We start from the raw sequence: 136,936 nt of genomic DNA on the forward strand, positions 1-136,936 counted from the left end.
TGCTGTTAAGGAAAAGTCGCGGGTAAATAGCTAATTTGTAAAATACGTATGGCAGACCGGGACACGTATAACTCTTAAGTGTACTCAGCGCTGGGAATTCTTGGCGGTTGTTATCCCATCCCTTGTTCTAAACTGTTGCGTGATCACTGGAACCCGTGTCTAGGTTCTAAGCGTTGTGTGGCCGTTCGGCTTCTGCTCCGTCTTCCGCATGCTAACAGTGTCAGAGCTCCCTTGAATCTAGGGATCATCGAGTGTCCGGACAATCTCGTGTAGCTGTTTGGTTTTCAGTGTTTGTGAAGGACTCCACACGTAGAGCGACTCCAACACGTCCATCAGCTCTCTAAGCCAACGCATTTACTCAGCACCTTCACCGGACCAGTCGAAGAAATATCCAGCACCATCTCTTCCCGTTTATGTAAACTTGGACCTCAAATGCTGTAGGTAATACAGAATAAAACGAGCATCCACCGTGCCAGTGCTTCCCTAAAGTGTCAAAGCAGGCCACTTTCAGGGGACGCCAAATCCGAGGTGCCTTCGGATCCGTGCTCTGGCCACGTGCACCGCGCAGCCGCTCACGGCGGAGAGGCGGAGACCCGCGTGGGGCGGAGGAGAACCCGCACCTCTGCAAAATAAAGCTCCGCAGCCGAGGCGGCGCCTCTGCCCGTGGGATTGGCTGCCCGAGTCGTGACGCGGTCTGGGCGGGCCCGACCGGTTTGCGACAGTGGCCGCGGTCCGGGATCCGAGAGCCCAGGGCAGTCGCCGCGTCGTGCGGTGTGGTGCGGTGCGGTGCGGGGGTCCCGTCGGCGTCTGGGAGCCGTGGCTCCGGGTCGCGGAGCCACCAGGATCCGCCGCGCGCGTGGCCCGGGGACGCCAAGGTCTGGCCTGCGGGGAGCACGGGGGACCGGACGGGGGCTGCGGAGCGGGCGGATGCCGAGCTCTCGGCGGAGCCGGGGAGGTGTGCGGGGGAGGGGGGGGCGCTCGCTCCGCAACTTCGCCCGCCGAGCGGGGACTCGGGCCGGGGAAAACTTTGTCCCGGCGGAACCGAGCAGAGATTGGGGGGCGGCGGGGAGCGGGCGGGGCGTCGGCCAAGCGCTGTTTGTTTCTTTTCACTTCCTGCGGCAGCGGCTGGAGATGAGGAGGAGGAGGACGGCGGGGCTCAGGCGGAGCGGCCGCGGCCCCCGGGAGTGACAGTCGCCCCGTCGGGATTTCCCGCTCCCCTCCTCCCCCCTCCCCCCAGGGCCCGGGCCATGCGTGCGCCGTGAGGGGCCGGCGTCCCGACCTGGCGAGCTGATGCGGACTCGCTTTTGAGCGGCTAAGGGACGAGAGGAGCAGCCCCAAAATGGAGGATTTTACTACCAGGACCTACGGGACCAGCGGCCTGGACAACAGACCTCTGTTCGGGGAGACGTCCGCCAAGGTGAGTACCGGAGGGGGGCCCCGGGCCCGGAGTGCGCCTGTCCCGCCTCCCTCCAACCCACTTGGGCCTGGAGTGAACTTGGAAGTGCAGAGAGCTGGTCTTGCAGTTCCGCCTCCCTCTTGGCATGTTTGCCCTGCACTCGTCTTCAAGAGCAGGTTGGAGTGGAGGAAAGTTCAGAAAGTTCTGGGCAGTTGGTGGGAAGCCCTTCACGAGAGTGCGGAAACCCCGCCGTGGAGGGAGATTCCTGTGAGGCTTGCACAACCGCACTTTGGAGCTGTGCTTCAGGTGTGCGGTGAGAGCTTCCGCCCAGAGGCCCAGGGCTGTGCCTGATAATTATCCTAGGTAATCTGTGTACCTAGAGCCCTTAACCGGTCCGTGCCGAGGTTGTGAAGCAGTTGTGTGAGGGGGAATGTAGGTCACCGTTCCGGGAGGTGATCCAAGGGTCTCGGCACTCAAGTAAGCAAAGTCTCAAATCGGACAGACAGGTCCCGGAAAAGAGTGTAACACTTTTCAAAGAACTTGATTAGGTAATTTGTCTGGTCAACAACTGAAGAGAGAAAGAGAAGCCTTTCTCCGTGCTCAGCATTAACTTCCTGAGAGGCCAGGGTAAGATTAACCTGCTGTTTGTTCTTGTGAATGGCATTGGTGACCATTGACCCCTGATAAGGGCTGTCAGCCTTTGAGAAGTTAGCGCACTTAGTGCAGAGCTGGGATTTCTTCTTCCATTTGGGGAAGAGCCTGTCGTGGACACAGGGAATTTCTCCACCTGGCAGTCAGGGGCACCACCCTGAATTTGGAAGCTGCCAACCTGCCTAAATTCCACATAGATTTTTTTTTTTTGCTTTATCTTGGAGTGTTTTTAATAAAACATTTTAAGCTCGATGTCCAGAGTCTTGTGACTTCACATCTTCTCAGCCGACTGTGCTCGGGAACTCTAGTTCACTGCTGTTCCTATCAGTGCAGACATTGCTAAGCATTCGCTGTGAACCAGGTCCTGGGTATTGAGGGGCAGGTCAGGAATAGATGTGTATATAGATATATTCAGATCTAGGTGGATGTGGCCCAGGTCACAGCACAGGGGAAATGTGGTTTGGCTACCAAGAGAAACTTGGCATTTATGTGGAAAATTCATCCAACTGTCTCCAAATCACTGTCTCCTGCACATACCTCTTTGAGCACTGATTGGGAATCTGAGCGACTGAGACCACTTTGAACTCCTTAGACCTGGTATTGCAGTGGCCCCGGTCTTCCCTATGGACTTGTTGACTTGAGCAGACGCGCAGAACCTGAGGCCATTCACTGTGTTAGTTTGGGCAGTGGGGAGGCTGTGGCGGAAGGAGCCCTTGATCTCAGGCGTTCAAGGTCAACCTGAGGTGCGCAGTGCAACTGTGACCCCAAAACTTCAAGAGCAAAACAGCCAAACCTCCTAACAACTATGTAGACACTGAGAAATAATTGATGTTATTGACCAGCCCACTGCTTAATGCTTGCAAGTGTCTTACCGTCCCTCATCCATTTGAAACCCATCCAAGGACATCAGTATCCAAAAATATTCCTATTCACGACACACCTGAGTCCAAGCGTGCAGTGAGTGGAACGGCCCGTGCTGCTTTGGTGACTCAAGGAAAAAGTTAAGACTAATATATAATTATATATATATATGCACCTCCCTTACAACTGCACCGCTCAGCTTGCCCTGTGAAGTGGACAGGACCATTGCATATAAATTCCATGGAATGCAGAAAGGAAAGAAATCCATGGTTTGGCATGGGACAAAACGTGTTTCACATAAATTGACTTGCTTAACCTGGAGGAAAAACATCTGTCTTTGTTTAAAGACTTTGTTTGTAGGCCAGAGAGGGGCAAGGACCCAGAATGGGGCCTCCATGATGACAGGACACGTTGCAGCCCAGCCGTTCCCTTGGACAGTAGGACCTGCTGGAACTGAAGGAGACTTGGAGATTCTGAGAAGTCTCCTTCTCCCCTTTGTCTACGGGCGTCTCTGCCTTACTGCCTTTCAGAGGCCAGCAAACTAGACGTAGGAGCCACAGAGCCACAAGTGGAAACTTGGTAAGGGCGAACGACCGTTTATGAGAGAAAAATCTAGAGGAGAAAGCCCGCTTTCCCGTGACAGATTCTCGGAGCGTTTTGTGATCTTGTGTCTTTAGAACAACCAAGTGCGTAGGTTCGCAGTTACCGGTGCAATCCCTAATTCTCAAGGTAAAGAGGACTGGAGCCCAGAGGAGAGCCTGGAGCTTGTGTTTCCTCAGTGCTGGGCGCAGCCGGCCGGTGCTCAGCTCTCCCTGGCTTGATCATCAGGGTCCTTTCTAAGATGGAGGTTTCATTTCGGGTGTACAACTAAGGAAGTGAGCTTCACAGAGTTATGTGTTCAGTCACGCATTACTTCTCTGGCCGCCTTTTGCCAGTTCCCTTTTGCGAGCTGAACAGTGAGGAGTCACTTAATCAGGTGGCCTGTGTGGAAGGGTCTCCACACACCGTAGATCTGCGCATGCTTGATGCCATTTCCCAGGATGTAGGGGATCAAGTGGGGAGTTTGTGTTCATGGCCCTGGAATCTGCTGTAGAGGAAACATGTGAGCTGGTGGGCTGGGAGCAGCACGCGAGTAGGCAGGCCCGAAGGCTCGTCTACTGTCTGTCCTGATGATCCCAGTGATTCCAATGACATCAGTGTGATATTTAGGGAACAGCTGCATAGAGGGAGCCATCCAAACAGTTCTTGTTACATTTGAGGGGCACTGACAAATGCCAGGGAATGGCGGTCATATTTTATAAGAAACTATACCTCCCTGATACCTTTAAAAATGTTATAAATACTGGTCAGGATATCAGCATGTTATTTTCATGTTTTAAACCATGTCTTCCCAGCAAGGACACAGTGAGCTTGCTGCGAGACGGAGACCAACCTAGGCTACGTAGTTCCAGGCCAGTCTGAGATGTGAGACCCTGTATCAAACAGAACCAAAACGCAAAAGCATTAAGTTCTGTTCTGTAGTACATTTCTTTCAGACAGAGAGCAAAATGGTCAATATCTGATGTTTCTCTGCCCATGTTGTAAACGGGCACTGCCACCTGTGGACAACAAGAGCAGAGCATGTATGCTTCCCTAGCAGGTACAGGGCTCCAGGTTTAATTCATGACACTCCCTTCTCCACCCCCAAACCCCACCCATCCACTCAACCAACCAAAACACTCAGAAAAGACTTAAGCTCAGTGGTAGAGCACTAGCCTAACACGTGTGTTTGATCCCTAGTGTGCACACGCACACACATACGATCTCTCTTGTTCTCTCTCTACAAAGAAATATTTGAGCCTTATAAGTTATATGTTCTTTGTAGCGCTGCCAAACTATTTAAACTCATAAATCCGTTGTTTCTGTATATAATCAGTATAAATTAAGATTTTAAAATGTTTTTGGACTGTCTTTGATGTCCAGTGTATGTTTTATGCTTGGAGTCCATTTCCGTTCTGATGGGCCACTTTTCAGGTACGAAGTTTGTATCGCCAGTCCCATCCTTTGGACAGTGTGTGGATTGCACTTACGGTTTTGTAGCCCTGGTCTGTGAATGCCTTCCTTTGCTCTGAGAGTGTCAGAAGCCTGATGTGCTGATTCTTCTCTCTGATGCTAGTTTGAGGAGGTTGGGAGCAGTACTTCTGCTTTGGTAGTGTGGCCTTTTACCTTATGGTACCTTACCTAGTTCTCTCCCCACTGTGGGAGCATCCCGAGACATGGCTCTGTGGAATGCTGTCTGCTGGACCTAGACTTCTTTCTTTGCTCCTCCCGCTCCTTCCCTGCTGCAGTGGGAACTAAAGCCTGGAGACAATCCCTCTGTTTACTGCTTGGTTTTAGAAAAAACACCCATCTCACCAGGTGGTAATGGCACGTGCCTTTAAACTCAACGCTGAGAGGCATTGGGAACGCCTGTGAGTTCCAGGCCAGCCTGGTCTACAGAGTGAGTTCAGGACAGCCAGAGCTATTAAACAGAGAAACCCTGTCTCAAAAAATAAAAAAAAAACCACACCTATCTCTACAGTAGATGGGCACGAAATTGTTGCCCAGAGTTGAGGGTCATTTCTTGACTTTGGAGTTAGGTGCAAGGTCTCTGAAGTCAGTCCCCATTGTTCAGGCTGGGTGGACCTGGGTGTGAAGAGGACTGTGATTCTTCCGGTGGACGAGAGAAAAGAGTTCCTCACCGTGAACGCAGGTGGCAAAGGACACTGCTTCACTTGGTGGGGCTCAACAGAAAACGGTTTCCAGAGAGATGTGCCCAGTGATGGCCACTGATCACAAAGTCCGTAGTTACTCTTCCGTTACTCGTGTTGGAAACTGCGGGTGAGGAGTTCCTTCCGTGGACTCTGTAGCAGGCAGCAAGGGGAAAGAAAGCCCTCTGTGGAGTTAGTGGACGCTGAGGCTTACATACTAGCTTCTAAGAGCAAAATCCTCTTCTCACATCTCCCAGTAAAATAAGCAAGCAAACAAGTAGCAAAACCAATTTTTTTCATTACTTGCAGTTCTAATCGTTTGAACTGGGAGTATTCAGATGCAGGACGAGAATGCTATTCATGTGATTTTTAGCTCCTTTCAAAATGTTTTTTTCTGATTAAAGTCTTCACTGCCTCTCGTGCGCAGGGTCCCACAAGGCCGCCCTCTGAGGAGTGTAAGCTTCAGGTTTCTGTTGGCTGCTGAGCGTCCGCGGTGCTGTGAGCCTGGCTCTGTCTCCCTCGAAGGAGAGCCAGTTGCCAAGGGACTGCAGACAGTTCTCTCTTCTCATCTCACCCTCCAAATCGCTTTCACTTCCTTGGGCCGGTTGCAGTTCTGAACACACAGCTGCAGTGGCATTTCCCTTTCTACCCTGCATAGTTTTCTTCCTCCTTTCTCAGGATCAGAGGACTTGGGATCTCTGGGGCTGGGTCTCTGCCAGGCACCGAGTGTTTGGAAAGCTCCGCAGAAGACATCCATCCGGAGAAGGTTGGGACGTGCTGGTCGTACCCTGCCCGGTGCCACCTCCCTCCAAGCTCCCATTTCTCCTCTGACCTTTGGAGCTGCCTCCTTTTCCTCCCTCCTCTGGGGATTGAACCCAGGATGCCAGGCTTGTGTGGCAAGTGATGTTTCTTTTCTCGCTGAGCCATCTTGTTGGCCTGACAGCTAACTGCCTCTCAATTTTTGTGATCTTTGTGTAGTGTCGCCTCTGCCTGCAACCATGAGTCCTGTTCAGTCTGCCTTATTTGCTACTTTAGAACCTAAAAGCCCCGCTTTTGTCCTTGCTTCTCTTCAACAAACCTGGCTGTTAGGAGGATTACCCTGGCACTGATTTGTGTACCGTGAGGAACTTGGGTAGATGTGGCTTCTTCTAGAGTGTGGTCCCTAAGCAAAGGGGCTGTTGACTCATTCTGTGTATGGTCTTAAGTATATTAAGTTTTAGGTGATAACCTGTAGTCTTGGGAGATTCTAAGACAACAGAACGCAAAGGCTTTTGTTCAGAAGCTCCTGTAAACACCAAGCAGGAAGTGGTGTTTTAAACTCTCGGGCAGTTCCATTACTGCCTCTCTTCCTGTTGAGGAATGTGTAGCAGAGGCCAGTAGTGAATGGGTGAGTGGTGTGGGATCGTGTAAGAAACAGACGGAGCCCAGCCTCGCAGACACTCTACTGGTTTACTGTTCTCTGGGACGACTGGAGTTCTGCTCGGGTGTGGTAATTGCCTGGTTCTCATGAGCTGAATCATTATTTTTCTTATGGTCAGGGGCAGGTTGTGGTAATGGTATTTTCTGAGCTCAGATTGTCGACAAACTTGAATGTCCTTATGGGAGTGAAGTGAATTTAAAGTTGCTGGCGGCTTTGGAGATTGTGGCTAAGCATGGAGGAGTCAGTTCAGTTCCCCTTCAGCTCTGAGGAGTCTAATCAATCATTAAAGACTTCCCATTAGATAGGGCCACCTGAATCGGCCACCATTTACCACGGAATGACAACTGTTCTCTTGTAAGGGCCTTTATTTCCTAATCCTTACAATAACCTAGCAAGCTGTACACAATTGAAAGGCTACATTTTAAAAGTGAAGTGATTTATGCACCTACTGGTAGGTGTACGCTGAAGAGGTTTGTGAACCTGGTCTGTCAGGTCTCCGCCTAGTGTTTCCTCTGTCTGCCATTCTGAGTCTCCGGTACGCGTCATCAGTGTGCCTCTGTGGGTACCAAACATGGAGACTGTTTGCGTTCCACCTTTACTTTGATGTCCACAAATGGTGTTTCAGTGAACATCATCTATTTCAGGTATCTGTGAGGAGAATCTGGTTGGATGAATGTACAAAAATACAACCTAACTATGGTGAAATCAGGGGATATTAATAAACGTCTGTGAAGTAACTCTTTCTTGATCAAAATAAGGAGGGAGTTTTGTGCTCACGGTTACATGTAGCAGTGCAAACCGTGTGAAGGTGGCGGACGGGTTGTATTTTTATTTCACTCTTTTGAGACAGGATCTGCATAGCCTTGGCTGTGGTCAAACCATGAGGAACAGGCTTGCTTCAAACTCAGAGATCAGCCTGCTTCTGCCTCTTGAGCCTGTATGAAAGGAATGCGCCACCATACCTGGCCACCTGCATTCTTGAAACCCCTCTTCCACACCCCCCTCCCCCCTTACAGTTCTGTTCAGAGTTGGCTGTTTCTCTGGGAAGTCTCAGAAAGGTTGCGCCAACAGGCAGAGCTCACTATTCCCTAGAGCTAGCCAGTGAGGCAGGCGCACCTTCCACTCCTGCATGTCCTTTGCCCCTCTGGTCAGCTCTCAGGAGCACACAGGGGGAAAGATCCCACTTAGGTAGAGATAGGCAGTTCAGAAGAGACACTGACAGGGCCCAAGGACTCCTCCGTCATCCTGCAGCAGGAGCCCTCAGGGATTTTCCCCTCAGGGCTGTCTAACCTAGCCATTTCTAGAGCTTGAATGACAGGAAGTTTTCCTCAGCAACTGGAAGAAAAGCAAAGTAATTTCTGAAAATCCATCTCTAACCTACAGCCCGAAAATCCTTAAGTTTGAGAACCGTGAGAGTAGGATGTGGCTTAGGTCTGCCCTCCTCGCTCTGGGTAAGCAGTGCAGGGTTCTGCTAGTGGGCTTTGCGTGCTAATGCCTTGCCCCGCTTTCTTACTAGAAAGAGTACCCAACATTCAGAGATATTGATGGAAGTGTGGGGTAGGAAGCTTGGTACTGATAGGTGTCGGAGTAAGGAGCTGTCAGATCATCGCCATTGTTAAATGATGCTGGCGTCCTGTAGCTTGGAGGTAAACAAATCCTTTGAAGTTGCCCAGTGGGCCTTGGTCTGTATTTGCATAACTGAGCCTTGGTTCCCTGGCATGTCCCGAGGCCCTGGTATTCACCAATCAGGACAGTTTCCGAGCCTCTCCACCCTAGAAAAGCAGCTGCCGCTTGGGCCTCTCTCTTTTTCGCTTTCTCTCTCTCTCTCTCTCTCTCTCTCTCTCTCTCTCTCTCTCTCTCTCTCTCGTTCCCCACTTCTCCTTCAATGGAGTGGCTCCAATAAAGTGCGATCAGAGAAGAATCCTTGATTTCGTGATCGTTCCTGCTTGCTGGTTGAGGGGTGCACCACACATGTCGGAATGCACCCTTTCCTAGTTGGAGTTCTCAAGGATGTCAGGCCAGTCTTGGGAGTAGGATTTTAACTGGGCATGGTGCTAGCAGATCTCAAGAAGAGTTCAGTGCATATCAGTGAAGTTCACGACTGCATCCTAGAGAGTGTGCTGGGCCATATGTCTTTTCTCATAGACCCTAAGTGCTGGGGGAAGATCGAATCTTCTTTTCTTCTCTTACTGTCACTTATTAGGCTTGACGTCGTTCTCTTGTTCTAGTACACTGGTGCTCCTGGAACAAGATGCCGCTTGGTGTGTAATTTGTAAAGGACGGCAATTTATTTTCTCACTCTTCTAAGAGGTTGGGAAGTCCCAAGACAAAGGCGGTGGTAAGATTGGTGGGGGTTGCTTCCCCAAGAGGGGAGTAATGCTATGTTCTCAACTTAAGGAGGAGTGGGAGGGCAGGAGAAAGCTTTGAGTGTTGCTGATCGCATGCAGGACAGCACCTATACCTTCCTGAAGATGATATCCCCCTTTTTTCTCCGTTTCACACAGGCAGGGTTTCTCTATATCCCTGGCTGTCCTGGAACTTGCTCTGTAGGTCAGTTTGGCTCTGTAGATCTCAGAGATCCACTAGCCTCTCTCTGCCTCTCAAGTGCAGGGAGTAAAGGCGTGCACCCCCATGCCAGGCTCCAAAGAGGATACTTCTGTCAGCCCCGTGGGTTGTTTCCGCCCTAACTTTGAAGAGCCTGCTACTCTCCAAGCTTCACAGCCCTCCCGGCGCATTCCACTTTCGTTCTGGCCATTGCTGCAGAGATTTGTTTGCAACAACCCCCTCTGGCTCCTTGCCTGTTTCCTTGCTTTTCCTTGAAAAGGGCTTTTCACACCTCACACCCCAGAGTGACTGCTCACGCCCCCCCATACTCTGTTCTCTCTCCATTTACTGTTCCATATTCTTAGTCAACAGGAAAAGCAGAAAGAGAAATCTGAAAATCCAAGCAGGAAGCATGGTAGAATGAAGGTCCTCTGATGTTGGAAGGATTTGAGATTTTAAGGCCAGTGGTGTTCCTCAGTGAGAACAAGTGAACGGATTAAATGGAGGTGATGGGTTAAGGAAGGGAATGGGTGCAGCCACTTCTGCTGAGGCGGAATGGAGGTGGGGGGCATTCCTTTCTCTGCTAGCATTTTGTTGTCTGGGGATGACTGATAACTGGGTTCAAGAATAAGACTGAGAATCTGGGGTGGGGGGAGAACTTCCAAGCACTTTCTGGAGAGGTCAGAATCAGTCAACTCAAAAGGCCGGTGGAGCACAGTGAAGGACTAGCCGAGAATAGACAGCACGGATCTGTAGTCAGCCCAGTTTCTGCCTTTAGCATGTAATAACCATCTTGATAAATCCTGGGTATTGTGGTTAGCAGAGGACTCCGATGAGCTACAATGAAGGCACTCTAACCACTGCAGCCCCCACAGGGACATGGCTTGGTTTTGTTTTGAATTAGAAGAAGGTGCTCTTCTCGGAGGATGGTGAGAGCATGTGCCGTGGTACAAACGGGCTGGACTTCCATTCTATGAAGCGGCTCAGTGTCTGAGTGAAAAAGGCTTGGCTTTACCAACTTGGACATGTGGAGGAAGAGATGACTGAAAGTTAACCTACTCCAAATTGGGACTTTGTGGGAGGTTCAAGGGAGGAGGGGAGAGGCAGGGAGGGGAGCAGAGAAAAGTGTAGAGCTCAATAAAAATCGATAAAAAACAAAAAGTTACGCTACTTCAAAAAACAAAATGTCTGGCCCTGTGAAGCCTTGCCTCTCCGAGTCTAGGATTAGCACACTGAGTAGTGACGTATTCTGCTGAGGTTTGGAGATGAGCGGCATCTCTGGAGAGCCTTAAGCAGTTCACAGGGAAGTTAGTTTGTATCATAGTTTTGAGGTGGAGAAGAACGAGCATTCAAGTATGCAGTGTGGAGACTCGTCACCCGGGGAAGGGTGTTACTCCAGCCCTGCCCGACCTCCAAGAGTGTGAGGAGAATGTACGGCAGCCTCGTTCTCCTCCTTTCCTGCAGTTTTCTCCTGAGAATGCGGAGACACACTGCATAGGGATGAGCCTATGGATGAAGCCTCCCTGGTCACCGCCTTTTCCTGCTCTAGCAGGAACTGACCTTGTAATCAAGCCAGGAGGATGTTGACCCATGTGATCCCCAGAGTTTATTATTGCTCTTTCCTTGAAAACAATAGCATATTCTGGAAGCACCTGAGAGGATACTGGGCCTGAGGGCAGGACCGGGCCACAGCTTCCCGTTCTGCTCCATGCCCATCCTAAAAGCAACGAGGCTGCATTTAGTTGTGACAGGTTGGGTCCCAGGTGAGAGAGATGCGCACTCTCAGGCATTAAGGAAATTGCTGAAGGAGAGGCCTTCTCTTCCCTTGTTAATAACTGTCGGTCTCAGGGAAGCACACAGGTAGTATATCTTTGATCTACTCAGAACAGTGTCCTTTGTTTTCGAGATACCTGAATCAGGTAGCTAAGCACTAAGCACACACTGTGGCTGTAACTTACCTTGTGAGGATCAACAGTGAAATGGGCACAGCCTTTCCCTTCTGCAGAGCTTTGCACGGGCGGGGTGTGTTTCTACTGGGATGTTACTAGCTGTAGTAACCCTCCCCCTGTAAGTCCTAGCACCTTGTTTAGAGGTCATACTCTCCGGCTTCTCTGTGACAGCATCTAAGTTGTCAGCCTCGCTCTATTAAGTAAAAGTATTGACCACAAATGCTGCAGCTGTGTTGGCTATGCCAGACAGCATGGGTATTATGTAGTCTCGGTATCATGGAAAAAAAAAAAATATATATATATATATTCATTCACACACACGGAGCTACATGTGATTCTATCATGTTGCTCAGAATATCCAGTTGAAAAAATAGTTTATTTTTGGTATTTCCCTTTTGGTATTTTTGGATTGTTGACCGCAGGTAACTCAAGCCATGGAAAAAGAATAGAGGAAGGTGGCTGCACTAGACTTAAATTTAAGTCAGACGATCTCGTAGGCAGTTTCCCCCTAATTCCTCATCCCACCTTTTGAATTTCTCTAAGCCCCTTTAGAATTCCTGCCTTCATCTTCTTATAGTTACTTGTGTTCAGGGTTTGGGAGTAGGTAAAGCATGGTTTGCCATGGAAACGAAGACTGAACATGGTGCTTGCTAGCATTCTGAACTCTATAGCAACGGGGATGGCCAGCCAGAGGGGATGGTGGCTGCTGGCTACTGGTTACTCAGGATGTGACTGCCAGTATCCGGCAAAAACCATCATGAGTTACCCGAGTTTCGTCAGTCCGAGGGCCTTTACCTTGTTCACCAGTGTGCTTGCTGGATGATGACTGACCAGGTAAGATTGGGGACTTTTTAGTTACAAGGCTGCTCTGACCCGAGTGTAGGCTGAAGTGCATTCATTCAGAACTGTAAATTGTTGAAACGATCACTTTGCCCATCTTGGTCTATCAAATAAGATAGGGCTTTAAGGGGTCTCCATGTCGGGTTACATAGCTAGAGAGTGTCGGAGTCAGATAAGACATAGGATAAAAATAAAACCCGGGGGAGGGGGTGTCGGGGGGAAAGGTAGTTTCTGGTAAAACTGGTAAAAATAACACCAGCTTCAGACACAGAAAAACTTGAGTTTCAGTTTCTCTTATAAATGACAAAGTTTAAATGCAACGTTCATCTCTGTACAATTCAGCTCAATTTTGGGGCACACTCTTCTTTAAATGCCCTCTGGCGCCGTAAATAACTAGAGAGTGCATTGTTCTGTCCTTTGAAGACTGGAACCTGGAAGAACCTGCTGGACTCTGGAATATCTCTGTCTCAAGCAATGGATTGTTACTCTCAAAATGGTTAGTTCAAGGTTCATCCCAGATCTTGTTAAAAATACTTTCTAACTCAGCATATCTGAAGCAGGGTTTAATTTTGCATTTAAATAGGTGCTTATTTAGGTGAGGCTAATGCAGCTGGACCACATTCCATATCGGAGTAGCCAGGATTTGGATACGGCATTAGAAAGGATCTATGGTTGTCTGTCGCAGGAGACCCGAAGGCAGAGTCCTGGCTGGGAGAAAGATGCCACCTCCTGAGTAGTTTATCTCCTTCTAGGAACAACCGAGAGCACGGCTTTTTAGCTGAGTAATTGTTAATTCAGGGAGATACACAAATCTAGAAGCCAGGCAGGGAAATTTAGGGGTATTCTCATTACCGTGAACAAAGCAGTTATGCTATTGTGAACAGGCTGATAGGATATGCCACTAATCGGCTTTGCACGGTACCATCTGTCACTTGCCAGTTTTGTCTACAACAGAGTGGCCTTTAGGATATTCTGTGTCGCAAGGGATGTTACGATCAATAGGCGCTTTTGGGGTGTCCAGGCCTGACAACCTGTTTCTTTACCTTAGAATTATAGACCTTGGTATTTTGATTTTCCTGAGCCTCCTTCCCCATGTCCAAGTCCTTAGATGTATGTGTGGTGTATGTATGTATGCACACACTGGAGGCCAGAGGTTTGATGTTCGATGTTTCTTTTATCATTCTATAGACCCTTTTGAAATCAGGTCTCTTAATTCAGCTGCTCTGGCTGGCCACTGAACTCTACAGACCCACCTGTCTCTACACCCTATCAACTCCTGGGAGAGGATGTACAGATATATTCATTGAGAAACTGAGTGTGTACCCGGTACCCGTGGGTGAGCAGACCAGCAGAGGATGTCAAATCGCCTGGAGCTGGTTCCAGGCCCTCGTGAGCTCACTCATCCAGGCAGCTCGTACAGCTTTCTATGTTGAGTGCTGGGATTCGAGCCAAACTCAGTTCCTCTGGCTCATGCTTATTACTGACTAAGCCTCCCTGGTCCCCTCATCCCTTGTTTCAGAAGCTTGGTGAAAGTCTGGTCAGTTTTCCTCCATCGGTTGTTTTTTGTTCCTCCTGGTTTTGGCAGGCAAGCTGCTGTGACAACATTGGAAACTGACTTACCTTGGCTGTTTACACCTCTGTTGGTGACAGCTCTTGGGTGTGAAGACCCACAGTAAATGTCTGCAGATACTCAGAATAGACACGTGAAACTTCCACATAGTTGTACGGACACAAATGTGTGGGCAGGAAGATAAGTGGTTAATGAATTGCCCCCAGGTCTCGTCCTTAAGGGATAGTACTGACTTCTGATGGGCTGCAGTTGTAAGATCTGTTGAGTCCCTTCCCACCTCTGATCACTGGCCTTCACTGCAGAGGCGTGGTTTGTCCTTGCACAGGTCAGGCCACGCAAACCTGATCTTCCTGCTCCCCAGCTTTGCCTACCACGGCTTTCAAGGGCCAGAGTGAGGGAGGCTGAATCCCAGTAGCCCCGTTCCATAAATACAAGTTCATGACTCAGCTTTGGCTTCTCACAAATGAGTTGTTCTCAGTGGCTGTTTCCTGGTCAAGTCTTAGCCCCAACCTTGTTTTATATATAATTTCTTTTCTCTTGGGATGAGGGTGCTGGGGAATGAAGCCTAGGGCCCTGTACATGCCAGGAATGTGTGTACTACTGAGTGATAACTCTAGCCCATTCATTGTTCTGTAATTCTACAAAACTCACCAACCTTATGACTTTGTAACATAGTTATGCTTGGTTTCCAAGTTACCTCTAATTTTTGGCAAGTAGTTTAAAACACACTGGCCCAAGTTTACCCTGGCCTGTGAAATTTAGGTCCCCCCCCCCCCCCCGCTTTAGATATTCTATAGGAATTGGTTGGCTTAGGGCTGAAAACCACAGGATAACTTAATGGATGGGTGCTTGGCTCTTCAAACAATTCTTTGTTCATATTACTGAAGTCTTACTAAGTTGGAGAAAAACAGTAGAAGCTGGACTATAGCCTTTGTCCAGCATGGCACCCCGTCCTTTCTAACAATACCAAATATTTTCAGGTAGACAAAGCCACCTCCTTTGTCACTTTATACATCTAGATCAGTCTGGTGCCAAGGCTGGCAACCTGAACACCTTTTCTATGTTTTTATTAGCACAGCTTTCTTTGGTGGATGTCAAAGGCCCAGCTCTTGGTCTCTTGATTCTATAAGATTCCGGCTTCCACTCTGGCAGCAGCTGAATCCAAGTTACCTGGCTAACAGACTCTTGTCTCTTTCAGGATCGAATCATCAATTTAGTTGTTGGCGGTTTAACCACCTTATTGATTCTAGTAAGTATCTTCTTTTTGCATTTATACTCTTGGCCAGTTTTGAGAACTTTACTATCAATCTTCCCCAAACAAAAGACGTATGAACATATAGATATTTCAATCATAGTCGAGTTGGAAAGAGTAAATCAGTCAATTGAGTTGGCCATGATTTCCTGCCTAGGAAATCTGTAGCTGACAGTGGCAGTGACTGTCACCTCTTCCGCTTCTTTCAGTGCCTTAAGTTTACTCTGACCAGGTTTACAAAGATTCAGACAGTAGATGTTAATTTTTAAAATTCTGCATAGCACATCAGAGTATGTATGATACACATTCTGTATCTGCCTATCAAAGTAAAAAACTACAGTTTATAAAATGTGATAACCAAGACTAAAATTTGCTAAGAGAACAAACCTTAGCTTTTCCATTGCTTTTTAATACAAGGTAGAAACAAAATGGGGATTAGAAAGCTATCTTTTGGTATTTTTTCATAAAAACCAAGTCAAACCAGCGTATATTCACCTTTTTCTTCCTAATTTTGTAATTCTAGTTTGCTCTGGCATTTTGGCAGTGTTGAGAACAAATACAAAGGTATCAACAGCTTATGCGTGTGTGCCACACCATTGGAGACACTGAATGATTCAGATTTGCAGGCCTTCTGCAGGGCCATCCTAGTTTGCATACTGCCCCAATTTCAGTGTGTGTTCTGCCAAAGTGAGCCCTACTCACTGTAGATAGGGAAAATTACAATTCCAAGATAATCAGATCGTTTCCTGGTAATGATTAAGCTTGGGAACGGGATTTGTATGACTGCTGATCTCTGTTAATGGAGAGGCTTCTTTCTGAGGCTGGTCTGCCTTCTTTTGTACTTGCTGGGAAAGTGTCAAATACTTGGACATGATGTCATGATGCAGAATGTCTAACTCTGCCGTGCTGCAGTCTGACTACACCTTGGAATTACTCTTACATGTCTCTCCATACAGGTGACACTGATCAGTGCTTTTGTTTTCCCTCACCTCCCTCCCAAACCACTGAATATATTTTTTGCTGTCTGCATCTCTTTGAGTAGTATCACTGCCTGCATACTTGTGAGTACACGGAATTTAAATGTTTGTAAAAGCCGAATATCGTTGTGCTTAGGACAGATTTCTAGCTCCTGGGTCTATAGAAAAGGGCATCTCTCCTTTTTACCCCACATCTCCAAGGATTTGCCATGGATAATCAGAATTACCCTTTTCCAGAATTGTCCTTTCTTCTCAATCCCAAAGTTAAAAAGCCTGAAGAAAACAGTTTCCTTAATAAGTAGACATGAAAGATTAAGAATTGCCACAATACTTCAAATTGTGCAAAATCAGATGGGACTCGCCTGCACACAGCAACTATACATAGGGTTCAACAGTCTTGCAGATTACCTAGATTACTTCTGGTAATATGGGTCCACTTGGGTTTATGTTCTTCCCAGAATGAAGACAATTAACATCACATTTCCCCGGAAACATATGATTATCAAGTTGCAGTTCTATCTGTAATAAGATGGCTCTAATACAGACCCTGATGTGCCAAAACACCCACCCCTAAAAGATGGTTATTTGGAGGTTATCTGTTGGTTTTGCCTTTCACTTGGGGTGAGGCTGTGTTTCACTGGGAGAGACTCGCTCACAAGCAACAAGACCCTGGCTTTGAGCTCCAACACTATTTTTTAAAAAGTACTAAGTTTTTTTTTAAAAAGTAAATCCTTAAATTGTTCCAAACCCACATAACTTTTAAGCCATATCACTTAAGTAGAATTAGTCCAAGATCAAATCTACTTGTAAGTGTTCGTATCTCCTATGTTCTGCAGTCCCGAGTGACCAAGGTTGAGATAGTTAAAGTATGTATTTACTTACATAAGCTCTCTTCTATCTGAATTGATCACATAAATCTAAGAACCGTCCTCTCTAGGAATTCAAATATATCCAGATAACATGTTTTTACCTAGTGTGATTGGTATAATACTTTGATCACAGAACCAAATACATCACAAAAACAGGAATATATATGATCTTGTATCATGGAAACACATGTAGTGCTATCTGAATCATAAAGAATTATGGCTACATTGACCTCAGGAATGATGATTAACTGAAGACTATTTCAGGACAATAAATTCTATGATATCCATATAAAAAGAATTAGTTGTATTTATATTGCAAGAGTTGGTCATTACTTAAATTTTTATTTTGATTCTTCTTTTAGATCTACTGGTATCGGCAAGGAGATTTAGAACCGAAATTTAGAAATCTAATTTACTACATCTTATTTTCTATCGTCATGTTGTGTATATGTGCGAACTTGTACTTCCACGATGTGGGAAGGTGAAGCAGCCAGAGTGCTCCCCAGGACTCTATCTATGGGAATCGACAGCTGGGAAGGTCTGAAGTATGCACATGATTTCCATGTTAACTGTAACTCTGGACTCCCTCTCGCAAGGGAGCTGTTTCCTAGATCTCCGCTTTCCTTTAAGAAGCTGAAACATTCCAGCCCTCAAATGGCAAAGTATTTCCACTTTTGAAAATGATTTTTTTTTACACTTTAATTGCACGGCTCAAATCTTTCATTTTAAGACAAATACTCTTTTATTTCTGTTAAACTGAATATACAATTATTGTTCCCGAGGCAACCAACTTTTGCTTATTACTACAGTTTCACATTAATAAAACAGATAGTGAAAAGACAACTCTGATTGTGAAGATCTAATTACAATAATAAATAAAATAATTTATACAAGGTTCCTTTTTTTTTTTGACTTTTCTGTAAGATCATATCATTAAAGCCCTCTAGGCTTGTTTTGGTGTTGCCCTTAGGAATGACTCTTTTGATACAGAAGCAAATTCTGTTTGTTAAAAGTGCCTGAGGGAGAAGCTATCCTGTACCCCCAACAGGTAATGCACTAAGTGAACATCAAACTCTAATACCCCTCAACTATTTTCTGGGCAATTGATATAGTCAAACATGTAGTAAAAAGTCATGGTTCTCAAACACAGGCGATATCCCCTCCCCTCACTGAATGACTTCAAAGTGCTAACTGTAGAGTATTGTCTGTCTCTGATGAGGGGAGATAACTGCTTTGCTATAGTCATCTACATTCCCTTTAAGAGTTAAAGACCAAAGACCTGTAGTGAGTTTTCCTGACTCTAATTAATGCTTTCCTCTTTATCCCGCCTCAGTCAGCTCCCACTGCCAGCAATGGGGTAACCAGAGTAACCTTCACCACCACTTCCCATGTTCTCATATAAATGCTGGTCTTGTCTTAAACTCCTAAGTCAATCTTTCTGAAGGTCACTGCTAACTAAGCTGGATCATGTTGATAATATAACCTGAACTATAACCAGGCCAAATTGAGTCTGGACAGAATACAGTGTCTAACTGCAGAGATGAGTGTTACTGTGTGTAAAAAACCAGAGCAGGTAAGCTTTGGTGATTTAATTAGCTACAGGGAATGCAACTCCCTCTTGCTATAAATCTGAACAGATCGGGGCAATTAAAACTTGCTACATTCCATAACACATTGTCACACATTGGACCTCAGATGATAGACCTTAACGGAGGTAAAAAGTAACAGCAGCAACAATGTGCATGGCTTAAGCACAGCAGCTACGTACAAGCCAGGAATGGCAAACCAAACCCTTGGGACTGCTCCTGTCTTTGGAGAAAAGAGAATCAGCAACGCGGCTTCTTTCACCTGAGTACCTGGCTCTAGTAACCTAGTGACAGTTTACCAGGTCCTCAACGTCCTTCGAGTCTTCAGAAACAGGACTGCCTAAGGACGATCCAATTATATTTGATTCTTCCTGATGATGTTGAAATATGGGATCTGAAATAAGTTTAAATAAAGTTAGTATTAAATGTATTTTGCTTATTATCCAGTCTAAGTCTGTTACTAACATGTAGGATTTAGTCTACAAGGAACACTGACAGATCAAGATATTATCACGACTGGATAAAACTGCCTGAGTTTCCCTTTTACTATTTACCAGGCTCATGAGGAAGAGTCTTAGTACAGTACCTGTTAGTGTTGTCAAAGGCAAGACAGATTCAGTATCTATGACGTCAGATGCTTGGATAAAGCCATGTGGTGAAGGAACGATAAGTATTGTTTCATCATCAATTGTTTGATGAACTTGGTGTACTATGGTGGGAGATTCTAAATCCTAAATAATATTAAAAAAAAAAAAAGGAAACAAAAAAGATAGACTTACATTCCCCAAGTACATCCAGGTCTGTTAGCACCTGGATATTAGCTCTTAAATATCCTTCATTTAAAAATTAGAACATAAACATTAAGACCTTAAGAAGATGAGGGTCTATGAACCTCAAGAATCTCAATGTAATGAATATTGATAAAAGGATCTTAAACCAATAAATTGTCCAATGTCATTTATATAGAGAGAAAACAATTATGTTGCACTGTGGGATGTATCTAAAATCTATTACTACCCATACCACCCAAAGATGATCCAGGAGAGGATGCTAACAAATGCCTCTCAATCTGTTGCTGTGGAGAGGAACTATGCTCAGGCAATCCAGCAACAAGAGTTAGTCCACTAATACCTCCTGAGATTGCATTTTGTGATTCTAAAGAAAAAAGGCTACTGGAGCAGTGGCTCTCAAACTGGGTGGTTGCAAACCCTGTGGGGTCACATATCAGATATTACATTTAGATTCATAGCAGTAGCAAAATGACAGTTATGAAGTAGCAATGTAATAATGTTATAGTTGGGGTTGCCACAACAGGAGAAACTGTTATTAAAGGGTTGCAGCATTAGGAAGGCTGAGAACCTCTCCTTAAAGTACCTGTGAGGGCCGAGGCAAAACTCATAGGCTACAGTCACCTACACAGCTTACCTCAGAAACGTAAGTACTGGCTAAGTCAGAAGGCGGTCCTTCCTGCTTGAGGTCAGTGTTGGCCATTTCTTCCTCTGTTCTGACCATAACACTGTTCATCAGTTCTGTGCTATTCTGGTTGCTGAATTTAGACACGTGAGTATTAAATGATGGCTGTATAGTCATCTTGGGCCGAGGAATTTCATCAGGGAAGGTGTCTGCTTCTAGTGCATCTGGAGGCTCAGGGAAATCGGCCGTGCGCAGGTCACTGTCAGCTGTCAGCTCTGCTTGGGGTACGGGAGAAGTGAAGTCTTCCGTAGCAACAGTCTGAATAATAACTCTGGGTGTGTGACACTGGACGGTGACATTGTCACTGCTGTTCAACACATGTTCTGGCTGTAATATAGTAAAGAACACTGTCGGTGACAGGAACTAGTAACCTCCCTTCCCATACCTTTCACCTCTGCAACTACTTCATCACTTTCTAGAATCTGTTACTTCCCATGGAGTCCCTTCCTCAATTCCCTGCTTGGATGGATATGCATCTAATAAGAGGCAATAGTGGAGACTCGGCATGTACCCAGTGAAGAATTAGGTGCAAAAACTGCATCGCAAATGAAACAGGAAGTACACTGATACCCAACCCAAATGACTTTAGATTTCTATCAACTACTCCTGACCCACAACAGGCCCCCGGAAATGACATGACATACGGATAAAGCATGAACAATGATCTGTTCAGGAGAAGCAGGAGCAGCCGCCGCCAGGGTTACTGTGGGACTTGTGGTCAGAGTTAGGGGAAGGCCTTGACTTGAGCTTGTCTGAAGAAGGTAGGTGCCCGGGGTACCAGTGGGCTGTAAATGGAAAGACTGAAGAAGAAAGAGAGGTTCAACACAGGTACAAACCCTATGGATTTAGTCTACATCTGTATGTAAAACTGACTGAATTTAGTAGCTAGCAGCATACTGGCCAATCATGAAGGTGTACACATGACAAAGGGAATACTCTTCATCATATACACTGTTTGAAATATCTGGATAAAACATTTATCATGTCTTTTGTTCCCTTGCATTTCTAGTTCTGGTTTCAACTAAGCATCAACACAGTAGGTTCTACCTAGAACTACCATAGACAATGTAGGACCGCAATTCTCAATCATCTTTTTAAACTCTCCTCTGTGGTAAATAAAAAACAGCAAAATGTCTCAGTGGGTCAAGTTGCCACCGAACTTGAGTTGGATCCCCAGGACCCACAAGTGGAAGAGAACAAACTCTTTCAAGTTATCCTTGGACCTCCGTCAGCACTAAGGCATGTACCACACCCCCCACTCGATAATGAGATGCACTAACACAGATTAACACCACATTTTTGAAAAGGAACATTCATTGGTGATGTTTATTTACTTGAAATGTTTTTATTATGGAATAATTTTAGGAAACACTCATGTATTAAGGAAAATGAAGATGCCATTTGAATAGGTTGTCAACTAACAATATATTTATCTTTTGAGATTTTATAGTGATGGAATTATCCACTAATAGGTTTTAAACTGTAAGTGTCCATATTAGTCCAGGCTATCTAATAAGCTGCAGATTAAGGGTTCTGTACTTAGGGGGGGCTGGGGAAGTCTGTTTTTTAGTCCAATATTATCTTGGCCAAAATGTCTTTTCTATGTCCTGGATCCCTACAGGATTTCTTACTGCTAACAAGGAGATAATACATATGTTTCATGGGAAGGGTTGGTAGAATCAGAAATGACTATTAAAGTGTCCACCACCACTGGGAACTCAGTTTTTCTCTGCTTCGCCCAAAGTGAAAACCAAGCCTTTCTCTAAAGGTTACCAGTATTTATCACAGACAGCTAGGAATCAGTGCTAATACTGTATATAATCACAGACACTGCAAGTATTTGAATACACTTAAGTCTTATAGTTCAAAATTTTGCCTGCTGTTTGTGCACACAATATGTGCCTGGTGCCCACAGAGGGTGCCAAATCCCCTGGAACTTCATTTACAGATGGTTGTGTGGGAAGAACAGCCAGTCCTCATTCTGCTGAGCAGTGTCTCCAGCCCCAGGTTATTTGGTGGGACTTTTCTAAGTAAACAACCTTAACAGCACCCCCAACAGGCCTTTCTCCAAGAAAAAATAAACAAGTGTAAAGTTGTCCCAATCAGTATTAATAGACTGTGTATTCCTTCTATGAGGTCACTAATCTCAAGTCCAAAGAAGTTCTGTCGCTGTCGGTGTTTAGTATACTGTACATTTCTACTGTGAGATCACCACGGTCTCAAGTCCAAAAGATGGAAATAGAATCTTCAAGGGATTTAGCTAAAGGATGTTGACTAAATTATTGTATTAATACATGATTCAAAATAAATCTTGAAGTAACATGAGTGCTTATATTTTCTTAATAAAATAGGAACCCACTCTGGGCTTGCGTTAGGAAGGAGGACACGAGCTGGCACTTTTGCTTCTTGAGTTTTCACTGCCCCCAAGAGAAAGCCTGTCCATTTAAGTCATGACCCCGTTCCCCTACCAGTTATAAGCAACCAAAATTTACTTGAATCATATCCAGATATTTCTTTATTTATGGGATTTCAAGTATGTGAGAACCACGAGATTTTCTTTCACATATGGAGCTACATAGAGATAAATCCGTTGTTCAGCTTAAAAATGTACTGTAATCTACTTGACTCATTGAAGAGCAAGTTAGTACACTGTGGATGAATGCTTGTTTATCCTAGCAACTGTATGGCTGACTGAAGCTTCAGCTTCTGCTACCTCCCAGCACAGCAATCACACCGCTAGCCCCAAATCCCAAATTGAGCATTCAGGCATGAGTTCTGTGTTATTTTAGATAAACTTGCAGTTAGAATTTGATCATTAATAACGAGTACATAGTGCGTGTGCACATGTGTGCAAATGCATGTGCAGGCCAGAGGTCGACATAGGTGTCTTCCTCAATCCCTGTCCAATGTCATTGAAACACAGCTCACTGATTTGGTGGACTATTGGTCTACCCACAGTGGGGCTTTACAGTTACGCTGCCACACCCAGATTCTTTAGGGTGCTGGGAATCCAAGGTCCTTTGTGCTTATAAAGCAAACACTTCCCCAGTTCCTGATAACTGGTTAACATTTTTACAGTTAACAAAATTTGTAAAACTATAACCATTAAGGACTGGAACTGAACATTTGGTATACAGTGACTAGCATAAGAGCTATTCAACATACTCAAACATTACCAACAGCTCATGAAGTAAGTGCCCACTAATTTTTGGTAATAATCAGTTTGACCTGAGTCAGTACAAATCGATACCATTTCATTTTCAGATGGAAAAAAAAAAAACTGGTGTATGTACATACAGAGAAAAAGCATGACAATGACATCAAAGTGGATGTCCAATTTATATCCAATCTGTCCAGTTGGCCTCTGAATTCTAATTCCATCTATATACCTCATCTTTCTTTTGCATAAACACAGCCAATAGCTGTTATCTCAAGTATTACTCACTGGAAGAATCTCAAATGTCTGTAGTGTTCCACTGTTTAGTGTTATTGTTTCTGAGTCAACAGAAGCAGCAGGGGAGTCTGTTGAAGCTGTGGTAAGAAGAAGGACAATAATAAAATGCCGTGTGAAGTTTCTCCAATGGAATCAGCTGTCATGAAGGAAATCGTATACTGAATAATTTGCCTGCAAACCCGAAGTTATATAATGGGCTCATCTGGGATGGCACAAGGATCAGACATACACAAGAGCTAACTTCAACCCACCGTCAGTTCTAGACAGTAATGCCCACCCATAGCTTTTAATATGGTTGCTTTCACACGCCATAGAAAGCAATAATGACATCAGAGGGCTCATAAAGCCAAAGACATTATCAGAACCTATAAAAGGTTTGCTAATAACTCTTGGTGTGTATCTGGAAGTGTTTCAAGAGTTAAGAAGCAAGAAAAATACACCAAGGCTAAGCTGGAAAGAGAAAAAAAAAACAGAATAACAAAATTTTCTGGAAATTTTAGTAAGCACTATAGATGTGGACTAGAGGTCTCTAACATTAGGTAGGTATTAGTTATAGTAACACTGCCTCTTCCATGGCCCCTGTAGTGATCTAATCCAAATTAATATGCAAAAATTTTATCTGTCCTTCCTATATAGAGTTGTTATGAGGAGCAAAAGCAATTTTAAAACCAAAAGAATATTTTATAGTAATTCTTTTCAGAAGACCATATTTGATGGGGTCTAACGAGCAAAATCAAGAGACGGGTCAGAATGCTAACAATAATGAATGGAGTGGAGAACTCTTACTATACATCACATATCTTTTCGGAAGTAATAAAATACTCTTAAAAAGCTATTAAAAAGAGATGGTATGAATGAGTATTAAGGTTCCATTTATGAAATATTTGCTGTCTTCCTAATGGATAGTGTCATCCTAATGGTGGCTAATCTTTTCCATGGACAATTTATACTCATTAATAGCTCATCTGTTTAGGCTAGGAACTTCTGCTATTTTATAATTCTTAAACTATAAAATAAAAAAAAAATGGAGGGTCAAATAAAGAGTAAGGCATGTCATTAGTTCAAATGTCTCCAAAGCAGCTTTGTTTTGTGATGCATGTGATCAAACCCAGGGCTTCACCCCCACAAAGGTACCTTTGATAGTCACTGCATATACAGATATACGGTGCTCATGGTATCAATAGGTACCCAGTGTTTCTCAACGAGGGCATCTTGTATGTGTGTGTGTGTGTGCGCATGTTTGTTTGTCCCAATGATGGAAAGCACTATTAGCATCTTGTAGATGAGGTCAAGAAACACTAAGCATATCGTAATAGGATTGTAATAGGAGGGTATTCTGCAAAGACTTACTCAGAATGCCCAGATGTGAACAACAAAGCGCATACTGTGGGCAACAATCTTTTCACAGGCAAACAGCATCATGTAGGACCACCACCACCACCAAAAAAAGGGGGAGGGGACTAATGGTAAATAAAGACAGTTCCAAGAACTGGAACTCATTTCTTTTCTGTCACTAAAAGCAAAGAAATGTCAGAAGGGGGAGGAAGGTAAGTATGGAGCTGAAGTGAAAAACCTTTCCTCTATATATCGCTGGGTTACTGGAATCTTCTAAGCATAAAACTGTGACAAGCAAAGATAACTGAGATTAAAAACACTTCCCTAAAGCAAACTGGCCCTTTACTTCCTTAAATTTTTTTTTCAATCTTTATAAAGATCCCATTTTTAAAATATACTACCTCAGATCCAAGCCTGTGTTGTCTGCATTCTGGATAAATTACAAATGACATGTCACACTGAAAACAATTTCTCTCCTAATCATTAATTTAGATGCCTATTTGATTAATTTCTATGAAAATCCTTATCCTTAATTATAAAATCTAGAAAGATGATTTAGAAATACTTGTAACTGATAGGTGTTTGAAGTTCCTCCTGTTACACATTCATTCTTGTGCAAATGTTAACTGAGTCAAACAGAAAATTCCTTAGATCTTACAATTCATCAATTTTCATCAACATTCTAGAAGACTAAAGGCACTGGAGCCATTAACTAGATGGTAAGGCCCAATGGCAAGGAGTCTTGAGGTGCCAACACTTACAGACGTGGGTGATCTGGACTGGAATCTGCAACGCTGCCATGGGGCTTGGAGAGATGGCTGTATTATCTTCCAAGCGGGCGACTCTGATCTGAACATGCTGTACACTGGAATTGCAATTACTGTTTGGAACTCCAGCTCCTGATTTAGTCTCCAAAAGCACTGGGTTGTTTTTTTGGTTCTCATGTAACTGTTTAAGACCTTTTATTAAGACTGAAGGGAGATGGGTAGACAAAAAGAACATGACTCTCCGACAGACCACCAGCTAAGCATCAAGGGAAGTAGGGTGGGAGGAGGGCAAGGAGGGAAAGTATTCGGAGTAAAGAGTTGTACACTGCACATGAGAACTGTCGAAATCATAAAAAAAAAAAAAGATTCCAACTAAAACCTGTCTAAATCTTTGGAAATATCCGTAAGATATTAAAAAGGGATTAAATTTTTTTTTTTTGGAGATGGGAGTGGTCTTGCTATGTTGCCCAAGTTGGTCTCCAAATTTAGTCCTGTGATCCTGCAATTCTGCCCCTCAAGCAGCCTGGACTTGGAGACATGTGCCACCATGCCTGCCCAGACTTTAAAATCACTAAAAGTACACTGTTCTCGTCATCAGAATTAGAACAAAATGGAAATGGGTGGACACTGTTAGGGACACGGGAACAAAACATCTGGCAGAACTGTTCAGGAAAACTACTTACTAGTGACGTTAGCACATTGTTTCTATCTTTAAATGAACAATGCAGTCTTCTACCAATGACTCAAGGCTTTTCATGGAGTTGCTTACTCTAGAACTTGCTCTTTTTGGCGGGTGTGAGGCGACAGTGTCTCAGTATGTAGTGATCTGCCTGCCTTTGCTTTCTAAGCGCTGGGATTACAGGTTGGACCCACGATGCCCAGCTTTTGCTCTCACGATAACCAAAACTAACCCTCTGTAACTGGGAATTCAAGTCAAGTCCCTCACCACTGAATTCTGCTTTGAAAACTGGAGTTGGAATGTCATAAGACAAATGAGTTTGGTAACCTAAAGGAGACGCTAAAACTCAGGTTAGCACTGAAATGCAAAAAGGCAATGGAATGACAAACCTCTAAGCAAATCCTATTTAAGATTCCTGGAAACCCAGAGAGCCTATTTTCTTAATTTAAAAAAAAAAAGACAAAGAAAAGAAAAGTGTAGGGTACCAGACTTTTCTCTAAATAATAAATATAGCCAAGGTATTTAAAATTAAACAACTCATTTTTGAGGACAGTTTCTACCAAAGGAAACCATGTAAAATTTATTTCCTTTTTGTAGTTTATGTGGAAGATGAGCATGTGTAAATGTGCCCTCCCCTTACAGGTTTTGGGAATTACAAATCACATGGATTCTCTACAAAAAGAAAAGGGCAGTTTAAATGGAAATCTGCCGTAATAGCCCAATAGCCTGTACTTGAGGCAAAGACCTCTAACCACTAACTTCTTAGGAGTAATACTATAAGCAAGTAGTACATTACCAGGAAACGAAACATCTTTATGGTTTGCGATTTGCCTTTTGATGGTCCACCATTTACTGCGAAGCCACTGTGGCGAGCGGACACTGCTCCACCCCTCGGCTAACAGGTCCCAGTTGATTTCATTTTCATCGGCTGCATCGAGCTCTGCTATCCTACAGAGTACAGAGTAATCTATTAGTCCTTAGTTTAGTTACTGCTATCCTGCAGAGTACAGAGTAATCTATTAGTCCTTAGTTTAGTTACTGCTATCCTACAGAGTACAGAGTAATCTATTAGTCCTTAGTTTAGTTACTGCTATCCTACAGAGTACAGAGTAATCTATTAGTCCTTAGTTTAGTTACTGCTATCCTACAGAGTACAGAGTAATCTATTAGTCCTTAGTTTAGTTACTGCTATCCTACAGAGTACAGAGTACAGAGTAATCTATTAGTCCTTAGTTTACTTACTGCTATCCTGCAGAGTACAGAGTAATTTATTAGTCCTTAGTTTAGTTACTGCTATCCTACAGAGTACAGAGTAATCTATTAGTCCTTAGTTTAGTTACTGCTATCCTGCAGAGTACAGAGTAATCTATTAGTCCTTAGTTTACTTACTGCTATCCTGCAGAGTACAGAGTAATCTATTAGTCCTTAGTTTAGTTACTGCTATCCTACAGAGTACAGAGTAATCTATTAGTCCTTAGTTTAGTTACTGCTATCCTACAGAGTACAGAGTAATCTATTAGTCCTTAGTTTATTTACGAATCTTCCTCTTAGAACAGGTAAAGGGAATGGGAGGTAGCGACATGAGGTGCCATGACAGAAAAAGGACTCAAGCAGTGTAAGTGTAAGAGCTAAGTAATGAGAAGCACAGCCATGGCCCTGAACTATAGATGGCGGGAAGAAGCAGGACTGTGAAGGAAAGGGAGCAGATGAGAAATCACAACTAGATAAAGAACAGGTTGAGTTGTACAGTGCTGCAATGTTTTACAGTTTGGTTTTCTATTTTTGTTTCAGCATAGGGTTTCTCTATAGCCCTGGCTGTCCTGGAACTCGCTCGTAGATCAAGCTGCCCTGAACTTAGAGATCCAACTCTCGGACTCCCAAGTCCTGGCTATAGTTTGTTTTTAGTGTAAGTTATTTCTTGGCTGGGCTTTCCATTTACAAAGAAACAAAACTTGTTTAGAAATTCACCATATATAAAAATAACTTAGTTGAGAAAAATTTATAGAACAAAAGAAAAACAATAAAATTAACAAACAGTACAATAAATCTGAGGTCTTAAAAGTCTGTATTTCCTTGCCTTGACTGATGATTTTGATGCTTAGCCTGGACTAGTATAACTCTTAACTTTAACTGTTCTGTTTGTTCATTAGTTTCCATGGCTGAAACAACGTGAAAATCAAATTGCCCCGCCCCTCTCCCCAGTGCCTTAAAGCTGCCTTTTGAATTTGTGCGAGGCAGGAGTGTTTCCTTTGATCAAAACTGATGGTGTGTGACTGTCAGACTAAGTCTCTATCACCACCTCTCGCACAGCACCCAGGGACTGAAGAGACCCTTACTCTACTGCGTTCCATAGGCCGGTGCTGAGGCACACCGGTGGGACAATGAGAACCTCACCGCCACTGCCTTTGTCTCTGCACCTTCAGTCTGGCACTTTGCCTGGGCACTGAATCAACCAGACAGGAACAAACAAAAGCTCAGTTTAAGGTACTCAGGGTCTTACACACGGCTTCCCATGGCAAGGCTGTTTTTCATTAGGCATTCAAGGAAACCAAGAGCAAAGTCCATCAAGACATCTACAGAAGTGAAGCAGGCTTTTGTTGTTAAAAGATTTGGAACACAAACCGTAGGATGAGATTTATTTCATCTTCCTTGGTCCATTCGGTACCCCCACTCTGTTTCCAGTTCAGGTAGTTGAGCCACTTAGAACGACACTGCTTTTCTGAGCGGGTACCCACTCTTTCAGCTACAGCCGCCCAAGACACGCCCTGTGTGACGATGTCACCTGGCTCCGTGCTTGTTAATTCATGAACCACCTCCGCAAGTCTCTTTTCTTCTTCTTCTGTCCATTTCCCTGTAAAGGAAATCATCCCGATTACAGTGTTATCTTCTCAACCATCACTGAGTCTAGCCCTCTATGTCCAAGTTCAAAGGATGAAGGAGGAGCTCGGCTGATCGGTTTACTTTGTAACAGCACTCAGTTGGAAACCACATATACCCACTAGAACTATATTTTACTGGCTTTTAAAGGACAGAAATATTACCTAAAACAACGAAGAATTATATATCCTCAAGTTACATCAAGTAGTTTATATATATCGAAATAATAAAGTGGGAAGAACTTCGCTGATGGCCCCACTGGCAGGACGATGATTCTCAGCACTCGACAGCAGCACTGGAATAAACTTCCGAAGCCGTCTTATAAGAGGGAAGGATAACGAATACGCACAGTACCATCTGTGCGCTCATCTACTCCAGAGAAAATGAGGTTCATGACGTCATTGGCACAGCCCACCTCCCTGCCACTGTGAGGATGCATTAGTCAATCACGACACCAATTTCATGGGCATCTTCATCCCGTCTTTTCCCAAACTCTGAGCTTATTAACAACTAATGTTTTTCTTGTCTTTTTATGTAATGAAGCTTGAGCAGAAAAACAGAAAGGAACTTTAAAAAAGAAGCTAAGGTGTAGGCCGGAGGGAAGCTGGCAGGTCCACCTCTCACGCTGCTCTCAGAATGGTACTCTTCCCCCAAACTGTGCTAACAAATGAGTTTGTTTCTGTGGAGCTTCAAATAAAAGCTGCTGCTTCATTCCTTAAGCTAGCCACACCAAAGAATGAATGCCAGTCGGTGAAATTCATGGTCTTGCTGTCTTACTGGTAGCAATGACATCAGGAAGTAGGACATATTCTTGATTTCACTTTAATTTTAAAGTAAGGGGTAAAGAAAAAGATGGTTTAGAATCTTAAGCTAAACTTGAGAACTTTTTTTTTTTTTTTTAAATTAAAGACCTGAACATGGATCCTTTAGAAACATTAAGACCAAAGGAGATTTGGAGTGTCTGCTCTAACCTGTTTTACAGAGGAATTAAGGCTCGTGGAGAAAATGGCAGAGTTTCTACAAACCATTGTTTATCACAAACTAGCTTGATACTTATCATCAATACATCTGTATATATTAAGAACTATAATGTAGTCTGGCCAAGATACCGAAATACTAATAATCATAAATTTATGAAAAATAAAATTCAAGTTGGAGATCCACAGAAATATTCCCACCTCTGACACACACACAGGTCCTTCCTGCTTCGGAATTCCCTGAGCCTGAAGCTGTCACAAACAGAGGCTGATTTTAAGTTCAGTTAGATAGGCTTACATCAAAGTGACTTCTGGATGTCTTAAACTACAAAGCTTTCCCCAGCAGAGCAGTTCTGAACTGAGACAAAACTGCAGCATACTAAACTTAAATTGTCAGAGAACCAAGTGCCGCTATGTCCTTGGTAACAGTGCTCAGTGATACTGGATTTAAAAGCACAAAACCAAGTTGGCTTCATCTATCAAACGGGAAGAAAAAAATGAAAGAAGATCAGGAAATGACTGTTCAAAGGAAGGCGACCGGCATACAGCCCCTGTAGGGGCAGACGGTCCCCACAGCGCAGCGCAGCACAGCGCAGCACGCGCAGTACCTGTGTTGCAGGTGTCCTTCATCAGCCGGCAGCGGTCTTTGACAGAAGAGGCACTTCTTCCTAGGGCCGCCCCTATGGTTGCCCAGTCATTGCCGTGCTTTATCCGGAGCCTAGAACAAGAGTCTGCCAATCAGCAATTGGTTCAACTGTTTTCTCCCTCTTAATTTCATCATTTATTCTTCATTCTTCTTCTTCCCTTTTGAGTGGTTTGGAAGTTGTGGGCAGCAATACTTTTGAGAGCCAAAGTTTGAAAGAGTGGCCTTTTATTGGGGTCCACAGTTGTCTGTGGGTGAAAAAAAACAGGCAGCAATTGCCCTTTTCCTGGGTCAGAGAAGAAATAGATAACTTGGATATGTGTTTTAAAAAGGATCAAATTTCCCTCAGATTATTGACACTTCCCTGGCAAGTCCCAGAGCTTTCCTTTGGAGCATATTCCTAACAAGCTCTTCTAAAATTCCAACACAACTTCTAACGAGGATCTACGTTCAGTCTTCAGACACACACAGCTGAAGCAACATTCATGCCCTTATCAGATGGAGTCAGCTCAGACATTCAAGTCAACACTCAACAGGTCAGCTTTATATCAAGTCTTAGATCCTGGTAATAAATTCCCTAAATTAAGTGTCCAGGCCACTGAAAACATTCATTTAATTCCTTTTGGAATCCCTACTAGTGACCTCAGCAAGCACCTAGTGACTGACAACAGGAGACTAACTTGTCTATCATGGGCATAGCTAATATATAACTTCTAACAGAAATTCATTCTTTTAACTGCCAAATAAAATTATACCAGTCTGACAAAAATGTTCAAAATTTCAGATTTAAAAGTTAAAAATAAGACAAAAAGCCAAATAATTATAATCAATGAGAACTTACTCCTTGAGCTTCTCAATTTCTTCAGGAGTGTATCTAGAAATTCAGAACAGTGGGAAAAAAAATCAATTAAATACACACTGCTAAAAACATTCCCAACACTAAACAAAACAGCGTATCAGTAATATATTTGTGAAGTGTTTTAAAGTGAGTTCTTAAAAGTTAAAATAAATGCTTCTAAATTCTTAGAAGAAAAAAATAGTAATTACTTTTAGCTATAGTACACATATAAACTGTATCATTTTCTTTATGGAAATCCAACATTAAAAAATCTACCTGCCTCATGTTACTTAGATATTCCTTTATTTCAAAGTTAGGTCTAGGGATTCTGAAATTACAACTGTTCCAAATAGACTTACAGATAACAAAGTACAAAATAAAGAGAAAAAAAATATCTTATTTTTCCTCTAGCCAGGCATAGATACTCTAACAATCTTTTTCTTTATTTCCACAGCCAATGCAATGTTCTGTTTTAAATGTTTAAAAACTATATTTATCTGAAAATTCTATAAGGCTGTTCACTTTTTAAGCAGTTGTACTGAATGGAAAGTTTCTGAAAGTTAGCCAAGTCATTCCTGACCAAAAAAATTTTTTTGTCCACCTTCCTAACACCTTAAGCTGATTCCCTTCAGGTTTCCAGCGTATCCCACGGGTAGCCTGCTGACAGGCTAGGGAAGCTAGCACTGGGGGCTCACTAGTGTGCGTCAGGCCACACTGACGCCACCGAAAACCACAGCGACAAAGCATCAGCAATGTCACAAATCATTCAACTACTCCGACACCTTTCCATAAATGCTACTGCTAGCAGAAATCCATCCATCATTGCTAAGCTATTTTCTACTCTGGTTTTATTTAAAAATAAATGAAGTCATTAACCTGGCATACTACATTCCCAAATCAAATAGGAAACAAATACTATCCACGAATCTCGAGTTCTTTTAACACTCCCTACATCGTTAGACACCCCAATTTTTAATTTCTACAAAGTAAACTCTGACACAGTAAATTCAATCAAGTTAATCTACGTAAGGTAGTTCAGATTTCTAATTTCTAGTAAAGCCCTATTATGAGGTTTCTCCACATACTAACACTTGTAGGATAAAATTATCAATAAGGATTCATGGCTGCCTCCACAAAAAATGGCAGCTCCCCATCTCTTTCCCCGCTACATGGAAGGACGCAGCACCACAGGCGTTCGTACTTTCCCACGTGGTTCCTGTCGTCATACATGCGCAGCACTCTTCTGTAAACTGCAAACAAAGGCCGGTTCAGCCCCCACGCTATCGTCCTGTAGAAGTCTTTTCTTTCGTCTTTTGACATCTCAAAGATGATTTCTGTGGCATCTTTTATTCCGCGGGCCTAAATGGGTTACATTTCTTTGATTTAGGGATTGCTGATACAATGAATGTGGATATACTATGCTTTGATTTCATAGTGACCCTCAGAGAAAAAACAATTGCTAGTCAGTCTGAACTTTAAATAAACTTTAAATGTTGCAGTAGTTATTCAAGTATTACTGAAGGGCACCAAAAATAAACTATCCAATTCAAACAACTCAATTTCAGTTTAAATTTTAAACTGTTTAAATTTCATTTTAAATTTATAAAAAAAAATAAAAATAAACTTGAAACAAGTACAAGGAAATCAAAAGAGCAAAATAATCACCAGCAGTCAAAGAAAATGAAAGGTAAATTTCAAATGGTTCTTTGAAAGGATGAATTAAAAATAAATTTTGAAATGATACATTTCTGGCAAAAATGAAAGGCACACAAACTAGGATGAAAGAAATGTGGCCTAAATAGAGACACTACAGAGACTGAACAACAAATGACCATTATGAACAATTTTATCAGTCTGAATTTACATAAAGTGATCAAACTTCTAAAAACACTGAACTTACCAAAATAGATTCTGAAAAAGATAGAAAAATCAAAGACACATAAACAGAAAATTTAAAAACAAAAAACAAAAAACTGTTACTATTAATCTCACCATAATGAAAGTTCCAGATCCAGGTGATATTATGAATAAACACCACCAAACATTTAGGAGAAAATAATGAGATAATTTCTGATTTTATTAGGCTAACATACCCTCAATAACAAAACCCCACGAGGAACATCTCAGAAAATAATCTGGGGCAAGGTTACAGTTTACTCATCAGGACAGCCCTGGAGCCCCCTAGTCTAGGACAGAACCGAGAGCTGAGCAGGAAGTGAGGGCACGGACTGTGGCCATCCCGGTGAAGAGGTGTGCGTTTTCAGATCATTGAATCAGCACATTTTCAGAAAACATGTCAAATTTCAAAATAGGTAGAAAATACTCTAAATGATAAAACTCACACTGAATTAGGGTAAGCTGCAGATCTGATAAAAGAACATTTCAGAAATATATACTTGAAGAGAATTATTTATAGGGAATGCTATATATATATAGCCAAAAAGGTTTTGAGAAAAACAAACGAACAAGCACTGTGTCAAGTTGCTGAATACCAAGTCAATCAATAGACACACTTGCATTTCTAGCCTTCTATGGACAATACAGAACCTAAAAAATATAATTCTTTTACAAAGAGAGCCAGTGTAATTCCAATAAAAATTCTCTCAGGATTTCATTCTCTAAAAACTAACGTTTTAAGAAAAGAGGGCTAAAAATAGCCAAGAAGTTCACAAAGGGGCTTGCCCTGTCAGGTATTAGACCGTTCAAGCTTGTGTTAACCTGGTACAGGTTAAGGTAATAACAAGAAGATAAAACCAGAAAGAACTTGGGAGAAGGACTTTCATCCCAAACAAAATGCTGGGGCAACTGCCATCCACATATAAAAAGAACTGAAGACCTAGTTCATATTAGTGGGGGGGGGGAGGATATTACGTACAAAATTATAAGATATTATCAGGACAATATGAATAGATTCATACCTATGAGATGCTATCTTACACAAGCACGCAAAATCAAGTTTAAAATACTGAAATTAAGAATGTTTGTCCATTAAATGTTATTTAAAAGGAAGGAAAAGAAAGGCCCTAAATTACAGAAAAGGTTTCTGTAATGAATGACCTATAAACCCTTGAGATATACCAAATATTATGAACATCTAGCAGAAAACAAAACAAAACCCATAGCAAAATGTGTAGAAAATACAAAGAGGAATTTAAAGAGAAATACAATGCCCAATGGTCAATAACCATCTAAAATTGTTTTACTTCAAAAATTAACCTAAAAGGAATGAAAATAAGTAATTCCTATGTAATGAGCAAACAAATATATTTGTATAGTAAAATACATTGAAAGAAGTCAATAGCAAAAAAATCACAATAGAGAGCAAGAGAATCAATTTATGAAATCCCATCATCTTATATAATCGTCAAAACCAAGTAAAATTACAGTGGTACACAGCTTCCCAAAGTTTAGAACTTTTCATTCATAGTTGTAGAATTGCAATTGAGCCCAGGTAAATGCAAGCACTGTGCTGGGCACCGCGGGTCAACATGAATCAAGCATGTTGCCCTTCTCGTTTCTGCTTGTGGTGTTGCTCTCATTTATCACTTGCCCAGCATTTGGGCGATCTGACACTTAACCAGTGAGAATGCCCTGTGTAAATGTGGCTCCTAAGCATTTGGTAAGATGAAAATTAAAACAGTAAATTATCTTCTCTCCTTCCCAACTCTCCGGATCCTCCACACAGCCCACTAGTGTTAATCCCACCATCAGTCTCCACACGAGCTAACAGCAAACCCCTTCGCCAGGACTCACGAGTGCTCGTCTACCTGCTCCCCTAGTCTGCTGTGCCCTGTCACAGCTCTCAAATACAGCCGGGAGCACTAAAATGAAGGACCCTTGGAGACCATCTACTTGGAGCCGCTAGTGAAGACACCATTTCTCTAATTCTCCAAACCCGGTGCTGTACGCTGTATCTAAATCTGGCCACCTGTGCTGTCTCCTCAGGTAAGCACTGGTCACTGTCCACAGCATCCTCAGTTCCTCAGTGTACGGGAACAGTGGACAACGCATTTTTCAACATTTATTGACTTGTTTCTTCAAAATAGACTTGGTAAAAGAACTTTTGTTCATCATTTGTAGAGAATTTATAGCAAAGAATGGAAGGGTTTTTTTGTTTTGTTTTGGTTTTTGAAGACAGGGTTTTGCTGTAGCTTTGGAGCCTGTCCTGGAACTAGCTCTTGTAGACCATGTTGGCCTCGAACTCACAGAGATCCACCTGCCTCTGTCTCCTGTGTGATTAAAGGCCTGCGCCACCACCACCCTGTGGAAGTTTTTTAAGCTTACAGTTTACAAAGCTTACCTTAGCAGTTAAAATTCAGTATATATTTCAAACAATGCTAATAGCTACATAAAGAATGCATACTCCCTATCCCAAGCAATGCTAACAATTTACACTTAAAATATCTGAATTATACCCCATCTCAAAGGTATGCAGCAAGGCTCTGGTGAGGATTCTGTAAGAAGCGTATAGGTCGCCACTACCATCTAACTAAGCGATCAGATTTTCTTTAAAGTTTTATTACTTCTCATTTCCTGTACAATGTACTTCTACTCATCTGACCTGTATTTTATGCCAGCAGTCGCAAGGCTACTTATCTTGTTTCCAGCCACAGGATTACAGGAATGTCCTGGGCTTGCCACTCAGCTTTCATGCAGAATTTATGTTACTCTTAGCTCATAGCCTTTCAAGACTCAGCGCATACCTTGGTAACGGTCTGTAACCATAGCACCACAAAGGCTGAAGGAGAAGGACTGCCACCAGTCCAAAGCTAGCCAGGATTGCAAGTCAACCCAGGCAACAGAGTAAGACCCTGCCTCAAAAAACAAATCAAATTCTTATTTTTCCTTAATTGTTCCAATCCCGGGAAACAATTCTTCCCTGAACTCTTAAGGTACATCTCATGCACATCATTTGTATGGTAGAAACCTTGCATAATTCTTGTTTCCTTTCTTTCTCAGATAGATAGTATGTACTGAGAGGATTCCTGTTTCAGTTAACTCCTCAAAAAGTCTACACTCAATGACATTTAGTAAAGATGACAAGGGTCGCACGCCTATGCAGATGAACTTAAAGTTGTTTCTGTTTGTTTGTTTAAAAAGCAATAGTACAAGCGTGAGTTAAGCTGAAAGAAGCAAACCCCCAGGCATGGACAAGCTAAACTCACAGCCTGACTGAAAAGACAAGGGAGGGCTTAGAAGTCGAGAAGCAATGAATATTTTTGTCCTAATTTCAGATAGTAACTAAGGCTACTTTGTGATGAATATTCAAAATCTGTTTTAAAAATAGAATAATATAGTCATGGATCCTGAAATTATTAAGACATCAATCTTCTGTTATAAAAATTAGTGAGACATTCATAGTAATTATACCAACGACTACCTGGCTAGTCTTGCAATCACCAGTAAAGCAATTACTGAACTGTGAAAACCGTATCATGGGATACCTTCAGATAGCGCTCGATGTTGTTCATCAAAATATCGATTTCTTCCTTGGACCACATTCCCTGCTTCCATTTATGTCCTTTAAAAGAAATATTAGTGTAATACAAATAAAAGAACTATTACACAAAATATTACCCTCTGAGAGGAATAAAACACAACAATTTCTCTTGTGATAAAACTGCCACTGAGAACAGAACTGGTTTAACCGAGTACTCTATTCATCTGAAATGTCCGAGTGCAGCAACTACTGTAGCCTTACTGAATAAAGATCATGAAAACGATTTTTAAAGCACTACTTCTCTTGGGGAAGTGTAACACTGCTGAGATAAAAGGAGAGTCAAATCGTACTCAAAAGGTTTTGAAAAAGCTTCTTTCATAAAAAATTAATTTTATAGGCCAAAAGATTCTAGAGCTAAACATAGGAGTATTCACTACGCTGTGGCTGAGCGTATTCCCTCATCTGTGTCTGCCCACTAGAGCAGCACAGCGCACCCCGCAGTTCTGTTCGGATAGCAGCTTCCCCAGATGTGCTGGTGAGCAGCGTAGCAAAGTAAATGTTCTCATGTTTAAGCTTCTAAGAGACTCAAAAGACAAGAAAAGTTCACTCTCTCCTCTTATAGTAATAACTGAATTGTCTCTTAAATGCCACCACAGTGTATCTGTTCAAAAATAGCATGTAAGACTGAATCTGCATCAGAAATACAAAGGTAACAGTTGTTATAAAATAAATGCCATTATGAAATCATTCATGGTGAAATTTAAATCCAATAGAAAGTTCAATTACATTACTGGGTTCCACCAAAGACGTCTCAGTTCAGAATCTTGATGACAGCAAGCCTTTCTAGTCCCAAGGCTTCTGATATTAGGATCCGACATTCAGCTGTCTTACCTTTGTTAGTGAGAGAATCCTTATCTTCTTTAGTTGTAAACCACGCTTGGCTAACTGCTGAAACTTCCTCAGTGCCCAATGGAGATATTTCATCTAGTTGATCGTTCTGTAAAATCTTTAAAAAGAAAAGAAAAAAAAAGGGGAGTGGGGGTTGAAGCTTGATTAACGCCCAAGTGGATTTACATTTGTTGAGGCTAGGAATTATAAAATTCTAACATAATAATTCAATTTCATGTGTACACTGGCTTCAGGTTTTCATAAATTAGGTCAGTACAATCATTTGAGGACGCTGGGTGTTGTGGCATATCTAGAATCCTGGCATTTGGGAGGCTGAAGCAGATACTATCAAGAACAGTCACAGATTCCTGAAAAAATATGAAGAGAAGACCCTATCAGTTAGTTAGGATAACTACAAAATAATGCTTCTGAGAGAAATATTAAAAGGTATTGCTGTGCTGGAGAGATGGCTCAGAGGTTAAGAGCATGGGTTGCTCTTCCAGAGGTCCTGAGTTCAATTCCCAGCACCGGCATGGTGGCTCACAACCATTCCTAATGAGATCTGGCGCCCTCTGATGGCCTTCAGGCAGAGTACTGAGAACACTGTATACATAATAAAATCCTGTCACGAAAAACCAAAATAGAAAAAAAAAAAAGGTACTATCAAGAACAGTCACAGATTTCTGAAAAAATATGAAGAGAAGATCCTATTAGTTATTTAGGATAAAAGATAGGTTTACAAAAAATTCAACCAGAGAAAGTATAAATCAGGAGAGATCGATAACAATCTCTTAATGATTTTCAAAAATTGTTAGGAGATATTAACTGGCTACAACCCCCAAATGGATCAACAACTCAAGAACTAAGTAACTTTTTTAAAGCCTGACAAGGTGAAAAGAACTTAAATAGTCCAAGAAAATTATCAATCGCGGCTGGGAGAGAATTGGGTTTGTTAGAAATGAAAGCACAGGATGCACATGTGGATCGTTTGGATCCAGAGCTGTATTGTATTCTGGTTCTGTTTACCATCTACACACTCTTCCACTGGAATTCTTATGCAGAAAGAAGAAAATATTTTAGAATGGACAGTTTTACCACACAGAGTAAAAAATTAAAGAGCTATGTAGAAAAGGTTTCTGAATTGATTCTAAAAGGAAAACTGAGATTTGATAAATTGTGGTGCCTTTTACTAATGTTGAAATTGCCCCACTATGGGCAGAAAATGAACATTTTCTTGCAGTATTTTTTTTTTCAGGGAGAGATTAGCAACAAATATCACAAAAGCAAGAGATTTCATTTTATAGAAAGAACTAATTAGGATTCTCCCTCATATAATAAAAGAAATACCAACTTCTGGAGCCCCTACATTCTATATTGATGCAAATAAATTAGGAAAAACAGGATCCAAGACAGAAAAGTTAAGTAAAGTGGCTCAAACCCTTATAATTCAGTTTAAAAGTCAGAATTATATAGGATTCTGATGGTATTATTAGATTTTTTCCAGAACCTCTTAATATAGTTACTGACTCTCAATGTGCTGAAGTTTTACATATTAAAACTGTTGAACTTATTCCAGATGCTTCAGAATTAACTTTTTTATTCAACTATAACAAAGTAATCAGAAACAGAAATCATTCCTTGTACATAACACATGCTAGATTCCATAGCGGTCTATCAGGCTCTGAAGCACAGATAATGATGAAATTAACCAGTTATTTGTAGGAAATGTACTAGACAGCTCAGAACTTCATAAGAAACACCATGTTAACAGCAAAAGTTTGAAGAAAGATTTTTCTATCACTTGGCAACAAGCTAAGGAAATTATAGTATAGTGCCCTACTTGCTCTGTGCATAACAAAACTCTATTACCTATAGGAAGTAACTCAAAAAGTACTTCAAGAATTGATATTTCGGGCTGGAGAGATGGCTCAGTGGTTAAGAGCACTGAATGCTCTTCCAAAGGTCCTGAGTTCAACCCCCAGCAACCATGGGGTGGCTCACAACCACCTATAATGAGATCTGGTGCCCTCTTCTGGCCTACAGGTAGGATACTGCATAAACAAACATCTTAGAAAAAAAAAGAATTGGTATTTGGCAAATGGATATGTTTCATTTTACAAAGTTTTGAAAACTAAAATATGTGTACTGTACCATAGCTACATATTTAGGATTTCAATGGGCAACCACTGATTCTATAAAGACACATTTATTAGAAGTCATGGCCATTATGGCTACATGTACATTATGGTACAAATTAAGACTGGCGATGCTGTAGCATGTCTCTAGTAAAATGAAAGTTTTCGTGTATTGCAACATAAAGCATATTACAAGTATACCACACACTCCTATGGGATAAGCAGTTGTAGAAAGATCAAATTGTACTTTAAAAGATACGCTTAATAAACAGAAAGCAGTAATAAAGATTCCCAGAGATAGATTACATGGTACTTGTTGGGGAAAGATTTTGCTTTTGTTTCCACAGAATCAGAAATGCTATGGATACTACCAAGATTGATAGAGATTAGATTCATACAGGAGAGACCTCATGGTGAGGAGAGGTGACAGTTCATCAAAAGACTTAGTCATATTTAATCCAAAAACTACCTTATAAGACTAACAAATACCTTTCATCTGATCAGATAGGAAAAAAAAATTCCAACAGGCTAAAATTTCAGACATCTTCTCAAATATTTGTTTCTGCTGTTACCTATAGACATGTAAAGCAAATGATCTCTCTCTCTCTCTCTCCATCCATCCATCCATCTACCTATCCATCCATCCATCCATCTATCAAATAAACTTTTTGTTGTGATATTAATGGTCATATAGCATAACTAATTTTAGAGCTAGGCTTCATCTAGCTTCCTGAAAGTGATTTTAAACTTGAGTCTAAAGCAAATAATTAGAAACTAAGCTTGTGTATCCCAGAAGTATTTAATAAATTGGGGTCCTTTAACCTCTCCGAGATCTGGTGCATATGACATTTAAAATGTTAAGTTTCCTGTAGTGAACTGTGACCATTTCTAACAGCAGCTAATGAAGTCTCCAGAAGAATGATGGGGCCCCACAATGATGATTCTACCTGCACTGTGGTAAAGCCACTAGGCCGACAAACAACATTCAAAGATCAGCTTTGGACTGCAAACTGCTCAGGACAATTCAAGGTGACTGACAGTCCAGCCTAAGAGACTGCTCAGTCAGGTGTTCAGATGGGCCCTGCATTATCGATAACAGCAAGACGGACAACAGCTAGTTCTCTCAGGACTTGACCATTATCTTAGTTTGCCCAGATATCAGGAAGTAATTTTAGGAACACAATACCCACATTCCCAATAGGTAGGGTGGGTAGCTTTTGGTCAGTTGTTGAGTTAGGGATGTTTGTCATTACAGGGGAGTTTATTTTAAGTTGCCATTGGTCATAAACAAGGAAAAACTAAACAAAGGAGATCAGATTTAAGGATCTGGTTCTGAAAAGAAAAAAGGGGAACATAGATTTGATAGGATAAAAGGGTATATTATTAAATTTTCTTTTAAATTAAAAAAAGCAAATACTAGTCTCAAACATTTATATTGGTATATTTTTATATGTTGATTTTATACTGTATGCGTGTTTCTGCTCTTGTTTAAGGCATTGTGCCTATGCAGCTCACTTAGCAATCTGATGTAAATTTCTAGTCCTTGAAAGTTATTATTAAAAGCAACACAGGATAATTAAGAAATACAGATTAGTAGTTAGTCATCAAGCAATCAAATTCATAACCATGTTAAAAAGGTTTTCAAGATCAAATAGAGATATATTCTAGATAGAGAGATGGTCTTCAAATACTTCAGAGATCTACAGAATATCCATTTCAGTTATTTTCATAACATAAGGCCTATTCTTGATAGTGAAACACATTTGCTCCTGGCAGCACCAATTTACTTCAAAAAAGGATTGGGCATCAAAGAACCTCCACTGGAGTTTGCTTTCTTTGCTGGCAAAGTAAGTCACTTTTCAAAGAAACTGTCTCAATTGCTGACAAGCATGCTATCCATATTGGACAAGTAGAACACAGTAGGTGACTGCTAAACTTTGTCAAGACAAGACAAGACAGTCCTTCACAATTTCCTGCTTCACAAAAGTCTGTCAGATATTCTAGGCTTATAGGCTGAAGACTGATGCCCCAATGTTGCAGAGAAATCTTGGGGTAACTGTTCAGGCAACCAGTTGTCTCTATTATTTCTATAGTTTTGGAAGCTGTTTGCTCTGCAGTTCCTGTTTACTTGGGTAATAATGTATACATTCCGGGTTTCTGATGAGGTTGAAGACATTAAGTTTTCCATAGTTACTATAGAAAGTAAGTTAGGTACAAAACTTTGGACACACCAAGAGAGAATCGATAATGTATTTTCTGAGTTTGCCAAATACAAATGGACTGGACATTGTGAATGTAATTCTTGCTTGAATATTGTTCTTATTGTATACAGTTTTACTTTTTTTAAAGTTAATACCTTTTCTTTTAATGTAGACAATACCTTATTACATATAGTTTTATTATGTTAGAGTTAAAAATCTTACCTTTTTATTTAGACAAAAAGGGGGAATTGTGCAAGAGAACTTTCTACTCTGTCTCCTGAAACTGTCAATAAATTAAATCCTAATTCAGAGGACAGAGTTCATGCTCAGGTAACCAGAATTTGCCAGAGTGGGTTTTTTTTGTTTTTTTGTTTTTGTTTCTGACTCAGGCAGAAAAGGGACACAGGGAAGAATGAGGAGGGGCTTAGGAGTTTCGTGGACCTTTCTGGATTTTGGAAAAGCAGAGAAAGGTCAACTGGGCTTTTTTCTGTTGCTTTTGGGTTTAACAGATTCATACTCTACTATCTGACTCCTGGATTTTTATTAATAATAGAATAATTTCTATAACTGTCACACTGAATCCCATTTTTCTTTGAAATAGATAAGCTGTCAAGTGAAAGAGCAGAACACAATGAGAACAGCCATGTCTCTATGGCTACCCCTTTTTAGGGGCCTACTTGTGGACAAGATGTAAATCTAGCTAGGAATCACCGGACGGCTAGTGAGAAGGCTCTGGAGGTGAAGACTGCCTGACATCAGGTGACCTGAATTAAATTCCCAGAATGCATATTGTGGAAGGAGAGAATACGCTTCCTCTGACTTTCACAGTATGTTGTAGCATGTACATGTGCACACGGGCACACACATACAAATACACACACACGCACACATGTGAGAAATCACTGGAACAAGTATAACAAGTCTTAACCATTTCAACTTGTGTCATACATTTAAGACTTTTTAAAACGACTAAATGAAATGGTTATAAACTGAGAACTGAGACAAACTAGATGTCACCTAAGGCAATTACAATTCTATAGGATCTGACATACATATTATATAGTAATGAAATACCTATGAAAAGACACATATAACTGCCCAGTTTTAACAACTGTCCATGCCTGTAATCCCAGCATGTGAGAGACTGAGGGAAGAGAGCTCCCCCTACTAGTGTGAAGTTAGCCTAAGCTATGGAATGAGACCCCACCTGAGAAAAGAACACAAAACAAAACTCGTATAGCTAATCATGTCCCGCATTGAAGCCAGTTTAAAGATGTACTATACCTGAATCTGTGTCACAGTTCCCTCAGAAAGTTCGTCATCTGCCACCTCTGTGGTTGCTGTCATGGTCACCTCAAAGCTCTGCTCATTTTCTGAAACTTCAAGAAAATAATGATTCATCTCTGCAATAATAATCGTAGAAACTAATTATCCTAACGAAATCCATGGGGAGAATGTGATAGTTTGCCAGTGGCCTGAGGCACCATAAGATTCTCTTGGTTTTTGTGGGTGGATGTAGTCAACTATGATGAAGGCACTACGGTCCCTTCTAAGCAAGATGCAGCCAGAGTGGTTATGGAGGGAAAGCACCTGCTAATTTCTAAAGGCCACACGGAAACACATCTACTCCTATAGGCCAGCATGTACTTGGTGGTGTGGCAGAGTGCTCACCGATGACAGAGATGTGGAGATCAGTGGACCCTGGTGAGCACAAGGAAAAGAACGCCCATCAGTGTATACAAACTACACACGGTTACCTTCACAAAACTGCAGGGGGTGATCTGCTTGCTTCCTGGGATGGTGGGTAGGACCAGCTGGCTGCTTTTGTGCCTCAGTGTCTCAGGACAGGCAGCTTAGCTACTCTTTAGAGCCAAAGGCTGAGGGGACCAATGGCTAAACTTTGTGACTTTACTGTAGCTCTTACTATTATTCTTTTAAAGAGAAACCTTCCTAAATTGAGTTTATCAACTAAATTGAGTTTATCAACGATTCTTACAAATATGGAGAAGATATACTAAGAGACCAGCTTATTAAGTTCAGTCTCCTATTAGACTCCAAATTATGTTCCATATGAGAGGAGCAAATTGAGTATCACATGCACGATAGTGTCAACATCTCCATGTTTATTAGGTGATGAACAAGGATGTAATATCACAAAAAATGGAACACAGTGCCAAGTACAGAGTGAACCTATGATTATGAACAAAGTATTTTAAGTAATGAACTAACTAGTCATAATTTAGCACCAAAGAACTGTTCAAAAACTCTGCCTTATAAAATATCCACAAAGGATTATATCTGTGTAGATAGACCAAGTAAGCTTTAAAATCCAGTGACAGACACAGTAGGAGTTATTTAAAAACACGAATCGACAAGAAGAAACTTCATTTAGTTCCACATTTTAGGCACGAATATGTTATACTTGAAAACTAATACTAGCCTTAACAGTTTTTTTAATCCATAGTAAACTGAAATAAAATTATTTCTTTTCTGTTCAATTTAAGAAACAATTAGCTCTGTGCATACAACTTGCTAAGATATAATTTTCCATGCTAAAACTTAGTCTTAATTTAAATCTAGGTAAAGATATTGTTTCATTTGATGCTGATGTGTAAAATCAGAAATCTCAAAAACAGCAATTTGTGTTAAAAGTGGTGTTAACCATTATGCGGCTCATCTCGGCTACCGCAGATGAAGGCATCGCTCTGGCTTTACAGGGACAGGCAAATCAGAAACACGATCTAGTGCTGTTGCTGGTATGCTCTGCCAATGGCACTCCGTCTGGGATCTAGCCCACCTTAACTATACTATACTCTAACCATACTAAACCCACATTAGGATTAAGTAAATGAGGTACCTACCAAATTTCCATGCAGATCGGCAAGAGGGCTAAAGCATGGGCTAGAGGAAGCAGACTACCTGCACACGTCTGAACGTGCTTTCTCTGAGCCTCACTTTCTTCATTCCATGTATGAGTGAATGGTAACAGAATCTACTGCACAGCATGATGGGCTGGGGGGATGCAGTTTAAAAACCTTATACTCGTGAACAAAGCAGGAAAAACACATATTCATATCCGTTTAAAAAATGAAGAGACCCTCAGTATAGCTAAGACAGAAGAATCAGTCAAATACTCCTTTAAAAGGCTCATTATAAAGCCTACAGCAGCAGGCTGAGAGTAAAGAAGTGCTGAAAAGATTGGACAATATGTAAAAGCATTTACTTAATGGTTGGCAGAGAATGAACACTCTAAGCATTGTTTAAAAACAGATTTTTTTTGACTAAGTAGCGTTCAAGTCTCCCTAGAGATGCCACCTGACCGGTGCACGTTAGAACCCAGTCCGGAAGGTGCCCGTTACTAGCAGACTTACGCGGGAGCGCGACAACCGAGATGCAGGGCGTGGAGCCGGCAACGCTCTGCTCATCCTCCGGGGACAGACACAGTCTCTTCTGCGGAGGTTCGGCACTGTCTTCTGAGTCTATTTCATCAGCGTCTAGAACAAGGGGAAAAGAAGTCAGACAAAATGCTCAGAAACCTCAAGTAGACACAATCTGTACTTTGGATAGAAATCTCTGCAGCAATTTTCTTATCTACTAAAATCATCCTTCCACCCACCTGCTCACTAAAATTCACTCAGCTACACAAGGACTCAAAGATTGTCGCGTTCTCCTTGCTTATAGTAGTAGTACCCAGTCCCTGTTCTTGTGATGGACAAAGTGCCACCTTCTAACTTGGTTTCCCAAAATTTAACACACAAAGAGAAGGACTGGTTATTGGGCTCATTCAAATATTTACTAAATGTCTAACACCTAAGTGCCTGGAGCAGGAAAATGAAGGATACCCTATGCAAGAAGGATACTTCATAAAGGAAGGCTATGCCGTGAAGGAAGGATGCCCCATAAAGGAAGGAAATTCACTCTATGAAGGAAGGATACTAACCCTATGAAGGAAGGATACTCACTCTATGAAGGAAGGAAACTCACTCTATGAAGGAAGGATACTAACCCTATGAAGGAAGGAAACTCACTCTATGAAGGAAGGATACTCACTCTATGAAGGAAGGATACTAACCCTATGAGGGAAGGAAACTCACTCTATGAAGGAAGGATACTAACCCTATGAGGGAAGGAAACTCACTCTATGAAGGAAGGATACTAACCCTATGAAGGAAGGAAACTCACTCTATGAAGGAAGGATACTAACCCTATGAGGGAAGGAAACTCACTCTATGAAGGAAGGATACCCCATGAAGTAAGTTATGGTGTGGTGGCACCTAGTGAACAATTTAAAATGGTGTACGCAGAGCTGTGATAGGGGAATGGAGCGCTCATGAGAGCACAGAGGAGACACATTTCGAATGAAAGTGAAGCCAGGGTGCTTGAGGAGGCATCATGAACTTGAAAAAACAAAAAGCAAGCAAGGAAGCATTTTTGCTTCTCCTGGCAGTAGCACAATGTGCACTGGAACTGAAGAAATCCAAAGATGTTAAGAAAATCAAACAGTGAACTATTAGGACACAATAACACGACCCGTGACAACTGTGGCAGGAGAGAAGGCGAGGAGGAAGAAAATGAAGTAGCAAAGGTGCCCAAACTATGTTCTAAAAAAAAAAAAATCATTGTAAGCCTTCAAAACAACACTAAAAAATGGAAAAACTGGATAAAAGGCCAGAGTTAGGCAGATGAGAAAGAGAATCTGATCTAACAAAGGGGGATCCACAACAGGGATAAATGAAGTTTACAGGAGTATACCAACAGCATATTAGTGTATTCTGAACCATGACCAGAGACTGTAAGAAGTAAAGTGCAATTTGGGAAGTGTGTGGAAAGAACTGTTTGGGACATGTAACATTTAGTTATAAAGACAGAAATATGAACTATCATAATAGGTAGATGATAGCTAAAATGACTGAGCGAAATAATACAGAGGCTACAGAGTAATAAGACAGAAAGTAGATTAGTAAAGAATGAACAGACACACACACGTACAAAAACAATCATGTTTCACAGACTTTTGAATCTGAATTCACAAGAAGGATTATGTAAATCTTAATCAATCACATAAAATCCTGTTTCTTATATCAGCATCAGTCACTCACAGAACTACTAAATGTTCTAATGTGTCAAATACACCTCTGGTAACAAATGATATAAAAATGTATTAGAGCTATTTCACCATCTTCAGAGACTTACATCCCATGTAAAAATGGCTAATAGAATAAAATTCAGTTAACTTAAAAATATTAAGGTATTTATAAAACACAACATATAAATTAAGATTAATCTATAATCCAGAGATACCAGAACTTTTTCAACTACACTAGCCTGAACTATGTGTGTAGGTGACAGACAAAATGGAATTGAGACATCCCCAGGTTCAATTATAGTCAGCAAAGTCTCCTACCATTCTGAGGGCAATGAAGAATGAGGTTCCCGTCTGTGTCCTGAGTAAACGTCACAGAGTTCACAGTCTCTACTGTTACTGTGTCAGGATCCTCTTCAACTGTGCTCATACTCAAATCTGCGTGAGAAGAGGCTACTTAAGGACTTAAAATAAAATAATCTTTCCAGACAGTACATGAAATCAATCTAGGATCTGCTTAGTCTTCATAAGAAACTGCAAAGGAGTTTTCAGAAACCACCTTTCAATAACCACTGTTTAGAATCAGGTTCAATAACCTACAAGAATCTGACCAACCCAGATTAACTCCCAACAACTTTCTTACAATATTAACTTTCTGTGATGATTAACCTTGAAATTTAGAACCAGCATAGAGAAGCCTGTAGGCATGACTACAAGGAACTTTCTACATTAGGATGAGTTGGGAAAACTCTACTTTAAATGTGAGCGACGTAACCCCGTGGGCGGGGGTCTCGGACTAAGAGAGAGAAAGGGTGCTCAGCAGGACTACTTGTGTTTCTCTGCTTCCCACTGAAGACACAACGGCTGCCACGTCTTCTTTGCTGTGATGTACTGCATTCTGACTTCAGACAAAAAGCCCTTTAAATCAATTTAGTAAGGAATTTTGTTGCAGCAATATCCTTTCTTTGCTTTTACGGTTATTTTTTACTACACCCCCCCCCCAAGTTTAAGCTGTTAATCAGCAGAACTCTTAGCAACTTTTACTATTTGTACTGGTAGCTTTTGTACTATGCTCTCACAAGCTGCCATCTGACTCTTATGTCTGTTAAGGAGGACAATGGTGACTGAACCCAAATCTTCCTATTTATATTCGGGCAATGATCTGTCACTAAACTAGATTCCAAACCTCTATCTTTAGCAAATTAAGCAAAACTTCCATCTTGATCTAATAATCATTATTCATAAGACCCTATTATGAGTATTTAAGCCATTACCTGAAAAATAAGAACACCAATCAAACATTTCTGTAGTTAGTAGTAATGGGGTTGGGACCTACATTTTGTTTGTTGAGATAGGGTTTCTCAGTGTATAGCCCGGGCTTTCCTGGAATTTGCTCTGTAGACCAGGCTGGCCTCATACTCACAGAAGATCTGCCTGCCTCTGCCTCCCAAGTGTTGGAATCAAAGGCATCACCACCACTGGGCTTCTATTTATTTATTTATTTATTTATTTATTCATTCATTCATCTATTTATTTATTGGTGTATGTTTAAAGTGTCCTTACTTACTGCTTTATATTTAACACAGACTGAAGAATTGGAGTCTTAGAACACAGTCACTATCTTGAGGCTGGATAAATATACTGTACTACCAATGACATGGTTGACATCTTTAGCATCTTATAAATCAGTTCATGTCTCAAAAATGTTTTTCTCACATACCTTTACCAATTAATATAGACAAAAGTCTTGTGTGTGTTTAATTAATCATGCAGTATTTGATATAGGTATTAGTTCATTTACATACCGGTTACTATTTAAACAAGTATCTGGCAATAAAGACAACTCTATTCATATTTACATGGTAAAGAGCCAATGAGTAGTATAGGTTTACTATACAAAAGAACACAACTTTCAAGATAAAGAAGAATGGGAATCATGGTGCAGCACGGCTAACGGGGGGGGGGGGGGGGGGGGGGGGGGGTTCCGCAGGAAAGCAGGCTTACCTAGACCACGGATGGATTAGCTACAGCCCTTCCCATAGAATCACGTCTCCGAGCTCTGGCCAGCAGCATCACTCCTGCGTCATCCAGACTGCTTCTCCTCCATGCCTGTGCATCTGCAGCACTCTGAAACAGTAACAGCATCACAAAAGGCTTAATACGAACAAGAACAAGCAGTATCTGAGCACTGGAAATTCTGCTGCTGCACGCTGGCCTCACACCTCTGATGCCTCACCCCGAGGAGTGAAACAGAAGCACAGCTTTCTTCTGAGTGCATCTTATGGACGTCAGCTTCAAAACCAGTCCAGTGCGGTAACGTAAGAGCTCATAGCAAGTTTCTCAACCCAAGCTGTCACTCACCAGGCAGCTGTCCTCTGAAAACACAGACTGAGGTATACAAGTGGTTATGGTAGACCTTGGAACCATTGTGCAAACTTATCTCCCATGAAAAACTAACGTTTCCAGCACACATGCTCTTTCACAATGATCTCTAAAATACCCAATTTTATCTTAAAAATAGGTATGCAAGTTGTTTTTAAAGACACCTAGAAATTGGAGAAGACGGCTAAGATCCTAATTCGAGAGCACCCTTATTATGGAAGTCAAGAGGCAGACAAGGTGCTGGCTTAGGTGAAGAGCATCTGATGCTCTTCGAGAGGATCCGGGTTCAGTTCCCAGCAACCACATGGCACCTCATAACCATCTCTGTAATTTTTTTTTTTTTTTTTAAAAAAGCAAACAGGAAGAAAAGCAGAGGAGACTGAGGACTAGTTAGTGATACAGAAGGAAAACTAAGACATGTTCAATGGACATTAAAGTGATTAACTGTCAGTAAGATGGCAGAGTATTTATTTGGTCTGGCAATATGGAGAACACGCATGACCTTAAGAAGTAATTTCAGTGGACTGGAAGCAGATGGCAAATAGAGAAACCAAAATACAGAAGACTCACTTTGAGGATACAGAGAATAGGAGAAGGAAGTGAGCTCATGACAGTGTTAGAAGATTATTTATGACTTTACACAGACAAATGTTGATGAATAAATCAAACCAACTAGTAATTTAGTGCTTTTATTAAAACTCATTAGATAAAAAAATCATGCTTGACATTGGAACCCTTTTATACCCCAACACTACTTGGAACCTGCTTTGACCCTCACCAAATCATCGGTGGTATCACTTTTATACTAATTAAAAACGAGAAAGCACAATGAAGGAAAGACAGACATTTTAACTGGCACACTGACATTCTGCTATATTCCCATCATTTGATGGATTATCTTGAAACAACAAAGACCTTAATGAACCCAAGAAAACAGAACCTGTAAATGGTATAAAGCACTTATAATCATCCTTACATACGCTCGCATCTAAAAGACAAACCTTTCACTTATAGTTCCAAACAGAGATGACTGCGGAGGCATGTAGCAGGGTCTCATGCTGGAGCCCAGGCTGCCCTGTCTCTGCCTTTCTAGTCCTGCATGTTTCTGTTACCGGGCTGACCCAAGGTAACCCTACTTATTGACTACAATAACCTGGGGAACAAGAAGGGATAAGTACAACAAAGTAACATTTGATTTTTAAAGTCAAAATTAAGAAAGAATTAAGTTGCTCATGCTCCTCTCCATGTCAGTATTGACCTAAAATTCTGACGTTCACATGTCCACCGGGTATGAATTTTGGGGCAGTTAAGCGTCAAGAATCTTAAAAGAAAAAGGAAAAAAATATCAAAAATGTCATTTCTTCCTGTTTTAGAAGTCAACTCTATCTAAGCACACACTACTGATGGTGATCATGAGAAGCTGGAGGCAACACAGTCTGACCCTACATGACAGAGACTGTTTAGCTTCAAAACTGGAAAATGGAATGCAGGTATATGGCATCGGAAAACTCACTAAGAGGATACTCTTAAAATGGGAAATACAGAACACCACAGAGAGTTGTAACTTAATGTAGCAAGAACATATCTAATTTCTGAGATTTCCTGAATCAATATAGTATCAACAATCATCCTATTCTCTTTAACATTTTAACAATTACCTTCCAAATTTTTAACACACACACACACGCACACACACACACAATCAGTGTCTTAGTTTGGTTTCTACTGTTGTGAAAAGACACCATGACCATGGCAACTCTTATAAAGGAAACATATAATCGGGGTGGCTAGCTTACAGTTTCAGGGGTTCAATCCATTACCATCATGAAGGGGAACATGGTGGCATGCAGGCAGATGTGGTACTGGAGAAATAAGAGAGTCTTACATCGGGCAAGCAACAGGAAGTTGACTGACAATAACACTGACATAAGTTTGAGCGAGAGAGACCTCAAAGCCTGTCCCCCACAATGACACACTTCCTCCAACAAGGCCCTCCTAACAGTGCCACTCCCTTTGGGAGTCATTTTTTTTTTCTAACCACTACATTCCACTCCCTGGCCCAAATGCTTATTGATATATCACAATGCAAAAATGCATTTAGTCCAACTCCAAAAATCCCCATAGGCTATCACCATCTCAAACTTGTTTTAAAGTCCAAAGTCTCTTTTGAGACACATGGCAATCTCTTAACTGTAATCCCCCTATAAAAATCAAAGCCAAAAAGTAGATCCTATACTTCCAACATAATGGCACAGGATATGTATTACCATTCTGAAACACAGGGAAGGGAGCACAGTGAAGAAATATTGGTCAAAAGCAAGACCAAAACCCAGTCAAGTAAACTCCCAACTCAGTAGCCCCATGCCTGGTGTAAAATATTCTTTAGATCTCCAACTCTTCCAACTCTGTTCAGCTTTATTGACTCTAACACACTTCCTTCTCTGGGCCGGTTCCATTCCCTGCTAGCAGCTCTCCTCGACAGGTATCCCATGACTCGGGCATCTTTGATATCTTGAGGTCCAAGGCAATCCAGGCTGCATCTCTATACTAGGCCTCCATTCAGAGACACCCTGACACATGCCTGGCCTCAGCGGCTTTATTTTTTAACTCCTTCCTTCTATCCTTAACTCTAAAATCGGAACCAAGTGGCTGAAGCTGTCAAGTTCTGCTGCTTGCTAGTGTTGGAACATGGCACGCTCGTTCAATTACATTTTCACCAGCTGTCTTTCACTGCCTAAGTTTGGCTGCCTTGAAACTTGCTCTGTAGACAAAGGAGACTTCAAACTCTCTGCCTTCCTAGTACTGGGATTAAATGTGTGTGCCCTAGCACACTCAGCTCCCAAGCTTTTCTTCAGTCCCTTTTCACAAATTGGAAACTAACCTGGGCTGAGATCTTGCCTTGAGATCACCTCTCCCTTTATAACATCTCTTAATCCATTTACCTCCTTGAACAGAGGATTTAGCTCCATTCCACATCCTGGTGTCCTTTTCATTATATATCTTCATTATGGTTACCACCAGTATCCTCACAACAGTCTATACTAGGCTGTCTTGAGATTTCTTAGAGTGGTATATTATTTGTGTTTTAATAAACAGAAGATCAGAGGGCAAAGCAGCCATACTAGTGAGCCATACAGGCCAGGGAATGGTGTCACACACCTTTAATCCTTGGACTTGGAAGACAAAGGCAAAAGGATCTCTTGAGAGTTCATGGACACCCTGGGTTATACAAGATTTAATCTGTCTAAAAGAGGAACAGAGCTCGCAGAGAGGTGCTCCCAGCACTAGGGTTCACACATCTTTAATCCCAGCACTAGGGAGGTGAAGACAGGAGCTATATAGCTGGGCAGAGAGAATATAAAGGGGAAGAGACAGGAACTCAGCAGAGTCTGACGCTGGGGGAGAACATTGCACGATCGCCCCTTTGTTTGTCTGAGCCTTGGTGGGGGTAAGATATCTCAATGGATGGCTGTAGCTTTTCTGATCTTCAGCTTGGACCCCAATATCTGTCTCTGGGTTTTTATTATTCGTACTACAATTTCTTCTTCCAAGGGAATCAATTCTAAACTCTTCACTTTAGCCTCCCTCAGGCAGACTCTTTGGATAAGGGCAAAAAGTAGCCACCTCCTTCATCAAACTATCACAAGAGTAACATTTTCAGGAGTTCTGACTATTCCAGATGCGAACACTCTGCACCTGATGGAGAATGCTTTGGAAATGAATGGTTCTGAAGCAAATCAGATGACACCACCTCATCTGGGACATAGGGTTAAGAGTTACACATTGTGAAACACCATTAATTGTAAGGGTAAATCTACACTGTAAGCATCCTTTTTAATGGTTATTTTTCCTTCAACTAACTCAAGATGTAGTCAGTTGGAACAATTTGACTCTCCAATTAGACAAACGTTAGACCCGTCCTCTAGTGCCCCCTCTACTCTGAGCAAAGGACTGCCAACAACATATTCAGCTGAATGAGTTATGGCACCGCTTTCAACATTCTATAGATAGGTGCTTTGAGAAACCAACCTGCTTGCTGAAGTACAACATCCAAACTTTTGGCCATCACAAGCTTTGATGAACTCCCCGTGACCCCACAGCTGTTCCTATCCAGGCCAGAAGGGGAGCACCTCCCCTGGTGGTCCAGCTAAAGAGCTGTTCCGGCTATCAGCAGAGTTCCTATTTGTATACAGGGCTCTGCCCTGCCTAGCACACATTTCTGTGTTTGCATGGACTGCTGGGAGATGTGCTCCTTTGCTACCACCTGCATGCATACACCTGTATGCATCATCAGGCCCAATAAAATGCTTCTCCAGTGTCCTTCTCTTACTTTTTATGTTAATTAGGACAAGCTCAGTTGGTTACACACAAAAAAGGGAAAAGTCCAAGCACAAGTGGAGGCAATGACAGTCTGTAGTAAGTAGACCTGAAGGGTTCCAGAGTTAATGGCAGAAATAACAGGGAGCAGAGATGAGAGCCACCAAGGGCCATGAAGACACGAGGAGAGTCCCAGGAAGCTGCCAAGGGTCTCAAACCTTTCGGGCATTGAGAACTGCCAACACTAGTCACTGTCATCAGGATGAAGATCTCATTCATATCTTTGTTCCAGAATCAAGGGTCTCAGCACCCAAAATCTGTAAGCAAGCTCTACTACTAAGAACAATACCTATCTCTGCCGTTTAAGACTGCCCAAACCTACAGATTACAAATGCTGCCCTGTTCTGGGGCCACCGACAGAAAATGCCAGGAGCAATTAACTTCCAACCCGATGGTCTAGTAGAGCTTCAGTCTTGTGTTAAAATGAAAGCCTGGAGCAATAGGCCTATATTGTTCAGGGTTCTTAACTGTTATACATGTGGTCTGTCAGCCCAGACCCTAGGTCTTGGTTACTCCAGGACCAGCATTGCTGGCAATGGAAGAGTCTCCTTGCCTACCCAGGACTCATATCCAGGCAGAGCAAAAGATTCTTTGCTAGCAGTAACAGCTCTGAACCCCTGGGAACACTTTTGTAACTTCATGGGAAAGTTTGTAAAGTAGATGAAGATAAAGAATATTAAATTAAGGTACATGATTAATAGCTTCACTAAAAAAAAAATGGTAAACAGCCAGATGGTGGTGGTTTATGTCTTTAACCTAGCACTCTGGAGGCAGAGGCAGATGGATATCTGTGAGGTTGGAATCAGCCTAATCTACAGAGCGAGTTCCAGGACAGTCAGGATGGTTATACAGAGAAACTGTTTTGAAAACCAAAAACAACAAAAAGATGGTAAACAAATACTACCGTCATAAACATAATCATAAAGTATCAATAAATTTGTTAATGGAGTTTAATGTAATGCTTCTATTATCAATGATGCTGTAATTGAATAAAGTGAATTATATGGTAATATAGGTCATTTGGAGGGTCAAAATTTCATACCTGGCAATAAAACTGTATTGCCTATCTGATCTAAGAGCTTATGTGTTTGGTTACACTATAAGATATTATCATTTCAAAACAGCATTTTTTGTAATACACCATTTGATTTTTAAATACAAATTATCACCATGTTCTTTACACTAGTTTATTGAAAAACCACATTTTCTTACCAAATACTAAAACACATCAGGCAGCAAATAGACCTAATAACCATTTCCTCTGCACAGAACACCTCACAGTGAGGAAACAGTAAGCTCTAAACACTAAGGCTGGAAGGAGTGACCTGACTGAATACATAGCCAAAACGATCCTCTAATAAATATGATGTAAGAAGTTTACACAGGCTCTTCTTCTTCACAGCTTCTTTCTGGAATTTAATCATGAACTGAGCTACCTTCCCACAAACTTGAAAAACGCAGACACAATAGGTTCCTTTTATTGAAACTGAACCAATTTAACTTTATGGTATCAAAGCAAACAACCTTGTGATTTTATTAATTTTTATTACAAGAATTCTCTTCACAAAACAAAAACCATCATTAAGATAAATGGAGACAGGATACAACAGTCAACAACTTCACATGCCTCTGTGCTTCAGTAAACATTTGCCTTAGTTTACAGACTACCTTTGCTAAACTGTATAGCATTTAAGTTTATGAATTCCTAATGTTTTCAAGCAGAGAATAATCTAACATTTATGGCAGAAAGAGAATGTAATCAATCAGTAAAATGAGAATCCAGATTGAGGAAGGCAGTATTAAGCAGACAGCCTGTACAAACGCTCTATGTGAAATTCAGTTATGTAGAGTAGATGCTGATCTGTTGGCTAAGGTGGGTCACCACTGAACCCTCTCTAAGATCAATGCTTATCTAAAGCTTTGATGTGTTTGCAACAGACATAGAAAAGCTTCAAGTAAGCCACCCAGTTCTTCAATACTTTCAAAAGCACCTGGTTCTCTCCTTAGTTTAATATCTACAGTCAAGTTATACATACTTAGGAATGTTTGTCTTTTATTAGGTATGTATCCTTAGAGATGTTAATTTAAGTCATTGCACCAATGACTTAAGACAAAATCTGTGGAGCTTTCTGAAAATATTCAGTCTTTGAAGAGACTGAACTTCTGCAAGATCTTGATGCCAAGCTAGTCTGCCCTGAGATCATTTAAGACTATGTACTTAGTCTGTTGTCCTACTGTGTGCTCGGTCTGCTTAATTCTGCCTTTATTAGAACAAAGTAAACAACCTTATGAAGCCTTGGATTAATCATGCGATTAGCTTTTACAACCTAAACTAAATGTTTAACTTTAATCTTGAATTATGTACTTGTCCATGCCCCTGACCCAGAATAATCTGTGTATGCTGTGATAATAATCTGCTGAAAACAATCAACAGGTCAAAACCAACCCTAAACAAAACACAGTCATCATAAATGTTAGATGCTAAATGTAGATATAGTTTGATAACAAAGTTTGGTTTTGTTATTCTGGGTCAGTAAAGCAACTTCTTCCCTTATGAAACTGTTTCTATAAAAAGACATCCTTCATTCTTTCCCTTATACCACATTTTCTGTGCTCTTTAATAAACACAAAGCAAAGTCCTTTGTTAGGGACAGACACAGAACGGCACTGGCAAGCACAACTTTAAAAAAGGAAACACAGGAGGACACTAGGAACTATTTCCCCTGACACATTCTATGTTCAGGCTCAAACCCTAAGTCCAAAACTTTGATTTCCTCCCTCAAAAATATTAAAACCTGAATAGCCAGAGAAAAAGGTTAATGTTGTATGTAGTCTCTAAACTGCTAAAGATACAGATTTAAATTCTTAAGAAGCATACAAGACTCAGAACTTTCTGAATAAGTGCTAAAGACAAAGGGGAAAAAGTAACATTTTTTTTCTAAAGGCAGCAGGTGGCTCTACTATTTATCTCAACAGCAGTCAACAAAACACATTCAGAACAGGTAGCAGAATTTCTAGATAATTCCCCCAATAGTTTGTGACAAGCCTATCAAGTAAAATAATGAAGAACATTTGCTTGTTTGGTGGTACACAAAAACATCTGGGGAAAGAGGTAAAGTAATGGGATAAAGTCATCATAAAGACCCTCCTAACCGTAACAAATACTTTTTTCCATATAGGACTAAACTGATATATGACTGGGGGGGGAGTGGCACTGTTAGCCTCTCACCAAGTTGGTACACTTAGTATAAAATTTTTTTAAACGCAATTAAAAATTTTTCTAACCTTAGCCAAATATACATAATTTTATCACTAGTTTATCACAGTAAAATCAGACTTTGTTTTTTTTATTATAGTTGCAGTTTTAAATGTTACAACAGTAGTCATTTGAAACTAGCTTAAAGAAATCTTAAACACAAAAAAAGAAAATGGAATTTGTATTTCTAAAACTTTCAACATAATAAAAGGTTCTTTCTTGATTTGCAGCCTAAAGGTCACAATTACAAAATAAAAACAGGTCTAATAAAAGTCTCAAAATGCATTGTATCTAGCTTAAGACATGAACTATTTCAATCTGTACTGAAATGCTTTTTTTCTTTCTATAAAGTCCCAATTGGAAGTCTTGCTGACAGAAAGGGGTACAAGATCTGAGATAAGCAATCGCGAAAATTCAGCCTGGGAAAGGGAGAAATGTATTTTTCACCCTTTCCCTGGCTACACTGAGTCTTTTACTACGAAAACATATGCTGTATCATTCAACAGCACAGGATGGCACTGGACCACTTCTCTCAGAGTTAAACTGTAAGGTTCCCGAAAAGATGCTCAAGACAAAAAAAAATAAAAAAAGTTCTTCCAAGAGACTTTACCCCTAAGGCTTGCTCGGCAAGATCTTGTCAATGACTTCTTGGCTGGGCTAGGGTTCCCCTCGCACCCCAGGCCACGTCCCGCGGTCTTTACAGAGAAGGTCCGGCCAGTACCCACGACTCCCTCGCGGGTTACAGTCGAGCCCTACAACTGGCGAGAGCCACACGGGCTAACCGAGCCCCATGGACACGGGTGGGCTCGGGCGACCCCCGCCCCCACTGCCAACCCCACCCACGCCCAGGCCGCCCAGGGGGCCTCCCCGACCGCGGACCCTGCAGAGTCAGGCTGGAAGCTCCGCCGCCCCGCACGCAGACTCCCGCGGGCGCCCGGCGCCGTCCGCCGCGGCTCGGGCCCACCCCCAGGGGTCCCGGCGCCATTTGGTTCCTCCAGCCCGCCGCCATTTTCCGCCGCCGCTGGCTCGCCGCGGAGCCTGGGCGCCCGCCCTGCGGTCCCGGCCGCCAGCGCCCGCACGGGCCGACGAAGGAGGTGGCGGGCGCGGCGTGCGGGGCCGCCGGGGCCACTGGGCGAAGGCCGAGCTCCGACCCCGCCCGCGGTGCCCGGCCGGCGGCAGCCCAGGCCTGCGAAGGGGCCGGCCCGGTCGCACTGGGCGGAGCGGCTGCGCCAGAGGCCCGGACCTGTAGGTTCCATCGCACTTACTTCCTGTTTTGGGTCCGGGCACTTTGGAAGAACCAGGATGGAGGCTCCAAAAAATACCAGGATGGAGGAAGCAGCCACGGGAGAGAGTGGCTGCAGCTGGGGTGAGCGAGCGCAAGCAGCCACCGGAAACGGAGCCGCGGCCGCGCCCCGCCCCCGGCCTCCCAGCAACCCCCCCCTTCTGCCCGCCTCTCCCGTGGGGCGACCCTGCGCGCCACCAACGACGTCACTTCCGGCCGCGGCGGCGCGCTGCTAGTGTCCCCTGGCGGTGCGAGCGGCTGCGGGCTTGGACGCCATTCTCTTTAGCGAGCGGTTGTGCGGCTCTCGCCGCTTAGCTGTCGCCGATGCCGTAAAGCCAGGCGCGGGACTCTGCTCCGTCTGCTTCTGGCCCCTTTCCGGAGATCCGAAGCGGAGAGGAGGGAGCGGTGTGGGCCAGCTTGAAGGGGCCTGCGGGTGCAGAAGCGAGCCCCGTCGTCTCTGCTCCTTGGTGTCTGGGCGGGTGCTGTAATTCTTGGGGAAAGGTGGTCTCCGTTAGGTGTGATCTCGCTTTTTAGGAAACGAAGGTTCTGGATGCATTTCAAGTTCAGTGCTGGTGCTCTACGCCGGCTGCAGCCCTATAATCTGGAGCCTTAGAAACGAACAAAATAGAAACCCTCTCGCCGTGCGTTTTTAGAAAAAATATTATTTGTTTGCTTTGTTTTTTTGAGACAGGGTTTTCCTGTGTAGCTTCGGAGCCTGTCCAGGTACTCTCTTGTGTAGCCTAGGCTGGCCTCGAACTCAAAGAGATCCGCCTGCCTCTGCCTCCCGAGTGCTGTGATTAAAGCCCTGTGACATCCATGCAAATCTTTAGGAATCGGATTCCTTAAGGGAGTTGCATTTTTGGTTTTGAGATTTTCATACGTGAATAAATGCATTTTTGATCGTATTCACTCTTCCCTGCCCACTCCAACACCTCCCGTGTTTCCCCTGACATTCCCCCCCCCCCCGCTCAAATCACATTCATGTCCTGTTATTCTATTAAGTGTTTGTGTATTCATGAGTATTTGTGTAGCTCAAATGTCCTTGTGTGTAGGACTGAGATCTTGAACAAGGGGAACCAATCTGGTCTCTTTAGGAAGGAAACTGACTTTCCCTCAGCACCCTTGGCTGCCAGTCATCCCTTAGCTAGGGATGGAAACCTTTACCCCCATCCATGCTGGAATGTTGGTTGGTGCGCTTCTGGGTGATGGGTATTTCACACCAGTCTCTCCATTGCCCTGGCTCTTTCAGCTTTTCTGCCCCCATCTGCAGTGATACTCCCTTAGCCTTGGTTTAGGGATTCCACTATAAATGTCCCATTTGGGGATGGACACTCCACAGTCACTTAACTCTACACGCTGGCCATTTGTGGTTCTCTGTCCTAACCTCCGTCTGCTGCAAAAAGTGCAGACTCTGATGAGAACACCAAAGAAGTTCCTTTTCTTTTCTTCTTCTTCTTCTTCTTTTTTTTTTCTGTGTTTAAAGCGCCCCAAGCTGGACACTAATTTCAGCAGTGAAGAGGCTGTAGCAGAAGGCTTTGGAATCTGAGGTAGCATAGGCTATATAGACCCCATCTCAAAACAAAATCGTTCTAAGCAGTAGATTCCTGTTGGTAACCTTTTATGATTTCAATGACATCTAACTTGTTTATAACGCCAATATATGTTATCACGTGCTTTCTTTTCGCTATTGTTGGTAGAGAATTTAAAGTTGGTCTTTCAAGCATAAAAGGAGGGGACGTGGACACAAAGTCCCACCCCTAATCAAGAAGCTGTTTGCAAATGACAGCTTTTGGGAAAGAAAGGGAAACTCAGCTTTTTCAGTGGAGCGAAGTTGGATGTGTCAGCCATACTCTATGGCAGGCCTGGTCCACAGGAGTAGATGGCCAACAATTTGGACTATACGTGTCTTTTGAGGGTGTTTTTTCTTTTTAAGAGAAAGAACTAACACGATGTTGGGTGGGTTAGGAAAATAGAGGATCAAGAAAGATGGGGAACAAGAAATATGACAAGATATGTAAAAATATACTCTATGGTGTTGTGTGGCATTTTGTTTGTGTTTTGACAATAAAACTTGCCTGGAGATCAGAGGCTAGAGCTAGCCGCTAGGTCTGGAGGTCTGTACAGACAGGAAGTGATAAGGCGGGGCATAGACAGGATCTCGGCCCCTTCTTGGTCCGAGGTTGCAGTGAGGTAAGAAGTGACTGTGGTCGTTCTTTGCTTCTCTGATCTTTCAGGTTGTGCCCCAATAACTGACTCCAGGTTTTTATTGATAATACTAGTTAGCATCTTGTTTCAATATGAAATTATCATAAATAGAAGGCAAACCCTGGCTTTCACTTATATTCTCATATCCGAGGACTTTGTGGAAACTGGTAGCAATGAGTTTCAATAAGGCTACCAAGATTTAGAGATTCCCTCTAATAAAGCACACTGGCAACTGGCATTTAATTAGAAAAATGTAATATATCCTTAGGTTTTTAGCTAAATGTATGTAGTTTTTACCAGTAGTTAGCGTTACTTTCTTACACATTTCTCAGAATTAAAGAGAATGTAGAAGTAGTGGGATAACCACTATACATCTATTAGGAAGGCCCAGAGCAAAACCACAACACTGAATACCATCAAGGCCGTGGAGAAACAATGCTCCTTCTCTGCTGGGGCTAACACACAGCGGTGTAGCCTCTTTGGAAGACAGGTTAGCACTTTTTTTTTTATTTTTTACAAAATAACATTTTCCTCATATGATAAGGCAATCTTGTTCTGTTGCCCAAATAAACTGTCAACACAAAGCCTGAAGACTATATTTAAGCAGCCTTATTCACAGCTGACAAACAGAATGCAATCAAAATTTGTTTCAGCAAGTAAACCAGAAGTGATCCTCAGCCTTCCTAAGGATATGGCCCATTAATACAGTTCCTCATGTTGTGGTGACCCACCAACCATAAATCTATTTCTTTGCTACTTCATAACTAATCATGAATAATTTGGTATGTAGAATATCTGATATGTGACCCCCCCCCCTAAATAAAGGGTCATGACTCCCAGGTTGAGAACTGCTGAGGTGAATGACTAAACAAAGAGGCACACTCTTAAATGGAATTTTTGTTGTTTTTGTTTTTCAAGAATTTTTGTTTGTTTTTATATAGCTCTGGCTGTACTGTAACTTGTTTTGTAGACCAGACTGAACTCAAACCCACAGAGATCTACCTTCCTCTGCCTCCCAAGTGCTGGGATTAAAGGTGTGCACCACTACTGTGTGAACGCATACAATGGAATTGTATTTGGTGTAAAGTAGGGAAGAATCAAGATATATATTATTACATGAAGAAAATGATCTATGCTATACGTGGTAAGACTATGCCATTGTGGTTGTCTTGCTTTTCTAATGCTGTGAAGAGACACCATAGCCAAGGTAACTTCTAAGACAAAAGAATTTAATTGGAGGCTTGCTTACAGTTTTAAAGGGCGTGTCCATAGTTATCATGGAAGGGAGCATGGCAGCAGGGAGGCAGGCAGGCATGACACTGGAGCAGTAGCTAAGAACTTACATCCTTATCTACAAGTTGAAGGCAGAAGGCCAATTAGTTATGTTTGGGGCTTTTGAAACTTGAAGCCTGCCCCCAGTGACATACCATCTCCAACAAGGCCGCACCTAACCCTTCTCAGATAGTTCACCAACTGGAGAACAGGCATCAAATACAAGAACCTACGGGGGCCACTCTGATTCATCCACCACAGTGATGTTCTGTAAGGTCAAGGTTTTGGAGACAGTAAGATTAGTGTTTACCAGGGATGGGGGAAATGGATAGAGTTCAGGGGTTCCTATAGCAGCAAAGACTCTTTGTGGTACTGAAATAGAAACATGCCTTTACAGTTGTAGCGAACCCCACGGGTCCGATAAATGCAGTACTCCAAATGAACTCTAACGTAAACCATGTACTTTCTTTGTTAATAGTGTGTCAGTGTAGGTTCATCCATTATGGCAAATGCTCACTCTGATTGTGTGTGTGTGTGTTTCTGTGAAGCCATGAGGTAGGCAGGAATTCTCTGTACTTCCTGCTCAACTTTGTGGAATGTAGAAAATGTTTGTTTAAAAAAAAATGGTAAGAAAGGGCTAAATAACCTCCTGGATTTGAATAATATAAACCATCATTCTCTGAGAATCATTTATATGGACTAAGATCATTTAATGTTCACAGATGCCAAACACTTAAATGTAGTTACAACTAGTGAATCACATTTCACTCAGGGGCCAGAGTGACGTTACAGAATGTATCCAAGTCACACAAGCAAGTGGTAGAATCAGAATTGTAGCCTTAGCTCTGGAATGTGCGCTTCAAACCACTCTGCTGGGCCTCCAAAATTCGCTTGGGCAAGAGTCTCATCGTGAATACATATATATGTGTGTGTGTGTGTGTGTGTGTGTGTACATGTGTATATGTGTATACACATATACATACATACATATATGTCAGATTCTTTAGGTAACTGGAAGGTTGATGTGTGGGGTCGTTTTCAGAAATCAATTTGAAGCAGTTGGTATTTTTATTACCAGTCTGTGGTACTCTTTGTCTTACTGGAATTCTTTCATTTTCAGCTTTTATGCATTCATAGGTTAATTTTTTATATCGTGGTGATTGTTGAATCAGACTTGAGAGTGGATACTACCTCCATTGTTTAACAATATTATATCTGTAGACGTGATTTAATTTGGAATGTTGGAGATAAAAATCTACTGTCCAGAACAATATAGACAATACTCCTTACTTAGGAAGCCAGACATGCAAGCATTAAAAATAGGAACTAGGAAGATCCCGAACTAGAAAAATAATACTAAAGAATAACTGACACATTTATGTGTTGTAGGACACTTGTTTGTTCGTTTCTGGCTGCCCAGACTAGAAATAACCACACAGAAACTGTATAAATTAAATCACTGTTTGGCCTATTAGCTCTAGCTTCTTATTGACTAGCTCTTACATCTTAATTTAACGCATTTTTATTAATCTGTGTATCGCCACATGACTGTGGCTTACTGGCAAGATTTAGTCCGTCGTCTGTCTCCAGTGGGGCTACATGGCTTTTCCTGACTTCACCTTCTTTCTCCCAGCATTTAGTTTAGTTTTCCCTACCTAGCTCTGTTGTGCCCTGCTATAGGCTTAAAGTAGTTTTCTTTATTCATTAATGGTAATTACAGCATACAGAGGGGAATCCCACATCACCTCTCATTTTCTATCTAAATGAAAAGGAAGGCTTTATTTTTAACATAGTAAAATTACATATAACAAACCGGTATCAAGCAAGAATTACAGATATTTGTATCTACTTTATCTTTTATCATAACTAATGAAAACTGTAACTGTCTATTCTTTAACTCCATCAAAGACCACAAAAGGATATAAGTACCTAAGTAAACAGGAAGTGTATTGTAAGCAATTCCCAAAACTCTAGAATTGACAGAGACATCTTGCTGCCTGGACCCAAAAGTTCTTCTGTATCATTGGAGCATCCATCTTCAGCCTTCAGGTCCATAGTATCCAGCAGACTTTTCCACAAAGCAGGAAATTTGAAGATCTGTTCTGCCTTGTAATGGCAATGTCCATCAGTTGCTTTCTTCTGTGTCCTTAGAATGTCTAGCAGGTTCTTTCATGAAGGAAGAACCCCGAAGGACTGTCTCACCTTCTTTAGGCAACTTTAGCAGTTATTTCTCTGTGGATCCTGCATGTCCAGTTCATACAGCATAACATCAAGCAGTCCAGGCAAGAGCAGTTTCTTGCACAAATGACTAGCAAACTCCATAAAGAGCCTTTTTGCTGCCCATCATCCTCTTGAAGTAGCTCGGTACTGCTAGCAGCAGATGTGTCTCACTGTCGTGAAAATTCCTAAGTTATTGAAACATTTTAAATGCCATATTTTAAAGATCTTTGAAAGATTTGAAGAACGCCTATCTAACTGAAGTATACATGTATCTAGAAAACCTAACTAACATGACTAGAAGCTTGACTATTATAGATGACTCTCTATTAATTTGTATTTTTAAATTATACATTGCATTTTTAAATGAGCTGCACAAACACAATACCTTAATCAAGAGCAGAAATATACATATAGCAAAATTGATCTTAAATTCGTATCAATAAGCAAAGATCCATATACCAATGCAAAGTATCCATCTCTATAGCATATCCCCTTTTAATTGTAAACAAACATTTATAAACTATATTTGGGAATATGGGCATAGTTCTCTCCAAACTGCTTCCTGATTTTTGTTAGGTGAAGTAATTTTGGGGAGTATTTACAGTGACCTTTTGGGAGGTCTTGGTTCATCAAACCACATTAGTTTGAAAGGATTCCATAGGTTCTCATCCTCTGGAAATGAAAGAACTTCTTTTCCAAAGCAACAAATTCTTAGACCTAAATTCTAAAGTCATGACACCTTTAAAACATATATACTGTTTTAGCTTAGCAGCCCATACAATAAAATATTGACTGCATAGCTCTGCTCTGCCCTGCTATAGGCTTAAAATAGTTTTGTTTATTCATTAATGGTAACACAGCATACAGAGGGAAATCCCACATTATTTATGAGAAGATGGTTTCTGACAGCAATTTTCAAAAATATCTGTATCACATACACACACACATATGTGTGTGTGTGTGTGTGTGTGTGTGCATGTGTATGATTCTTTTCAGTAAGCCATAAAGTAGTCTCATTTAAATTGCAGTTCATTCTCCTCCACAGAAGCTTAGGTGAACTTGCAGTCTACTAACATATAAAATATGGAGGGAGGATTATGGGGGGATGCAGGGCACCCATACCATCTTTAAATGTGCCACATTCCTAGATTGTACACAGGTTCAGCTATACAGAAGTTCTGTGAATCCTGCCCTGGGTTTGTGGAGGCCATACTGCAAATGTGCGGTCAAAAGCATGGACATCGTGTTGAGGTGTATCATACAAAAGGATGTAATCTAACACTAAAACACTGAGTGAGAAAATCTGGCAAGGCTTGCAGGTTTAGATTCTTTTTGTTTCTTTGTGTGGTATTATTTTCTTATGGGCCTAGGACTGAGATCCTTCTGATAGTGTAAGTGTCCAAGAAATGCTGAGGAAGACCCCAGACTCAAATAGTATGCACAAACAAAGAACGTTTATTCTGCAGGAGCAACCAACATGCAGGGTCAACCATTTACACAAAATAGCGACCAAGAGAGGAGCGTGTAGGCTCCTTTTAAGCATAGCTAGTGGGATTCCAGGATCAGGAACATGTAAGTCATCTTAAATATAATCGATTATGCAGGCAACAGTTAATATTAGTACATTTTTGATAGGCTGAGGTTTTAGGTTTTTTTTTTTTTTATCATTGGGCTTTCTTGGGTAAGGCTGGGCATGTTTCAGCCGGATTACAGGAACTGTCCTCTTTGGTCAGTGCCTTGAGATACTGTGGGTGCTGTCTCTGGCCTCCTCAGGGCTCTCTCCCTTGTCCCTGCTGTCAGGGGCACTGTAGACTAATGGCCCTTTGTTATAAAAAAAGAAAAAATCTCACTTGTTTGCTCTTAAGAAACTGAAACCTAGATCTGGTTGTAAAATGGGGGACGTTTAGACCTCTCATTAGGGGTCTTATTCTTTACTGTCAGATGAAGTAGATAAAGACTGTATATGGAAGACAGAAAGATCAGAGAAGATTGGTATTTCTATCACCTGCTGTTGGGAAGACAAATTCTAGCTTTTACCAACTACCTTGCATTGAGAGTTTTGATTAAGGAAGCATGAAAAAACAAAAAAGTCATAATATTGATATTTAAAAATGTAAATCTATTATCACATTAACACCCCTACACCCTTAACCTGAATAATTATTTCAAAGATTGTCTAGAATGTGACTTGAATCCCAGAATCTGTAGTTCCACCTACTTCTCTTCTTAGTCAGTGTGTTCTCAGATTATGCATGAGAATTTAAATAATTGGGATTTAAGCATCTTGTAGAAAAATAAACATGAGAAATATCTTCTCTAACAGAAGTTATGGCATAAAAACATCTACACCATGTTAATGGTATTTGCTATATGTGCTATTTTGATTTCTTCTGTTAGGCTCCATGTTTTTATCAGACTCATGAACATCATCATAGAGTCAGTATTAATGAAATTTCCTCCTTCCCTCCTTATTTCCCTTTCCCTTCATTATCTGCCCAGCCCTTCCTTATTTTGAGTCAGGGTCTTGCTGCTGAGCCTAGGCTGTACTTAAGCTAATAATCCTCTTGCCCCAGCCTCCTAAATGTTAGTCTTACAGGCATGCATCCCCATGTTCAGCTAAAATTAATTTCCTTTTTTGAAAAGTTAATGTATTAATATAAAAGTATTTGAAATACGAAGGTGTTGATTCTGTTTTATGGAAGTAGTTGGTATGCTTCAGAAAAAAAAAAGACATTTTCAAAGTAAAAGAAAAATTCTATGTAATTTGCCTTCCCCCACGGTGTACGAATGCTGTTAATATAACCGCTGGCTCTCTAAAAGTTTGGGAGAGTGGGTAGGGACCCTAAGGCTAGTGGAGGAATGAGTGATCTGTTCTATTCAGTCTCCACCTCACTCCTGGTTCAACCTTATCTCATTTCTTCCTGAGGCTTTCCTTTGGGTTGGGGTTCAGGTCCAAACCCTTTTTCTCAAAGTCTGCTTTCTGTCTCTGTCTCATTTCTACACTGCTCAATCCTTCAACCTGAACATCTCCTCTCTGTACTTTTTGGTTCCTTTTCATTGCTGAGACTGATTGGAAAATTAGCAAAAGAACATTCCAGTTGCTCTCAGGGGAATGGAGGTGTAAGGTTTCACACACTTCTGTCCAGTAAGGATCAGAGCAGGGATGCTATGAAAGTGACCTTTATACAGAGAACTCACAACAGGCATTACTGAGAAAGTATTTAAGCAGAGCCTTAAAATGTGAGCACAAACAGCGTGGTCTGGATGGTGGGAGGTGTTTGTCCAGACTAGTGCAACAAAGAACTTATTTGTAGGGAGTGACTGTCCTATGTAGTAAGAACACAGTGCAGGCAAATGATAGACCAAGTCATGTTCAGATGTTAATTGACTTTTCTAAAAAGATTTATTTTATGTATATGAGTGCTCTATCTGCATATACACCTTTGTGCCAGAAGAGGGCATCAGATTCCACTAGAAATGGTTGTGAACCACCACATAGTTGCTGGGAATTAAATTTACGACCTCTGGAAGAGCAGCCATTGCTCTTAACTGCTGAGCCATCTTCCCAGTCCTGTTAACTAACTTTTGATTGTTGGTTTAGTTTTTGTTTTGTTTTCGAGACAGGGTTTCTTTGTAGCTTTGGAGCCTGTCCTAGAACTCGCTCTTGTAGACCAGGCTGGCCTCGAACTTACAGAGATCCACCTGCCTCTGCCTCCCGAGTGCTGGAAATTAAAGGCATGAAGCTACCACTGCCGACTCTGTTAACTAACTTTTTAAAAGTTTATTTCCTTTACTAAATTTTAAGTGTGTGAAGCACTATAATTTGCACACATCCCCTACCCCCCCACACACGCGTGCACGCGTGTTATTCGTGTGCAACACTGTACAGAAAGCATCCTTCCTATATAGCATAAAATAGTAAGTTCTATTTTATGGATCTACGTCATCTATCTGGAGACTTTCTGCCCATTAATAAATATTTTCCACTTCCTCCTCACCTCGGTCCCTGGTAACCACCGGTCTGCTCTTTGGTTTCATAAATCTTTGGTTTTACAAATTTGAATATTTTAGATACCTCATTTAAGTAGAATAATGTGTTGGTTTCTGTGACTGACATTTCATTTTGCATCATATCTGCAAAATTTATTTATATTATTAGATTCCTTCTTTTTAAAAACTTTGGACAGTATTCCTTTCTAAGACTAGAGCTGAGCACATGCCCAGACAGAGACAAGAAGATCTGTAACCCACCTTTACCACGCCAGAGATTTGGTTAGCCAGCATATGGCACAGTATCTCTGATTAGTAGATTCTTAAATGTGTGTTGATATAAAAAATTATCAATTTACTTTAACCAAAAGAATTAGAAGTGGAACATGTTTTGCAGTGGCTTCTGTCTGCAGGAACACAGCCTTTTTTCAGATATCACTCTATGGGCAATTAAGAAAGGAAATAAATGCTGGCATTTATTATTCTTCAAATACAAGAAGGTCAGTTTGAACACTGTGTCACATTTGTGAACACTTGTCACACTCTCAAGTCCGCTGCTCAATTCTTCTGGATGTAGAGGCAACGCCTTAAGGCCTATCATTTAACCAGCAGGTGTCTCTATTGTTCAGCAAGATTTTCTTTTTAGAGTAGTAGCTTCACCAGTAGATGGAAATTTGGGGACTTGAATTGCTAAGGATACGATACAGCAGATCACAGACAAGAACTCAGATCCAAACTCAATGATAAAGCTTATGAGAAGGGATTATGCTTTGAATTCAGATATGGGGAAGCTTTCTAGCATTTAAAGACGTGTTGTAGATTGCTGCTCATTTCTTTCAGTTGGTGTGCATCAACTTTCCTTCACTGAATGTGCAGCAGAAGAAACAAATGCCTTCACCACTCGGGAGTTCACATTTTTGCAATTCGTTTATTCATTTTATTCAGCAGGTATTCCTCAGAACCTACTCTGTTTTGGCACTATTTTAGACACAGAGAATATGGTATTCTGATCAAGAGAGACAAAATTTCTGCTTTCATATTATCTATTTTCTAGGGTAACAACTCACATTGTATCATATCTACTTCACACCATGTAAAATCTTGTGGTTAAGATGTTAGTTTGCTATATGCCGAACAACTGTCCATGAACTTTCTCATAACTAGCAATAAGAGATGATAATATATGAATTAATTCACTTACATTCACAATAATAGGTACTGTGGGACAATGGTCTTGTATCCTGTAAAGATTTGTCATTTGTATTGGTTTAATAAAACGCGGATTGGCAAGTGACCAGGTAGGACGTATAGTCAGGACAACCAGAATAGGGGAATTCTGGGAAGAGGAAAGGCTCAGTTTGCAGTCGTCACCCAGATGCAGAGGAAACAAGATGAGAATGCCTCACTGATAAAAGGAATCAAGCCATGTAGCTAACACAGAAAGAATTATGGGTTAATTTAAGATGTAAGAGTTAGTTAATAAGAAGGCTAAGCCAATAGGCCAACCAGTTTATAATTAAAGTAGGCCTCTGTGTGTTTCTTTGGGACTGAACAGCTGTGGGACCAGGTGGGACAGAAACTTCTGCCTACAGATAGGAGTATAAATTAGGTTATGTGTTATGAGAACAGAGGAAGCCAAGCAGTCCTACTACATGTAGACAAAGGAAAGAAATCAGCACGTCAGAGGGACATTGTTGCTTCATATTTATTGTATCACTGTACATGATGGCCAAGAAATAGAAACCACCCAAGTATCCATGGAGCAAAGTAAAAATTGTGACACTATAGACGGAACTGGAAATCACTGTGTTAAGTGAAATAAGGCACAGAGGGACAATGACCACATGATCTTTGTCATGTGTGGAACCGGAAATAGTTACCTGGAATAGCTATATAGCAATTATACATATTCACGGAGTACACTGTGATGTGCGATAATGTAATACTTATGTCAGGGTAAATGGCATATCTGTCACCTCCGACATGCAATATTTTTGCACGGAATTATACTCAGTATTGGAGTTCTAGTTTTCAACATCGTATCACAGAAGTGGATGCTGGAAGACATGTGTGCCGGAGAATTACTAGTGTTTTCAGAAGATCAGCCATGTACAGTGTCCCAGACTACAGTGATGCCTCCGAATTCACCTTTCCATGGTCGAAGAGACCAGATCAGAGTGGTCATAGCCATAATTCAACTGTAGTAAATGTTATGTCTGGCAGACTTAAAATTATTTCATATGTTTTGATCATAATTGACACAAACCCCTGCAGAAGCCATAGTATGCACAGAAAATGAATACTTGGAACACACTAGTAATACCTACGTCTATTGTGTCTCTAAAAGTCAAGTGCTCACAAAGTTAACCTGAAGTTTATATGCTCAAAATTAGTAGACGTAAGTTATGAAAATATCCAGGCAGAAGAATGAAGAGCCATTTGTAATAGGCTTTCTCTTTGAGCCACCAACCAACTCCCAAATCAGGGCAGAGACTTATTATTAGTTATGAATGCTTGACTTTATCTTAGCACTAAATTTTAATCTGTTTCTCTTTATCTATGTTTTGCCTTGGACTTTTTACCTTTCTCTTTCTTCCTTCCCTCCCTCCCTCTTTCTTTCTTTCTTTCTTTCTTTCTTTCTTTCTTTCTTCCTTTCTTCCTTTCTTCCTTTCTTCCTATATTGCTTAACTTTCCTGTTGTCTCCATGGCTGATTGACTGGGAGCAGCCTGGCTTCTGGCCCTCTCTTTCTCTCTCATTCTCGTCTCCTGATCTTCCTTCTCTTTCTTTCTCTCCCTCCCCTCTCAGATTTCACCTCCTGCTTATTCTCTCAGCCTGCCGGCCCCAGCTATCCTTCTCCCTCAGGTGCCTTAGGCAAACAAGGTGAACTAAATGCAACACATCTTTACACAATTAAACAAATGCAGCACAAACAAATGTAACACATCTTTACATCGTTAACACAGGCAGCAGAAACAGATGTAACACACCTTTACATAGTTAAAGTAACATTCCACAACAGTTATTAACAGCTCAGACAGGGCAGAATGGTGTTCTTCTTTTATAGTTGATAGTACATTCCCAGTTTCTCTTCTACAGAGCACTTAGTCAAGACTGAACCAACATGTCTGAATCAGAGCGTCCAAGAGAATGGCCTTGTCTGATCTACATACAAAGATTACTTTCTATCGCAGGGAGATTTACCTAGGGTTTCCTGATCAAGCTTGGTCTTTGAGTGTAGCTAAACTTTCTCCTTGAGAGCTTCTAGGGGTAATGAGACCCATTAGACAATGCATTATTTTGTAATTAGGCATGTCTCGGTATGTCAGAAGTGCGTAGTCATCCATCTGTTGTATAATTTTCACTAAAAAGGATAAACTATAGTCTATCCAGGCTCTTTTGCAATGAATAGAAATTGACCAATTCATTTTGTTTTCCCCACCGATGAATTATGGTTAGAATACAAAATACAGTATTACAGTAGTGAGAAAATTTTGGAAGCATTCTTAAAATCTCTCAACATTTACTCTACATTTCAGTCGAGAGAGTCGTACTTGATACCTCTTTTCAGTGGCTGAAACTAATCCTTTGTTAATCCGAACCAAAGTGCTTCTCAATTGCTGTCTTTATGACTGTTGTAAGAAGTATAATTAAGACTCTGTGCCTACTTCCCCTTCAATTATACGTTTTACTTTGCTGGGAGAGGGAAATTCATCAGTTCTCGTCAATGGCGCGACACTGGGCATCTCAACCACACTCTGGCGCAGGCTATGTGCACAGCCCGTAGTGGGCCAGCACAAAACAGACTCCACAGTATTTTGTGTGCTCTTTGTTAGTGCTTGGTGGATTTTTTTCTCTTTTTAGTTTCTGTTTTGTTCTCTTGGCTTTTTATTGAGAGAAAGAAGGAGCTTGAGGTTGGGTGGGCAGAAGTGGGGAGGATTTGGGAGGATGTGGAGGAGAGGAAAGAATACGAACAAAATATATTATATTAAAATTAAAAAAATAAAAATATAAAAAATATATTAGGAATGCTATACTATGTTTTAAAGAAATTATAAATTTCATTTGTATTTAATCCCACCTTTAGTGCTGTTTTTGATTAAATGCTGTTAATTTAGATGATATTCAGTGTCAGTCAGTGACTCGCATCTCTTATCTATGAAAATCAATGTGAGATCTTCTTAATACCTAAATCCAAAATCCCGTGACACTTGGTGATTTCCACAATTTTTTTTGTTGGTTCTTAAGGCTTGACAGGATCATAGCTGTCTCTCCCTCTAATTTTTGCACTAAGGCATAAATGCTATCTTAACTTGAAGAATTGAGCCTTTTTTATTTTTGCTATGAAGCTACTCATTGAAAGAATTTACAATGAATTTGTAAGAAATCAAACTCCATGTCCTGACTGGACAGGGGTGCATCTATGCCACACTCTGGCCCCCAGGGCAGGGGTGAGCCAGCCAAGCATGAGACTACCAGAGCCCCACCCAGTTGTGCCTTGTAGGGGCCAGGATGATGTCTCTGGCACATGTTTCTAACTAGGGCCAAACAAATGACCCTGGTTTGTGCTGCAGCCTGGGGCCATTTTGAGGCCTGTGGGCCCTGCTGACCATGGTGAGGTTTGGGCCCTCACGGCCACTGAGCGCCTCATCTGGGTCCAAGGCCCTGCAGCCCCTGGGGTCTTGTTGATGTCTTGTCCCTGGCCTGTGGTGCACCTGAAGCCATGTGAATGTCTGTGGGCTGTGCTGCCACCTGGGGCCATACTGAAGGGAAGGGCCCGCACTGCCACCTGAGGCCACGTTGGTGCCCGTAGTCTGGGCAGCCTCGGAGAGACTTGTCTGGGTCCATGGTCTTGGGGCAGCAAGGGGCTATGTTCATGGTCTCGGCTGTCATCAGAAACCATATGGAGGCCCATGACTCATGCTCCCGCCTACTGCAAAGAGACCATTTTTTTTGCCATGATATTAATGACTGACTGCAGATGCACAGTTGAGAAGGAAAGACATGGAAGACCCCGGCAACAGCACCCTCAGACCTGCACCCCCCCCAAGTAACAGCCTAGACAGGAAGTCACTGAAAAACCTAAAAAGGTGTGATGGAGATGCTGAAGAGTAGCCCTCCACGATCGAAGGCTTCTGGTGGAAGTGTGGGGAGGGAAGTGTCCTTGAGGGTTCTATCTCAAGGACAGGCCACTTGACCATGCCATGTACCAGCGAGTATAGAGATTACACAGAGGGGACTTTTTAGAAAACCTTTTACTTCTTTTAGGGGAGGGAGCAATGGGGAAGGGGACATGAAGAGACTGGGAAGGGATTATGTTCAGGGTGCATTGTGAAATTCCCAGAGAATCAGTAAAAACTGTGTGTGTGTGTGTGTGTGTGTGTGTGAGAGAGAGAGAGAGAGAGAGAGAGAGAGAGAGAGAGAAAGAGAGAGACAGAGAAAAAGAGAGAGACAGAGAGAATCAAACCCTTTACAGGGGGATCATCGGCTCCTACTATTTGTCTTGTTTCTTTCCTGATGGTTCTGCTCTCTCTCCTGTCTCAAGAGCAAGGTCAGATCATCTTTCTTTGTACACAGTGTTTTAGTGAACCAGCATACTGGGTAGAGTAATTGACTAAATTAATCCTCATATTTTACTCCCTTCCATAGTAAGAGAGTATTTGAGTGCCAGATTGATGGAGGAGGGTTATCTGTCTATTGTGTTATTTTCATTGGTCAATAAAGAGACTGCCTTGGCCCTTTGATAGGACAGAAAATTAGGTAGGCGGAGTAAACAGAATAGAATGCTGGGAAGAAGGGAAGTGAGGCAGATGCCATGGAGCCAGCCACCAGGTCAGACATGCTGAATCTTTCCCGGTAAGCCACACCTCGTGGTGTGATACAGATTAATAGAAATGGGTTAATATCAAGATATGAGAGTTAGTCAGTAACTAACTCTCTAGAGATAATGGGCCAGGCAGTGCTTAAATGAATACAATTTGTGTGTTATTATTTCTGGGGCTAAGCTAGCTGTGCAGGAGCTGGGCAGGATGAAAAGCAGGCCTGCCCGCAGCCCCTCACTACACCAGATACTGATCATATTCTGTAGCCCCTTCTGACCAATGCGTTTTAGGCAAAAGTGATTTTCTCCTGAAGACTCGTGCCTGCCCTTCATTCACCTTCCCCTTGCCTTTCCGACTGCGATGTGGATGTGGCTATCATAAACCATCTTGTACTTTATAGATAATGGCACCAGGAATAGGGAAAAATGGCTAAATCTCTGGAGTCCTCATACCATTCCTGGATGATTATATCTTACATGCTTTGTAAGACAGAAGTAAAATTCTGTCTGTCTGTATTTTCCTGTGTTGAATGTCTGTGACTGAGTTTATATCCTATCAACGCAGTGACCTTCAGATGATCTCTCTTCACGTCAACACATCTCTTAAAAACAGGGTTTTCCTTCTAAGAGGGAGTCAAAGAAACCAAGCCTTCTCCTCCTTTCTATATTTATGTGCAACTTTCTGTAAGCAGGGAAGATGAATACTGATACTTTCTTTAAAGAAATTTAGTTATAAAGACACTTCATAAAGAAATTTGTCGAGTGAGCATCTAGGAAGTTCAAAGTATTTTCAAACGAAAAGGGAGAATGGGATCATAAAGTCCTGCCACTTTCTGGGGGAGACAATGTACAGAAAATTACCAAGGTGCTTTTAAATGTTAGAGCAGAGAGTCAGTTTTCTTCAGGGGAGCAGACCCTGAGAGGCTCCTCATACTCCAGTTGATGGTTGCCCATCCATGTACAAACCGGCAGCACTAAATCGACTTATGAGTATTAAAAAAGGAAGAACATGAAGTTGGAGGGAAAATGGAGGAGTGGTAGGGGCAGAATTAAAAGGGGTGTATGTGATCAAAACTCATGAATGTATGAATATCATATACTTTCAAAAGGAATAAAAATCCATTCAGTTTGGGTAGAACACGGGGAAATTGTAGAAAACAAAGACAAATTGGTGGGGGTAAAGTGATAGAAAGATATCCGTTAATTTGATGCTTATTGTATAACAAAACACTGCAACTTAGTCCCCCCAAATCATTGTTATGATCATCTGGAAGATAAACTGGGATTGGATGGCCACAGTCACATGTGTGCTTGAACAGATGGTGCCGGGGTTGCTTCAATGCTCTCCCATAATTCCACTGTAGTGTCTGGCGTGCTTGTTGGCAGAAACATTCAAAGAGCGGCAGAGAAGCCAAGTTTTTATGCACAAGTTTTTTTTCCCCTCCCAGGGAGGAAAGGATTTATTCCATCTTACAGATTACCTTCAACCATCAAGGGAAGCCAAGGCAAGAGGCTTGAAGAAAAGAAAACCACAGAGAGAAAAATACTGCTTGCTAGCTTGTTCCTTTGCTCACATTCAGCTACCTTTCTTCTATAATCAAGGTCCACCTGCATAGGGATGGCACTGTCCACATTGGGATGGGCCATCCTGTGACAATTAACACTCAAGGAAACACTCCATAGACATGCCTTAGCCAGTCTGACTTAGTTCCTTAACTGAGATTTCCCCCAGATAATTCTGTACAATTGACAGTTGAAGCTAACTATGTTATGTTCTTATTTATGAACTCAGGAACCACAAGTTACAGATTTATTACAGGAAATGGATTCCATCCAGTACACAGTCATAGAAGAAGATACATTTCTTCTGCTTGGTCGTTTGTTTTGTGGCAATTGACTGAGTAATTAATGTTTAAATTCAAATTCTCCCAAATAGTCATTCTTTTTTTCTTTCTAAAATTGCTTTTATTGCACTATATATTTTTTCTCCACTCCCCTCCCTTCTTCTCCCTCCACTTCTGCCCTCTTCTGTGACCCCCTACGCTCCCAATTTACTCAGGAGATCTTGTCGTTTTTTTCCTTCCTATATAGATCCGTGTATGTCTTTCTTAGGGTCCTCTTTGTTGTCTAGGTTCTCTGGGGTTGATGCACAAGTATTTAAAAAATGTGTAATGGCTTCAAATTGACAGTTAATTGACCTAGCTCATAGACAAGAACTGGAAGAAAGCCTTCATTGTTCTATAGGAAAACTTGAAAATCATCAAGCGACAATATTTTTAGACTTCAAGTTTTTTAGATACCAAAAAATGTGGACTTTTTAGTTGGTTTTCAGTGAAGAAAGCAGAACACAGACTTGGAGATCAACCACAGATACTGCCCCAACATTGTCCTTCCACATGAATAGACTTAATTTGTTAGGATTTTAGGGGTTTGAGATTTTGGGGGTTGGCTCAGTGGATAAGGGCACTTGCTCCACTTGAGGACCCGAGCTTCGGTCCACAGCATCTAGGTAAAAAACAAACATACAAAAAACCAAACAAAACAAAAAAACCCAAGCCTTACTGTTCCTGCACAGAGGTCTTACTGGCCAGCTGGCCTACCTGAATGGTGAACTTCTGATCCAGGGAGGGACCCTGGGTCAAGGCAATAGGGTGGAGGAAAAGGTAGATGATGGCATCCATCTTCCTCCTCTGACCTCCACATGCTCCTTCCCACTCACATGCATGTAACACACACACACACACACACACACACACACACACACACACGAGCATGCATGTACATGAGGAGTTTGCAATTTTGGAAAACTGAAGAAGGTAGCAGAGTTCCCACATTCGATATCACTTACTCTGAACATCTTTAAAATTTGTTATGTTTGTTATAATTAATGAATCATTGCTGACAGAATTAATATCAAAAGTCCACGTGTTTAGATTTTTTTTAGATTTTTACACAGTGACCTTTCAACTCTAGAATCCTACCCAGGACCCACACTCTACTTAGTTATCTCATCTACTCGGGCTGCTCTTGGCTGTGAAAATTTCTGAGACTTTCGGTATTGTTGATGACTTCGACTGTTTTCCGGAATGCTGACAAGATGTTTTGTAGGCTTTTGCTTTGTTGGGATTTCTCAGAGGCTCTCCTTGTGATGAGATGGACTGTCACTGGGAAGGAAGACTCAGCGGTCAGTTGTAGCACATATTAAATGTAGATCCTCTCCACACGACTTCCCACTTACAAACCTTGTAGGTGTGAGTCTTGCTCATTTGGTCCGGGGAGTTTCAGTAAAGTTTCTTCTCCTCTTCCCTTTCCTGCACTGTTTAGAAGGGCTGTCTCTCTAGTCAGACTCCACGTCACAAGTGTAAAGTTACTCTACACTCTCCTCCTTGAGAGCACAGAAGCTATCTTTATTATTAAGAATTAGTCTATACTGAGGATTTATTTATCCTTGCTAATTTATTAATTTACTAATTTACTCATTTGTTTATATCAGTGCAAATTCATGGTTATTTATTACATACATTAGGCTCTAGTCTCTTACTACATTATTTTGATTGTTTTGCACAAATTGTTCCAGGTGTATAATATATCAGCTTAGCTGCAAAATGAAACACACACACACACACACACACACACACACACACACACAATTTTGCCTTCAATTTTTCATTTTCTGTCATTCTTCCCTCCATCAGGTTTCATGGCTCTGTTTACTTTCCCCTGAATTACTAACTCACTTCACGTTACATCATCCAACTAAAGCCAGCTTCTCTTCCAAATTCTCTCTGGTTAATTCTGATCATAAGATAGGTTACATGGTAGACATCCAGGTGCTAGTGCTTAAATAGTGCTTAAAATATTGAAATAACCTTAAGAAGAGGAGAAAAGAGGAACATTTTTACAGGAAGATATTGCCTCCCATCCTTCCCTGGTCTATACATATCCAATCACTATTTGTCTAAATTGTGTGTGTGTGTGTGTGTGTGTGTGTTTGTGAGTGTGTGCATAGAACACATAGCAAACTTGTCAGTACTATCTAATGTTTAGTAATTCAGAATTGTCCTTTTAGTCCACCTAACATTTATGATTTTTATGCTAAGTATCTTTCAAAGAGAAAGAGCAGACACAAAGATGAAAAACAACTTGTGTAGTTTCTGTCCTTGAAGGTTTTAGCATGCTAGAAAAATTAAGCAATACTATGATCTTAAGTTTGGGACTTCATGGTCTATAATTCAGTATTCTGCTGGGATATGAGACACTGTGGGGAGTATATAATAAGGATGAAATAGAGGAAATTGAAGGGGTGGTGAAATGAAATTCAGAACCAGAGATTTCATCAATGGAGATGTTCCACTAGATAAATGCTTTTATAATATGATTATACTGGAGAGAAATTTTGGGGGAGTCAATATATCAGTCCATAGAATTAAAATAATCAAGATGGATATCAAGGGATAATACTGTTGGGGGTTGGTGTGAGAGAAAAAGTCTAAATCTTGGGATAGAATAATCATTGAATGATGTGGGATTCTCCTCTGGATGCTGTGAATACCACTGGTTAATAAAAAAAAAAACCTGTCTTCAGCCTGTGATAGGGTTGAATATAGATAGGCGGGGAAAACTAAACTGAATTCAGGAAGAAAGGAGGCAGAGTTAGGGAGAAGTCACGTAGCCCTGCCTGAGACACAGGAACCCAGTAAGTCACAGTCCTGTGGCGATACACATATTAATGGAGATGGGCTAATTTAAGATATGAATTAGACAGAAATACACTTAAGCTATTGGTCAAACAGTATTGCAAATAATACAGCTTCTGTGTGATTATTTCGGGAGTCTGGGCGGCTGGGAAATGAACAAGCTGCCTCATACAGTAATTGAAGACAGGCCATGTTGGACTTGAGTAGGCTGTGAATGCATTAAAGTGCTCCTCTACTGTCTCTTGGTTCCTAAGATTTTTCTCCTAGAAATTTTATAGGCAGAACTGAGAGATAGGTTCATCTTAGGCATTTCAAGGATGGTATACACCTGAAGTGAAGAAGAGGGGAAGCAGAGCAATATGGAAGATCCCATGTGATAACTGTAACACACTGGATAGCTGGAAGCCAAATATGAAATCACCAACTGGGGTCACAGTACAAGAGAAAGTGAAATCCAGTAATCAGTTAACTGTGGTCCAAACCATTGTTATTCAGAAATAGCCTGAGTTCTCATGATGTCATAGGAGTAGAAGTGATGGAGGTCATTTCGATCTCACACATAGATAACATGGCTGAAAAGCCACGGTGCACTAGTGTAAGAAACAGGTGACCTGAACATAAAGGGACTCCTCTGAGGACAACTCAAGAGCAGTGATAGAGAAAGGCTTTGTTCTTTAACACGAATCGGTGAAACTAAGCAGAATGTAGCATGTTTCAAGGCTAAATGTATCTGCAGGGAGAAAGCAGATTTTAACCATTATTACAATTGAAAGAATGATTTTTTTTTTAGACAAGCCTGAAAGTTTGGCAGAAACAGGGAATGGTGAAAGGGGGAAAGTGGAGGAGGCAGTAAGAGAGGAAGAGAAGGTCAAAACTCAGTTCCATGAACCAAAAGGATACCTGTAAGATGTTTCACTCAAGAGAGATTCGATAGTTAAACAAAGGAATAAAAATATCCTTTTGCAAATGGCAAATCGGTGACTAATAATTGCTCCAATAATTGAGTGAAGGGTGAATGAAGAGCACGTGTCCTTTGTTTATTTGAGCTGTCAGCACTGAGATGAGCCGTGAACAAAAGAGTGGGAGGTGAAGACCAAGATTGTACAGACTGCATCCAGAGAATATCGTGGAAACCCTGGCGTGTTATATATAAACCTGGTGACGTTGTAATGCTAATTACTCCCCTTTCTGTTAAACATAGATTCCTTTCACGTACAATATAACATGAATACAGTTTCCTCTCCCTCTACTCCTCCCAGTTCCTCTTCACACCCTCCCCTCCTTTAATAATATATAAAATGTGTGGGACAACACAGCTGGGCTCAAATCATTGTCATTTTCGGAAAGAAATGCAGTGGTTCTTTCTTCTGCGGTTTTCTACAATCCTTGTACATTTTGATGTTCATCCTCCACCTGAGGGGTTTTCCTTTGCGGAGGATAACAGAAAGTGGGATGTGGGGACTATGTTGTGAAAAACACGGAGTAAAGCTGGAAAGAACGAGCGTCTTCCCTTGCTTGCTCTTCTGTCAGCATTTCCTGCTCTCGCTGAAGAACTAGATTGGGTGAGCTACACGCAGAGGAATGAAGAGTCCCTTGTGCCTGTTTGAGCAACCCAATGAGACTGGAATCTGAAGCTCAATTTAGACTCAGCTTTGAAGAGCTAAGCGGTTGAAAGTTTTGAGATGAAGAGACAACAATTTTAGATGGCCCCACAACAAGATAGGATTATCGCCTGCAGTGAAATAGCTTATAGGTCCCGTCTAGAGGCTTCCAGTAGGTATTTAATATTCCATTCTGCCACACAACGATTTGCCCATCCTTACCTACTAATGTGTGTCACTAGTTACCTACCATTATTAATTCAGTTCAAGTCACTTTCCAATTCCATATTGCTTTGGAGACTTAAGAAAAATTTATGTACCTCAGTTTTCTCCATTTAAAAGTCAAAATAGAATCCACATCATCTTGTAAAAGAGTTGCCAGTGTAGTATAATGAACTTTCCCCCAACTCATTTGAGACCAAGCTGCTGATTGACTTCCCCTCCTCCCATGAGTACTCATCGCTTACAGTGATGTTTTCCTATGCAATTTTAATTGATGCATTACTATTCATCTCTCAGACCTCATTAAGGCTTCACTAATTATTCTGCATGTCTGCTATTTAAAATTTCGGTGCAGAAAATCACAGATGTTAATTGTTACACCTCTGTGGTCTACATCAATAAAGCAAGAGTTTCTTTGACTCTCATATCCTTGGCATGAAAATTACAAACATTGTTTCGGAACATGCCCATTGATTTGAGTATATTTAGGTATTGGACCTTTGCCAGAAATCTCTAAGATCTGTCCTTGTACCCTGTCAGGTTGTGCAAGAATTTGGTGTATCCCCTTGTGTTCATTTCTCTCACTGCCATATTTTTTTTTTTACGAATTTAGTGATTATAATTACGTTAATGTTTGCTCCACATCTGTAGACACAAGAGGTCTTAAATGAGTATAGTGGGTACAAATCAAGGTATCAGTACTGCACATTCCTTCGGGAGACTCCAGGCAGAATCCATTTCCCTCCCATTTAAAGCTTCCTTGGTTTATGCACCCCTTCTGTCCAGCACCAGTGATCCCCCTGCTGCCAGCCTTGTTTTCATCACATCTTCTCCACTTCCTGTTTCTTCTTCCATGATTAAGCTTCCTGTGATGCCCTGACCCTACTGATCTATCAGGATAGTTTTCCATCCTAAGATCCACAATCACATCTCTAAAATCCCTTTGGTCACCTAGCTAACACATCGACAGGTCCTGGGCAGGAGGGCGTGGGCATTTTGTTGACTTCTGCTTGTCATATTTTTATAATATTCACTGAAGACACTTTTTTGAAAGTGGTGTCTGCAATTTTCCCTTCACTGTTACTAATAACTTTCATAGAGGAATGTCATTGGAATTGTATAACTACCCTATTTCTTATGTGTTTAGTTTTCAGCCCATGTAATTTTATGGATTATAAAAAATTTTTAAGTGTTATTTCTAAAATAATTACCTCAACAAACAAACGGGTATCTTGCTCCTGGCTCATGTTGTATTTTCCGTGGCATCATTGACTCAGCCATTTCTCCAAGAAACAACAGTTTTCCTGTTAGTGGAGAATGGTATTTAGACATAAATAACAGGGGATGCAATCTCACATGTTTTTCTTCAGAATTTGCTGATTCTTTGGTTCTTACAATCTTTCCATTCCTCTTCCACAATGTTCCCTGATGCTTATCTGTGGGAGTGTTTAATAGATGTAACCATTGGCAATGGGCTCCACAACTTCACATTGATTGTGGTTTTCTGTAGTTGTCTTAGTCTGTTTCATGGAGAAGCTTCCTTAATGAGGGGTTGTTGTAGAATATTATTTTAAGATGTGTTACATTTGTTTATGCTGTGGAACCTTTGTTTAATGATGCAAAGATGTGTCACATTCTTCTATGCTTCATTTGTTTAACTCAGTGAACCCTTGTTACTTTGCCTGCTTAAAACATCTGAGTGGTCTGATAAGGAACTGATTGGCCAATAGTGGGGCAGAAGAAAGGGATAGGTGGGGCTGGCAGGCAGAAAGAACAAATAGAAGAAGAAAAAGAAGACCAGGAGGAACACGAGAAGAAGGAGAGGAAGACACTAGGAGTCAGCCACACAGCCAGTTGCGGAGTAAGAATGAAAGCAAAATATACAGAATTTAAAAAAGGGAAAAACCCAGGGGCAAAAATTTGATAGGATAGTTTAAGTTAAGGAAAGCTGGGTAGAAATAAGCCAAGCTAAGACTGGGCATTAATAACTAAGAATAAGCCTCCGTGGATTTATTTGGGAGCTGGGTGGCGGGCCCCTCAAAGAGCAAAGAGAAAAAACTACCAACAACAAGGGATGAAGAATACACTTATCTGTGGGGTACAGACAAGTGTTTATAGATTGTTGTTAAGGATTTTTCTGGTTTAGTATAATAATGACTGTAGATTCTCTTCCAATAACCATGACTTTTGTTGCATGGAGTAGTTTTTAGGTTCCCAGTACTAGTGATGATTTCCCTCTTTTTGACCAAGTCTTAAGTCCAATTAGAGAGCCGTTGGTCACCGACCAAACATGTGTGACACTCTTGGGGTTATGCCATGCCGTCTCCCCAGCATAGCTGCCCAAGTGTGAGTTAAACAAGAACAACACTGATGGATAGACCAAAAGGGACAGGGAAAAGCCCACGGGGCCTCAAGCCTACACAAAGAATGATAGGCAGGCAACTGAAGAAAGCTGGGAGCGGACGGGAAGAGCCTACTAGCTGACTGTCCAGGGCTAATGGCCAGCCCTGAAAACACACATTTAAGTCACAGTATGTGGCCCAAATAGGTTATATTTAGAAATATATACAGACTGAACAGGTTATGTTTAGAAATATATATGTATGTATATATATACATATATGCATGCAGTAACAATTAGTTTTTAAAAAGAGGCTATAAATTTGAAGGAGAATTAGAGGGGTTTATGGGAGGATTTGGAGGAAGGAAAGAGAAGTGAGAAATGTAATTATATTACAGTCTCAAAATTAAAAAAATACAGAAATTGACACCAGATATGATCATAATGTTGTCATTTCCAGGTCCTTTGAGTGAACAGAACTTTATATTTTTAATTTTATAATTGTTTTTATTGAACTATATAGTTTTCTCCACTTCCCCCACTTCCTCTCCTCTCTTCTGCCTTCTCCCCTGGTCCCTATGCTCTCAATATACTCAGGAGATCTTGTCTTTTTCTACTTTCCACATAGATTAGATGCATGTATGTCTCTCTTAGGGTCCTCATTGTTGTCTGGGTTCTCTGGGATTGTGAATTGTAGGCTGGGTTTTCTCTGCTTTATGTCTAAAAGCCACTTATGAGTGAGTACATATGATATTTGTCTTTCTGGGTCTGGGCTACCTCATGCAATATTATGTTTTCTAGGTTCATCCATTTGCCTGCAAATTTCAAGATGTCATTATTTTTTTCTGCTGTGTAAAACTCCATTGTGTAAATGTGTCACATTTTTTCTTATCCATTCTTTGATCAAGAGGCATTTATGTTGTTTCCAGGTTCTGGCCTTGACAAACAATACTGCTGTGAATATAGTTGAGCACATATCCTTATGATACAATTGAGCATCCTTTGGATATATACACAAAAGTAGTATTGTTGGGTCTTGAGGAAGGTTGTTTCCTAATTTTCTGAGAAATCATCATACTAATATTCAAAGGGGCTGTACCAGTTTGCACTCCCACCAGCAATGCAGGAGTGTTCCCTTTACCCCACATCCTCTCCAGCATAAGTTGTCACCAGTGTTTTTGATCTTGGCCATTCTTATGGATGTAAGATAGAATCTCAGAGTTGTTTTGATTTGCATTTCTCTGAGGGCTAAGGATGTTGAGCATTTCCTTAAGTGTCTTTCAGCCACTTTAGAATCTTCTGTTGAGAGGTCTCTGTTTAGGTCTGTACCCCATATTTTTATTGGATCATTTGTTCTTTTGATGTCCAATTTCTTGAGACCCTTATATATTTTGGAGATCAGACCTCTATCTGATGTGGGGTTAGTGAGGATCTTTTCCCATTCTGTAGGCTGTCGTTTTGTCTTGTTGACCATGTCCTTTGCTTTACAGAAGCTTTTCAGTTTCAAGAGGTCCCATTTATTAATTGATTCTCTCAGTGTCTGTGATACTGGGGTTATATTTAGGAAGTGATCTCCTGTGCCAATGCATTCAATTGTATTTCCCACTTTCTCTTCTATGAGGTTCAGTGTGGTTGGCTTTATGTTGAGGTCTTTGATCCATTTCGACTTGAGTTTTGTGCATGGCAAGAGATCTGGATCTATTTTTTATTCTTCTCCATGTTGATATCCAGTTATTCCAGAAACATTGTTGAATATGTTTTTTTTGCATTTTATATTTTTTGCTTCTTTGTAAAAAATCAGGTGTTTGTAGGTGTGTGGATTGATATCTGGGTCTTCTATTCAGTTCCATTTGTCCTCCTGTCTACTTTTATGCCAATACCAGGCTGTTTTCAGTACTGTAGCTCTGTAGTAGAGTTTGAAGTCAGAGATTGTGATGCTTCCAGAAGTTCCTTTATTGCACAGAACTGTTTTGGCTATCCTGGGTTCTTGCTTTTCCATATGAAGTATGAAGTTGAGTATCATTCTTTTGACATCTGTGAAGAATTTTGCTGGGCATTGAATTGAATCTGTAGGTTGTTTTTGGTAAGTTTGCCATTTTTACTATGTTAATTCTGCCTACCCAAGAGCACGGGAGATCTTTTCATTTTCTGCTATCTTCTTCAATTTCTTCAAAGATTTAAAGTTCTTGTCATACAGGTCTTCCACTTGTTTGGTTAGAGTCATTTCAAGATATTTTATGTTATTTGTGGCCATTGTGAAGGGTTGGTGTTTCTCTGATTTCTTTCTCAGACCTTTTATCATCTGTGTACAGGAGGGCTACTGATTTTTTTTTTGAGTTAATCTTGTATCCTGCTATATTACTGAAAGTGTTTATGAGTTGTAGAAGTTCCTTAGTAGAATTTTTGGAGTCCCTTATGTAGATCATCATATCATCAGCAAATAGTGAGACTTTGACTTCTTTTCTGATTTATATCCCCTTGATCTCTTTTTGTTGTCTTATTGCTCTAGCTAGGACCTCAAGAACTATATTGAATAGATATGAAGAGAGTGGACAACCTTGTCTTGTTCCTGATTTCAGTGGGATCACTTTTGAGTTTTTCTCTATTTAGTTTGATGTTGACTGTTGGCTTGCTGTATACTGCCTTTATTATGTTCAGGTCTGTTCCTTATATCCCTGCTCTCTCCAAGACCTTTATTATGAAAGGGATGTTGTATTTTGTCGAAGGCTTTTTCAGCATCTAATGAGATGATCATGTGTTGTTTTTTTTTCAGTTTGTTTATGTGGTGGATTACATTTGACAGATTTTTGAATGTTGAACGATCCCTGCATCTCTGGGATGAAGCTGACTTGATCAGGGTGGATGATATTTTCCGATGTGATAAACAGGTCTTTAAACAGATCCTTGTGTGACAAGAGTTATGCAGCTTTGTTCAAAGAATTTCAGAGCTGGTGTTACCACTGTTTTCACCAGGAGAATGCATAAATGTTGTGATGCACTCATACAGTGAAACAATGGAATACTGATTCATATTAAAAGGAAAATGGTGCACGCCGAAGAGATGGCTCCGTGGGTAAAGCGTTAGCTCTGCTTCCCTGAGGCCCTGAGTTCTGGACTTCAACCCCTCATGAAAGGCAGGTGTGACTATGCACATCTGAAACTATAGCTCAGGAAGGAAGGTGGATCCTGAGGCTCACTGACCAGCCCACCTAAACAAGTAGATTGGCTCCAAGTTTAATGAGAGACTATATCTCAAAAAGTAGATGACATCGTTCTCTGGCCTCCATATTTGTATTCATGGGTGAAGCAACCCTGTCCCTAAAATAAACAGGCAAAAAAAAATGTGTGCCACCATACAAAAATATTGATTTTGAAAGGAGTGGCTCAGACATGAAAACTGTATGAATCCATTTATATGAAACTAGAGTAGACAAATTTAAACTGGTAACAGATCATAACAGTGGCTGTCTGAGGATTGCAATAGAGTGAAAGGAGATAGTAACTTTATTGCCAGTATCAAAATAATTTATTCCTTAATTGAGGTGTTGGTTGTAATAAGAATACTCATGTAAAATTTGTGAAGTTTATCATATAGAATACACGTTTACACCCAATTGAAATAAACCTGTGATAGATTGTTTCACCTTGGAAGACCACTTTTGTACCTCACTGCGCCTTTCTTCTTTACTTCACTATGTCTCTTTGGGTGCAGTATTCAGGCTTCCGGAGAGGCAGGCTCACTGAACGTTTGCCTGTTTATTACAGTAAAGAATTGACTTTCGAGGTGATGGGAGTTGAGAAGTCCCATTGTCTGCTATTTCTACAGAAAACTAGCAGTACAATTCCGTCTGTGCTGGAAGACCTGGAAACCAGGACGGATGGTGTAAATTCCGTTCTTTCAATAGACCAAATGAATGGCACCTGTTCATACTACAAGAGAGCTTTAGTTTGCTGTGCCTTCTTGCTGAAATGTTAATTTCTTACTAAAACACTCTCACAGACATAACTAAAAATAATGCTTTATTAAGTGTTAATTTCTTACAAAAACACTCTTATAGACCTACCTAGAAATAATGCTTCATTTGGGGACTCGATGACCTGGGTAGGTTCACAGATAAAATTAACCATCAAAGTCTGGATCCTGTAAGAATGGTGAAATCTTTCCATCTTCCCTCCCTCCCTTCCTATGGGTAAAGCAGGGTTTGGCCGTGGGAGCAAGGGCAATGCAAACTCTCATTCGTAGATCACTGTACATGTATTGAAGGCTATGTGTCAGTCTTGGTGAACTTCATTAGCACGGGGCAGCGGGGTGCTGTGCACACCACACTGGTGAGCACCGAGGGAGTCAAGTGTGTCAGAGTTGAATGCAATACCACGATGACGGGAGCAGAAGAGGCAGCTCACCGCAGCTCTCTCCAGACCCAGGCTGTGGTGGCAACCCGGTGCTTTCACATTTCTTGCCTGTAACAGATGAATCAGGTATGTCAGTAGCACACACTTTATAATCTTCCTGCTTCTGCTATAGGCTAAAAGTAGCAGAAAACGGATGTTATGACATCACAAGGGAAATTAGACAAACGAAAAGATTGCCAAAAAAAAAAAAAAGCCACCCTTTAAAGTTGCTTCACACTGAAATTATATTCTGAACAAAAGTTTCTGCCAGTTTCTGCTTAGGCTGTGAGGTGTATTTTCTACTCACAAAAGGAAGGAAAGCATCCCTGGGAAATAGAGATTGAGCTAGCAAGCACTTGTACTAATGGGTATGGCTGCCTTGGTCTTGACAAAAAGACATTGGTAGCATGTTCTGAAGGTGCTCCAAAGAGGAGGCAATGGGCTGATGATAACGTTTGGATGTGTCACTGAGCACAGCACTGAGATCAGCACATGTCCGTTGCAGAACATACAGTCTGCCTTGGGTTAAGCCAGTCATATCTCATTCTTATCACCGCAATTACTTCATACAGTGGAACATAACCAAACCAGAATAATAATACTTAAATGGCGCCTGCTGAGCTCAAAGAAAGGTAACAAAAAGACAATGTGGGGAAAATGTCAGAAGAGACCTCTTTTCTCTTATGCGTGCTGAGATATAGGATAAATTTGGTTTTATGGCATTCCTATTACTGTTACCAGTAGGGAAAGCTCTTGCACAGATTTGAGAGTGAACCCTATTTTGTGTAGAGCAGAGTGAAAAGTTGGAGGGATTGGGGGTTTGATAACATAGATGGCTTTATTATTAAAACCAAATTGAGTTGGTGTCATTCTTATATGAAATAAGTGTTAATGAACTTAACAATTACATTATTTTAGAAGGTGAATGTGGTATAGTTCTACCTGATGTCATCCGTGTATTGCTGTTGGTATAGGAAAGAGCCATTTCAAATGACTGGCCTGAGTGCTTCAATGTCCCTGAATAGACCTGCTGTTCGTACATGTCTCTCTTCCTTTTGATTTTGAAGACCTTCCCGAGGTTATTGTCCTGCTATCTAATTTGTTCTTGTGTGAGAAACCCTACAGACCAGCTCCATAGGGTCTAATGTGAAATCTGATTAACAGAGTGTTTGTGGGATAATATTTATTTGTAAAATAGAATTTGGATTCCTTTTTAAGGACCAAAAGATTACATCATGGCCGCTTCCTAAGTAACCTGATTTGGAAGGCTTTCATCGTGTGTATCAAGAGAGGCTGTGGGAGATGGTTTTGCTGAGCACTGTGGAAATCATTAACAATCTGGCTTGTCTCCATTTTTTTCAGCCACTCTCATACCCCTCCCCACTCTATTTCCAGTATGTTCATGTTTTCCCAGAATAGCTATGAAATCATGTAATTAGCCTCCAAATCAGCCATGCTGACACAGTCACTGGCATAACGTACAGAAAAATTGATCAACTTATTTCTAAGAAAACACTCCAAAACAGCCAGGAGTGCGTCCAAACAGCAGGGAGGGTCTCCTGTGCGCATTTACATCTTGTTTCTCTTTTCAGTGGGGGAAAGGGCCACGGAACTCTGTCCTCACAATGACTCCTCCATGCAGTAAACACCCCATCTCCTCTCATTTCTGCACATGGCACAGGGTTTGTTCACTACTTAGCCAAAGGAGGTGGACCCAGGGGGAGCTTCCAGACTCAGAAAAAGTCTATAAAATATTTTAAAGGGGAAGTCGTGAATGAGTAGATGTGAGGATGACAGAGGAAAGGTAAAATACAAGAAAGGAGATTTTTTTTCCTTTGAGAGCCAACGTATAAAATCAGTGAGCAGTGACTCGGGGTTAGATGTTGCAAAGGTTGTGCAAGAAGACAGAGCAGTTCCCAAATAAAAACAGGATGCAATAATTGCCTAATTGGCGGTCTCTACAGTAAGCCAATTCAATTTCTATGAAAATAATATCAGGACTTATTTCACAGTGGTTTTGGAAGGCTGAATGAAATGAGCACCTATTGTATTAGGGTTGGGTTTATTCTCCCTGTGATTAGAGGAGCAGGACCAGGGCGCAGCCGTGAAAGAGCACACAGACGATGCTATCCATTGCTTTCCTTTCTGCAGAGTCCACCCTCTCCAGGAACTTCCTTAGTGCTTAGGGAGCTGTAGCTCCCCTGTCCTCCCAGAAATCCTATGCAATGGGTACTGCTGCATTTCCATTTTGCAAATTAATAAGCTGGCACCGACAAGGTCCTTTGGATACTGCCAAGATTACAGAGTTAACAGGTGGTAGACGTTGGACCCAGAAGGGTCTCAGTCTTCCAGGCAACTGCGTCTGGATGTTTAGTCACTGTCTTCCTTCGTCTGTACAGTGTGAGCTGCCTGAGCAGGCTCCCTGGTTTCCCCTTTATGCTCAGAGCTTTCCTATTACAAGTTCGTAATCTCATGTTTTTAGTCTGTAAGTATGTTTATGTATAATCAGATACATTTGCATAGTTGTAACTTAATAGACCACATTACTTATTTATTTTAATACTTATTTTATGCGTCTGTGCACCATATGTGCATAGTGTCTACAGATGTCAGAAGGTTATGAGATGCCATATGGATTGCTAAGTTCCAGTTTCCTTTATGGAGATAACTTGGGTTTCCACACAGGGAGTGTTTTGCCTACAGAGTGTTTGGTCTAGTGTGTGAGCATGACTTGTTTTGTTCTAGCAACAGAATGTTTAACTATGAACGTAGCTTGCGACCTTCAGTTGGTATGTTCATTTCCTTGTATCATGTTAATGCAGTTTCTTGGTTTACTCCTACCTTTTGAGGTCAGGGGTATATTAAGCTGTTGGAAATTAAATGCGGGTGAATTTTCAGTACTCTCTGGAATTCCCTCCCAATACTATCCTATATGTTTCTCCATTTTATTATTTTCCTTCGCTTCTTTGTAGTCTTTACTATATTTCTAAGTCCCCATGCCTCTACCCTGGCGAGAGGTATTTTTGTCGAGGCTGGTTCCTGACAATGGATGATGGGAAGCAAAGCCAGGTCCTCCACAAGAGCAGTAAGTGCACATAACCGCTGAGCTGTTTCTTCAGCCCCGGAACACATCTGGAAAATCTTTACACACCCCTCAAGGAACACTTAAAGAGTTTTTCATAAATGAGATTTTATTTTTCCCAAAATTTTGTAAAATGATTTTTTACTTTCTGAGGACATTATATATGTTTTTTCCCTCCATTTTAGTAAGGCTGTGAGTTATGTTGGTTGACTTTCAATGTTTATAGCATTCTTGCATTTCTGAGGTGAACTACATTGGGTTTAAATGGCGTGCTTTTTATGTATAGCTAGATTCTTATTGCATGGGAGACAGAATTGTAATAGATTATAGAGTGAATGGACTTGTTAACATCAATTCCTTTGTTGTTTTTAAAGTTATCTATTAACTGTACTAATATTTTTTTCTCTAATTCTCAATATTTATTAAACTATCAAGTCAGGAATTTTGCTTGCAAAAAGTTTGCTTAGACTCTATAGGCCCCTGGACCAGAGGTAGGCAGTGTATCCTGGCAGCTCAGAATCTGAAGCAGACAAATACAGTTCTTGGAGATGGCTTTAATAACTGCATTCAAGTCTCTGTCTAATCATTCAACTCAGGCATCTTATGGTTGGCATTTGGTGATGCTGTCTCTTCAATATTAAACATATTTTGATATTTTTGTATAGAAAGAACTTTTAGCACAGCACCTGAAAATTTTGAGTACTGTGTTAGAGTCCTTAGTCTTAGAAAAGCCTTCTGGAATGAGTGAGCATTGTAGTCATTTTAGCAGACAGCTAACCTGGTGAGGCTTCCTCCATGCCAGGGGTCCAGCTTTTGAAACCTTTATAGCTGCCCGTGTCCATCCCGGTGGGCCACTGGGCATCAGGCTGATACCTGGATGTGTCTACACTGTCCTTCAGCTGCCCGGGTCCATCCCTGAGCACCATTGAGCATCAGGCTGTTACCTGTGTGTGTCTACACTGTCCTTCAGCTGCCCAGGTCCATCCCTGAGCACCATTGAGCATCAGGCTGATACCTGGGTGTGTCTACACTGTCCTTCAGCTGCCTGGGTCCATCCCTGAGCTCCTCTGAGCATCAGGCTGATACCTGGATGTGTCTACACTGTCCTTCAACTGCCCAGGTCCATCCCTGAGCACCATTGAGCATCAGGCTGATACCTGGGTGTGTCTACACTGTCCTTCAGCTGCCTGGGTCCATCCCTGTGCACCTCTGAGCATCAGGCTGATACCTGGATGTGTCTACACTGTCCTTCAACTGCTCGGGTCCATCCCTGAGCATCTCTGATCATCGGCTGTTACTGGATGTGTCTACACTGTCCTTCAACTGCCCGGGTCCATCCCTGAGCACCTCTGAGCATCAGGCTGATACCTGGGTGTGTCTACACTGTCCTTCAGCTGCCCGGATCCATCCCTGAGCACCACTGAGCATCAGGCTGATACCTGGATGTGTCTACACTGTCCTTCAGCTGCCCGGGTCCATCCCTGAGCACCTCTGAGCATCAGGCTGATATCTGGGTGTGTCTACACTGTCCTTCAGCTGCCCGGGTCCATCCCTGTGCACCTCTGAGCATCAGGCTGATATCTGGATGTGTCTACACTGTCCTTCAGCTGCCCGGGTCCATCCCTGTGCACCTCTGAGCATCAGGCTGATACCTGGATGTGTCTACACTGTCCTTCAGCTGCCCGGGTCCATCCCTGTGCACCTCTGAGCATCAGGCTGATACCTGGATGTGTCTACACTGTCCTTCAGCTGCCCGGGTCCATCCCTGTGCACCTCTGAGCATCAGGCTGATACCTGGATGTGTCTACACTGTCCTTCAGCTGCCCGGGTCCATCCCTGTGCACCTCTGAGCATCAGGCTGATACCTGGATGTGTCTACACTGTCCTTCAGCTGCCCGGGTCCATCCCTGAGCACCTCTGAGCATCAGGCTGATATCTGGGTGTGTCTACATTGTCCTTCAGCTGCCCGGGTCAATCCCTGAGCACCTCTGAGCATCAGGCTGATACTGGATGTGTCTACACTGTCCTTCAGCTGCCCGGGTCCATCCCTGAGCACCTCTGATCATCGGCTGTTACTGGATGTGTCTACACTGTCCTTCAGCTGCCCGAGTCCATCCCTGAGCACCTCTGAGCATCAGGCTGATACCTGGATGTGTCTACACTGTCCTTCAGCTGCCCGGGTCCATCCCTGAGCACCACTGAGCATCAGGCTGATACCTGGATGTGTCTACACTGTCCTTCAGCTGCCCAGGTCCATCCCTGAGCACCATTGAGCATCAGGCTGATACCTGGGTGTGTCTACACTGTCCTTCAGCTGCCTGGGTCCATCCCTGTGCACCTCTGAGCATCAGGCTGATACCTGGATGTGTCTATACTGTCCTTCAACTGCCCGGGTCCATCCCTGAGCACCATTGAGCATCAGGCTGATACCTGGGTGTGTCTACACTGTCCTTCAGCTGCCTGGGTCCATCCCTGTGCACCTCTGAGCATCAGGCTGATACCTGGATGTGTCTACACTGTCCTTCAACTGCCCGGGTCCATCCCTGAGCACCTCTGAGCATCAGGCTGTTACTGGATGTGTCTACACTGTCCTTCAACTGCCCGGGTCCATCCCTGAGCACCTCTGAGCATCAGGCTGATACCTGGATGTGTCTACACTGTCCTTCAACTGCAAAGCTGTCACCGTTCTCGTTCAGGTCTGTCTTCAGCATTCACATCTCGGGAGGGAGTCTAAGAGCTCGAATGCTCATCGAGAAGCACGCAGACCCAGAGGACCTCCTCCTGGAGTTGCTGTGATGTCCGTTTCCAAGGGTTTCTGTTTGTCTCAGTTCTCTGACTAGAAGACTGCACTTTAATTTTTAGCTCCCCTACAGAACGTCACATTACTGAGTATTCGCAGCATGAGCAAAGGAGAAAAGAGGAAAACCCAGGTTCTCCCATCCTTTGAAGGGTTCCTTCTTTATCTTGTGATGAGAGAAAAGAGTTTTGGCTGAGGTCTCGGGAGTTTGCAGGATTCCCTCTATTATGTCTTGTTCTAGGAATCTTGAAAATGAAGGAAAAGAAAAACTGAAGAAAATCCAGATATTTCTTCTGTCATTTTGTACACACCACACACACACACACGCACACACACACACACACACACACACACACACACACACGACAGGATTCTTTATTCTTGGAGTGTTACCATCGGGAATATGTGGTCTCCAACATGAAGGAACAGAAAAGTGGGTTGAAAGTTTGCATGAAGTACTAAGAGCCAAGTTTAAAATTGCTTTGCATCACTTCCCCCTGAATTTGGGGGCGAGAAACTGTCACAGGCCACCAAGAGGAAGGAGACTGGAAGTGAAAGCTGATACTCAGGCAGCTCTCTTCTGTTTCTAAGTTTATTGTCTTTCATTTGATTTTAATTCTCTACATCAATTTATATTTTATTTCCTAAAAATATGTCCTCTGAACCTAAATCAACTTAAACCTCTGAGCATTGACATGAAGAATATAAATAAATGGGTGAACAAATAAGTACTTCATCAGTGTGTTTCCAATTATCAAGCTATATATATAATATACATATAATTCTTATAGGAGATGTCATGTTTATCTTTTCTCTCACCAACGTGCATATTTTTTAGTTTGAACAAATTACCAGGAAGGTTTATGTAGGTATTTACACTTACATTTTGTTTGTATATCCCATTTTTAAACAATTCTTTATTAATTCTTTGGAAATTTCACATCATGGACCTCAACTCCACTCATTTCCCAGTCCCTCCATATCTGCCCTCCGTGCCTACCATATGTCCCCCCCCCCACAAATTAATTAAAAACAAAATGAAACAGCCAAAAAACAAAAACAAAACAGAACAGCAACAAAAAACCCAACCCGCCTTGCTCCTTCATCTTTCCAGCATCTCTTCATTCACCCCAGCAGCATCAGGAGCTGCGTGTGTCACACATGCAGTAAACCCTTTTGTCTAACCACCCCTCTCCCCGGCCAAATGTTCATTCCAATGAGTCATTGGTCTGGTTCAAGGCCTCTGGTTTTGGTACATCAGCATCACTGAGCTGGGCCCTCATAGTAACTCATCTCAGATGTCCTGTTGTTGACCTGAGTCACGAAGATCCTGTGGCTACCTTTCAGCAGGACCAGTCCCTTTGTATACTTCAGCAGGTTAAAGGTGGGGCTTCGGGTTGTCCCACAATGTGGTTCTGGGTGGTAGTTGAGCTGCTCAGCCTGAGCCATTGGGACCACCCTCTCAGCTGAGGGGCAGAGATAGCTCTCCTAGGCTCATACCGTTGGGGGCAACTCTACCACACCAATGGTGCAGGGCGGAGCCATCTCTCCTGAGTGCTGGGCTCAGCACCAGCCAGTTCTCCTGGTATAGTGTCCAGTGAGGGGCAGGGCCACTATTCTGGGGCCAGTGAGGGACAGGGATGGCTGAGCATGGCCCTTGGATTTCAATATGCATAGTTCCTATACACCCCCCGTGGATAGCAATACAAGCCATGAGCATCAGCCCAGACCTTGACTACTGTTGGGTTGCATACCCAGACATGGACCATGGCAAGAGCCTGGGCCCAGCCCCAAGTGGCTGTGTAGGCCATTCAGATTGGCCTGACCCGAGGGTAGCAAGGCCTTTGGACACCGGCATGGCTATGGGGGGTGACCCAGACCTCTGGCATAAGCATTGCCTCCGATAGTGTCAGGAATCATGGATATCAACAGACCTTGGCTGCTGTAGGGTCACAGACCCAGACATGGCCTTCGGCAGCAGCCCCGGCCCAGACAACACCATGACTCCAGGGGAAACACAGTCCTCGGACACCAACATGGCCACAGGATGCAACCTAGATCCCTGGCATCTGTGTGGCCTTTGGTACCATAGGCCATAGACGTCACAGACCTTGACTGTGGTAGGACCATGTACCCAGGCATAGTCCTCAGCAGCTGCCAGGACTCCGATGTTATTATGACCGCAGGTGGTAGCACAGCCCACCCAGATTAGGACGACCGCCCCAACAACAGAGTAGCCCTAGTGGGGACCCAGACCCCTGGCATCAGCATGGCCTTCAAAGATATCAGGAGCCACAGACGTCGACTCAGATCCTGTTGTGGTAGAACCATGGACCCAGATGTGGCCCCTTGCACGTCACCATGGCCCTGGTGGCAGCACAACCCATCCAGATTAGCATGGCTGCCGTGGAAGCATGGCCCTCAGGGACCAACATGAACTCAGTGTTTGACCAGAACCCACTTATTGGCATGGCCTTCAGAGGTTACCGAAGCCTTGGAATTGAACACAGATGCCTGCTGCAAGGGCGTAGACACAGACCTGGCCCCCAGCAGCAGCACCCCAGGACTGGTGTCATCATGGCCCCCGGAAGGCAGCACAGGGCACTTAGATCAACGTGGCCCTGGTGACGGCATAGCCCATGGACACCACAGTGGCCACAGGTGGTGGCCCACACCCCAGGTATCCCCGTGACCTGGGCAGCAGCGTGAGCCATGGTCACTGATATAGACCTCCACTGTCACAGAGCCAGATATGGTCGTAAGCAGCAGTACAGGGCTGGATGTCACTCTGATCTTGGGTGCCAACCAGGCTACCAACGTCAGGCCACTCCTCCCAGCCCTCCTGTCTTCAGTTCTGCCTCCTCCCACGTCAGGTGAGCCATTCCGCTTCTGCTTCCCATTTCTCCACCATACACTTGGTCATCATATGAACACCCAACTGCCCGGAGCCACAAGGTAGTGGGAGGGCATGTGGGTGTTTCGGAAGCTGGGCTGTGTTTTCTGTCTGCCTGACCCACAAGGTGCCAGGTGGACCTGCGGATGCTTCAGGAGCTGGACTGTGAGGACCCAGGCTGCCTGGTGGGTGTCCTTTGCCCACCTGAACCACATCTCTTCTGTCACTCATTATATTGCGTTTCAGGGCATGTCTCTCCCAGTCCTCTGATTAGGATGTACTTCTGATTAGGATGTAAGTTTTCCTACACGCGTGCTGAGGTTCCAGGGTTTGGAGTACATGAGATTAAGGAGGAAAACTGAAAACTGTACATGTTCCTCTTTTGGTTTAGGATTTGTTTTTAATCATTATTCATCAATATAACTGACCTTACTTATTTTTTTTCTTTTTGTAATATATGTTGAAAAAAGATGATTTTATCAAAATGAGCAGAACACAAAACCTCTTTGCTTTTCCACGTTTCCCGCTTCTGAAAGACCTCTTTATCTTAGTGGCTGTGGTATAACAGTGTTCCCTTCTGTCTTAGTGGCTGTGATGTCACAGTGTCACCTTCTGTCTTAGTGGCTGTGGTATCACAGTGTTCCCTTCTGTCTTAGTGGCTGTGATGTCACACAGTGTTCCCTTCTGTCTTAGTGGCTGTGATATCACACAGTGTACCCTCTGTCTTAGTGGCTGTGATGACACAGTGTCCCCTTCTGTTTAAGAGGCTGTGATGTCACACAGTGTTCCCTTCTGAATTAGTGGCTCTGGTGTCACACAGTGTTCCCTTCTGTCTTAGTGGCTGTGATGTCACAGTGTCACCTTCTGTCTTAGTGGCTGTGGTATCACAGTGTTCCCTTCTGTCTTAGTGGCAGTGATGTCACACAGTGTATTCTTCTGTCTTAGTGGCTCTGGTATCACACAGTGTCCCCGTCTGTCTTAGTGGCTGTGATGTCACAGTGTCACCTTCTGTCTTAGTGGCTGTGGGATCACAGTGTCCCCTTCTGTCTAGTGACTGTGATGTCACACAGTGTTGCCTTCTTTCTAAGTGACTGTGATGTCACAGTGTCCCCTTCTGTGATAGTGTCTGTGATGTCACGGTGTCCCCTTCTGTCTTAGAGGCTTGATGTCACAGTGTTCCCTTCTGACTTAATGGCTGTAGTATCACAGTGTCCCCTTCTGTCTTAGTGGCTGTGGTATCACAGTGTTCCTTTTTGTCTCAGTGGCTGTGATGTCACACAGTGTTCCCTTCTGTCTTAGAGGCTGTGATGTCACACAGTGTTTACTCTGTCTTAGTGTCTGTGATATCACAGTGTCCCCTTCTGTCTTAGTGTCTGTGATGTCACAGTGTCCCCTTCTGACTTAGTGTCTGTGATGTCACATTGTCCCTTTCTTTCTTAGTGACTGTGATTTCACAGTGTCACCTTCTGTCTTAGTGGTTGTGTTGTCACAGTGTCCCCTTCTGTCTCAGCGGCTGTGGTATCACAGTGTCCCCTCTGTCTTAGTGGCTGTGATATCACAGTGTCCCCTGCTGTCTTAGTGGCTGTGATGTCACAGTGTCCCCTTCTTTCTTAGTGGCTGTGGTATCACACAGTTTTCCCACTGTCTTAGTGGCTGTGGTATCACACAGTGTTCCCTCTCCCTTAGTGGCTGTGATGTCACACAGTGTAAACTTCTGTCTTAGTGCCTGTGATGTCACAGTGTCCCTTTCTGTCTTAGTGGCTATGATGTCACACAGTGTTCCCTTCTGTCCTAGTGGCTGTGATGTCATAGTGTCCCCGTCTGTCTTAGTGGCTGTGATGTCACAGTGTCCCCTTCTGTCTTAGTGGCTGTGATGTCACACAGTGTTCCCTTCTGTCTTAGTGGCTGTGATGTCACAGAGTGTTCCCTCTGTCTAAGTGGCTGTGATGTCACAGTGTCCCCTTCTGTCTTAGTGGCTATGATGTCACACAGTGTTCCCTTCTGTCCTAGTGGTTGTGATGTCATAGTGTCCCTGTCTGTCTTAGTGGCTGTGATGTCACAGTGTCCCCTTCTGTCTTAGTGACTGTGATGTCACAGTGTCCCCTTCTGTCTAAGTGGCTGTAATGTCACAGTGTCAGCTTCTATATTAGTGGCTGTGGTATCACAGTGTCCCCTTCTTTCTAGGTGGCTGTGATGTCACAATGTCCCCTTCTGTCTTAGTGGCTGTAATGTCACACAGTGTCCCCTTCTGTTTTAGTGACTCTGGTGTCACACAGTGTCCCCTTCTGTCTTAGTGGCTATGATGTGACATTGTCTCCTTCTGTCTTTGTGACTGTGATGTCACACAGTGTCCCCTTCTGTCTTAGTGGCTGTGATGTCACAGTGTCCCCTTCTGTCGTAGTGGCTCTGGTGTAAGACCGTGTCCCCTTCTGTCTTAGTTGAAGTGGTATCACAGTGTCCCCTCTGTCTTAGTGGCTGTGATATCACACAGTGTCCCCCTCTGACTTATTGACTCTGGTGTCACACAGTGTTCCCTTCTGTCTTAGTCGCTGTGGTATCACAGTGTCCCCTTCTGTCTTAGTGTCTGTGATGTCACAGTGTCCCCTTCTGTCTTAATGACTGTGATGTCACAGTTTTCCCTTCTGTCTTAGAGGGTGTGATGTCACAGTGCCCCTTCTGTCTTAATGGCTGGGGATTCACAGTGTCCCCTTCTGTCTTTGTGGCTGTGAATTCACAGTGTCCCCTTCTGTCTTAGTGGCTCTGGTGTCACACAGTGTCCCCTTCTGTAATAGTGGCTGTGAAGTCACACAGTGTTCCCTCTGTCTAAGTGGCTGTGATGTCACAGTGTCTCCTTCTGTCTTAGTGGCTGTGATGTCACACAGTGTTCCCTTCTGTCTTAGTGGCTGTGATGTCATAGTGTCCCCGTCTGTCTTAGTGGCTGTGATATATCAGTGTTCCCTTCTGTCTTAGTGGCTGTGATGTCACAGTGTCCCCTTCTGTCTTAGTGGCTGTGATGTCACAGTGTCCCCTTCTGTCTTAGTGGCTGTAATGTCACAGTGTCCGCTTCTGTATTAGTGGCTGTGGTATCACAGTGTTCTCTTCTTTCTAGGTGGCTGTGATGTCACAATGTCCCCTTCTGTAATAGTGGTTGTGATGTCACACAGTGTCCCCTTCTGTCTTAGTGGCTGTGATGTCACAGTGTCCCCCTCTGTCTTAGTGGCTGTGATGTCACAGTGTCAGCTTCTGTAATAGTGGCTGTGGTATCACAGTGTTCCCTTCTTTCTAGGTGGCTGTGATGTCACAGTGTCCCCTTCTGTCTTAGTGGGTGTAATGTCACAGTGTCCCATTCTGTCTTAGTGGCTGCAATGTCACACAGTGTCCCCTTCTGTCTTAGTGACTTTGGTGTCACACCGTGTCCCCTTTTGTCTTAGTGGCTGTGATGTGACATTGTCTCCTTCTGTCTTAGTGGCTGTGATATCACACAGTGTCACCCTCTGTCTTATTGGCTCTGGTGTCACACAGTGTCCCGTTCTGTCTTAGTAGCTGGGATGTCACAGTGTTCCCTTTTGTCTTAGTCGCTGTGGTATCACAGTGTCCCCTTCTGTCTTTGTGGCTGTGATGTCACAGTTTCCCCTTCTGTCTTAGTGGGTGTGATGTCACACAGTGTCCCCTTCTGTCTTAATGGCTGGGGTTTCACAGTGTCCCCTTCTGTCCTAGTGGCTGTGGTATCACAGTGTCCCCTTCTGTCCTAGTGGCTGTGATGTCGGACAGTGTTCTCTTCTTTCTTAGTGACTGTGATGTCACAGTTTCCCCTTCTGTCTTAGTGGTTGTGATGTCACATTGTCCCTTTCTTTCTTAGTGGCTGTGATATCAGAGTGTCCCCTTCTCTCTTAGTGGCTGTGATGTCACATTGACTCCTTCTGTCTTAGTGGCTGTAGTATTACACAGTGTTCCCTTTCTCTTAGTGTCTGTGATGTCACACAGTGTTCCCTCTGTTTAGTTGCTTTGATGTCACAGTGTCCCCTTCTGTCTTAGTGACTGTGTCGTCAAATAGTGTCCCCTACTGTCTTAGTGCCTGTGATGTCCCAGTGTCGCCTTTTGTCTTAAAGGCTGTGGAATGACAGTGTGCCCTTATGTCTTAGTGGCTGTGATATCACAGTGTCCCCTTCTTTCTTAGTGGCTCTGGTGTCACACAGTGTCCCCTTCTGTCTTAGTGGCGGTGATGTCACAGTGTCCCCTTCTTTCTTAGTGGCTCTGGTGTCACACAGTGTTTCCTTCTGTCTTAGTGGCTGTGGTATCACAGTGTCCCCTCTGTCTTAGTGACTGTGATATCACACAGTGTCCCTTTCTGTAATAGTGGCTGTGATGTCACACTGTGTTCCCTCTGTCTAAGTGGCTGTGATGACACAGTGTCCCCTTCTGTGTTAGTGTCTGTGATGTCACAGAGTGTTCCCTTCTGTCTTAGTGGCTCTGATGTCATAGTTTCCCCGTCTTTCTGAGTGGCTGTGATGTATCACTGTCCCCTTCTGTCTTAGTGGCTCTGGTGTCACACAGTGTCTCCTTCTGTCTTAGTGGTTGTGATATCACACAGTGTCCCCTGCTGTCTTAGTGGCTGTGATGTCACACAGTGTCCCCTTTTTTCTTAGTGGCTGTGATGTCACTGTGTCCTCTTCTGTCTTAGTGGCTCTGGTGTCACACAGTGTCCCCTCTGTCTTAGTGGCTGTGGTATCACAGTGTCCCCTCTGTCTTAGTGGCTGTGATATCACACAGTGTCCCCTTCTGTAATAGTGGCTGTGATGTCACAGAGTGTTCCCTCTGTCTAGCTGGCTGTGATGTCACAGAGTCCCCTTCTGTCTGAGTGGCTGTGATATATCAGTGTCCCATTCTGTCTTAGTAGCTGTGATGTCACAGTTTCCCCGTCTGTCATAGTGGATGTGGTGTCACAGTGTCCCCTTCTGTTTTAATGGCGGGAGTTTCACAGTGTCCCCTTCTGTCTTAGTGGCTGTGATGTCACAGTGTCCCCTTCTGTGTTAGTGGCTCTGGTGTCGCACAGTGTTTCCTTCTGTCTTAGTGGATGTGATGTGACAGTGTCTTCTTCTGTCTTAGTGGCTGTGATGTCATACAGTGTCCCCCTCTGTCTTAGTGGCTCTAGTGTCACACAGTGTCCCCTTCTGTTTTGTTGGCTGGGATGTCACAGTGTTCCCTTCTGTCTTTTTGGCTGTGACGTCACACAGTGTCCCTTTCTGTCTTAGTGTCAGCCATGTCACAGTGTCCCCTTCTGTCTTCGTGGCTGTGATGTCACAGTTTCCCCTTCTCTCTTAGTGACTCTGCTGTCTCACAGTGTCCCCTTCTGTCTTAGTGGTTGTGGTATCACAGTTTTCCCTTCTGTCTTAGTGACTGTGATGTCACACAGTGTTCCCTTCTGTCTTAGTGGCTCTGGTGTCACACAATGTCTCCTTCTGTTTTAGTGGCTGGGATGTCACAGTGTCCCCTTCTGTCTTAATGGCTGTGACATCACACAGTGTCCCCTTCTGTCTTAGTGTCAGTGATGTCACAGTGTTCCCTTCTGTCTTAGTGGCTCTGGTGTCACACAGTGTCCCCCTCTGTCTTAGTGGCTCTGGAGTCACACAGTGTCCCCTTATGTCTTAGTTGCTGTGGTATCACAGTGTTCCCTTTTGTCTTAGTGGCTGTGATGTCACTGTGTCACCTTCTGTCTTAGTGACTGTCATGTCACAGTGTCCCCTCCTGTGCTAGTGGCTGTGGTATCACAATGTTCCCTTCTGTCTTAGTGACTGTGATGTCACAGTGTCCCCTTCTGTCTTTGTGGCTGTGATGTTACACAGTGTCCCCTTCTGTCTTAGTGGCTGTGATGTATCAGATTCCCCTTCTGTCTTAGTGGCTCTGGAGTCACACAGTGTCCCCTTATGTCTTAGTTGCTGTGGTATCACAGTGTTCCCTTCTGTCTTAGTGGCTGTGATGTCACAATGTTTCCTTCTTTCTTAGTTGTTGTGATATGACACAGTGTCCCCTTCTGTCTCATTGGCTGTGATGTCACATTGTCCCCTTCTGTCTTAGTGGCTCTGGTGTCACCCAGTGTCCCATTCTGTCTTAGAGGCTGTGTTATCACCGTGTCCCCTCTGTCTTAGTGGCTGTGATGTCACACAGTGTCCCCCTCTGTCTTAGTGGCTCTGGTGTCACACAGTGTCCCCTTCTGTCTTAATGGTTCTGGTGTCACACAGTGTCCCCTTCTGTTTTGTTGCCTGGGATGTCACAGTGTCCCCTTCTGTCTTTTTGGCTGTGAAGTCACACAGTGTCCCTTTCTGTCTTAGTGTCAGCCATGTCACAGTGTCCCCTTCTGTCTTCGTGGCTGTGATGTCACAGTTTCCCCTTCTCTCTTAGTGACTTTGGTGTCTCACAGTGTCCCCTTCTGTCTTAGTGGTTGTGGTATCACAGTTTTCCCTTCTGTCTTAGTGACTGTGATGTCACTGTGTCCCATTCTGTCTTAGTGGCTGTGGTATCACAGTGTTCCCTTCTGTCTTAGTGGCTGTGATGTTACACAGTGTTCCCTCTGTCTTAGTGGCTGTGATGTCACTCAGTGTTCTCTCTGTCTTAGTGGCTGTGATGTCACACTGAGTCCCCTTCTGTCTTAGTGGCTGTGATGTCACACTGAGTCCCCTTCTGTCTTAGTGGCTGTGATATCACACAGTGTCCCCTTCTGTCTTAGTGACTGTGATGTCACAGTGTCCCCCTCTGTCTTAGTGGCTGTGGTATCACTGTGTTCCCTTCTGTCTTAGTGGCTGTGATGTCACATAGTGTTCCCTTCTGTCTCAGTGACTGTGATGTCACACAGTGTTCCATTCTGTCCTAGTGGCTGTGATGTCACACAGTGTCTCCTTCTGTCGTAGTGGCTGTGATGTCACAGTGTCCCCTTTTGTCTTAGTGACTGTGTTGTCACAGTGTCCCCTTCTGTCTTAGTGGCTGTGATGTCACACAGAGTCTCCTTCTGTCTTAGTGACTGTGATATCACACAGTGTCCCCTCTGTCTTAGTGGCTGTGATGTCACAGTGTCCCCCTCTGTCTTAGTGGCTCTGGAGTCACACAGTGTCCCCTTATGTCTTAGTTGCTGAGGTATCACAGTGTTCCCTTCTGTCTTAGTGGCTGTGATGTCACAGTGTCACCTTCTGTCTTAGTGACTGTGATGTCACAGTGTCCCCTCCTGTGTTAGTGGCTGTGGTATCACAATGTTCCCTTCTGTCTTAGTGACTGCGATGTCACAGTGTCCCCTTCTGTCTTAGTGGCTGTGATGTCACAGTGTTCCCTTCTGTCTTAGAGGCTGTGATGTCACACAGTGTTCCCTTCTGTCTTAGTGACCGTGATGTCACAGTGTCCCCTTCTGTCTTAGTGACTGTGATGTCACAGTGTTCCCTTCTGTCTAAGTCGCTGTGATGTCGCAGTGTCACCTTCTGTCTTAGTGACTGTGATGTCACAGTGTCCCCTCCTGTGCTAGTGGCTGTGGTATCACAATGTTCCCTTCTGTCTTAGTGACTGTGATGTCACAGTGTCCCCTTCTGTCTTTGTGGCTGTGATGTTACACAGTGTCCCCTTCTGTCTTAGTGGCTGTGATGTATCAGATTCCCCTTCTGTCTTAGTGGCTCTGGTGTCACACAGTGTCCCCCTCTTTCTTAATGGCTCTGGAGTCACACAGTGTCCCCTTATGTCTTAGTTGCTGTGGTATCACAGTGTTCCCTTCTGTCTTAGTGGCTGTGATGTCACAATGTTTCCTTCTTTCTTAGTTGTTGTGATATGACACAGTGTCCCCTTTTGTCTCATTGGCTGTGATGTCACAGTGTCCCCTTCTGTCTTAGTGGCTCTGGTGTCACAGTGTCCCATTCTGTCTTAGAGGCTGTGTTATCACAGTGTCCCCTCTGTCTTAGTGGCTGTGATGTCACACAGTGTCCCCCTTTGTCTTAGTGTCTCTGGTGTCACACAGTGTCCCCTTCTGTCTTAATGGCTCTGGTGTCACACAGTGTCCCCTTCTGTTTTTTTGGCTGGGATGTCACAGTGTCCCCTTCTGTCTTTTTGGCTGTGACGTCACACTGTCCCTTTCTGTCTTAGTGTCAGCCATGTCACAGTGTCCCCTTCTGTCTTCGTGGCTGTGATGTCACAGTTTCCCCTTCTCTCTTAGTGACTTTGGTGTCTCACAGTGTTCCCTTCTGTCTTAGTTTTTGTGGTATCACAGTTTTCCCTTCTGTCTTAGTGACTGTGATGTCACACAGTGTTCCATTCTGTCCTAGTGGCTGTGATGTCACACAGTGTCTCCTTCTGTCGTAGTGGCTGTGATGTCACAGTGTCCCCTTTTGTCTTAGTGACTGTGTTGTCACAGTGTCCCCTTCTGTCTTAGTGGCTGTGATGTCACACAGAGTCTCCTTCTGTCTTAGTGACTGTGATATCACACAGTGTCCCCTCTGTCTTAGTGGCTGTGATGTCACAGTGTCCCCCTCTGTCTTAGTGGCTCTGGAGTCACACAGTGTCCCCTTATGTCTTAGTTGCTGAGGTATCACAGTGTTCCCTTCTGTCTTAGTGGCTGTGATGTCACAGTGTCACCTTCTGTCTTAGTGACTGTGATGTCACAGTGTCCCCTCCTGTGTTAGTGGCTGTGGTATCACAATGTTCCCTTCTGTCTTAGTGACTGCGATGTCACAGTGTCCCCTTCTGTCTTAGTGGCTGTGATGTCACAGTGTTCCCTTCTGTCTTAGAGGCTGTGATGTCACACAGTGTTCCCTTCTGTCTTAGTGACCGTGATGTCACAGTGTCCCCTTCTGTCTTAGTGACTGTGATGTCACAGTGTTCCCTTCTGTCTAAGTCGCTGTGATGTCGCAGTGTCACCTTCTGTCTTAGTGACTGTGATGTCACAGTGTCCCCTCCTGTGCTAGTGGCTGTGGTATCACAATGTTCCCTTCTGTCTTAGTGACTGTGATGTCACAGTGTCCCCTTCTGTCTTTGTGGCTGTGATGTTACACAGTGTCCCCTTCTGTCTTAGTGGCTGTGATGTATCAGATTCCCCTTCTGTCTTAGTGGCTCTGGTGTCACACAGTGTCCCCCTCTTTCTTAATGGCTCTGGAGTCACACAGTGTCCCCTTATGTCTTAGTTGCTGTGGTATCACAGTGTTCCCTTCTGTCTTAGTGGCTGTGATGTCACAATGTTTCCTTCTTTCTTAGTTGTTGTGATATGACACAGTGTCCCCTTTTGTCTCATTGGCTGTGATGTCACAGTGTCCCCTTCTGTCTTAGTGGCTCTGGTGTCACAGTGTCCCATTCTGTCTTAGAGGCTGTGTTATCACAGTGTCCCCTCTGTCTTAGTGGCTGTGATGTCACACAGTGTCCCCCTTTGTCTTAGTGTCTCTGGTGTCACACAGTGTCCCCTTCTGTCTTAATGGCTCTGGTGTCACACAGTGTCCCCTTCTGTTTTTTTGGCTGGGATGTCACAGTGTCCCCTTCTGTCTTTTTGGCTGTGACGTCACACTGTCCCTTTCTGTCTTAGTGTCAGCCATGTCACAGTGTCCCCTTCTGTCTTCGTGGCTGTGATGTCACAGTTTCCCCTTCTCTCTTAGTGACTTTGGTGTCTCACAGTGTTCCCTTCTGTCTTAGTTTTTGTGGTATCACAGTTTTCCCTTCTGTCTTAGTGACTGTGATGTCACTGTGTCCCATTCTGTCTTAGTGGCTGTGGTATCACTGTGTTCCCTTCTGTCTTAGTGGCTGTGATGTCACATAGTGTTCCCTTCTGTCTCAGTGACTGTTATGTCACACAGTGTTCCATTCTGTCCTAGTGGCTGTGATGTCACACAGTGTCTCCTTCTGTCGTAGTGGCTGTGATGTCACAGTGTCCCCTTTTGTCTTAGTGACTGTGTTGTCACAGTGTCCCCTTCTGTCTTAGTGGCTGTGATGTCACACAGAGTCTCCTTCTGTCTTAGTGACTGTGATATCACACAGTGTCCCCTCTGTCTTAGTGGCTGTGATGTCACAGTGTCCCCCTCTGTCTTAGTGGCTCTGGTGTCACACAGTGTTCCCTCTGACTTAGTGGCTGTGATGTCACAGTGTCCCCTTCTGTCTTAGTGACTGTGACGTCACACAGTGTCCCCTTCTGTCTTAGTGTCAGTTATGTCACAGTGTTCCCTTCTGTCTTAGTGACTCTGGTGTCACACAGTGTCCTCCTCTGTCTTAGTGGCTCTGGAGTCACACAGTGTCCCCTTATGTCTTAGTTGCTGTGGTATCACAGTGTTCCCTTCTGTCTTAGTGGCTGTGATGTCACAGTGTTCCCTTCTGTCTTAGTGACTGTGATGTCACAGTGTCCCCTCCTGTGTTAGTGGCTGTGGTATCACAATGTTCCCTTCTGTCTTAGTGACTGCGATGTCACAGTGTCCCCTTCTGTCTAGTGGCTGTGATGTCACAGTGTTCCCTTCTGTCTTAGTGACTGTGATGTCACAGTGTCCCCTCCTGTGTTAGTGGCTGTGGTATCACAATGTTCCCTTCTGTCTTAGTGACCGTGATGACACAGTGTCCCCTTTTGTCTTAGTGGCTGTGATGTCAAAGTGTCCCCTTCTGTCTAAGTCGCTGTGGTATCACAATGTCTCCTCTGTCTTAGTGGCTGTGATGTCACACAGTGTTACCTTCTGTAATAGTGGCTGTGATGTCACACAGTGTTCCCTCTGTCTTAGTGGCTGTTATGTCACAGTGTCCCCTTCTGTCTTTGTGGCTGTGATGTTACACAGTGTCCCCTTCTGTCTTAGTGGCTGTGATGTGTCAGATTCCCCTTCTGTCTTAGTGGCTGTGATGTCACTGTGTCCTCTTCTGTCTTAGTGGCTCTGGTGTCACAGTGTCCCCTTCTTTCTTAGTAGCGGTGGTATCACAGTGTCCCCTCTGCCTTACTTGGTGTGATTTCACAATGTTTCCTTCTTTCTTAGTTGTTGTGATATGACACAGTGTCCCCTTCTGTCTCATTGGCTGTGATGTCACAGTGTCCCCTTCTGTCTTAGTGGCTCTGGTGTCACACAGTGTCCCATTCTGTCTTAGAGGCTGTGTTATCACAGTGTCCCCCTCTGTCTTAGTGGCTCTGGTGTCACATAGTGTCCCCTTCTGTCTTAATGGCTCTGGTATCACACAGTGTCCCCTTCTGTTTTGTTGGCTGGGATGTCACAGTGTCCCCTTCTGTCTTTTTGGCTGTGACGTCACACAGTGTCCCTTTCTGTCTTAGTGTCAGCCATGTCACAGTGTCCCCTTCTGTCTTCGTGGCTGTGACGTCACAGTTTCCCCTTCTCTCTTAGTGACTTTGGTGTCTCACAGTGTCCCCTTCTGTCTTAGTGGTTGTGGTATCACAGTTTTCCCTTCTGTCTTAGTGACTGTGATGTCACTGTGTCCCATTCTGTCTTAGTGGCTGTGGTATCACAGTGTTCCCTTCTGTCTTAGTGGCTGTGATGTCACACAGTGTTCCCTCTGTCTTAGTGGCTGTGATGTCACTCAGTGTTCTCTCTGTCTTAGTGGCTGTGATGTCACACTGAGTCCCCTTCTGTCTTAGTGGCTGTGATGTCACACTGAGTCCCCTTCTGTCTTAGTGGCTGTGATATCACACAGTGTCCCCTTCTGTCTTAGTGACTGTGATGTCACTGTGTCCCATTCTGTCTTAGTGGCTGTGGTATCACTGTGTTCCCTTCTGTCTTAGTGGCTGTGATGTCACATAGTGTTCCCTTCTGTCTCAGTGACTGTGATGTCACACAGTGTTCCATTCTGTCCTAGTGGCTGTGATGTCACACAGTGTCTCCTTCTGTCGTAGTGGCTGTGATGTCACAGTGTCCCCTTTTGTTTTAGTGACTGTGTTGTCACAGTGTCCCTCTCTGTCTTAGTGGCTGTGGTATCACTGTGTTCCCTTCTGTCTTAGTGGCTGTGATGTCACATAGTGTTCCCTTCTGTCTCAGTGACTGTGATGTCACACAGTGTTCCATTCTGTCCTAGTGGCTGTGATGTCACACAGTGTCTCCTTCTGTCGTAGTGTCTGTGATGTCACAGTGTCCCCTTTTGTTTTAGTGACTGTGTTGTCACAGTGTCCCTCTCTGTCTTAGTGGCTGTGGTATCACTGTGTTCCCTTCTGTCTTAGTGGCTGTGATGTCACATAGTGTTCCCTTCTGTCTCAGTGACTGTGATGTCACACAGTGTTCCATTCTGTCCTAGTGGCTGTGATGTCACACAGTGTCTCCTTCTGTCTTAGTGGCTGTGATGTCACACAGTGTCCCCTTCTGTCTTAGTGGTTGTGGTATCACAGTGTTTTCTTCTGTCTTAGTTGTTGGGATGTCACAGTGTCCCTTCAGTCTTAGTGGTTGTGGTATCATAGTGTTCCCTTCTGTCTTAGTGGCTTGATGTCACAGTGTCCCCTTCTCTCTTAGTGGCTGTGGTATCCCAGTGTTCCCTTCTTACTTAATGGCTGTGATGTCACACAGTGTTCCCTTCTGTCTCAGTGACTGTGATGTCACACAGTGTTCCATTCTGTCCTAGTGGCTGTGATGTCACACAGTGTCCCCTTCTGTCTTAGTTGCTGTGATGTTTCAGTGTACCCTCTGTCTTAGTGGCTGTGGTGTCACAGTGTCCCCTTCTGTCTTAGTGGCTGTGTTGTCACATCACCCTTACTCGGAGACACTCATTGCAATGAGCCATTGACCAGGTCAAGGCCCCTGCTTTGTAGGATACCATCAACACCGGAGTGTCACCTAAACTCTCTTGGGATACCCTATGGCTGCCCCGAGTCCTGAAGATGCTGCGGGTATCCTTCCACAGAACCTGTCCCTTCATGTGCATTTGTGTAGATTTCACGTGGGCCTGGGTGGCAACTGAGCTCCTCAGTCTTGGCCACTGAGACCACCCATGTCAGGCAAGGGGCAGAGTCAGCTCTTCTATGCCCATGTCTCCCAGGCCCATGGAGCAATATGTGGCAAGAACCTTAACACAGGTCCCGGCTGTGATAGGACCAAATGCACAGACACAGCATTTAGCCACAGTCCAGGCCCAGGGGTCATCCCCGTGCGGTACAGCGGGCCACTCAGGTCAGTATGACACAGCTACAGCATGGTTCTCAGATGCCAACACGGCCTCAGGTGGCAGGCCAGACCCTGGACATCCGTACAGCCTTTGATGGTACCATAAGCCAAGGACATCATCTCAGACTCGTAGCTGCAGAAGGCTATGGACCCAGACTTGGGTCTCAGCCACAGTTTTGTCCCAGGCGTTACCATGGCACTGGGTGGCAGCACAGCCTCTGTGACGGCAGGTCTCTGGAGCACCTACCTGGCCACACGTGGCAACCTGGTCACCGGGCATCCTCGTGGCCTTTGGTGGCAACATGAACTGCGAATGTCAACACAGACCTTGCAGCAGGACTACACAATTCTTTTCTAATACATTGTAATACGAATACAGCTTCTTCAAAGTCGCCAGGAGATCATGTTTTTCTATTCAGCTTCAAGAATTGCAAACAGGAAAGTTAAGGTGTGAACCCACCGGGTCACACCATTTTAAATGGAACCAGGAAGTCCTTCACTGTCTCTTGAATCGATCACTCCTCCTGGGTGATCTGATGAACTCAGTATGCTGCTGTGGTGTAAGGAACCCTGATCCATTGGTGTTGCTGGTTCATTTATTGACTGGCTCAGCGCTTCAGTGACGGCTGTGGTCTGCGGGTTAGAATACATGTGTAAATGCACAGGCTATTGACGCGGAAGCTGATGAGCCAGTGACGGCAGCACAGAAGAAATGCTGTAGTGGATCCTAGATTTATTTATGTGACCAATCCTAAATGGCAGATTTTCTTTCTCCAGGCAGAATCCATTTTCCTCCCATTTAAAGCTTCCTTGGCTTGTGCACTCCCTTCTGTCCAGCACCAGTGATTCCCCTGCTGCCAGCTCTGTCTTCTTTCTTGAAGACTTAACTCTCCAGAACATGTCTTATTAATATCCCCTTTTCTCATATAATCCTCCGTTTCCTCTGTCTTTTCAATCATTTCGTATTTTATTTGACTATCATTTATTAACAAATTGTCGCTAAAGCTACTTAAACAAGAAACATTAGAGCATGCTTTCTATGACTCAAATGTTAGGCTTCAGCGTTCTTTTACTTTTTTGAAAGTTGTGTACATTTATGCATTGTGTGTTAATCTGAATCACTCCCCCCCCCCCGCCTTGTCTTTTGGTCTCTTCAACTCCCCTGCAATCCCTAAAACCTATCTACCTGCCAGCTTCAGGCCTTTCCTTTTTATAACCTACTGAGTCCCATTAGTGCTGCCTGTACATGCATGGGTTAGCGATCATCCAAGGGAGCATGGGCAGCCTATCAGAACCACTCCCCAAGGAAAACGACTCTCTCTCCCTTACCAGCCACCAACTGCTGATAGCTTCTCAGTCAGAGGTGGGGACTTGGGAGACCCCTGCCCCCATGCTGGTGTTTTAAACCCCTGTGGTCTTGTTCCGTTGTCACAGCTGCTGTGAGTTCCTATGAACAACTGCCATGTCTCGTCCTGAAGACATTTCATAGCTCTCATCCCTGTTCTCCAGCTCCCACAGCATTCCTGCTCGCCCACGCAGTGTTGATCAAGCCTTGGGGAGAGGAGGTACAGATGTCAGATCCTTATCTACAGCCGAGCACTCTTGCTCTCCTCTCTTTGAACATTACTAGTCTCTGCATTAACCACAGCAGTAAGAAGCCTCCCTGACAAACATTGAGAGCAACTCTATGGATATAAACTTGAACATATAGAGGGCAGTTTGATTCACATGGCCTTTTACTAAGACAACATCAGTAGAGTCTCACCTTGGGCCCACGACTTCTTTAGCAATGTGTTTTGACCATGTTTATAGGACCAGGCATGAATTTCCTCCTGCAGAGCAGGCCTTGCATCCAGTCACGAGAGTAGTTGGCTGCCCCCAGAAACAGTCTCGTCACTATTGTACCATGCACATGTCTGCTAAGTCAGCACTGCAGCGCGAAGGGTCTAGGGCTGGTTAAGACCCCTGATGTCTTTTCTCCTCCAGCAACCCGCACAGCACCTTGCAGCGCTATGAACTCTAGTGAACATGGAGAGGATTTTCAAAGCAGTCCCAGACTGAATTATGACTTCTAATGAAAGAGCGTGGTGTCTTCAACAACAGGCTGTTACCATGCAGTTATGGGAGGCTGTGTGTGAAGATGTGTGTGCGAGATGGTTCCATGGACAAAGGCCTTTGCTGCTACCCCTGAATTCAGACCCCAGGACACTCAGAGTGGCCAGAAAGAACTGATTTCTACAAGTTGTCCTGTGATCTTCATATGTGTGAGACTCTTTTTCTATGTATGTATGCATGCATGCATGTATTTATATATTCACTTATATTTTATTACAGTCTGCCTCATCTGCTTCTTGCTTGATTGAAACATCCTTAGATACCAAGTAAATGCAAATTATTTTCTACTTTGGTGGGAGTCTGATTTTTTTTTTTGCCAGAATAGAGTATCTTTTATCTCTCAGAATCACTTTAGATATAATTTTTAAATACATAAGTCTTTTTTCTGGGAGAACTCTATGAATTCAAAATTATGTAATCATATATGCATTCGCACATAGCTAGGCAGTGTTCATCAGAATCACAGCAGGGCATGGCTGCCAAGGAAAACAAATACATTACATTTCCATTATGGCCTCTGCACCGCTGGGATTATCTCTAATAGAAGGAATGAGTAGCTGCAGTATTTCAGCATTATGCAAACTAGAACGAGAAAACTACTCCGAGCCTGCTACTTACTAAATTTGTGCCTACTCCTGATTTTAATGGATAAGCATATTTCGCATAAGAAATACACAAAATGCATTAGTTTCCTTGGTCATCTGAGTCTGTGTTTTCTCTATTTCCTACAAGTTCTTAGCTGAACAGGATTAAATGTGGAGTCCCTCTTGTGTTTGTTCAGGCCGTAATAAATTTGGGCTGAAGATAATGAGTGCAATTGTCCACAGTGTCTTCAGTGATGTAGGAGCTGAGAGCCGTGTGAGACAGGGCGTGCACATTTTCAACTGAGGATTTTAAGGATTTGGAGATCAACTAAAGACAAGAAAATTGTGCATAGAAATACAGAAATGCTACGTTCAATCTCGCTTCAATCCTGGAATGATACAGTATCCTCCATTTGCTGAACAAAATCCTGCCTGCCTGTCTGTCTATCTATCATGTATCTGCCGTTTCAGTACTGAACCAAGTAGTGATTTCAGAGGTTATAGTACAATAGAGAAAACAGGACTAAATGCTAGAAATGCCTCCCCGTTCCCACCGATGCTCTTTTGAGACAGTCATAGCCAAGGCTGATGCTGATCTCTCAGCCCTGCCTCCTCAGCTTCCTGAAACTGGAATTACAGGCATGCCCACCACACACAGTACAATATCCTCTTCAGACCTACTTGTTTTCTTCTTCTAAGGCTCAACATACAGCACACTTTTTAAAAAAGAAGTCTTTCTATCTGCTCGAAAACTGCTTTGTTTGTTTTTAAAATGTTATATAGAAGCCTTGGCATACAGCAGTGCTTCTCAAACCTGAGCTGTTTTCAGGGTCCTGGTGAGGATGGCTTGCTAAAAGACCGAAGAAGTCTAGGTCTAGTCAGGGTCTGAGCTGGTGGGTGTGGCCCAAGGATTTGCATTTGGAGCACTTTCTCAGATGCTGCTGCTGTTGTTGCTGAACTGGGGGGCCATGCTTTGAGAACCACTTCTCTAAGGCCAAGAAACCAGCCCAAGAACAAGACAGACATTTTATATCCCAGTTCTTCTACCTAGGAGCCACGACATAGAGTAGCAGTTTTACTTCTCTGAAGCTCAAATATACCGCCTGCAATAAAGGAGCAATAAGTAGAGCTTTATCAGAGACTGGCTTGTTAAAGCATCAGCTAGCTAGCATTCTCAAGATGGGTGTGCAAATAAGTTGAATGAAGAGGTGGAGTGACTGCTTATTACTTAGTGCTTTACTGGTCCACTTCTGTATGCATATGGCTTCATCTTCAGCAAGGGGGATGAATTATGTTGATGTTAGTGCCCGATGCAGTACATTTCTCTTGGGCACGCAGCTTTACTCCAAACTGCTCAAAGGATTAGGTCTTCCTAATGTCCAGTTTACCATGACTGCTTTAGGACACATAATATTTAGTTCAGTCTTCTGTGGCCAGACTGACAGGGATGGCTGAACGTGATGTGTAGCAAATAAATCACAGTAACTTTGTGCAATGACATCAGGGGACTGCTTTCCACACGACAGTACAATGGTGGTTTACAAATTACAACACACACACACACACACACACACACACACACACACGTACCTGCACATATAGGGCAGAGGAGAGAGCCAAATGCTCTGGAGTTGCAGTTATGGGCAGCTGTGAGTCACATGATATGGACGCTGGCATCTAAACTAGTGTCACCTGGAAATGCAGTCATTGCTCTCAGCCACTAAGCCACTTTTCCAACCCAAATTTATATTTAAAAAATTAGCAAATGAGAGTTTCTTTGAAGAAAACTGTAGCAATTTCTAGACATTATATATTTAGAATTTTATAGGCATCCCAAAATTGAGGCTGAGTAATTTAAAATGCATACCACATTCTTGGACAAACAATTTAAGAGGGCTCAGTGGCGAAGAACACTTGCTATTCTAGCAGAGGACCTGAGTTCGGTTCCCAGGACCTTCGTATCGGCTCACAACCATTTTTAACTCCGGTTCCATGAGTTCAGATTCCTCTTCTGGACTCTACAGGCATTGCCCGCAGATGGTGCACACACATACATGCAGGCAAAACATGTAAACATAAAATAGGTATGTATAAGATTTAACTATTAAAAGACTAATCTCAAATCATTTTATACATTTCATGCAATCCCAATTAGTATACAATCTTGAATTTGCTTTTGGAACTGGATAAGATGATTTCAAATTTCAAATGGAATAAAATGAAACACAAATAAGGAAGATTCTTTTCAAAAACAGTAAGTGTTTTTGACCACTGAACCCTGTTAAGAAATTCAGATACAGAACTAAAAGAAGGGCATTGAGGAGATATCCTGGTTCCAGGACACGGTGTGAAATGGAGCCGATGTAAGCCATGTTGAACTGGTTCAGGAGTAGATGAATGGCTCATCTAGTTCAGGAAATGTAAGACTGTAGCACATGACAAGATATGTCAGCACAGGGAAAAGGCTAACAGTTGGTGATGGCACAAATCTCTGTCTGTAGGACAATAAAACTGAATCCCTACATGTCATACAGAGAAAATCAATTACAGTTAAAAGGTGTATACAGCGGTAATGAGTCTAGGAAAAAATCTATGAGACAATATAGATATAATTCTTGGGGAAGCTCATAATAATAATAATAATAATAATAAATGTTATAATGTATAATGTTATTAAAAAAGGACATACCTGAGAAAAAAACAATAAAAAGTTTATAAGATGAAAGAATCTCCAAGCAACATCTGCAGATACTCATTAGACTTGAAATAAATCTCTACAAAGCAGAAGATGAGCCTACTCCGGTTGTGACTATAACAGAGATGGAGCTCTTATACCTTAATAACCTCAAACTCAACACAAAAAAACATGTGCAAATGTAGATCTCAAAGGAGCATATCTCAGTAACCAGCAAGTATATTAAAAAGCCCTTCAACGTGTTTAACAGGTACAAATTGCAAACCAATTGAGCATCGTTATATAGCTCTATCCCTCTTGGATTGGCAAACATCAAGAACAAAAAAACTTAGGAAGTGGAACAGCTATTTCAAGAAAGGCAGCTATCTGAAGCAAGGGTATAGAAAATAAAGGTACACTAATAACATACTTCCCACCCTCTTAAAGGCCAAACTCTCCATTCATTTCTTTCTATCAGGCCTCCTGGTGCTCCCAAGTTCCAGTGACATATAAGCTTAAATATAGGTTCCGCTCTCCCAGCACAATCACATACAATGTTGAAGAAGCAGGAAATGTGCTTGAATTTGAAAAGAGACAGCAAAAAAAAAACCATTTAAATGTCATCAGTTCATAGTAAACAGCAAATCTTAATAGACAGGAGTGGCAAGGACTTTTGTATAGCGAATTCACTGCCAGTTTCACAGACATGGTCTTTTATGTTCAAAGGAATGTCTCTGTGAGCTCCGTTCAGCAACTTCTGGTGCCTCTCAGTGTGGGCGTAGAGGATACATCTTGTTAGTGATATTTTATAAGCCTGGATTAGGCTGGCTTCCTCGGTTTGACAGCTCATTTCTGGCTGGCATGAGTTTGGAGACTTGGGTATGGCTTTCGGAAATGACTCATGGACGTCGATCTGGTACAGCAGTGTGACTTGGGGACAGGGAGGTGGGGAGGTAGCCAGCGATTCCCGAAGAGGAGGAACTTTATCTTTATGATGTAACTGCGCTGCCTAGACCATATGTATATAGTCTGAGCAGATATGGGACGAGCCAGAGAGTTAGTGGCTTATGTTAGTTTCACTGAGACATGGGAACTGTAGTGGATTTGCTATAATGGGCAAAGTGGCCACCATGCCAGAGACTGCCCTTTGCTTTGGGGAGACTGAGTCTGGCGTTGGTATCGGGGAATGCTACTAATAACATGAAGTACTTTGGACAGAAGTCTGTTACTATTTTATGTTGGGGATGGACCAGGATTCTGGAACAAGTCTGGCACCATTAATTGCCACTCATTGAGAGGGCAAGATCTTACATAATACCTATACACCCACGGATAAGCAAAGCGTGAGGATGGCTGTAAAATAGTTATATAACCCTGGGGCACAATATTTAACATTTGTGCACGTGCACATTCTCTTTTGAAAACAATAATGGAAGATCTCAGGTTTTGCCTTTACTAATTTTAATTTTGTTCATTTTCCCAAAAGAGTCGCTGGGATAGAGAGCAGGTGGGAAGCTAGTCTGTCCGTGGTGCAGGGGAGAGAGGGGAAGGCGAGGCTCAAGCTTTTTCCTTGCAGTTCTCACATGCTAAGAATTGCAGCAAGCTGAATAATAAATCCCAAAGTAGCGGTTCTCAACTTCAGACCGCTATCAGTGGAGAGTCCGTTTTCTTAAGGGTGTGGCCTCTGGTAGGTCCGCCATGATTTGGTGGATAGGCCCGCACCCAAGAGTGTATCGATAGTACAGGCTGTACTTAGCACGTTACTTATGGAAAAAAAAAAGAGTTGAAGTTGAGGATTCCTGGAGACTGGTGGTGGTAGAGTTAGTGAGAATAGTGGTGGTGGAAGTGAATACTATCCAAATAAATTATGGGAAATTCTAAAATAATAAAATATATCAAAAGATTTTACATTAGGAAACAACCATGATACTTGTCTTTCTGAGTCTGGGTCACTTAGCTAAATAGGTGGCTCCAAAATCCATATCTTTTCCAGAAAATAACACTATATCCTTCTTACTGCTTGATAATGTTTCATTGTGTATTTTCTTTACCACATTTTCTTTACTCATTCATCTGTTGGTGGGTACTTAGCTGGGTCAATGTCTGACCTATTATTAATAAAGCCATAGTTAACATGGGTATCTCTACTCTGTGCTGCCTTTGATTCTGTTAGGTATGTCACAGGCATGATGCAGTAGCAGTATATGGCAGCTCTTGAGGGATCTCGATGCCGCTTTCCAATGTGACTGGATCAACTTGTAACCCTATCAACAGCATTACAGTATGTGAAGGCTTCCTCCACTGACATGCTTACAATATATTTCCTTTTCTCAGTGCTCGCCATCCTGACGGGGGTGAGATGGACTCCTAATGCTGTTTTGATTTGCGTTTTCCTGGTGCCTAAAGATGTGGAACATTTATTTATGCATTTATTGGGCCATTTTAGGTATTTATTTAAAACGTGTTTGTTTGGTTCTGTTGGTCATTCATTGCTTGGATTATTTGCTCTTCTGTTATTAATATTCCTAATGTATCCTGTGGTCTGACACGAGAGTCTTGTGATTCTGGGTCCTGTCCTGCGCCCATGCTCATGAGCTCCTTACTTCCCACACAATATCAGGTGCAGCCCTTGACCAGATCTAACGGATGCTTTATGACCTGGCCCCTCCTGCTTCTTTAATGTCTGCCATCCCTGCTGCCTGTATTTCACTTCATGAGCTACGGGCTGGCAGAGCCCTGGAAGCATTTCACTCTGAAATGAGTCTGGCTTTCAGGTCTTACCTAAATCTGTAGCCCGAGGTTTGCCTACTGACACAATTTATTTTCTTCAGAGCATTAACAGTTGCATTGAAATATCTAATTTACTCTGCGTTGTTGTTTTCTGAACTCACAAGTATTCTCTGTGAGAATAACTTCGCCATAATTCCCAGAGTTTCCAGGATCTCTAGACTGCAAACACTACTTGGGCCACAACAGGAAATAAATACATGTCTGTGAACTGAGTGTAGCAAACACACCGCCTCCCCACCCTGCATTAAGAAGGCCCTGGCCATTCTCTTATTAAAAATTAATGTCTCATGAGAATCCTAGAAACATAAACACAGTTATACATGGGCTGTTGGTGTTTTTAATGGCTTTCACTGTTGATCTCTCTGTATTAGAAATTTCCGATTAAGAACTCAGCACACCCATATCTTAGTAAACTTCTGTTGGTTTCCTATCTATCCTATTGCCATTTGCATTCACATATATTTAAACAGCATTTTGTCTCTTAGCTGAGCGGCGGAAGTTCCTTGACCGAAAAGAATGCCTGGGTCTTTCAGGGACCGCTGGTTGGTTATTAAGGAGGTTTTACCCCTCCTTAGTTCTCGACTTCCCCAAAGTGATATTTGTGAAATGCCAATTTGTTAGTGAATTTCGTCAACAAAGAAGGAAGGTATTTTTCTCATTACTGAACTTCTGAACTAAAGTCAAGACTGAGTCGACTTCTTGGATATAAAACTCAACAGAGCCTCTGTCCACTGACCCTTAAAGAATTTCCAGAGCCTGTATAATGTGTTGTTGATTGTGCCTGTCCTAATTAGTTCTAGGAAGCAGGCAGTCTTTGGGGCAGGTCGTGGGGCAGATTATATTACGGGTCCCTTCTCTCCTCCACAAACCGTGTTAATATAGGGTCATCAGGTCACAGAAAGTTCTCGGAGTGGCGTGGCGGCCCGAGGATGGTACAGGCAAGCGAGGCCACAGCAACACCCTCTAGTTGTTGTGGGTAAGGATAAAAACCATAGATGAATTCAGTGTTCCTATAGAAGACATGCTTGCGCCTGACCAGCCAAGAGAACCCACCTCTGACCCACGCGCCGCGTACCGCTGGAACCTTGCCGTTCAACTCAATTTTCAGTAATGGGGGTGGAGGATGAGGAGCTATTAGTCGGGGACAATTTATCTGCTCTACGTAGCTTCAGTCAGTGTGTCTCAGAGGATCACCTTTGTTTGTGTTTGTGTAAAACCTGTCGCTTCCAACCCGGTCTATGAATTGATGCTCTGGAACTCTCTGGACAGCCATACCTTTAATAGCTAAGGTCTGGCAGCACCTTCTTTTCCTTACTGGTAATTCAGGTTGATTTATACTCAGCCCCAGGAAGCAAGAATGGCAAGAGAGAAGGTTTTTCCCTTACAACTTATGTATTTTAAATGTGCAGTGAATTTTTATGTTTTTAAGCATGACCAACTGGATGTTTTTGGTTTACTAATCTGGCTAGAGATTCTTTTCCCTTGAGGGGAGAGGAAAGGGATGGGTTAAAGGTGGGTACAGTGGTGTCTGGTGCCACTATATAATAGACTAAATTTTTTTTAGAAAATATTTACTTTTTAATTTTAGGATGTATTTGTGTGTGCGTGACTTTGTGACAGTATATGCGAGTGAATGCAAGTGTCTGTGGAAATCAATGGGAGCCCTGAATCAAACTTAGGGCCTCTGCAAGAGAAGTATACACTCTTAACAACTGAGCCATCTTTCCTGTCCTTGCATTCCGTTTTCTCTCTTTCTCTCTTTTTTCTTTATTTTATTTTATTTTTTTAGTACAGGGTTCCTCTGTGTATCTTTGGCTGCCCTGGAACTCACTCTGTAGACCAGGCTGGCCTTGAACTCACAGAGATCCACTTGCCTCTGTCTCCCGAGTGCTGGAATTAAAGGCACGTGCCACCATGCCCAGGCTCTGGGTTAAGTTTTAAAATAGATTTCCAAGTAGAAATACTAGACCTCAGTTTAAGCAAGACAAGTCTGAAGATGGGAAATATGTTGTCTATACCTTCAGGTGTGTTTCTTAGTTTTTGTTTTTCTCTATTGTTTTTCTGTAAGTTTGATATGTATCTATATAATCTTGGGAAGGAAACACATAGACTAAACTATGCTCCTTATGATTTGATACCAGCAGTGCTTTGATCTATCTGGAGAAAATTCTAGAAATAGTGGCTAAGGCTACGCAGACGCTAGAAAACATGGAGAGGTGAGATTACTGGCTGAGACCCCCTCATGAAAGCTAAATTGTTAGATTGTCTTTCCTCCTTCTTGTATCGCAGTATTTCCTGTAGCCGCTGGTTATGGTATGGAAAGACTGACATGTGTGCAGATTCTTCACCCATCCATGACCCTTTCACGTTTCCTCTCAAGGCTGGGATTGAAGTGTCCTCTTAGTTGTTCCCATGTTGACAATACTGAGAACTGGGCTGCAACCCCCGTGAACCCACCTGCTAGGCTCTTGACTATTTTTATGTTGTATTCTAGAAAACTCTCAAAGGACCAGAAATCTCTGGAATGGACAGAGTCTTCTAGCTGTAATCATGGACCTTTGATATTTTTCTACTTGGGGAAATTGCTATTATTTTACTAACATATTTTCTATATTTTAAAAGCTTATGCTCATTAAACGGTAATGCACAATTTCCCTTCAAAGCAGGAGGGAAGGATATAACCAGAGACTTTCTTCTGTCCCACCCCATCCCGCAGCCGTTTCCAAATAACCACCCAGAGGCTTAAATTAAATAAATGCTTGGCCAATGGCTCAGACTTATTGCTACTAACTTTTACATTTCAATTAGCCCATTTCCATTAATCTATGTATTGCCTCATGACTGTGGTGTTACCTCATTTTCTACATATCTTGCTTTCTCAGTAGCTGGCTGGGGTCTTTCTCCACTCTGCCCTTCTTTCTCCTTGTATTTAGCTTGGCTTTCCTGCCTGACTCTATCCTGCCTTGTAATTGGCCAAAACAACTTTAATTATCAACTTATGAAAGCAACACATATTCACAGCAAACAGAAGGACATACATCATCTCCCTTTCTGTCCAATCAAAAAGGAAGGTTTTTTTACTTTAACATAGTAAAATTGCATACAACAAAAACAGTATCAAGTAAGACTCAGTTGTGTCTCTCATAGGGGCCTTGGTTTGGGCTTGAGCAGAGCATAGTGGATTCCTGCCGTGATACACAAAGGTGTCTCCAAGCCATGCAGTACACTGCTTGGGAGATTTAGCTTTTACTCATACAAACAAAAAAGGTTGTGGGCAAGCTGCATGCTGCCTGGTAACAGCAGGGACCCCAGAATTGGTGGGCAAGTGTGATTCTCCTGGGTATTTCTGCCACATTGGGAAGCCAACTGGGGTGGAGCCAACAGCCAAAGATGCCACTCTGGTCGTAGCTATGCCCGCTTAGTTTAAAGCAGTGATCAGAAAAAGATTGCAGATACACAGTAAAGACAGATTCAGAAAAAAAAGAAACATCTAAACAGGTGACAGTGTCTATGTATGTAGACTTGGGAGAGAGAGGGGAAAAGTATAGGCAGTTACAGAAAGAAATAGTTTTAAAAAATAAAGTTTTTACATACATAGATCTAATCTACATGGGAAGTAGAAAAAAAACAAGATCTCCTGAGTAAATTGGGAGCATGGGGACCTTGAGAGAGGGTAGAAGGTGAGGGGAGAAGCAGGGAGAGGAGCAGAGAAAAATGTAGAGCTCAATAAAATCAATAAAATTAAAACAAATAAAATATACAAAAATAAAGTTTTTAAAGGGACAATAAAAGTCATACAAAGGAATTAAGTCACATAAAGATGAAAAATACACTCAGAGTCTGGATTATGTATATTATTGTGTTTTCTTTGAATTTTTGAGTGTTAACGTGATAACTGCTCATGATAATGAGAGACATTTGATTGTGGGGAGCTACCAAGTTAAACGAACATATGTACTTTAAAGTCATCTTGACTTCAAAATTTAAGTCTAAAGATATGTTCCTTTGAAAAACAGTTTCTGCTTTTGTTTCCACAGAAGATGAGACATTGTGTGTTCCTTCTGGATTAATATGCTTTGATTGAGCAAGACCCCTTGAAGGTCTCTAAAGGAAACAATGGCCCAGGTGATCCAACATCCACAACAGGTTCAAGACTACTGGCTGAGATGAACCAACCACATAAAATACTCCAGTCAGGACTTGACAATAATTCTAAATTTTCTCAGAATCTCCCTAAGATTACCAGTGCTTTCAGACAGTAGGAAGTAGAATAAAAAAACTATGCTCAAATTCCCAAAATGTTGATATGAATGTTGGTTATAAATGGTTAATGGTCATAGTCAATCTCTTTCTAAATTTAAAAGGGGAATATGACATAGAAATGAGAAAAGGTAGAGTATTGAATCTACTTTAATCCCAAAAGCAACTGTTAACCTCAAAATACTTTACAATAGTATGGATTTTGGTTTATTGATAAAAATTTAAGGTCAATTTTGTTATACTATATGTATATTTCTACTCTTGCTTAAGGTATTATGTTTATACAGCTCATTTAAAATGTAACATATAGTTAAGAAATACAAATTAGTAGTCATCTATATATAATATTATAGCAGTCAAAATTATATTCATGCTAGTTAGGTTTTCTAGATATGCAGAGATATATTTCAAATGGATAGGTAATCTTCAGACACTTCAAAGACCTACAGAATGTGGCATTTAAAATGTTCTAAGAACTTAGACTTTCTTGACAGTGAGACATGTGTGCTTCTGGCCACACCAGTTGTTTCAAAAGGATGATGTACATCAAAGAAGCTCCTTATGGAATTTGCTCTCAGTGTTGCAAGGCCAGCCATTTGGGCAAGAAACTGTTCTTGCCTTTACTGATTGACAATATGCTATATAAACTGGATGTGCAGGACCCAGAGGAAAATGGCCGCTGAACTTGTCAAGAGAAGGTGGAACAGTCCTTCATGGTTCCTGCTTCATGAATGAGTCTACTAGATATTCTACAAGACACAGAAGAAAGCAGATGACAAATTTTGCCAAAATAGGAAGGGCAGTCCTTCAAATTTCCTTCTTCACTGAGAAATCTGCCAGACACTCTAGGCCTGTAGGCTAAAGATGGATACCCCAACCTAACAGAAGAACTTTGGGTGATTGTCCAGGCAGCTAGATGTCTCTATTATTTCTGGAATTTTGGAAGTTGCTTACAATGCTTTTCCTGTTTATTCAGGTAATATATCCTTCTAGGGTCTTTGATGGAGTTGAAGACTAGATAGTTATAGTTTTTCTTAGTATGAAATTTTAAACTCACAAAGGTAGGATAGATAGTATTTTCTTTAATTTTGCCAAATACAAATAGACTAAATATTATAACTGTGATTCTTACTTGATACCTGTTATGTTTTATGCAATTTTGTAATTTATAAAACATTTCTTTTTAATTAGACATAAAAGATGAAACAATGTGGGATGTCCTTCTGTTTGCTAGAAATATGTGTTGCTATCATAGTTGATAAATAAAGCTGACTTGGCCTATAGCTGGGTAGAATAAGCCTGGGTGGGAAAGCCAAATGGAGATACAGGGAGAAGGTAGGCAGAGTTGGGCAGATGCCTGCAATTGCCGAAAGAGCAAGATGCCAGGACACTGGTAATCCACGGGCAGTGTGGAGATACAGAGATTAATAGAAATGAATTCATTTAAATGTAAGAGCTAGCTAGAAATAAGCCTGAGCCATCAGCCAAACATTTGTATGTAATCTTAAGCTTCTGAGTGGTTATTCAGGAACTCGCAGGCAGGAGAGCAACCTCTGAGTACAGAAGAACTACAGAATTCTTTCCATAGAGTTAATAATAGCAATTTGTAAGTCACTGTTTTGCCTGTTGCTGATGCAGCAGTGCCTGAAGGTCCTCGAAGTCACCTCCGTACTTATAAATACATTGCATGTAATAATAATGAAAAGTTTGTAAATATGATTTTAAAAGATGAATAGTAAAGATTTAAGGCTGTCAATTATTTTATTGCATGGAAATTTATATATTTATTATTCATAAGGCTTTTTTAAAAATCCAAGAATACTTAGTTTCTTCTTGAGAAGTTTCTTCTTTGGTGATAGTCCTGTTTCAGTTACCCAGAAAGGAGGGTGAAAAGAGGTGGAAATGATTCAAAATGGGAGACAGTTATACAGATTTCTTTGTGTGTAGTGAAGAGAGAAGAGAGCTTAGTGATTACAGCTCAGGAATGAATTCACTTTCCCAAGAAAGAGGCTGTTTCTTTAGTCTGATTGTAGATCCCATCAGAAATAATACAATGAGGAAGGAAGAGCACAGCCCAGAACGGGCACTTGTCTCCTTTGTAAGAGCAAAATTTTATAGCAAGACACTTTTTTGTGCATAATTTTCATTCTTTACTCTATTTCAAAACTCTGAAATGATTGCACTTTTTCATTTGCTTAAAACAAAAACTTTAAAGGCAAGGTTTGGGAGGTTCTCGTCATAGAGCCTGACAATAAATGGTGTAGTGAACGTAAGAGTGGGTATTGTGAGACCATAAAGACGTGATACGGATGGGAAAAGAGACTTGTAAATAGGGACATTTATTCTCCTCTCCTGGAAATAGCAGGAAACTATTTTCTAGGGAATTCAGAAGCAAGGACTTTAAAAAATGACAGTATTAAGACTTCAGTGTTGACAAGTGAATTCATTCAGAATGGAATGGATCACTGAAAAGATGAAGGACTGTCCTTATTTTATTAGTCATGGTTTTCCCTGAGAGCTACCATGTCTAATTACACATTTTCATGAAAAACCAGCCACCTAATAAATGAACAAGAGGCAGGCCCGTGTGTGCTGTATCTTCCCGTAAGAACTCTTAAAAAGAAAATGAATGATGTCACGGTGTGGCTGGAACTTTCATCCTTTACATGAAAGTTCTCATTAGTCTTTTTTCCTTCTGCTCAGCCCTAGGATATCATTATTCAATGCTCCAGATGTTTACTCCTTGAATAATTATGTTATAGAGATACAAGGTCTTCTATCTGCTCCGCTTCACCGAGTGCTTTCATTAAAGCATTAATTATATTGGAATGAAAAACACTTGTGAATTTTACTTATTTCTATACCACCCATCTAAACTGTCCTTTAGACTATCTGTTCAAAGGTATTGATGAGAGGTGAGACTAAAACCTGCATACTACATAGCCTCTGTGCAAACACAAATGAAGAACTTTTCTTAATATGGTTTGTGTTGCTGTAACACAAGACCCGAGACTTGGTCCTTGTAAAGAGTAGACATCTACTGGACCGCAGTTGGAAAGGTTCAGAAGCCCAAGACTGACCAGGAAGTGGGTGGGTGGAGGAGCTGTATCTGATGAGGGCCTTCATCGAGACAGGAAAAGACAGGACCACAGTTGCTTCTGTACCAGATCCACTCTTGCAATGTTTAACTTGATAATAATGATAGATCCCTTGGGACCTATTGGACCGACTTTATGTGTAAATGTGACATTTGTTTGAGTGTCCTTTATGTGTAATGATCAGCCAACACTATCAGATAGAGCTCAAGAATTGCGTCTAAGATGTACACTTTCGATGCAGGGTGGAGCTTTAGGTCTCAGGGCTGCGAGGGCAGCTAAAGCAGGTCTAAGTTCTAACTTTGACACCCACTAGCTGTGGGAACCCTAAGCTTCTGTTTTCACATATGTAAAGCATGAATAGATTTGATAGTGGTTGAATTAAAACCTACCTGTCAAGGCGCAGTTAAGGCTACTCATTGTTAACTTTAGACAAGTAAGGTCAACTTGAAGCCACTTTCATCTTTCCTGAAGACCAGATATGAGTGGTAAGGACTAGATGAATGTATGACTAGGTGATGGTATGGGGGTACTTCATAAGATTTCCCAGAATTCCAAGGTACAAGTGTCTCTGACTTCTGCTTTGTTTCCTTTCTTTCCAGAGTTCAAATTGTAAGACTTAGATAGAATGGACTGGAAACAGCAGGTGCTGAGGTGAGTACACATTCTAGCCTAGGAGATGTTTGTTTCTAAGTAAGTATAGAATTTAATCTATTCAAAAGGAAGTCGGAAATTGTAGACTAATCCTCAGCATTTCTGAGTCTTGTCATGTCTATTTTCTGTTGCCCACTGAACCATCCTAACATGGCAAATAAATGTTAAGATTGGAGTAATGTTACAACGTGAACCTCTAATGGTAATTTTAGATCCCTGATTCATATGGATCTTTTAATCAAATGTAATTGGTGTCTTCATAAAAAGGGGAAATTGAGAGAGACACACTTGGGGATAGTATGTGTGAATGTGAACAGAGACACTGGAGTCATGACCCAACATAAGCCAAGGAATGCCAACCACTTCCAGCAAACCACCAGGGCTAGGGAGAGGCTCAGACCAAAGAGATTTTCCGGCACAGCTCTCAGAATGAACTGACTCTGACACTTTGAACTGACTTTTAATCTTCAGTCTATGAGTCAGTAAGTTTCTGTCATTTAATTCTTCTAGTATATGATACTGTAGGGTGTACAAGAAGACATTTGTCACAGAAATAAAATAAAAAAGAATACATATATACACACACATCCCCCAGTAATAAAAATAATATTTTAGAGTAATATTAAAGAGTCAAAATGAATGGAAAAATTGATGCTTAACTAATTCTAAAAAATTCAAGTAAGGACAAGAAAAGCAGGTTTTTTGCATAGTGCAATAGTAATGAAAATTGCTGATACTGGTCCTGTCTTAATTTAAAGTTTCAATATTTTGTTACAGAATGCTTGTATTTTTGTTTAAAGAATATGATAGTCTGATTTGTCTTGAACACTGAGAATTTTTGCACCCCTTAAGTTTTATACCTGAGGCGAATATTTGATTTACCTAATTTTAGACCTTATCCTGACTCAACACTCCTCAGAGGTCTTGACCCTCTTTCTAGCACCCTGAGCTGGAACCTGCACGATCCCAGCACTCATTAGTTTGCTGCTGGCCCCATAAGGAAGTTTTCATACTAAGTGTTTCTGCTCTTCTGTTATTCAGACATGCAGGAGACATAACCTATATGTTCAAAGATGACTCCTTTGCAATTATCCTTCTTTATTTCTGGCATTCTTCTCTCAATAATTCTGGGTTATACCTTCATAGCCCCATCAATTCTGCAGTGTTTCTCTTGATGGCCACATTGTGGGGCTATGTTGGGCTAGTTCTTTTCCTGACTTCATGAATAACAAGTATCTTTACTTTCTTTTTTTTTTTGTAGAATAAACTCTTATTGAGATAGATAATTGTATCTTTGTAGCTATAAAGACATCGTTAGCAATTTCACCATTCTGATATCTTTGTTCAATATTGCAGAGTACGTCTTCCAGAATCTATATTTGTTTTAATAAATAGAGTTTCAAAGAAGTGACTTATGCTATTATACATCCATAAAACTCATCAATTTCAGACAAGATGGTGCACACTTACAATTCCAGTACTGGGGAGGTGGCAGTAGGAAGCCTCCAGGAGCCCACTAGATAGCCAGTTTAGCCTAGTCAGGAAGTTGCAGGACCCGTCTCAAAAATACGATGAAGAACAATTGAAAAAAAAACACCTAGTATTGACATCTGGCCTCCACACAGATGTACACATGTACATCTACATGTACATATGCACCTACACACACACACACATGCACACACACACACACACATACACATACATACATACACACATATAAAAAAATTTTACTGTTTTTCTAGTCTTATACTGTTGGGAGCACAAAGGTCCTTGTGTCCACAGATCTCCATGAAAACCAGGAATGTTAATTACGTAGGGTCAACTCCTCAAAGTAGGCAATACCTATATTCTTCTGTCCAGAAGGCTGGGAATTGGAGGTGGTTAACAGCCTAGTGGAGATCTGTGTTATCGGTCTGGCCAGGCCATATGAAGCTCCCACAACCAGGACCAGAGGTGGCTAATAGGTCAAAGGACCTCGATGCCATCTGTATGACTGAGTCATGTCAGATCCTTGCTTAGGCCCCTAAGCTAATACAGGTAGGCTGTCTTGGAAGAAATGATGCACAGTTTGAGTTGAGTTTTGATGTCATTATGCTTCCTTGTTCACTGGAAATTGTATTACACCAGGAAATGTTTTTTCCAAATGTAAATGTTTAAATATAATTGCGATAAACTGCCTGCATCAGACTCCTGAAGTTTGATCCAGCCTAAGTCGTTCTAAACTGAGCTTCTTTCTCACCTCTTGGCAGATCGTTTCCCTGCCTGCCATGACAACCCTCACTATACCCCATTCTTGTCCCTGTGGAAGCCGTTTACACAGAATTGGCTACTGTATCATGTGTAGGCCTCTGGATTCTGTGACAATAGTCTCTTTTGAAATGTCCTCTCCAAATCCAAGTCGTCTTCAGGACATTTCCAGGAAGTAGCTTCTGAAGCACCTGGTAACAGAGTCCCCCTCTCTTTAGAAAATTCCTGCTTCTCACCCATATATTTTTGTCTTGGGTATATCCTGATTTGTTGTGTAACTTTTGTGTACTGACGCCATGGATTGAAGGGTCCCGAAGCTGGAAGAGATTCAAGACATCTGCCATTTGGTGTGCTGTCTGTCGTGGCAATCCTTCTACCATAGCCTTTCCTCGTAGTTATGACCATTTGTTAGATCACCTCACTAAGGGAAAAGCCAATGTCGGTCGTGCCGTTCCCAGTAAAGTCCTAAAGGTTGGGGTTACTTTTCCTTATTACACCCTCAGAGCTGACTTCTTGTGCCGTTTTTCTTGGGGGGAATAATGTGCAGGACAGTAAATGTGTCTGGAAAAACTTCCTCTGAATATTTGTGATCTTGGGTTAAACAATCAAACAAACAAACATTTTATTTCTATTAGGTTTCAGTCTCTTCATTTATAAAACAGAAATAGTGCCTACCTCATAATATTATTATGAAAATAGCATGAAATGAAAGGTAAATTCATTAATGGTAATCACAGCACACAGAAAGGACTCCCTCCTCAAAATTTGTGTACCTTTGAAAACCTCTGGTACAGACCTTTGAATTAATGAAATAGTAAATGTTTGTTCAACTAGAATATGATTTATTTGCTGGAATTACAGAGACAAAATCAAATATTATAGTTTAAAATTCTATTCACTTTGCTAAAGTCTTTTCCTCCCACTGAATATTTTAAGATACCTCTGGTCATAGTTTCTACATCCCATCTCTTTCCAAACGGCATTCTCTACTCTAATCACCTTCCCAAAGTCACTTCATAAATACCCTATCCTTCCACATGTAATTTTGAAATGAAATTAGTTCTCAAACCCGGATGGATATTAAACTCATCTGGGAAACCTTCTAAACACTAATGTTACATGTGTCCATTTTAGAATAGTTCTTGAGCAGGCTAGGAATGTGGCTCCATGGTAGAGCATCTTGAATGTGCTAAGTGTCTGGATTTGATGCCAATACTGAGAATAAGGAGTCCTTGCTGAGGACTAGCTAAGCCCTAACACGTTTAAACAAATCTATGGCGTACTCTTTGGAAACATTTTCACAAATTCATTCTTTATTTACTTATTTATGTTTCGGTATATGTATGTATTCCAGTGTGGGGGCTGTATATGTGATGTGCATGTGTATCCATGTATGTGTGGTAACCAGAGGTCAGCCCTCACTGTCGCTTCTCAGCAACCATCTACCTTGTTGTTTTGAGATGGTGGGCTAGACTGATTGGCCAGTGAGTCCTAGGGTTCTGCCTGTCTCCACCTCCCCAACACCTAGTGTTTTTTTCTTTTTACTTGGGTTCCGGGGCTCAAACTCAAGTCTATGTGATCAATAGCAAGCACATCATAAATTAAGCGAGTTCCTCATTCCTAATTTTGTAACTTCTATTTCAAATGCTTAGAGTCAAAATTATTTCAGAATCAGAGTCCCCTTACTTCCACCTTTTGGCAACGGAAATGATGCAAACACTATTATTGTGAAACATCTTCAGGGGCTAGGGATCTGCACTTCAGAGCTCAGCACATCAGTACATGGGCAGTAAACTATATAAGCACTCCAATGAAGTGGAAACAGTACAAATTATAAATAGAAAAGCTTTATAATAGTGAGGTCAAGTTTTGCGGCCAAAGGAATTCGGATATGACAGTGCAGACAGAAATGGCAATTTTTTGATCTTCTGTGTTGTAGATAAGAGCTTGTGCATCAGATCATTTTTGTTTTTGTTTTCTGAGATTAGGTCTCATTATGTAACCTTGGCTGCCTGGGAGTTTTCTATGTAGACCAGGTGGCCTGGAACTCAGAAATCTGCCTGCCTCTGAAACAAGATCTCTCTGGTATCTTCTGTGTGCTTACTCTGGTGTGTGATCCACACCTAAAGACTTACAGAATGTATGTCGCAGAATAGTGAATGAGACAACTCTCTGTGTAGATAATGTAGCAGTTCTGACGTATTTTCCAAAGTGAATTATCATCTAGCAAACCATGCTTTTACATCTTAAAACTGGAATTTTCATTGGAAAAATACAGAAGAATAATAAAAGTCAGTTTGTTATCACATTTTTAAGACTTCTATCCTGGAAATAAATAGTTATCAACTAATTTAAAATAAGAGGGTTTTCTTTTTATGACATTTAAGACTACCAATTAAATATCTTTGATATTTTATGGTATACAAGGCATTAAAACAACATTCAGTAAAAATTAAGCAAAAGATTGATGAGCTATTCAAAAAGTCAAATTTCACTAGGCATCATAATGAAAGACTCTGAAGAAGAATACTTTAATTTTCTGGAACCAAGGTTGTTAAATCTAAGTTTGGTTGACATTAATTTAGAAGGAATTGCAGGAGCTCTGCACACGTAAGTAGAATTAAACCGCAAAATTAAATGACTCTCCATTTCTGTTTGCTTTTAAAGCCGCTGAACAAAGCGGAGCAGAAGCTGAGCAGACGGCAAAGACCAGGCACTTCCTGGTATGTGCTGGAGGGAGCTGCCCAGGAGCACCAAGATGTAAAGTCTCAGCCGCTAGTACCATGAAACTTGCTCATCAGGAGTAAGTGTATGTAGATTGACTGAGTCACGTGACCATGGAGTCTGGCCTGCCTGAAACCTTCAGTAGCTTAATACCTGAGCAGGTAATGGTGCAGATGAAGTGCAAAGGCCACATTCTGAAGAAGGTCCTGTTGCTCAGACCTTTTTGTTTTATTTAAGCCTTAAACTAATTTGGATGAGGTCTACCAGTTATACTGAGGGTAATTTGTTTTATTTAGCGGTCACTGGTTTAAATGCAAATCCTATCCAAAGCACCTTCCAACGTGACACATGGAATCAGCCATCATAGACATTAACTCAAAATGACCACCCCATTACCAAAATATCAAAATTAGTTTTCATTCATTATTGTCAAATCTTCATAGATTCCTAAATGAACACTGGTGTCTATCATATGTTCGTTGTTAGGTCTATACGTGAATAAGATATTCATAATCAAGAAGCACAGCTGAAGTATGATGTCATGTCTCACACTCTAGCTTTAGAGGAATGGGATTTGTAGCAGAGACAAAGGAATGCTGTCTTATGAGACACGGAAGATTAGACAGAAGTCACAAGGCAAGGACAATCAACCTTCCACTGGAAAGAAAAAAAAGAAAAAAATAAGATGAAATAATGAACAGCTGGCTGTAAAGAATGTCCTGAGAGGACCTTGTGGCTTGCCATACTCTCTGTTGGAGAAAAAAAGACAAGACCCCTAAAGAAATGGAGAGAAGTTATAAAATATGCATGTGGAAGAAGAAATTTAGAAAGCAGGTAATCTAGCCATGGCTGATATTTCTGATAATTTTTTAAAACTTATTTATTAAAAGTTTTCACTTCCTCCCCACCTCCCTTTTCCCTCCCCCTCCCCTTCTCTCCCTCCCTCTCCAGTCCTAAGAGCAGTCAGGGTTCCCCGCCCCATGGGAAGTCCAAGGTCCTCCCCACTCCATCCAGGTCTATGAAGGTGAGCATCCAAACAAACCAGGCTCCCACAAAGCCAGTCCATGCAGTAGAATCAAAACCCAGTGCCATTGTCCTTGGCTTCTCAGTCAGCCTTCATTGTCAGCCACATTCATAGAGTCCATTTTGATCACATGCCCCATCACTCCCAGTCCAGCTGGCCTTGGTGAGCTCCCATTAGATCAGTCCCACCATCGCAGTGGGTGGGCGCACCCCTCGCGATCCTGACTTCCTTGTTCATGTTCTCTCTCCTTCTGCTTCTGCTTTGGACCTTGGGAGCTCAGTCCAGTGCTCCAATGTGGGTCTCCGTCTCTATCTCCATCCATCGCCGGATGAAGGTTCAGTCTGAAAGGTTGTCCTCAGCCTGTCTGGTAATTTTTTACAGTAATTATTTGTTCCGTGCTTATTTTGCATCATGAAATATAGAATATAGAGAGTCAGATACTTTCTATATTCTCATTTTACCCTCACAGTGATGTCATGGGTTGACACCTTCCCTTTGTCTATTTTAGGACATTTTTACCTTCACTAGAAAACTAATAGGGCTTCCAGTATTTTTGTGGATTGGGTGACTTGATATTCCAAATGTACTTAGAACAATGCCTGTCACCCACTAAATACTCAATAGATATTATAATTCTCTTAGGATTCCTGATTTTTGGCTTACTTTTATCCAATCTTTGAGAATTTCATGTGTTTATAATGAAATCTGATCATATTCACCCTTCATTTCCCGTATGTCATTCTCAACAGGTCTACCTTCCAACTTCATGTCTTCTTATTTTCCATTTTAATCACAACTAAGTCCATGTAGTGACGCCTGTATTGCATGGGCGTGGGGCCATCCGCTGGAGCCGCCAATAACTCTACAGTTCGGGGTGGCCCTGAGTTCCTTTCCCATCTGTGCTGGGAATCTTGATGGGTTCGATCTTGTGCAGGTAACCACAACTGCTGTTGAGTTCTTGAGTGTGACGGCGCGTCCTGATGAGAGCATTTCTCATGGTCATTTATTCTCAGTGCTTTGGTCACTTACGAGGCTCTGCATTGACGGCACCCCACATGTGGGATGTAGATACCCCCATTTAGAAGGCAGTTTGGGAATATGATAATTCAGAAAAATACGATATCAGGTTCCACCCTTGAGCCTATGACCTCTTCAGTCATGGTCTTGGAGGCAGGTTTACAGTGTCAGGCAGGAATTCTCTGTGGAGTAGGCCTCAAATCCAGTGAGAAGAGTGGTTTATTGTCCCATAAAAGTCATACCACTATTACGTTAGTGAGCACAGTTGCTTGACAGGAAGATATTTTAGTATGCAGGGTCCGATACTGGGCAAGAGCATTTATGTCTTTCTTCCTGCAACAACCTGTAAAGCAAGTTTGGGAGAGCTAGCCAGCAAGGAGGAAATTTATAGGTTGGTTTGAGATTGATTTCTGTGTTCGGCAGTGTGTGGTGTCCTCAGCAATAGATAGGGTCATACCATTTAGTTATGGTGGATTGTCGTGAGCAATGGCGATAGCTTATGTTGTTTCAGAGACTTCCATGGCCTAAAGATATATGAAAAAGCCTACCAGACTCATTAGTTAGTACGCTAATTTCAATATACAACTTAGGAAAGTCCCAATGGAGGTGCCTTTAGTGGATAAACAGTGCCAATCCCACAAAATGTGAGTCATTAAACAAAATTTGCGAAGGGCAGACTGCATATCCACCAGTAGATGGCCGGCAGAAAATGAATCAACAGGAGCTTTCAAGGTTTCTAGTCTCACAGTGTTTTGTTAGAACTTTCCCTTTTTAAAAAAAATTATCTTATACTCTCTCTCTCTTTACAGTTCCTTTGCATATATATTATACCTACCAGTTTAGTATTTTTGTAGGATTCCTGAGTGTGTGAATAAGTGGATCTCCACTTCTTGTGCCTTCTCTTGGGTTCTTTTCCTTCTGTTTGTTTGTTTTTATCCAATTCTGATGTGTTAGTTTTTATCTTATTTTACTTTAATTTATTAAATAAAAATTTTAATTTAATTTAATTTTATTTTAATTATCCTTTATAATTTCATTTGATTTCTAGTGAACGATAGAAAGGAGGTAGATCTGGAAGGGAGGGGAGCAGGGAAGGAACTGGGAGAAGTAGAGAGAGGGAAGGGAAACCATAACAAGGATATAGTGTATGAGAAAAGATTCTATTTTTTAATAAAAAGAAAACTTCAAATGGATGTACAGTAATATCCCAGATGTGGGTTATTAAGCAACATTTGCAGTGTCATGAAAGAACCTTGGATTTTAGAAGATCCTCTTCCTATCTTTCTCTTCTATCTACAAAACTGGAGTTCTCTATGTCTCCCTCTACTTGCAGACAGACGATAGACCCTTTGACCTGCAATTAGCTCTTGTCCATCTAAACTGATAGAGCACAAGGTGTGTGTGAAATTTTATTATATTTCATAAAATTTGCAAGAAATAATAAGTTAGGAAGCACCTTTTCAGGATTATGGAAGCAAGAGAAAAGGAGTAAGGGATGAAAGAGGGAGGTGTGCAGAAATTATGTGAAAGAAGAAAAGGAACACGGGAAGGCAGAACCTTCCACTTCATCCCTTCTCCAAAATACTGGGTTAGGGAAGTAACTGCTCATCAAAGTAGTATAAAGGAAGATGGAAGAAAGGAAGGAAGGAAGGAGGGAAGGAAAGAAAAAGGAAGGAAAGAAGGAAGGAAGGGAGGAAGGAAGGAAAGAAGGAAGAAAAGAAGGAACAAAGGGTAGGTCACCAGGAACTGGGGCTTCAGCTAACCCTATGATCCCACACTTCAGTTCTCTATAATGGGTGAGTCTTACACTAACAAACTGAATTTTGAAAACCTGGATAAACCAACCTTAGGGGTCCAGTGTACATATATTTTGTGGAGAATAGACAGAATGAGATGACTAGAGAGAGCAGATGGGCTTCTAAGCCTCCAGAGAAGGCCCCTGGAAACAGCAGGAGAGAATGATAAAGCAAGGTAGCCCCATCTCTCTCCTATCCCAGCAGCTTAATGTGGGATTATTTCACATCACATATACATACTGATGAGTTTGCATGAGTTAGAACAGTTTATTGCTTTTTAGTTTAAACCAAATTTAGTTTGTAATCAGGAAGATTGTTATCTATATAACTTAAGAAAATGGTGTTTTCTCCCCATTAACTGCAAAGAGACTTTCAAGAAATTGGAAAACTGAAGAATTGATTTTATTTTCTGGATTTTATAGGGCACAACAGAGGTAATAGTCTCCAAGGTATTATTAAAATAAGAAGGTAAATCATGATTTTTGGCACTGGCACTATTGAAGGAATTTAGTACATACACAATTACAAAGCACAAACTGATGGTTAAACGTTTTTTTTTCTCTCCCCGGAAGATCTGCCACTAGAAAGAGAACGCCCTGATCACACTGACTTTAGGTATTCTTGGAAGATGACAATTATTTTTACTATATAACAGAAAGTTGGCACTCATATTTTGTGCTTCAGTCTCCTAAGCTAGTTAACGTCCATTGTGTTTGGGAGATGTTTGTACTCTCTCCATGATGACCCTGCAGGAGGCACAGGACCGGAATTACAGCTGGAGCAAATCTATCAGTGGGATTGATTTACTGCCTTTCCCAACTAGTGGAGACACAAAGTTATTGCTAGGTAAAATATATGCCCACACAGTTGTATTTTGTTCCCTTTTTCTAGATAGTTTGTATTTTATCACTATTATAACTCAGATTTTTTTCACAGAAAGAATTGTAAATTATCTTTTGGGCTTTTGTTCTATAAAAACATTTACTATATGTTTTTAATTTTACAAATAAAATATGCTTATTATTAAAGAAGTACACAAAAAAGAACAACGTGGCAAGCATTAACCATAATTTTTTGTTATTTCCCAGAGACAGTTTAAATTTTCTGTTGCTTAGGAAGAAATGAATGTTTTATTGAAGGAGTCTTTAGGTGTGTGTTCAGTGCAAGGCCTTGGTTCCTGTCACCATTGCTGGCTCTGGAAAGGAGTCATAGAACATGTCTTCTTCTGTGTGTGAGTGATTTGTTATTCTTCACCATTGTTGAACGCATGGTGTAGTGTGCCTTACGAGCTAGCGTTTGCACACATCTAGGCTGCATTCCAATGTGTTAATACAGAGGCAACCTCTTCTGATGCTGAACATGCCTGGCTCTTATGAACAAAGCTCTTTTGTGCATTCTTTGAAAATCTTTCTGTGGGCGTATGCTTTCATTTCATTTGCGTGATTTCTCAGGAGAGTGGATGCCGTGCCGCAGTCTAGGTGTGCAGGAGAAACTGTCAGTTTCCTTCGAGGCTGTGCTATTTTACACGGCCTGTAGCGAGGTCGGAAGGGTCCTGCTTTTGTTACAATTTTAGCAGGAGTCAGTGTTCACTGTGGTTTTCTAATGGGGTTCTCTTGATGATTCAGCATGACTATACCCTATATAATGATCAAACCAGGTACCTAGCATTTCTGTCTCCTTGCCACCTCTTTGTGTTTGGAGCCTTTTATCTCTTCTGTTCTAGTTCTTCAACAAAGCATGTACATTCTTGTAAACTGTGCTCATGCTGTGGAACACCAGAACTCAGTCCTATTGAGCTGAATTTTGTTTTCACGTTTCTCACCTTAGTTTCCTCTCCCATTTCTGGACTCTGTTCATCATATTTCGCTCTCTCCTTCATTAAGATCAACTCGTTTAGTTGATACGTGAGTGAGAATTTGCAGTATTTGCTGTTCTGTGCCTGCCTATCCCACCTGACACAATGTGGTCCATTCTGCTCATTTTTGCCTTTTATACGACTGAACAAAGTTCCATCTTATAATTTGCAGCACACACCTTTTTTTTCCCCTCCGAGAGAGGGTTTTTCTATATCATCCTGGCTGTCCTGATGTTCAATCTGTAGACCAGTCTAGCCTTGAGCTCACAAAGATCTGCCTGCCTCTGATTCCCAAGTGCTGGGATTAAAGGCATGTGCCACCACTACCTGGCTAATTTGTAGCACACTTTATCTATTTGTCCACTAACGGATGCCTGGGTTGATTCTGAATCTTGAGTGTTGTGAATAAAGTTGCAATTAGGCATGGGCGGGAAAGTGTATCATTGAATGCTGATTCATTTCTGTTAGACATAGAAGCAGAATTGGTGGATAATATTATAGACCTATTAAATTTCTTGAGGAATTTGCATGCTGTTATTTATAACAGCTGTACAAATTTATATCCCTACTCATATTGTATTAATAGATTTTTTTATATTCCTTTCTCTACATCTTCATCAGTGTTTGTTATTTTCTTTCTTTCTTTTTTTAAAAAAAATGAAGGGTTATTGAGTATAATGGGACTCTTCTCAGACCACTCGTGCTTGACACAGGGTCTTGAGGTGCTGGACACGTAATGGTCACCAACGATCAA

The 136,936-nt window shown here is 42.2% G+C and overlaps 2 protein-coding genes across 6 annotated transcripts; one reads left to right on the top strand and one right to left on the bottom strand.

Moving 5' to 3' along the window:
* Positions 1 to 722: 722 nt before the first annotated feature.
* Positions 723 to 17,953, top strand: Tmem243 (transmembrane protein 243). 2 transcript variants are annotated; one of them, XM_048433577.3, is made up of 5 exons: positions 723 to 875; positions 1,238 to 1,417; positions 15,159 to 15,209; positions 16,169 to 16,273; positions 17,421 to 17,953. In XM_048433577.3, the coding sequence occupies exons 2-5, from the start codon at positions 1,340 to 1,342 to the stop codon at positions 17,541 to 17,543; spliced, it is 357 nt and encodes a 118-aa protein (XP_048289534.1). In that variant the 5' UTR covers positions 723 to 875; positions 1,238 to 1,339; the 3' UTR covers positions 17,544 to 17,953. The 2 variants fall into 2 exon arrangements, with proteins under 2 accessions (XP_048289534.1, XP_048289533.1); XM_048433576.3 differs by having other exon boundaries at positions 735 to 875; positions 1,123 to 1,417.
* On the bottom strand, positions 17,777 to 58,874 carry Dmtf1 (cyclin D binding myb like transcription factor 1). Of its 4 annotated transcripts, none has more exons than XM_085684066.2 (18): positions 58,715 to 58,874; positions 49,439 to 49,561; positions 47,756 to 47,872; positions 45,723 to 45,845; positions 43,636 to 43,730; positions 38,019 to 38,133; positions 37,132 to 37,208; positions 32,889 to 33,046; positions 31,691 to 31,723; positions 30,815 to 30,924; positions 28,975 to 29,203; positions 27,149 to 27,300; positions 25,668 to 25,877; positions 23,563 to 23,648; positions 20,762 to 20,917; positions 20,070 to 20,444; positions 19,231 to 19,375; positions 17,777 to 19,038 (listed from the first exon to the last, which is right to left on the bottom strand). In XM_085684066.2, the coding sequence occupies exons 3-18, from the start codon at positions 47,862 to 47,864 to the stop codon at positions 18,929 to 18,931; spliced, it is 2,283 nt and encodes a 760-aa protein (XP_085540192.2). In that variant the 5' UTR covers positions 47,865 to 47,872; positions 49,439 to 49,561; positions 58,715 to 58,874; the 3' UTR covers positions 17,777 to 18,928. The 4 variants fall into 4 exon arrangements, with proteins under 4 accessions (XP_085540192.2, XP_048289531.3, XP_048289530.3 ...); XM_048433574.3 differs by lacking the exon at positions 58,715 to 58,874 and adding an exon at positions 49,671 to 54,758; XM_048433573.3 differs by lacking the exon at positions 58,715 to 58,874 and adding an exon at positions 49,657 to 54,758.
* Between the last annotated feature and the right edge of the window lie 78,062 nt (positions 58,875 to 136,936).

The sequence above is a fragment of the Myodes glareolus genome, chromosome 27 (genome assembly GCF_982192425.1).
Source record: "Myodes glareolus chromosome 27, mMyoGla1.1, whole genome shotgun sequence".
Taxonomy (NCBI): domain Eukaryota; kingdom Metazoa; phylum Chordata; class Mammalia; order Rodentia; family Cricetidae; genus Myodes; species Myodes glareolus.

Bases quoted from the DNA above. Each gene is read 5' to 3' on its own strand.
- Tmem243 (XM_048433577.3), top strand. From the start codon at position 1,340: ATGGAGGATTTTACTACCAGGACCTACGGGACCAGCGGCCTGGACAAC. The intron at 15,210-16,168 runs GTAAGTATCTTC...CTCTCCATACAG, and splicing joins TAACCACCTTATTGATTCTA to GTGACACTGATCAGTGCTTT. The intron at 16,274-17,420 runs GTGAGTACACGG...TTCTTCTTTTAG, and splicing joins GTATCACTGCCTGCATACTT to ATCTACTGGTATCGGCAAGG.
- Dmtf1 (XM_085684066.2), bottom strand. From the start codon at position 47,864: ATGAGCACAGTTGAAGAGGATCCTGACACAGTAACAGTAGAGACTGTG. The intron at 20,918-23,562 runs GTGAGTAATACT...TTTCTTCTTCAG, and splicing joins AGACATTTGAGATTCTTCCA to TCTTTCCATTTACAGCCCAC. The intron at 19,039-19,230 runs GTACTGTACTAA...AACTTATTTCAG, and splicing joins GCCTTTGACAACACTAACAG to ATCCCATATTTCAACATCAT.